The following is a 144,179-nucleotide window of genomic DNA, read 5'->3' as shown; positions in this document are numbered from 1 at the left end:
TTCGACCACCCTGACATCAAGTCTGGAAGGCAGAATCATTACCTTCATTTTAGAAATAAGGAGACTGTAGTTCCAAGAGCTTAGACTTACCTAAGCCTACATAAGTGATGAGCCACAGTGTAGTTCTAATCTGGGGTCTGTTCAACTACAAATCCCACCCCCTGTCCCTTGTCCTGGGCACCAGCTGGCACTTCCTTCCCTCTGGGCCTCCTGTGGCCTTCATCCCTTTGGACTTGATTCAATTTCCCTGCACTTTAATTTTCTTGGGGGTGGATATGCAGCTACTAATGTGTTAATATGCTGCTGGCTGTGTTTTTCCACCCATCTTGCATTTTTAGAATATGCTCCTCAAAGGAGAGTGATAACAGTCTTCACATATTCTGCATATAATCTCTCCTCGGGCTCAAGTTTCGCACTGCCGTGCTTCTGTTCACACAGTTCCTTCTGTCTGCCTCGCTGGCTCCTCTCCTTCTACAGGTAGACTCATCCTTTGAGGCTCAGATATAATGCTCCTTCCTCCAGGAAGTCTGACCGGCATGCTCAGCAAATGGCACCTCTGGCCCTCTGACCCTTTGACATCTGTTCCTTGCACAGCACTTCCCGCACTGCCTGTGTCCTGATGCGTCCCTGTGAGCTGGGAGCCCCTTCCACTCTCTTGCCCTCTCCTGTATCTCTCCACAGCTTCTAGAAGATCCTACTTCAGATAATATGAAAAGCAAGGGCTGTGCATCCGGAAAGGCTCACCATGCCTCAGTTGTCCCACTTTGTGCAAGTCACTTAGCTTTTTTGGGTCTCTCCCTCAGCATCCCCAAGTGCCTGCCCTCAGAGCTACTTTGCCATTCGTATGTACGAACGAACATTTGAGCAACGACCCCTCGCTCCTCGCAGCCTAGAGGCTGACATGCAGTAGGCCACTGAATCATAATCCTCCAAGACGCACAATGAGACCTTGTCTCTGCAGACGAGGACCCCGTTTGCACCTTGCCAGTTGGTCTCTGTTGCCCCCTGGGCCACCGGCTGACGCAGTGAGAGGTGGGGCCCAGTGGGCTGGTGCAGGCAGGACCTGCAGCTGTTATTGACCCCCAGGTTGGGTATTTGAGAAAGCGACTTTCTCCTGAACAGGAAATGCTAGAGGATGGGGACACACTCACCCAACTCATGGGCAATTGACACAAACACAACAAAACAGGTGCCTGGTACAAACTGCTCACTCCCCATTGAGGAACGGGACCTCTAGCTTGGGGTTCTCCATGCGGACTCTCTGCCTGGTCTTCTCCTGATACGTGCATCCCAGGGAGAAACACACTAGCACCAGGGGCGTTTTGGGGTAGCCCACAGATGCGGCAATGCGCTCCGGGGGGCCCCGAGGGTCAGCATCAAACGCAGATAGCGCGCTACCGGGAAAGAGAGACGACTCACGCCAATTCCACAGGCAACGTGCCCTGGTGGACTTCTAGAGCCTGTGGCCAGTGTGGCCACTTGTCTAACAGGCCCTATCATTCTACCACACTGCCATCCTCTGAGTATTGTCGACTTCAGAAATATTTTACTTGCCCAGACAAGAGATATCCTTATGCCCCATTTTGAATAACTAATAACTAACAAATGCCTAACAGCCACATAACGTTTTCCTAGTCACAAAGCTGTGAATCCCCACTGTGAGCAGGGGAGTGCCATTTCTGCCTAATAGATGATGAGATTAAAGCTCGGGGCTCCCGTGGTTCCTGGGAGTCACTCAGTCCAAAGCCACTCCCTCAGGAAGACAGAATTGGAATCTGAACATAGTTCCTCCGACTGCAAATACCATGTTCTTTCCATCAGTGACTTCTGTAAGACACTGCTCTGTCTTCAGGGTGCTTTCCCTGGCTCTCCAAACCACCCTGGGAGGCAGCATCCTGCCTGTTTCCCTGTGGAAGCTCCAGGAAATGGAAGTTCCACGAGGCAGGGGCTCTGTCTACCCTCTGCTCTGTCCAGGCCCCGGACACTTCCCCAAAACAGGCGCTGGTCAGCAAATATTTTATGAGTGCAAGAGTGAAAGGTACACACAGATTACATTACCTGTCCCAAATTACACAGCTAATGGGTGCAAAAGCTAGGAATTGAGCCCTGGTTTCTTGACAGAAGCCTAATTATATTCCTGATCCATATTCTGTTTTATAAACTGTTTCACAAACCGCAAGACCCTTTATTCTCACTATTACCAGCAGCGTATTCTTACAAACTGCCTCAAGGGAAGGTAGTCAGGAAACTAAAACAAAGTGTTTTCTTCTTATTATTATTTAATTCCGGTATAGCTAACATACAGGGTTATATTAGTTTCAGGCGTACAAGATAGTGATTCAATATTTCTGTACATGACCCCGTGCTCATTACGGTGAGTGCACTCTTATCCCCAACACCTGTTTCCCCCATCCTCCCTCCCGCCTCCCCTCTGGTCACCACCAGTTTGTTCTCTATGGGTAAGAGTCTGGTTTTTTGTTTGTCTCTTTTTTTCATTTGTTTTGTTTTTTTAAATTCCATATATCAGTGAAATCGTATGGTATTCATCTTTCTCTGACTAACTTATTTCACTTGGCATTATACTCTTTAGATCCATCCATGTTGTTACAAATGGCAAGGCCTCATTCTTTTTTATGGCTGAGTAATATCCCATTGTATAGATATACCATATCTTCTTTATCTGTTCATCTATCAGTGGACCCTTGGGCTGCTTCCATACTTTGGCTATTGTAGATAATGCTGCAATAAACATAAGGGTGCATGTATCTTTTCGAAATAGTGTTTTCATATTCTTTGGGTAGACATCCAGTAGTGAAATTACTGAATCATATAATAATTCTATTTTTAATTTTTTGAGGAAACTTCATACCGTTTTCCACAGTGGCTACACCAGCGTGCATTCCCACCAACAGTGCATGAGGGTTCCCTTGTCTCCATATCCTCACCAACACTTATTGTTTCTTGAGTTTTTGATTTCAGCCATTCTGACAGGTATGAGGTAATATCTCATTGTAGTTTTGACTTGAATTTCCCTGATGAATAGTGAAGTTGAGCATCTTTTCATGTGTCTGTTGGCCATCTGTATGTCTTCTTTGGAGAAATGTCTGTTCATAAAACAAAGTGCTTTCTTACGCACCATATCTGCTCATTCCACAATCATTCCAAAGGGAGAGAGCATTCTCTTTGTACAAACAAGTAAATCGAGTCTTAAAGAAATAGTATAACTCACCCAGGACCAAAGTAGGGGAACACACATCCATCCATCAGGATGCCTGATTACCATAACATTTATCACAGCTATTCTGCTGGACATGGAGAGAAGAACAGTCCTGGGGACAGTACTCATCTGTGGGTGGTTTTTTTCTTTCATGTCAAGAATAAATGTTAAGAGATTGAGTAGTAGGACTAGCCACTACTAAGCCTTTAGAGAAGTCTGACTAGTGGGAAGTTATTGAAGGGCTGACATGTAGTAAAGTTTAGGGGTGCTGTGATAACTCAAGAGAATGGGAAATCCCAAAGACATGCAACAGTTAGGGAAGGCTTTGCAGAGACCATGGGATTCAAGGTCATTTTTTGGGAATAATAAATGTCTCCAGCTTCTGCCACTCACTGCCTGTGTCATGAACAGATAACCTAACCTCCCTATTCCCCAGCAAAATGGGGATAAGAGTCTGCTTTACGGGGCAGTGCAAGGAAGAAATGAGATATTCCTAGAGCGTGCCTAGCTTAGTAGCTGCCACTCCATAGGCACTCACTAAATGCTCTCTATAAGAATAACAATGGCGCCACATAATCAGCACCCAGGGTAAGAAGCCAAGTCCCTTTCTCCCACCTCTATTTCAAAACAAAGCTAAAGGGTCTTCTCTTGCGTGACTCCTTTCCTGACCACCCCACAAAGGAAGAGCCTCCTTCTCCACAGCACGCAAACCTCTGTTAGTATCAGGTTCTCCTCTAACACCTGCATGCGGGCCTTCCTGCCCCATCTGAGGCCCTCCTTCTTGGCAGACGGCATTTTCATAGATCTTTCTGCCCTCGGGGCCATCACAGGGTTCAGCACATTTTAGGCCCTTGGCGAACGATGAGCAAATATACTAGGGATTCAGAGGTGAGAAAGAAAGCGGACCCTGGTTTTATGGCACTGACGATGTAAATTTTAGATTATCTATGTGGTGATTTATTCCATAAATATTCACTGAACACCTACCTACCTGCTACACGGAGTGCTCAAATTTTGGAGCTAAAACTTTGTTTGCTTCCTTGAAAAAGATTCCTGGTCTAGTGGAAAGTGCAAGACTTTGTTTTTGCATCTCTGAGATCCTTTCAAGGACACAGTTCAGTGATGGTACCAGGCTGGCAGCAGAACAAAGCACGACGTTTGTCATTAGAGAGTAGAGCACAGCATGCCATGCAGGTGGCGAGAAGGCCCAGCAACTCCATGGCAGGACCCAGCCAAGGGCAGAGCCACAGACTCAGCAGAGGACGCATTGGAACTGAGAGGGAGGAATGAAGGTAGGTTTGCCACCAAAGGAAGGGAAAGAGCCTGAAATGGAAAAGACACATAGACAAAGCCTGGGTGTGGCAGCTCCCGTGCACTCTGCCAAGCTTGGACTTTGTCCCATGAACATCTGGTGCTTCTCCCAACATGGTGCCTAGCTTAGCTTTCCACCATATCTAGTGTTGTCTTTTTTTCCCTTCTCTCAAGAATGGAAGTTCCATGAGAATTTTATTTACTGATAAATTCCAAGTTCCTGTGACCAAACCTAGCATATAGGACATGTTCAATAAAATTTGCTGAATGAAGGCATGCTAACTGCTTAGTAGTGTGTCCCGTGGTTAAATGTCAGCTATTACTGACTATTCTTTCAGCTATAATCTCTCATTTATGCTCTTAAAATGCATGCCGGGCCTGTTTTTGGAAGAGAAGTAAACCTGCAGACATGACTACAGTAGTCCCCACTCCGTGGTTTTGATTTGCATGGTTTCAAGAGAGGTCTAAAAATATTAAGTGGAAAGTTCTAGAAATAAGTTTTAAGTGTGTGCACCGTTCTGAGTAGCATGATGAAATCTCACACTGTGCAACGCCGCCCCTCACAGACATGAATCATCCCCATGTCCAGCGCACCCACACTGCCTATGTCACCCACTGTGAGTCACTTAGGTTCTCAGTTGTCAGATCGAGCTGTCCCAGTATCGCAGTGCTTGTGTGAAGTAAACTTTATTTTACTTAATCAGGGCCCCAAAGCACAAGAGTAGCAATGCTGGCAACTCAGAGATGCCAGAAAGAAGCTATAAAGTGCTTCCTTTAAGTGAAAAAGTGAAAGTTCTTGACTTAATAAGTAAAGAAAAACTATTGTATGCTGGGGTTGCTAAGATCTACAGTGACTTTTATTACAGTCTATTGCTATAATTATTCTAGTTTATTATCATTGTTGTTAATCTCTCACTGTGCCTATTTTATAAATTAAACTTATCATAGGTATGTATGTATAGGAAAACCATAGTATGCATAGATCATATACAGTATTATCTGTGATTTCAGGCGCCCACGGGGGATCTGGGAACATATCCCCTGCCAATAAGAGGGAACTTCTATCTTACGATTTTATCCACCTCTGATTTCCCTTTCAGTAATTTTCATAAACTCCCTCCCCTCTTCCCTGCCCCCACCACCCCCACTCATCTCTTTTGGGGCAAGAGCAAAGCCTTTTACAAGTTCATTCTGACATGAGAGACCAGCGCAAGGGCATGCGGGGATAAGGAATGCATGGGGCGTCAACAGAAATATTTATCCCGAGTTTCCTGCATGTCAGGCTATGACAGCTTGCCTTCTGTCTCAAAACTATGTTCATGTCAATAAATCTGCTAAACTCCTCCACCAACCTGCTCGCTCTTCCCACGGCGGAGAAGCTGTGAAGAATGGTTGTTCTGTCTTAAAAAAAAAAAAAATAGTACTACTCCCCAGGGCATTTTTGAAGTGCACCTTGGTAGAAAACTATGTCTTTGAGAACTTTGTACTATTCTATCTGAGCTCAAAAAGTTAGATGCTGATCCAAAGTGCTGTGATAGCTGTAGTCGTATGGGAGGTGGGAGACAAGAGAAAGGGTGTGTGTGTGTGTGTGTGTGTGTGTGTGTGCGCGAAATGTGTGTGTGTCACGTGTGGTGTGTGCATGTGTGTGTGTGGCATGTGATGTGTGTTGTGTGTGTGTGTGTGATACGTGGTGTTTGTGTGTGCAGCATGTGCCTTGTGTGGGACCTTCCCTTTGCATTAGTCACAGTATGGTGATGGATCCAGTCACGTTCCTAAATTTGGCTCAGGTTGGAGCTCCCGCCATCCTGATGGGGTTTTCACATTTTTGAAGATGCATGGGGTCTGATGGAATAAACCACAGATTTGGAAGCACATAGACTTGAAGTCAGAGTCCAGGTCCATCCACCCCTGTGTGAGATCAAACATATTATTTAACCTTTGTGAGCCTCAAGTATCACATCCACAGACTGGATGGAATAACCCTTAGAAGATTGTTATCAGGGTTAAATGAAAAAATGTATAAAAAAGACTAAGTTCAGTATCTGACACCCAGTAGGTATTCACAGAATAGGCTGAGGACACTCATCTGCCACATACTAGGTGCTCCTCATACCACCACATGCTGAGACAACAATGCACGCCTTGTGTGACCCTCATCGGTGGGGATTATGGCAGGGAGGGGAGGGGGGCAGAACTGCGAGTAGAGGGAAGGAAGAAGCCGGGTGTGCTCATGTTCCATGCCATTCACCATCTCCCAGAGTTAGGGGTCTGAGGGCTCCCACCCTAACAGGACAAGACAGGAGGCTAGAAGTAGCTCCCTCTCTCCCAACAACAGCTGAAGGTTCAGCCCCCTCATGGCAAGAGGGGGCTGAACCGCAGCTACGGGAAGCCCACGTCTTGACGCCCTCCTCTCAGCCACTCTGAAACTGAACTTGAGGCAGCCCCTTCCCTTTCTGGGCCTCAGTTTCCCAAATTATAGGAAGTATATGAATTAGAGTGAGTGGTTTTCAAACCATGGAGCAGGATCTCCACGGAGGGGCAGGAGTGCAGCTGGAAGGGATGTTGCAAAGGAGGGCAGTTCTGGAACCGCTCCATCTTCAACATAAGCAACACCATGCTCATCTGCTTGGGGTGCTGGGCTCCTATCTGCCGGAGGAGATTTAAAGGTAACCAAGGATGCCATCTAAAGCTAAAATGGAAGCGAAACAAAAACAAACAAACAGGAGTCCAGCTTCCATCATGTCACCATCACTTTTCCAAGAAGCACCAATGAGGTTGGACAAACCTGCTCCAAACAACATCTCAGTCCTCTGGGAATCAACCGAAGTCAGACAACAAACTGAGGAGCATCTCTTCAGAAAAATGACTGTATTTCATGTAAGAGCAGCAGGAATCTATGGTGCTCCTGCCCGGAGCCTCTGCCATCTCCACCCTCCACTCTGCCAATAGTTCAACCAGGTCAGCACAGCCTGGGATGATAAGAAACTCCACTACCACTCCCAAAGGGCCTCATTGGATTTGGGATATTGTCAGTTCAGGTGGCAAGGAAACAGGAAGAACAGGTGGCTGAGGGCATCTCGGAGCAAGCAATGGCCCATCACCTAGTTCAGCAATAAACTGGCAAGATAACCAAGGCTTTCACAGAGAATTGCAGGAGGTGGGGTAACCATGATGGGTCTTGACAAGCTCCCACATATCCTGGGTTGCCCACGTATTGGGCATGTGTGCAGCAGAGACAGGAGCAGGCCAAGGCGCCCATACATTTCTAACCCTTCAGAGACTGTATGCTCATTTGTGCAGAGATGTGAGAGGTGAGGAAGCCCCACCAAAAGAAAAGCCCGAACAGACTTAAAAAACACTTTCCAGCCCAGATACAGCACATACATAAACATCCATAGGATCGACCAGCTGCTAGGCTACAAAACAGGTCCCCATTAATTTAAAATGATGAAAACCATACAGAGTCTCTCCTCTGACAACGATGAAATTAAATTAGAGATTGACAAAAAAAAAAAAGATATCAAGAAAAATCTCCAGTATTTAAAAACTAATGCAATACTATAAAACCCATGGGTCAAAAAGAAATTATAAAGGGAATTGAAATATATTTTCAAAAGAATAAAAAGTTTAAAATAACATGCAATGTGAGGGATGCAGGTAAAGCGTTCCTTAGAGATAAATTATAGCATTAAACACATATCAGAAAAAAACCTATATCGATAAACTAAGCCTCCATTTTAAGAAAGACAAAGAAGAGCAAATTAAACACAAAGCAAATAGAAGGAAGATTAAAGTGGAAATCAATGAAATAAAAAGAGAAATCTATTGAAAACAACACCTGACCAGATTTTGGCTGGATCGATAAGGTTGGCAAGCTCTTAGCTAGACTGACATACAGAATAAAAGAGGAAAATGAAGGAAGAGAGGGAGGAAGGGAAGGAAAACCCGGGGACACAGAAAGACAAATCAGAAAGGAAGAAGCAAAACCATCTTTGTTCAAGTTTGACACAATCCCAATATCCATATGTAAAAAGTTTTAAGGAATCCACAACAAAAATTCTAGAGCTAATAAATGAGTTTATTACGGTTGCAGTATGCACTAGCAATGAACAACTGGAAATGAAATTAAGAAAATAATATAATTCACAATGGCATCGGGGAGAATAAAATATAAGGAACAATTCTAACAAAATGAGTGCATGATTTATACTCTGAAAACTACAAAATATTGTTAAGAGAAAGTAAAGAAGAATTAAATAAGGACAAAGACATTCCACGTCCATGGATTTGAAGAGTAAATATTGGAGAAAGGGCTCTTCTCTCTAAATTGATCTACAGATTCAACACAATCTCTATCAATATTCTAGCAGACTTATCAGTAGCAACTGACACGAAACTGACCTACATTTGTAGGAAATGCTAAGAAGAGCCAAAACAATTTTGGAAATAAAAAAGTTGGAGGGGTGCCTGGGTGGCTCAGTCGTTAAACGTCTGCCTTCAGCTCAGGTCATGATCCCAGGGTCCTGGGATCGAGCCCCGCATCGGGCTCCTCCTTGGCGGGAAGCCTGCTTCTCCCTCTCCCACTCCCCCTGCTTGTGTTCCCTCTCTCGCTGTGTCTCTCTGTCAAATGAATAAATAAAATCTTTAAAAAAAAAAAAAAGTTGGAGATCCCCACCAAATTTCAAAATTTACTATACTACTACAGTCATGAAGACAGTGCAGTGTTCAAGGAAGGATAAGTGTATTGATCCATGAAATGAAACTGAGTGTCTAGAATTGAACACTTGCATTGATGACCAGCTGATTTTCAACAAAGCAACTAAGTGGTGAAAGGATGATTTTTTTTTCAACAAATGGTACCAGGAAGATTGGAGCAGCATATGTGAAAAATAAAACAACAAAAGCCTAAGACCATTATTTCACACCATACATAAATTTAACTTCAAATGGGTCATATGCTAAATATAAGAGCTAAACTGACAAAACTTCTAGAAGAACACATGGGAGAAAATCTTTGTGACACTGGGTTAGGCAAAGAGGTCTTACACATGATACCAAATGTGTAAGCTGTAACAGGAAACAAAATAAGTTAGACTCCATTAAAATGAAAATGGTCTGCACTTCCAATGACATCATTAAGAAAATGAAAAAAAAAGCCACAAATTGAGAAAAAAAAAATTTGTGAATCATGTATCTGATGAAGGGCTTGTATCCAGAATATATAAAAATGTTTTTAACTGAATAATAAGATATTCACTTAACTCGCATAAAAACTGGGTACAAGACTGAACACTTGAACAGACATTTCAACAAAGAAAACATACAAATGACTAATAAGCCCATGGAAGGGTATCCATCATTAGTAATTGGGGGAGATCCACAACCATTAGAATGGCTATTAAAAAAAAAAAAAGGGCAGACAGTGTCCAGTGTTGACAGGGACACGGAGCAAATGGAACCCCCACACATTGCCAGTGGGAATATAAAATGGCACAGCCACTTCGGAAAACAGTTTGGAAGCTTCTTAAAATGTTAAACAGACCCAGCAACTCAATCATGAGGGCAAGCAACTCTACACCTAGGCATCTACCAAAGAGAAATGAAAACATACATCCACACAAAGACTTGTGTGTGAACTTCTATAGTATCCTTATTCATCATAGGCAAACCTGGACACAACCCAGTTGTCCATCACCCAGCAAATGGGCAAAGAAACATAGTGTTCAACATAAAAAGCAACCAGACAGTGATACAAGCTAAAACATGAATAAACCTCAAAATTATAATGCAAAGTGTAAAGAAGCCAGAACAAAAGACTACTTATTATTCACTTAGATCAAATAACCAGAGAAGACTAACTTATAATCACCAAAAGCAAATTAGTTTCTGCCTGGAGCTGGGAGTGAGGATTTACTGCAAGCAGGCTCGAGGGAATGTTAGGGGGTGATGGAAATGTTCCAAAACTGGATTTTGGTGATGGTTGTGCCACCCTATAAATTTTCCAAAACACCAAATTGTACATTTAGAGGAGGTGAATTTTATGGAATGCTAATTTAAATAAAGCTTTTAAAAAGCACATTCGATGCTGTAGAAACACACAAAAAAACAAAACCAAAAAGCCCTCCAATTCCACATTGCTGAACATACTTTGAGTCTTTAATGCTATCTGCCGCTGAGACTCTGAGTCCCAGTTCTATCCAGTCAATTCCCTGAGATCTGAGACTTTCCAGTTATGGGAGAATCTGCTGCTAAGTATTCCCTGAATTTTTTGGTTGCATTTTCTAGGCAACACTCACCTCCTTTTTGCAGCCCATAATTTATACATGTCACACCCTATCTCTTGCGTGTGCCTCTTTCTCGCTGCCAGGTACAAGCTGAGCCCATCCTCAGACTGACCTACACAATAACTCTTTTATAGTCTAATAATGCTTTCAGCTGCATTTTTAAGCAGGAAGCCCTGCTTGTAGAGGAGTTATCTATTTTCTGTTTTAAAAATTTACCAATTAAATTGAGTGCGTTTGACCCAATTTAAAAGAGAAGAAAATGCTCTGGTATTTTCAGATAAGGCTTTTTTTTTTCTCTTCTTGGCAATAGCAGGGCCATGTTCTCCATTTCCCAAATCCCTCCAGGCAAGGAAACACGTTAGCAAAAGAGCTAATTTAGAACCGAGTTTGAATTTGGGCTGACAACGACTCCTTGAACGTGGACTCTAAAAGAATCTGCAGCTTTATGGAGGAGCAGGACCCCGTGTCCACTTCTCACTCTGATTTGCGGGCCACTTCTCCTTTCTGGAGCGTGATGTCCTCTGGGAATGGATTTGTCCTTAAAGCACGTGGGGACTGTGACTGCAAAGCCTCAATCTGTCATACAGTCTGAGATTCTGATCCATAACGCCCATAGCAAAAAGCTTCAGGAAGATGCCCCTCTGCAGCTTTGGTAGAGATCCTCATGCTAATTTGAAAGCCTTTTAAACATGAAAAGGACATTGTCTTCTTTTCAAATGCATGTCCTTGCACAGTGGCCAAGAACAGATACTGTGTTCCAGTTCAAGTCAGAGAAAATAAGAGTCCAAAATAAAAAACGACTCCGTTTAAATCATAATCAGCATGTCACATTTGCCCTCATCCTCCTTATTTCATCAGAGATGTAAGTCTTCATGAGAACCCACCCGACCTCAGCACACTTTCCATAATTCCTCAAATTCTCCAGCTTGTCTTGCTCCTCCAATCTGTTCTCTTCACTGCTGCCAGACTCATCTTTCAAAAATTTAACCTCTTCCCTGATCATTATTCATTGTGAGATCTCTCTGCCTCTGGGGTAAGTCTCCAAGCCTGGCACCCACCTCATCACCCACATTTCGACAGAAGCCTCACTACTAGGCTCTGGGCTCCTGGGGCAAGTGACAGTCTGGGGTCAAATGGCTCGTCTGTTCCTAAAGAAGGCCCTCGTGTCCGTGGGACAGTGCCCGGCACTCAGCGGCATCCTATGTCTGCCACTTCTTCTAAAAATGCTTATGCTTTCTTTAAATTAAGCCTCAGCAGCAATGGAACACCTCTGAAAACTTTGCAAATTCCTCTCCAGCCAGAAATCCATCACTTCCTTCTCTCTGTCCTATGGAACTTCACAGACCATCACTCACAAAATTTCTGTTCTGATGTGATACAGTTGTTCACATGTCAGCGCCCCGGAAAGACCACATACTCCTCCAGATCTGGCTCTTCCTCATCTTTATTTGGAGCCACTCATTTAATAGAACAGCAAGAATGGGAAGGAATTAAGAACAACCCCTAAAGAATGAGGGATAAGAAAGCCTTAGGATCGCTCTCAGCCTTTAGCATGGAGGAAATGATAGGAGATGAGACGGGAAATGGAGGTGAGCTGCACAGAGACAGAGAAGGCTTTGGGGCTTTGGGGAAGGGAGGCGAAGCTGATCTGGGAGCTGCCCATGTGGACAGTTGCAGCCTTTCCTCCTATCTGCCGGTTATCAGTTCCGTTTTTATCTACACCTTCAGAAAAACCTAATATCCCCGACTCATGAGCCTTCCTGAGGCTCTGAAATGCAAACTCTTTTCCCTTTTCCCACTTCTTCCATGAAGCTTTTTTCAAATCTGTTAAATTCAGTTATCACTTGTCTATCAGCTTTCCAGATTCCAAGAATCTTTGCTGTATGTTCCTTTCCCTTCGTGTTGCTTCTCGTGGTTAATGCCAGTTTCACAAGGCTACACAGTAAATCCGAGGTAAATGTTTATATTCAAAGTCTCACCTGTAAGGGAAATCCGGTTTTTTCCTTCTGCTTTCAAAAGGACAATGGTCCATCTCAAACACTGAGGTTTTTTCCTAGAATCACAGAAAGCGTAATTCTGGGATGACTATAGAAACTCCTGAAGGTAGGGTCAGGCACTCTGTCTCAAATAGTTATAGCCAGGCAGGCCCTTACTAATGTTGCAGATTGTCAATAAATACTTACTGATCGATATTGACTGATTCCTGCCAATATACCAAGATGTTATTACCAAATCCCGAGCCGATAAATCCATACTCAGATTTTAAGAAAACACTACTCTGACTGCTAGTTATGGCTTTGGGACAGTTGCTGTTTTCCAGGGCCTGATGTAGGTGCTTTCCATGCATCATTTCATTTAATACTTAGAACAAGGCTATTAGATCATTACTGACCCCTCTTAGCAGATGAGAGAAGAAGGGATAAATAATTGTTCTAAGATCACACCACTAGTCAGCATCCAAAAAGATACCTAGAACCATTCTCAACTAAAACATTGGGCTATAAATTAGCACCCAGAAAGGATGAACTTCCTTGTACTATGGAAATGCCATGTTTATTGAATGGCAAGCTACATCCATAAGAGAGATAAGACCATTCCCCAAAGCCAGGTCTAACTTGAAGGGCAGGGCACAGTTGGGGCCAGTCCGTTGGTCCAGTCACTCAGAAGAACTAGCATCCCTCAGTCTAGTGCTGAATGGGAAGGTCTTGTGTGGGCAACACTTTGGAAAGTGAACGTTATCATTTGTCAACCTTGGTTGAAGCCCCTGGAAAGTGATGACTTATTCTGGCTGATGATGAGAAGATGCAGATTCTATGGACCCATCCCAGACATTAAGAAATATGAGGAGGTGAGTCCATGAGCCAAACCCTGCAACTCTTTCCCCACATGAGTTAGAATTCTATTGGAATGAGATATTAGGACAGAGAGTCAGGAACTGCTGCAGAGTGAGTGTGAGCCTTTAGCAGGGACAATGTCCAGAGGCAGAAAAATGAAGGAAGCCAGGCCACCGACCTGCCAGTCATCTGCCATGCAAGTGTAGGAAACCTGCAACCAGTAAACCAGAGACTTTCTTAAAAATGTTCTTTCTCCAGTTCAGTTTTATTTTCTCCCTGAACATAGGGATTGGAAAACTTGGTGTGTCTCAGCAGTTCAGACTGGCAACAACATAAGGGGTTTGAAGAGCAGTGTGCAGGGTCCCTGCATGCAGTAAGAGCAGCAGTAAGATGCAGGGGCCCAGAGGACAGTCAGGCGTCTGGGTCACTAGCCCCTCTGCAGCCAAATGTCCCTCTAGAATGTCGTCCTGTGTTCCTGGGGGAGTCAGTGTCTTGCTTTAATAAGAGTATCCCTATTCTTACACAGTGAGTCTAACACTGAGTTATTCAGAATCCTGCATGCACTTGGAGTTCTGCCAGCACTACCGGGATTTAGAAAATCCATGTGGCCCATCTTCCTAGAGTGTTGATTTTATTTAATGGTAAGTAATTTTAAGAATTCTTCTTTTTTTGCCCTGTGTCGGGTTCCCTGCTCAGTGGGGAGTCTGCTTCTCCCTCTCCCTCTGCCTCTGCCCTTCCTCCCACTGCTTGCTCGTGCTCTCTTTAAAAAAAAAAAAAAGAAGAAGAAGAAGAATTCTTTTTTTAAATTTTTCTTTATGTATTTATTTAGAGAGCATGTGAGTGGGGGGTAAGGGCAGAGGGGAGGGGAAGAGGCAGCGAGAGAGAGAGAATCTCAAGCAGACCCTGAGCTGAGCGTGGAGTTCAATGCATGGCTCAATCTCACAACCCTGAGATCATGCCCTGAGCCAAAATCAAGAGTCTGACGTTTAACCGACTGAGCCACCCAGCCACCCCTTAAAAATTATTCTTTCTCTCTTTTAAGATTTTTATTTATTTATTTATTTATTTATTTATTTATTTGACAGAGAGAGACACAGCAAGAGAGGGAACACAAGCAGGGGAAGTGGGAGAGGGAGAAGCAGGCCCCCTGCCGAGCAGGGAGCCCGATGTGGGACTTGATCCCCAGACCCTGGGACCATGGCCTGAGCCGAAGGCAGACACTTAACGACTAAGCCACCCAGGCGCCCAAGAATTATTCTTATACTAAAATAAATAGGTTTATATTATGGAATGGTGGAGGAAACTCACTGTAATAATTTTTAAAGATGAAAGAAATGATTTCAAGGAAAAATTTCCCAAAAGCAGTGAATGCTTGGCTCTCTGACCTGCAAACACCTACTTTCTCCTGCCAAAGACAATGTTTCAGGTTTTCATGTTTCCATGACCATGTTTGCTGGGCTCCTGATATATACCAGGCAGTTCTGCTCATGGGCATTGGGACTACACAGTGGCAGGTCAGATGAGATCCCAGTTGTGACTGAGTTTTCAGTCTGGTGAAACAAGGGGACACAGAGTGCCGATCCCCAAGGAGGAATAAAGAGGATAACGAGGCAGAGAGTGAGCTGGGGGTGGGAGAGGAGTATTTTACAAAAGGGGATTTGGGAAAGCCTCTGTAGGAAGGTGTCACTTGAGCCAAAACCTGAATGCTGAGAAGGCAGCCCCATAAAGATATAGGGAGTGAGCTCTCTAGGCAAAGAACAGAGCGAGATTTCCCTGAGATGGCAAGAAGCTGGTGCATTCAAGGCCAGAGACAGAGCTCTGCACCCAAAGCTTAGCATATTAGGGGAAGTGAGGTGCATGGGGAGACCCACTCCACCTGCTCATTAGACACCAGCATCAGAATCACCTGGGGCACATCTATGAAAATGCAGGTTCCCTGGCTCACTCCAGACCTACTGATTCAGAACCTAAGAGGCAAGGACCCAGGACTCTGCATCTTAAACAGATTTTCCAGGATGTTTACACACACACACACACACACACACACACACACACACACAAAGTTTCAGAGCATCTTTTTAAAGAAAATTAAATTAAAACATTTTTGAAGCATGGTAATGTCCACCTGGGTGACTCCCACTGGGAACCTATTCAGATGGAAGTCCTTGATGCTATCTAATAACATGACAGGGCTCTCTTCCACAGCTCTCTCCTATCTCCTCTCCTGGTGAACCTGAGACCGTCTCAGCCTTCCTTCATCCAGGGTAACTTCTCGGGGAATATTGAGAAGCTGATTCATCTCAGAAGAAAGTGGAGTGGAGCTCTGCTGTCTGGTGTTGGGGCAGCCTGTTCTCCCTTCGGTTTCTCGTATGAAATAAACAAGTGCTGACACTTGATTGGGCAACAGCTGTTCTCATGAATTTACTATTTCTGAATTTAGAAAATTGCTGTGTTCCACAAGACTATCTTCCCAGCTGGTTAAATGAAGACAAACAGAGTCAATTATTATAATTTTGTGCAGTTGCGGGGCTTTTTCTGCAAAAGTTACAGTATTTCTATATTTTTTACATTAAAGATAAAAGAGATGAATGACTTCAATTTTCTTGGAACTTCAATTACAGGGCTCGAATCATCCCAGAGACAAGAGAGAAGTTGAGAATTCAGAATACATAGACGTCCTATTAAGGATCACCTCCCATATCAGTAATGCCCACAAAGCTGTGGGGTGTGCCGGGAAACACAGATTGACTCGCATTTGCAACTATTTTAAGAGTTACTTTTTGATATTTACCAACTTCCCAGGAAGGGGTGTGTCCATGAGATCACGGGAATCCTCGACTCCATATGACAGGGTTGTGATTTCCAGAAGGAATCCAATGCAGCTCAGGGTTTTCACTTCATGTGCCTCTAAGCTGCATAGGAGAGTAAGAGGGAGCTCAGTTATCACAACCAGAAAACAAAGGGAGTTTAAATGAGATGTGTCATCAAATCTTGGATGTAATAGCTAATGTTTGCAAGCACTTTCACAATTTAAACAGCATCTCCACTGACTTTATCCCTTTGATTCCCACAATGACCTTGGGAGGCTGATGTGCTCTGATGAGGAGACTGAGACTCACAGAGATTCAAGATTGCCCCGGAGAACCCAACATGAAAGCTGCCATGTCTTCTTGATCAAGACACTAGATTATTCTGGCACAGGCTGCACTTCACATGGGTATACTAAATTGCCAGGCTTGCCCTCTTCCGTATCTGAGGAAAAAATATTTAATCCCGTACAGGTAGCCTTGACCTGAGGTCTCATTATTGATATCCTACTAATTTGAGGTTTCCCTTCTCTGATCCTGGTATAGGAGAATAAGCAGACTCGGGTGGAATGATTTTATCTAAAAATAATTGATTCCGTGTGGAAAGACATTATAGAATGTGTGCATGATGAAATATGTATATATTTTGTATACGTGTGTGTCTGTTTCTTGAAATCTTTGTCATCCACTATTTCAGAGACTGCTCATAGCAATTGGAGTCAATCCTCTCCTATGCCCAGTGAAATGGATACATGGTTTGAATCCACCAGCTCTTCAGAAAATTTCGACCTGATGGATTCCCAGAGACATTTTGCTCAGCACATCCCTTCTTTTTATTTATACATTTTTTAAAGATTTTATTCATTTGAGAGAAAGAGAGCCCGAGCAGGGGGTAAGGGCAGAGAGGGAGGGAGAAGCAGGCTCCCCACTAAGCAGGGAGCCCGATGTGGGGCTCGTTCCCAGGACCCTGGGATCATGACCTGAGCCGAAGGCAGATGCTTAACGTACTGAGCCACCCAGGCGTCCCTATTTATACATGTTTTCTAAAATGTGATTTTACACTAGCTTGATTTATACAAAAGGCAGTCAGGAGAATAGAAAGTCCATTTGTGTTCCAAGCCAAGTTACAGTTATGAATCAAGTCCACAGAAATGCCCACATGATATATGTTCCAGAGGTGCTTTGTGACCACTGCCTTTGCAGACTGGCCCTGCTGGCTCTCTGTCCCTGAGTGGGCACCAAGTGAGACATTGACAAACAGGGTCCCAGAAGGCTCTGGGAATTTGGGGAGGAAACACTGCTCTAATGTCAGAGTCACGTTGCCCTTGTGATAGATGCATGTTCTCTTCCAAGCTTCGGGACATATATATTCCCTCTCAAAGTCAGAGACATCCTATTTCTAAGAATCTGCAAGAATTAAGAAACCTAAGATCTTATGAGTGAAATAGGGAATAGCAGTTGGAAGTGAATCTCTAAAAATCTTCAGAAACACGGTTGTCCGTCATTGAAATGAAACTGTATGGACATAAACACGGAAGACAATATGAATGACACTCTATAATAGTTAACCATATCATAGTTAAGTAAAAATTAATTCAACACAACTACTCTACATTTATATTTATATCTGTATATGTTTTTTAACTGATGGGTTGGATTATCTTTTGATGCCCTGGTATTTCATTTAAACATTCAGTGCTTTTCTGAATAAATAGAGGTAGAGATTTGTTTTTTACTAGAATTTCTTTTTTTAAGATTTATTTATTTATTTTAGAGAGAGAGAGAGAGAGCATGAGCAGGGTGGCAGGGGGCAGAGGGAGAGGGAGAGAATCTCCAGCGGACTCCCCACTCAGCGCTGGCACGTGCCCCTCACACCATGAAAGTTTGGTGTCACTCTCCCAGTTTGCCTGCGAGGAACTGTGGCTCGGAGAGCTGAAACACTTGGCTCTGGTCATACCATTGGGTGGGAAGTGGCAGGACCATTTCCCTCAGGTTCCGGAGTGCCCCCCCCCGCCCCCCCGCCCAGCATCTCATTTGCTCCACCTACCAAGTTGTCTTGAAACTCAGTCCCGCTGATGAGCAGGTTGCTCGGGCCAGTCTCCATGGAAGGACATGTGTAAAAGGACTGATGCTCATGGCTGTCAGATCACCAGTGTAGAAACAAGTGGAGCCTGGGTGTGTACTCCACATTTTAGGTAGGACATAATTTACCTGGAAACCTTGTGTGCTTCTGAAAACCAGATGGAGAATTAGAAGTATATTCTGAATGAGGTACTCTATACTGGGTTCACTCTGCCATCCTGAATCCAATATTGAAGGGTTCTGCTGAATAAAATTCACTAAGGAGAAGCCAGAAACAGGCTCATTATCTTTATTAGCCTTTTAAAGACTTCATTTTAATCCATGGATTGTAAATATGTCCTACCTCCCAAAATTATAGAATAAAGACAGAAACGGGCCCAGAAGTCTCACCTGGCCTGCTGTGGAGTGTGATACCTGGAGAGGTAACTTCTATGTATGCTCCTGACATTTCTATCAAAAAGGCCAAGTCTCCTCTTTTATTGCTGTTCTCAGAGTACAGATATTCATCAGCCAGATCTCCGAGCGTCCTGGGGTGGAGAAAGCAAAGTTGGGAAGGTCTGCTCCTCCACCTGTAGACAGCGCCTTCATCAGGGCTAAGGACTGGCTCACCAGGGGCCCTCCACAGCACAAACCATCCAAGGGACCACAGTGGTAGAAGGAATCTGTTGCTCTTTGTTTACCTTGCGAACTCCCTATAACCTTCAAAAGGAAGCTCAGGCTCTGTGACTTGGCCATTGTTGTCCCTTGCACTGTTCCCCCGCCCCCCCCCCCGCCTCTTCTTCAGCCTCATCGTCTGGTGTCCACTCCTTCCCGCCATAACCCCCACAGCCCTGCAATCTCTCCACCACCCACCACTTCCGAGGTCTCGGCTTAAAAAGCTTTCTGAGCCCCCAACCCCTTAAGCTGCGACCTTCTCAGGTCTCTGTTCTGTCTACCCCAGTGGAACAACCGTGTCGTTTAAAGCTTATCTCTATAGTGAAAATGTTTGAAGCGCCCCAGAAAGAAATAATTTCTTCCCTCCTTATGGATTTCCTTTGCAGTCAATGAATACCTCATATAAAACAGGAATACATACCTTCCAATCATTCCTTCCCATGCAGTCCGCCAGATTAAGCCCAGCTGCTATTCATTTTTGTGTTTGCTGGTCTGTCGTTGTGTTTGGCACATGTAGACACACAGTAGTGATTTTTGAATAGCTGCCAAGTGACGATGTGCTTAAAATGATGCATCTCCTGCTTTCAGGATATTCCCCAGATCTGGATGTCCAGAGCAGGACAAGGGAGCATCTTCATCTTCTCTCTTTCCTCTTTGGACTCTTCTCTCTTCTGTTGCTCCAGGGAGAAGCAAGCTGGGCAGGCACCATGACCTTCGAAGGGGAGCCCTTCCCGCCAACATGCCCAGCACAACTGGGGCCTGACACACCATTTGTGGTACCCGCTTGTAATTCTCAGGTTTTTAGAGTAATGAACATCCCCCATGCCACTGTTTTGACATAAGAGTGTTTTTTCTTCACCTCACCTCTGAAATCCTCAGAACTTGCCTGCAGATCCTGGCTGGCACCAGAAGCATTGACGTCAGAAGATGAAGATTCAAGAGGAGGCATGTAGAGTCTAGAGTGAGGACAGAAAAACGCAAACAAAAGATTTCCAGGGGGAAAGCTGTAGCTTGGCAGGAGCCCTGCAGAAAATGGCCCTGGGCTATGGCTATAAATTAAAAAAAGAGAGAAAGAAAAGAAAAAAGACATGCAAGTCCCCTGTCTGCATAAGGAAGGTATTTCTTTTTGTTGGAGTGTCTCAGAAGGATCAGACATAATTAGGAATAACAATTTTTCCCCGACTTTGCCACTTCCCATCTAATTCCTAATTAGCTGAATTGTATGCTCTTGGAAGAAAGACATGAATAATATTCAAGGCCTTCAGAAAAGGATAGTGGTTATGGCAATAAGCAAGTCCATTGACATCTAGAGAATAATGCTTGATTTTGGAAGTATATTTATGTGAATGTCTGTTACAAATATGTATTGTATGCCCTATAAGAACAGCCAAAACTGAGGCTCTTGGCCATGGTAACCAAGACCTCTGTACTTCAGTGTTCTCATGCATCAATTAGACCAAGAATACCAACCGCTGGACATTGTCATGTCAATATAGTGAGACAGCAGTGACCTAAAATTGTTAAGACAGCAGGGCCTAGTAGATCCATTGGGTTAATTGCTAAATAATCACTCTCTGGGAAAATCAGAGCAGACAGCAAGTCAATTTTTTTAAAAGATTTATTTATTTATTTGAGAAAGAGAGAGGGTTGGGGAGAGGAGCAGAGGGAGAGGGAGAGAGAAACTCAAGCAGACTCCACACTGAGTGTAAAGCCGATGCGGGGCTCGATCTCATGACCCTGAAATCACCACCTGAGCCAAAACCAAGAGTCAGTTGCTTAACCAACTGCGCCACTCAGGTGCAATCATCAACTAAGCCTGACATGTGGTCCTAGACACCATGAAGAATACAAAGGTATCCCAAAATCCAAGGTGTCCAAAGCAAGTACATGTAACATCCCACAAGAATTGATAAATTACTGTGCCAGATCCTAGTCGGTTTGCAGTTGCTTCAAACTGTGTTACATCCAGTCACCTAGCCAAAGATTATGTCAGTCATTCCGAGATGTTTTAGCCGGGTCCCACACTGACTGAGATGATTGAGCTCCAACCAGAGAAGTGAGAACAACATCCATCTAACTAGATAGATGTTTTGTTTACTTAGTCCTGAGCATTCATACAGCACTCCAGAGTTTATAAACCACTTTCCCATGTGTGCTTTGTCCATAAATCCATGAGGGAGACAGGAACAATTTGAGGACACATTGAAAATGAGAGAAATCCGATGAGCTCCATAACGTTATGGATGGGACAAAATATCTCTGTGGGCTTTGTGCGTGGGACTTGCTCTCCACGGCATCCTACTGTACCCCACTGCTCCATGTAGCAGCCCGATGCCAGATGTTTCCAATGACCCCCCCTTCTCTTCCTCTTCCTCTTCCTCCACCGCTGCATTATCTGGTTTAACAGCATGTGGAGAGAGTTTTACTATGGCTCAAAAAGCATTTCCCACCACTTTACACACACACACACACACACACACACACACACACACACACGCTCCTGCCTTACTCTTATAGGTGTATCTATTTTCCATGTGCCAGAGACCTTGGTGAAGTCATTAGTATTTTGTTCTTCTCAGACTCTGCAGCTACACAGAGAGTGGAGTTAGCTCAGAGTTCAAAAACAGCTTCTAAAAATCTGCACATTCTTAACTCGAGGGAACACACTGAGGGTTGCTGGAGGGGAGGGGGTCGGGGGATGGGGTTAACTGGGTGATGGGCAATCGATGAATCACTGAATTCTACCCCTGAAACTAATAATACACTGTGTGGTAACCAAATTGAATTTAAATTAAAAATTTAATAAAAATAAATAAATAAAAATAAATAAAACCTGCACATGCTAAGTGCTCCCCACTGTCCCAAAACAGCAGTTCTAAATCAATAGATTCCAAGCCTTTTTGAAAATTCCCCTTAGGAAAATATTTTGATCGCAGACTTCTTAATATATGAAAATTTACTTAAATTAAAAATTTTGCCTGCATATTTGTACATCTATACCTATATGTAAATCTAAGATATAAATAATGAAACATTAAAAAACTAGAACATTTTTGGGGCGCCTCGGTGGCTCAGTCGGGTAAGTGTCTGCCTTCAGCTCAGGTCATGGCCCTGGGGTCCTGGGATGGAGCCTGCACTGGGCTCCCTGCTCAGCAGGGGTCTGCTTCTCCCTCTTCCTCTGCCCCTCCCCCCCGACTCCCGCTCATGCTTGCTCTCGCTCTCAAATAAATAGAGAAAATCTTTAAAAATAAATAAAATAAATAAAAAACTAGAACATTTTTAAGCGAAAGCTGAAAAAAATGCTGAATTTTTATTTTCTTTGTTTCATTCATTAATGGAACAAAAAGCTTATATTATTAATAAATATTTTAGAGAAATGTATACAATCAAACAAACTTTATTATTTTCTGGAAAATCTTGGTTTAAATTTTTTATGCAGAAATTTAAAGAACTGGTTTTAATTCAGGTTTATCTTAATCCTTGGGTTTAACAGTTGCCATAGATTAAAAAGATACCTCAAAAGAAAAAGATACACAAAGCAAAGAAGTACATTGTCATGTATGATTAATAAATTGTGTTACTGATTTTCCAGCTCTTCCTGCTGATTATGCAAGACTTTATTGAAATAACAGCTGATGTCAATTGGTAGTTACAGTAACCTGATATATATGCACAGATACACATATATATAATTTGTTTGAGACAACAAATGATGTTGTCAACAAATGTGTTTGAGCAAATGCGTTCAAACCCCACTTTCAAATCCTTTGGGAAAGTTTTAACTTGTTAGTAAATTGTGTTAGCAAGTTTTTTTTTTTTTTAAGGGTAGAGGCATGAACCTTTTGTAAATGACTCATTAATTCTTGCAACAAATCACAAAACAATTAGAACATATCCAATCGCTCATGTCCAAAATGTTCTCTTCTCATCGAGATTAAAATCAGCTATTAAGCTCATTTTTTAAACAGCACATTACCTTGAGGGGACAAATTAAATACCTACATGAACTGGGTAGTATGACTCTCCCTTGTCATCTCATGAGAAGTTCAGGGAATTTAGAGTATGTGTTTTATTGCTACTAAAGAGAAACACATCTTTAGATTCTAAGAGACATTTAAGTTTTTGGCCAGGAGAAAATCATAAATACCCTGTATGACACAAAAGATTAAAATGACCACTCACATCTCAGTGCAAAGTGTTGTGAATATTATTTAAAGGTATTGTCTTCATGACATCTACTGCAAGTGTGACATTTGTCACCAATGAACTGCGACACACCGCAAGCCTCTGACGAATGAACCAGAGAGAGTGTCAGACCCACTCTCCGCTCAGGACACCCATGTGCCCCTTGGAACACATCTCAAGCCAAGAAACACGGGCTTGTTGGAAATCCTCAGTGTTACCTTGTCTCCTACCTATTTGTAAAGTTTTATTTCTCTTACTTTTTCAAACACAGGATAAATTGCATTGGAAGTACTGACATGTTCTTCCCACACGCTGGTGGGTCATCCTATGCACCGCCTGGGGTACAGGCCCCCACTTTAGGAATCACTGGGCAGTTCACACCTCATGATGATTTATAATACCTGCGCCTGCGCCTGACCACGGATGTTTCACAGATGGTCTCTGGTCCTAGGAGGGTTTCCTCAGCAATTACATGTGAAATGTGTCCTGTGCATCCAGAAAAATCTTTTCTTTTTCTGCAGAGGCCATAATTTATTATGTTCACACCCTGAACCCCCAAAACGTTAAACTGCCACTAGCCCAGAGAATTAAAATAAAAATGTTAGGTTTTTTCTTGTGGAATGATTTAGATAATTGCTCTGGTTCTCTCTCCTTGTCTGTGTCAGACAAGATAGAGTTGAAACAAATTTTGGTCGCTCAGACCCTGAGAAGGGAAGTTTTCCCAAGGGGCAGAGGGATGTCCTGTGCTCTGCCGTTAACATTCTTGTTAAGGATGAGGTACAGACAGGTGTTGTGGAGATCCGGGGCCTTCGTTCTAGTCCTGCCAGCCCAGCACAGGCAGGTGAACACAGGATCTGAGAGGAGCAATGGTTTGTCAGACTCGAAGGAACGCCAAGGTGAGGTCACAGCTTAAGAAACTTGACTTCCAGACGGACGATCCCCACCAGTCGATGATAATTAGCCACCAGAGTTTCTCCACTGAAATCACTCGCTCCTATACACCCTTCGTGCTCAAGACGTCAGCTGTCCCATTAGAAAACCTATATCCCTAGCCTATGCTTTTAAGTTAGGTTTTTGATTCTTGTCTTAATTTGAGGGGACATTGAGATGCCCAGGGCTGAAAGGAAACCGTGGGCCTCAGGACACCTGGATTTCCTCTCGCTTTGGCAATCACTCTGATTAGAATTTTTATTTTCTTTCATGGCTGTATAGATTTCCCAAAGCAAGACATTTCCGGGCCGCCTTCCCCAAGCAGCCACCGGGTTGATGGCATGTCCTCTGTGCTCTTATGACTTTTCCCTTGGCGTTTATTACAGGGACTGGTGAGCACTCCCTCTAGCTCCCTCCCTTAGACAGTCCCCTTTGGGTGTTGTTGGTGTCCCCAACACCTGATCTTGGCCTGGCACATGGGGTCAGCAAATGGATGACGGCATGCACAGACCTTGATCCCATGGATCCAGTGCCTCCCGGGGGTTCACACACCAGCTGCCCCAGACCAGCCTCCTGGAGAATTACACTGGAAGAAGGTCTCATAGTAACACTGCATTCACTGGTTCTTCAAAAATTCCACAGCCCCTCATATTTTTCATCTCCCTGTTGTAAAAAAAATCATTGTCCACACGTCACTGAGTCAAGGCTTTGGCTTATGCAGGCTGTACCCATCAGTTCTCACTGGGTGATCACAGAGCAAGTTACCTGGGAGGTTATTCTTGCCTTTCACAGATAATTTTACATCTTTAATTCAGTTTTTCTTTCCAGCACATAAACGTCCTAGTACAAAAAATAAAAAAATAAAAAGTCCTAGTACACGTAGCCTCAAATAAGCTGGGGACACCAAATGACAAGCCAGTGTCTTAAACAAGAGCGCTTCATATACGTGATGCAGATCTAAAGACCTAAAAATAATAGTGACCAAAGAGGCAGTAACTCTAGAAATAGATCGTACCTAAGAGGCAGGACCTTGTTAGCATCATCAGATTTTCCGTACTCTGAAAAGAGAGTGGGTGAAGTCACCATACCTAATCTTATTTTTCATTTGCAGTGGATTCTATTACAAGCTTAAAAACTGCATATTAAATGTTACTGATCAGATGAAAATGTGGGTGCATTATTAATGTTCTAGTTTATTCCTCAAAAGACGTAAGCAGCATTTAGGACCATGGAGGGGATAAACATATGTAGGGGTGCCTAAGGACACAGCATTGCGTGAATGCATCTTTAGGGGGGCTGCATTTTATGCGGGGAATGCTTTTTAAATGACAAAAACCTGGCAGCAATCACAAATTCTGGATCATCATCCTCCATCTAGTTTGATTTTGACAACTGGAGAATTGCAGGTCCCCGTGGGCTTGCGGCAAACATGAGAAGGCCTGTGGCCATGGTTGCTCCCTCTTAGGTAATGGTCCTTCAACACGCTCTCCTCAACCCCTTGCACACGTACCCACAGAGGCGAACCCAGCTTTGTCCCCAGGCCAGAGGAGTGCTTGGCTGATGATTCAGGCTAATCTGATTTTATCTGCACAACTGATGTGGGTGGCAAAAAGAATTATGTGCAAGTTTCTTCAAATGAAACTAGTTGGGCCCAGAAAGGTTAGAGGAAGTCACAAATCCAGGGAATCAGAGAACACCTTGAAGGATACTTGTAGCTTCTGTGAACCAGTAGCAAAAGATAAAATCACCAGAGCAAGAATGTGTGCTCGCCCCACCTCTGGCTTTGCCCAGCAGCACACTGGGAGAGCCCTGGGCAGCCAGCCAAGGGGCCCAAACCAAGATTACGTGAGGAAAGGGAAGAACACAGCTCACAACAACCTTGCTCCTAGGAAAGTACCTTCGTGAGGAGACCAGGCGCTTCCTATTTGAAAGCCGCTCTATATTTAGGTATTCATTCACAAATGCGCAGAAAGGTGAGTTTGCTCGAGCACTAAACCATGTACCAGGAATTCAGATATGAATCACATGCTGCCTTGCTCTTCTGCAGCCATTCGATACTAATAATGACGAAAATAGCCACATTTGCTAAAGCACGTATGTTGTGTTAGGCTCCCTAAATTCATTAGCTCTAAATCTCAAAATACCATGGCAAGGAAGGGATTCACTCTGCTTTCCAGCCGAAGAAACTAGGGCTCAGGGAAGCAGGGAACTCAACATCGCACAGTGTCACATGACAGAAGGTAGCTCTAACCACCCAGCTCTCGGGCTGAACAGTGCTATTCTCTTTTCACGGCCCTGTGTTCCCACTACTTAGATGAGGATCCTCAGCTGCCTACAAGGCCAACCTCCCTGGCATTAGTTCCAGGCTCCCCAGTTCGTATCTTGGATGTGCTCTGTCACTGAGCTCATGTTGTCTGCCATTTTTCTCCTCCTTCCCAGCGCCCCCCTTTCCCAGGCATCACTGGAGTGGCCCACATGGCTGGGGCGGCCAACAGGCTGGCATCTTACCGAGGACATATGAGGGCTAGGCACTTCCAGGTTCAGCCTTGTGGGCAGCCCAGCTCGCTGGGTATGTTCTGTGCCAATGGGGGAAAAAGGCCTTCCTCATCTCGTCCGTGTCATACTGTGCAGCAGAGCTCCTGGTACCCAAGACCTTACAGAGGCAAGAATAAGATAAGCTCTTTCTATTTGGGGCAGTCTGAGTGACACACACCTCGTTGTACTCAGAATATCTCTTCCGTTGGGCTCTTTGCCCCTAACTTCCTCTTCTCCAGAAGGCTTGGGTCACAGCAATGTGCCAGACATGCCAAGCAGAACCCACAAGTGAACAGATGTGCAGGAGATTTAAATTGGGTTCCCTCACTGCACACACGGACATACACACAAATACACACACATACACACCCTTCTCAAAGTGTGTCTCTTCCCTGCCAAGCAGTAACTTCATCTTTCTATCTTCTCCAGGACAGAAGCTGTAGTTGTATGTGTAGCTCACACGTGGGCCATGCAGTCAGCGGTACCTTGAGACTGAGTGTGCTATCACAGCTCTGGAAGCATCCTTCCCCGGAAAGCCCGTATACCATAAGCTTTGCCTCAAAGCTCCCGCAGGAGAAATGCAAAGGAGGCAGCAAAGAACAGACAGGAAGTGATGCTCAGGCAGTGGTGAGGGTCCTGATGCTGGCTCCCTTTAAGAATAGGGAAGACTCTGCAGAGGGAGGAGGGATGAAGCGGGAGATGGGGAGGGATAGAGGCCAGCCTCCCCCCACTGTGAGCCCACGTTCCCACGGGGACCAATTTACTTCCTCATTCACACCATGAAGAGCAGCTGGAGGTGTTGTAGGTGCAGGGGCTTTGCAGAGAGCAGGAAGCCTCAGAGCAAGGAGGCTGAGGTCAGGCCACAGGAGACAGCAGGCCAGCATGACAAGGCACATCGGTGGAGCCTGGACAGCTGGAGGCCCCTCCACCTTCCCAGAGAGAGAGCCCAGGCCCCAGCCAGGCTGGCCAGCCATTTCCTTCTCCTGCCAGACCCGCTCACCTTTCCCTTCTGTGTCTCTCAGCATTCACATGCACGCATGTGTTTATTCCTTCAGGCACTGTTTGATACATATGTGTTACATGCCCACTCTGAGCACTCATCTAGGTGCTTGGGACACGGCACGGAATGAAACAAGCAAAAATCTCTACCTCTTTGAGCTTCTGTTTTATGGGGAAGAGACAGGTAGTAATATAATCAGTTGGCAAGGTATTTGCTAGCATAGAAGGTAGAAGGGCTAAGAAGGTAAAGCAGGGAAGGAGCTAGGACAGAGCTAGGAAGTGCTGGGACCAGGGTTGGGGTGGGGGGAAGCAGGTAACGGAGGTGTGAGAGGAAAGGCCTCCCTGCAGAAGGAGCATGGAAGTAAAATCTGGAAGGGTGACATATGCTACAATGCTGAGGTGGGGGCATGCCTAGAACATTCAGGGATGGCGCGAAGGCCAGTGTAGCTGGAAAGGAGAGAGTTGAGAGGGAGATCAGAGATGCCAGAGAAGTAGGAGACAGCCAGCACTGGTGAGGCATGTAGACAGCCTAAAGGTCTTTGTGTTGGCCTTAGAAGGATGCCATCACAGGGTGTGAACAGGGAAATGACATGATTGGACTTCTTTCTGGTCACCGTGGCATCTGTGTTGAGAGTGGATGGACAGAATCTTTGGAAGACAGAGACAGCAAGATTTGCCAATGGGCTGCACCGGGGTTATGGGACATAAACAGGAGGCATCGGTGACTCTGAACTCATTAACCTGAGAACCTCAAAGGGTGGAACTGCCATTTCCTGAGCTAGGGAAAACAATGTAAAGAGCTCCTCTAGGGGAGAAAGGAGAAATTCACTGTTAGGCACATAGGGTTTGCAGTGACTAATACAAATAGAGATGACAAGGAGGTGATTGGATGGGTGAATCTGATCAGGGCCAGGAGAGATACCTGTGCTGGACGAACAAGTCTGGGAAGTGTATGTGCGTAGGTGGCATTTAACTCCATAACACTTAATGACATCACCCCGGGACTAGGCAGAAAGAGTAGAGGTCCAAGGACTGGGCACAGGGGTCTCAACATGAAAAGATCAAGAAGATGAGGAGAAGCTGGAAAGGAAAACCGAGGAGGTGAGGACACTACAGAGGAAGGAAATGAGCAGAGGCTGAATCCAAGTGCAGCAAATGTTTCACAGAAAAGGGAGGTGAACAGCCATGTCTAAGGCTCACGGAGGTCAAGTAGGATGCAAACTGACTAACAACCATTTGCTTTAGCAACTTGGGTGTCCTCTTGTTAGTGACCTCAACAAGAGCCACTTCAGTGGAGTGACGAAAGCAAGAGCAGAATCAGAGCAGTGTGGCAGAGCTGATGAGATGCTCATCAATCCCATTTCCCTGGGCAGGAGGAGGACCATGTCGACTCATGCCAGTCAGCTTCGTCAGGGTCTTACGTCAGGAAAACACCCGAACTTACTCCTAGACTCATGATTCTTAAATGATCCGTCTGCCTCCTCCCCTCAGCTCTGCAATCTCCCTCCTTCTCTCCCTCCTGCCCCCTCCTTCCCTCTCTCTTTCCCTCTCTCCCTCCTTCTCTCTCTCTCCCTCCCTCACTCCCTCTTCTTCTGTCTCTCTCCCTTTCTCTCTCTCTCCCTCTCCCACTATCAGACTTTAGTGGGAAGGCCAGACCCTTTGCTGAGTCCCTTTATTCAATTCTGAAGTGTTCAAGAATTTTTGTCTCAAAGCCTCATTAAATTCTCTATCTTGTTGTTCAGAGACTGAAACAGCAGGCCTTTCCAATTCTGTAAGACTCCACATTTCTGGACTCTATTTGCTTTCATTTTTGCTTACAAATTAGCTAGTTCATATTGAACACATCTCTTGTGTGTAATATCTTGCATGTGCAGGCAATAATAGCCTCCACACATCACTGACATCTTATGCTCCAACTTTATCATAGAGCTATGATCTCAGCAAAAATGGGGTTTTACCATATAATTTGCGGCTATATAACTGGATCTCTAACTTTTCTCATCTCTAAAACATCCACCAAGTCAGTGCCGTGTGTTTTAGTTTTTTGTTACAGAAAAAAATTGGTAACAACTTCTGTATTAGTCAGGATAAGTAGTACTAGAGGCTGTAACAAAAATCTTCCAAATCTCAATGATTTAGCAGAATAAAGCCTTATTCATATCTTTTTCTGGGCACACTGGGACATTTTTCAGCCTCCCTTAAAGTCATTTTGGGGCCCTAGGACCCAGATTTCAGAGACAAGAATGTGAGCAGAAGGATATGTGCCAACTCTAAGCAGTTCTGCCCAAAAGCTCCTGTGAGACCCTGCTCATGCTCTTCACTTTGTGGTCACTCTGGAGGCTGAATAGGGTGTGAGAGGTTGGGGAGAACAGCATCACCGCTGGTGGGGAGGAGGGGGTCCATTTGGGAAAAGCCACATTTCAGGCAGTAAAAAGTAAAAGAAATCAGGGAAGGGGGACACTAGCGGGGATTTTTGATGTTTGCCCATATACTTCAGAGATCACAAGGCAAGTTACAGGAGGTGGGGAAATTTGGAGAAAATCAGAAAGAGGTATTATAGACATTTCTGGGACTAAGAGCTGACCTGGGCCATCGAACTGACAGATATAAGAAGTGGTGGGACGGAGCAGATGTTGGGGAAGAAAGGGCAAGAGGGCTGGCCGGGAACACTCCTGCCAGAATTCTGTAGGAAACCCCAAAGCAAACAGAAAACAGTCTTACCAGAGTATGCCAAACTCCCATTTTGTGCCTCAAATGAATGAGTGAGTGAATGAATGTGTCACTCGACTAGTCCAAGCCTTTCATTTTAAAGGGGAGGAAAGTAGGTCCTGAAGGTAAGAAACCATTCCCCCAGACGGCTCAGTGAGCTAGGGTCTCCAGGAGAGGGAGAGAACAGTGGTGGTTAGAGGGCAGTTTCAGAGACATGCCCCCAGGGTTGATACCAACTCATACTCACCAGCTCTACGTATGATTTTAGGCAATTTTCCTTAGCTTCTAGGAGCCTCAGTCTCTTCCTGTTGTAAAATTATGGATAATAAAAACACCTGCCTCACCAGTAGAAGAAAATGGGTTAGTGAGTTCTTAGGACAATGCCTGGCATTTAGCAAATGGTTTTTAGGTATTACCTATGACTATAAATATGAACCCTGGTCAATCTCTTCATATCTAGAGTTTAACCCACATGTCCACAAAGCTTCCAATTCTTTGGGCTCAATCTTTCTTAGCATATCCAAATAAAATGTCCTAGACCCCCATTCTACATGCACCCTCCCCCAGATTTCCAAGGGTTCCCCAAGGCCATGCCATGCTCACTCCCTGGCTGCCCAGGCTTGCTTCCTGGGAATTCCAAGACTTCCTGGGTGTCTCATTTCCTTAGGCTGCAGGCTCCTCTGTCTTCAGCTTAGCCCCCTCAGTGTGTAACCCAGCCTCTCTCCTTTGATTTTTCAGAATAATCCCAACCCCAGGCTATCCTGGGACTCAGACATTTACTCAATATTGAAAGTGACGTGCAGCATGCTCAGAACGGCACACAACTCAAACTCATATTGGCTATCAGAGTGCTGTCTTCTGCCATCCTTGCTAAAGAATTGGATGGCTCATTAGCCTTAAATTGATGGGTCTCCTATCATTACAAAGTCCTTTTCTCTCTTCTTTTTTCCACTATTTTTTACACACCTCCCCCCACACACACACACACCTGCATACACCTGCACACACCAGCTCTTGCCACCATTTTTATGCATCAGGAAGACTCCAAACTTCTGCAAGTTCCTGTTGCTTTATTATGCAGATCAGTTTCTGCTCTCTACTCCAACCTTAGACCAGATTCTTATCCTAACTTTGTGGTTTACTTTTCTAAATTTGAAGGATTGGCTTACCTTTTTAAAATTATTTTGTGTGTTTTTAGCACATTCCAGATTAAGTTCCTGAGCGGCTTTCTCCCCTTACCAAGAATGTATCCATGTGTCAGGTGCTGTCTAGAGCACTAGCCCGTGCACAAACCTATGAGATGAGCAAGGAATTTATAGCAGGTCTGAGGGGCTGGACCCTTCCTGGGAGTCAAGCGCTGTCATGGAAGTACCATGAAGCCAGCCTTCATGCTTGACGGTTCTGTGTTAATCCAGAGGGGGCTGCTGGAGGAGAAGAGGCCCAAACACATGACACAGGGAAAGTTGATTAAAAGTCAACAGCACACCTTTGGCAAGCACCCAGGCCCAATGTGGGCTGACCCTCCAGTGAAGGGCCATGGGAAGATTCAAGCCACACCACCCTTCCTGTGACCTGCAGAAAATGAACTTGAAATGCATGTTTGTAAGAAGAAATAAAGCAACATTGTTCACTGCACTAACCAGTTCTGGAAGTCTGTGTTTCACTGTCCCTCAGAGAATGGGGGAAATAAGAGAGGGAAAATGGGGAAAAAAATTTAATAAGGAGAAAAAGGGAGAAATGAAAGAGCAGAAGCTCTGGAGAGATGAACATCTGAGGAGCTGGGGACTGAGCGACGGAGGGTAACACTTCCAGCAGGACCCTCCCTCTGCTTCTCTGCCTCACAGCTAATCCAGAGTGAACCCAGGCCTCTGCTTGGATTCCAGGTGACAGCACAGGAGGTACTGACAAAACTCGCTCCTTTTTAAGCCTTAAAAAGAGAAAACACCCAATCTTCTTTGTGAAAATTCAAGCAGAGTTTGATCTATTCTTTACCATTAATGATCCCATTTAAAGCAGGAGATAAATTATGACATCAAAAATGTAAATCGAACTTCAATGCACAGATGAAATCTTCATTTTTTTCCTGTTAGATCAAACTACCAGTTCTCTTATCTGAAATATACGGTTGGCTACATCCACCTGTTTTCAAACATAGTCCCCATCCTTGACATGAGGTCAAGAAACCATGCCAGAAGCCATGCCCCCAGTCATCATAATCCCTGCACACACTGGAAAGGGGGTGTGATAAGGCAACTCTCCCTGCTAGAGTAAACCATCACCATTTTAATATGAACTGTATCGTTTCATTCCAGCTCATAATCTGCAAAAACAGGGGGAAAAAAGAAAGAAAGAAAACTCTTACGTGCAACTGCCCTGAGTTTCATTACCTAGACATGTCTTCAAAGACATGACATTTTTTCTGAATGTTCTAAAAATGGGTGCTATGTATCAGCTAAAAATACGATAATTAACAAGTGTGCTTTGAATCACATGACAGCAAATGTCATTTTCCTGTAAGGTAGGAGTGTTAATCATGAGTTCTGAGTTAATCAGAAACCAATTGTGCCTAACAGGAGCCAACAGGGCACCTCTGACTTAGCAAGTAGATGGCAGTGTCCTCTGGCAAACAGTCCCTACAAGGGCCTGAGAGCATCTGCAGCCGAGGCTCCCTGTATCGGGGGGCAGAGGGGTTTCTAAACCTGGCTCTCCCAGCTGGGATTCACATGCAGCCTTACAGCTATTGGGAGGCAACCTGCCACCTTCCAGCTCAGGTTGGATGCTGACAAAGGACAAAGGAAAACATCGGGACGATGCGTTATTTCTGTTCATAGCTTTGGGTTACAAAAGAAGCTAGGATTCAGTGCTCTGGTTATCAGCGTAGTATCCAACTATAATCTGTCTTGATTAATTATTACTTTATGGGCGAAAATCAGAAAACACCAAGAAAGGAAGTCTGTGATGAATCATTCATTTTGTTTCATTTAACTTTGACTCACTAAATTCTTGTCCCGTGCCCGGCAATGTGCTGAGTGCTGACACCATGCAGATAAGCAGACACGCAAGCAACCGAGTATAACAGAGCCCAAGATGGAAGCGGCCCTACAGGTGCATCAGGAAGCTTAGCCTAAGAAGAGATTTTCTAAGTTGAGTCTTGGATGATGAGAAGCTGTCACCCTACATGAGCGCTTAGAGGGCCTTCCAGGCAGGAACAAAGGCCCAGAGGCAGGATCACGCAGGCAGTGTTTGGAAAGCTGTAAAAATTCAACGTCACTGCCTGTTCCAGGGTTTTCATTTTCCTTTGTGAAACACCCTCTGAAGGGGCATCATTGTAGGTCACTGGCAGCAACAATATCCACCCTCTGTTCTCTCCCCATCCAAGAAGTGAGTGCCTGTTCCCCATGCATTTTCTCATTGGACAGACACCTACATGAATCAGGGACTGAAGACAGAGAGGCAGAGATGCCTCCAAGCTGCTCATAGTCCTGTTAGCAAACAAAATCTTGTGTGTGTAATAACACAGGCCCCAAATGGGGACCAAACTTAGGAAAAAGCGATCCATATCACAGGAGGTGGGTAGGAAAGACAGAGTAAATGCTTGGGCATCATGGTGCCCTGTGACTCTAGGCCTCATACTAGACTTGACCTTGCCTACAGCTCGGAGGAGCAGAGCAGAGCCAGGGGCTCTGCTCACCTCAGCATGCCAAAGCTCCAGATTCCTCCTTTATTATTCTTCAAGTGTGTGTCTTCCTCTTGCTACCCGGAGTGTGACTCAGGAACCTACAGATCACCTGGTAGCTTCTAGAAATGCAGATCCTCAGGCTCCACCTCAAGCCTCCAGAATCAGAATCTGAATTTAAAAGATCCCCAGGTGATTCAGACTAACAGGAGCAGGAATGTTTGAAGAGCCCTGGTGCTCAAACTTGGCTGCACATTCCAGTCCCCCGGTTTTAAAAAATAAAGGTGTCTGAGTCTCACCTCAGAGAATGATTTATTTAGTAAAGGGTACAGCTTGGGCACCATAATTTTTAAAAGCTCCCCAGATCATCCTACTGTGTGGTTGAGTTTGAGGACTCGTCAGCCACCCCTGTGGCCTGACAGCCACCAGCCGGGAGAGTGGCACCAGTGGTTATTCCAGAAAAGGCGAGTTGGAGGGAAGAAAGAAGGTCAGTAGGAGCAGAGAACTGACAAGGAAGTGGTCATCCAAACAGGGCTGGAGAAGCCCTGTCGTTACACAGCTTCTACTCTAATGCTCTCACCTTACAATAAGCCAAGGCCCAGAATGGGCTAGTGACTTGCCACAGTCACAGGTGAGAATCAAACCAGAAAACGGTTCAAATGAGGATACCGGAGAATGAAGTCAGCAAGAACTTCAGGCCTCCTAAATTGTTAACTCTGTGCCGTTCTCATCCCCAGCCCCCTCTTCGGTGGTGAGCAAAATCCACGGTGCTTCTACTCTGTTTCCTCATTTCACATGCCAACCCCTTTGTGCCAGCCATCCAGGCCCTCATGGTTCCCACCATCCACCTGAGTATCTGACTCTGAGCTTCCTGATGGTCAATCCAAAAAGAAAGATACAGTCTTGTTACAAAAAAAAAAAAATAATAATTGCCCTAGCTCCTAAAAGGAGGTCAAGCTTTTCCTGACCCTTATCTTTACAAAAGAGATTTTTGCTGTAGGTTCCATATAGAAAGAGTTGAATGACCTAATGCATACTACTTCAAAGACATCCCTACAGTAATAGTTTTTATAAAGCCATTATGTATAATATCCCTGGATGTAAGCCAAGGAAATAACATTAAAATGCATGAAAATTCTGCTGGGGACTAAGAACATATGGTCCAAGTGCACAGTTTGATGCAGGAATAAAAATTAGCACACTAGAGGAAGGGATAAATAGCATGCCCTTCAAGCAAGTCCTCATAAATATCACTTCCATTATCCAGGCTTTTGATATGGCAAGCAGAGGACTGAAGTTTAATTCACTGGCCTGACATGTCATTGTTCTGTGTCATGGATTGAAGGAAAAGCCCAAATGAGCAAATAGTAGGGTCATCATTCATTTGTGAAAGTTTACAAGTCTATCCAAGACCCAGGAGACTTGAGAATCATCCATTTTTGTGTAGTGTTGAAGCAAGGGCATATCCAAAGGACAATCCAGTTTTCTCAAGAGTCTGTCTCCATTAGGGGACATGAATACACGAATGATGGATCAGGTCCTGAAGCTGTATACACCATGTGTGGTGCACCATGTGGCCTTGGGCAACACCATGTCAGACGACTTGGGGAGGCAGGCAATACTTGCCAGCAGAGAAGATGGAACTTGAAATAAACTCAAAAGACGAGAGGGATGTGAGTAAGTCCAAATGGATGAGAATGGTGGCACTGAAGAAAGCAACTATAGAAGAGCTTTAGCTTTAGAAATGGGCATCAATGGCCTCCTCAAGGGGGAGCCAGAGTGGCTGGCAGCCTACCTGGTTGACAGGACCAGTTTCATGGTGGGTCATGGAAAGTGCAGGTGAGTTCTCTTCAACCCAATACTCGCTCTTCCACACTCAAGTGCTCAACTCATAGTAGGATCATCATGGGTGGCTCAAGCTAGAAACCTGGATATTATCTGAACTCCCTTCCCTTCACCCACACATCCTATTGTCACCATGTCAACTCTTCCCATGGAATGTCTTTTGAATCCATCCCTTCCAACCACCTCTACTTTTCTTAGATCTTGTCATCTCTCACTCAGTCCACTGCAAAAGCCACCTATTTTGTGTCCTCGCTGTGGCTCTCTCCTCCAGACTGCCCTCCCCACTATAGCCAGAGTGGATTTCCTAAATGTCTCAATCAAATTTTGTTTTAAGACACATAACCCCACTCCAACTGGTTAGAATAAAAGGAATCTTTTAAAAATTTACAATGAAACACAAGAAGAGAAGGGCCACGGGCCTTGTAAGAAAAGAGCGCCAAGATTTGAGCCTCTCGCTCTGATTTTAGAATCTGTGTGATCACTCTCATTACTGCTGTTTTTCCCTGTTTTTCTCTCCTCTGCTTGTAATATTCCCAAACAGCTCCCATCTCAAGACTGTGAGGCCTTTCAGACCCAACATACTCACACCATAATTGACTAGAGTCTCCAAACCTCTTAGTTTAAGTTTTTGAGAGAGAGAATCTGATTGGTGGGTGATCAGCCAATGAATTGGCTTGGCTTGGTCCACATGATCATTCCTAATTCTGAGGGCAGAGTTGTGTGCCGTAAGCCGGGGTCCCCAAAACCTGGTCTTAACAAGGTGTATGAGCAAGTCTCTCATTTTTTAAATATTTATTGAGCACCTAGTAGGTAGCAAGAATATTACTAGGAGGGGTGCTGGGGTGGCTCAGTCGTTAGGCATCTGCCTTCGGCTCAGGTCATGATCTCAAGGTCCTGGGATCAAGTCCCGCACTGGGCTCCCTGCTCCACGGAAAGCCTGCTTCTCTCTTTCCCATTCCCCTTGCTTGTTACCTTTCTCACTGTGTGTGTGTGTGTGTGTCTCTCTCTCTATCAAATAAATAAAATCTTTTTTAAAAAAAAAGGAATTTTACTGGGAATTGGGAATAAACTTAAAAAAAATAAAAACACTAACGCACACTGTGAGAGTGCTACCGAGGAAAAGAAATAGTTAGTGCAAAAGAGACTGGAAGGATAAGGGATGGAGTCAGGGAGGCCTTTTTGGGGCAGATGATGTATGTACTGAGATCTGAGAGGTGAAAGGAGTCATCAGTGCAAGAGTCTGAAAGAAGCCCGTGTGGCACAAAGAAAGGTGCGTGTAAACGTCCAGAGGTGGGAAGAAGGTGGAACTGGAGGGTGGGAGGAGGGAATGTGCCTCAGGTCCTGAGCCTGCAGCCACAAACAAGGTCCAGACTAGGCAGGATGTTACGGGCTACAGAAGGACTTTGAAATTACTTAGCTAGAATCCACTAACATGGTTTAACCAGGGTGATGAGTCAGTGTGCTAGGATTTGCCTTTTTCAGGATGTGTCTCTGGCTGCTGGGTGAAAGGGAAGCTTGGCAGGTATGAGTGAAAGCAGGAGAACCCATTGGAAGACAGTTGCAGGAGTTCAGGTGAGAGAGGACAGTGGTTCTCATGAGGAAGGGGCAGTGGTGATGAGCCAAGTAAAGGTGGGGTAACCTTAGGAGGTGTGAGGGACAGATGGGATGATTTGGATGCAAGAAGGTGAAGGGGGCATGAATCAAAAGGATCCCCATCATCCCAGTTGATCATTTAAATGACAATACCCAGAGAGGGAGGCCATGATGGGGAGGCCAACCAACATGGCCAGTTCAGGGGAACACAGGGTGATGGGTTGTTGCTGCTGAAACCCTGTTGCTGCCTCCTCTGTAGTTCATGGAAACATCCAGAGTCTTTAGCATGACATTTAAGTTCCTTCACCATCTTGTCCCAGCCTAATGTTCAGCACGTTCCACTCTCACCTCACTCCTACTTACCTTGTGCGCATTCCAGGGACATGTCAGGCCTTGTGAGCCTCATGTGCCCCTGCACCAGCCTCTCCTTAACTGTTCTCTCCCTCGACTGACTGGCTGACGAGACCAGTTCTCTCTCCCTCATCTCCACAGCCACTGTGGCAATTCAAAATTCATCTAGATGCTTCCATGGTAACTTAGCAGTTCACTGACCCCACAGGTAACAGTCTGCGGTTATCTCTTCCAGGAAGAATCTAGATTTAATGTGTGCTGTGTACTTCTAAACCTCAGTGCCCATTATAACTGACGTTGACGAGATGTGTGACCTCTGTTCGGCGATGTGAAAATCAGGGGTCATGCTTGGTGATCCCTATGGGTTTTCCCACTCCAACTTTTATGAGTCTTTGATGACTAATGAAATTGAAGAAGATGAGGTGACATATCTGTATGCTTGCTAGAATGAAAATTGATCATTGGTCATCACCTCAGGGGATTAGTCATATCATGAGCAGGATTGATGCATATTTTCAAGTCCCTAAATAATATATGCAGGGACAGAAACATAATAATAGATAATATTGATTGAATTCATACACATGCCAGGGACTCTCCATAGTATTTAAAAGAGAAACTTGGGTGGAAATTACCCCAAAATGCAATGTCTTTGTTTGGCGTGGTGGGCAATCTGAACAGTGTGGTGGGAGAGCTGGTGTGTGTGTCTTGTGCAGATGCCCAATCGGAAGGGGACGGCTGGAGAACCTGATTCCTGCCTTGCGCAGTTATTTGTGCAACTTTGTTGATTTTCCTGCACAAATGACTCAGACTCAAATAACACTAACAGTTGATGATTTTTTTTTAATTAGAGGAAGAGGATTCTAAAATAGAATCATAACTGAGGATGGAAGAGGTAATTATCATTTTTTAAATCATCTGTGAATCCAGGGAAGAGGCACCATTTTTTAAAAAACTTTTTGAAAGTCTCTTTTTTTGAAAAATGACCGGCAACTCCAAATGAGGGATTGATCTAGGCTCTAAAAGACCAAATGAAGAAATCGGGTCCACGATCAAGAAAAGAGTTTTCTGAAGTGACATCAGCAAGACCATGTGAGCAATAAGATGTGGCTGGTGAGGGAAAGGAAAGGACTCCCATGTTTCTGTCTCATTTCCTCATAGGGAATGAGAAAAATTGAAGATGAGTTCCGTGTTGGCACTCAAGGCCCCCTTGGAAAAATGCGACTGAAGTGTCCAGTAGGCAGTTGACTATATGAGCAAAGACTGGGTTAGACTTTTGAATGCAAGAGGTGAGTTGAAGCCCTGGAAATGGCTAAAAGTGAACCGGGCTCATTAACTCCTTGGATTATTTGGCAGCAACCCCATGCCGCAGACGCAGTGCTCACCATGCTCTGTGGACAGGTGATGGTCAGGAGCTCCACTGCAGGAGGACACCTGACATTGTGGAAGAAAACATTCACTGAGGTGTCCTTGGGACCACATCTCCTCTCGGAAGCTCAGTTTCTCCATCTGTGAAAGGAGACAAAGAGCTCTTCTAGGAACTGAGCGTCTTATATCACATGTGACGGGACTGTGGGAAAAGAGATTAGAAAAAATTACTTCCTCTCAGTTCCAGTTCTAAACTAGAGCTATGTGGTTGGCATTCACTCAGTTGACACGCATTATAAAGCACCCACTCTGTGACAGGCACGGAACAGTTGTGACTGAGATAACTGGGTCAAGGAGTATACGGTGTGCGAGCGGGACATAGACTTGACATCCACCAAGTGCTCTAACAGAGGAATAAGCCAGTCACCAGGAACACTCACAGAGGGGTTAAATCCTGGCTTGAGTTTGTAGAGAAGGCTTCCAGGAACACGGGATGATTGACATAGTCCTCGAATGGTCAGTAAGTGCTCACCATGCAAAGCTTGCCAGACAGAAGTCTTAAGCAGGGGGCATAGTACTGATGTGATTGCGTTTGGGGTGCACTGAATTGTCCTATATAATTGAATCACAATATGTGGGGGGTCACTGGTGGGAGGTGAGACAGAGTGCAGGTGGTAACCAGCTGTGGAGAGCTTTGAAGGCCACACCAAGAGCTTGCGTTTTATCCAGCTGGAAGGGAGCAATGGGTCATGACCTTGGCCAGACAATTATTCTGTTTCCTAACTCTAGTCACAGATGAAAGGAGACAGTTTTATTCTTATAAACAGCATCCTTCCCCTTCAGGGCACCCTTTTGCCTTGCAACTGGCTTATTCTTACCTTGTCATAGAGCCTGATTCTCAATGCTATGTAGACTCACATTATAGACTAGGAAGCACACACACACACACAAATATTGAGGTCCCACCCCCGACCAATTATATCCAAATAGTTTCTGTAAGGCTTAGGTACCAGAAGTTTTTATAAAAAGCTTCCCAGGTAACTGGTAAAATGCTATCAGAGCATATTCATTTATGTGATTCTCCCCGGAACTGTGAGGTCCTTAAAGATGGGGATGGTGCCTGGTTCATGTGGAATCCCCAGAATTTAGCACAATGCCTGATTAATGGGTGTGCAAGTGATGAGATTAATAAACCTATGCCTGATAAACTATGCTACTTGAATGTAAAAACAGTATTTGTAAGTACTATTCATATCCTCTCAAACTTCTCATAATCCTCTCTTCTCATGACTATTAAATTTAGGTCAAAAACTCTCAAAAATAAAAATTGGGGATCTTTAAGTGAAGACCCTTCCATAGTAGCCCCAGTTTAGATGGAAATATTCCCATTTGCGTGGGAGAACGCATGACACTCTCAGAGCCCATTCTCCTTTATCATGTGGGTCAGGGTCTCAAATTAGCACTTTCTCACCTTGGGAGAAAATGAGACTCCAAAGAAATGAAATTGAGGGCAAATCCATTTGGCCGAGATAGATGGAGGTGAGGGACGTCCAGAGAAGGTGACCTCCCCTCATTACCTCCTTCGTCACACCTTTCTTTTGCTGCCCAGAGAGCAGAGCTCCCCCCTCTCTGTGTCAGCATGGAATCTGTCAGCAAGTTCCTTCCTCCATTGCACTTCACATACAGCAGGGGACAGGGGATGATCTGCCATAAGCCAGCCTCCAGCAGCAGAGGAGGGGGCTCTTCAGGAGCGGGTATCTCTGTGCGTCTGATTTATCTTTATGTCCTTAGCCCAGCAAAGGGCCTGGCATACTAAATAGCAAACTGCATTCTCCCAGTGCATGCACTTAGAATTAATTCACACTCTGCCAAATGCAACCAACCATGACTGTGTGTCTGCCCTTCAGAAGTGGGATTGTCTCTGAGGGAAGGCTCTTGTTTCCCTATAACATTTCCAGAAATGAAGAACATTTTCATTCCCAGTAGTGCATTCCAATTTCCTGCCAGAGCTTGCAGTTTTGTTCCCTGCCTTTTAAAAATCTGCACCCACTACCTGATTCAGAGGGCCTGGAAGACATTCACTCAACCGTTTGTACATATTAAGCAAAGCCATGAAAATCACATCATGCCACTTTGCTGCTTTGTCCCTTCCACTTCCAAACTCTGACCTGCAAACCCAGAAGGATCTGTCCCTGAACCCTCTCCAGCTGCATCTCCTGCCACCCCACCTCTATGCACACCGGGCTGCAGGACCCTTGGTCCTCTGTTAGTTCCTAGAGTGTGCCAAGCTCTGTTCTGCTGCAAGGGCTTTATGCTTATCCGTCCCTCAGCTGGGACTCACGCTCCCTGGCATTTCCAATGAATGGCTTTTCTCATATGTCAAATGGGGGTTTAAATGTCACCTTTCCAGAGACACTTTCTGAGACACTCCTTCCAAAGGAGAATCTGCCTCATCTCTCTGATAGCATTGTGCTTGTTTCTCTTGCAGTGCTAATTGCGATAGAAATTACTTTTTTTAGTCATTTGTTTATCATTCCCCATCCCCTGATGGTGTGATGCGTGTCTACCTGGTACACTGTCATGTCTCCAGCACCACACGCCGTAACAGAATACTGCAAGGTAAAGTTTCCTAGGTGCTGGCCATGGGCCAGGCTCTATGCACTTCAGCAGCATTACCTCTTATAATCCTCACCACAAAGCTAAGGAATAGTGGCTCTCCCCATTTTCTAGAGGAGAAAACAGGAGGTTAAGTGACTTGCCTAAGGTCACACAGTAAGTAACCTAATCAGGGTTTGAATCCATGCTGTCTGATTCTAGAATCCACGATCCTATGATTCTAATCTGGAGCTATGGCATTCAATAAACGTGTTCCCAGTAAATAAATATGAAAAGCAATAATAGCACATCTCACAATTTCCACAATTGTGCATTACTGAAGATAGGAACCATGTCATTTATTACTTCGGTGGTTTTCAACAGTGAAGGGGAGTAATTCAGAGTAACTGAATTGATAACTTGCAAAAAAACAGCAATTTAATAATAATACAACCCATGGTAGTGCGCTGAGTGTAGTGACACTGGGCTTATGATATAAATCGAATCACAGAATGTAGAGCAAAGTGGGTGCTAAAGATCCTTAGCTCAGCTCCTTCTTTTACAGATTCATTTGCTCCCAAGTTCCAAGGTCCTTAACCAGGTGCACGTGGTCCTCCACGGCCTGCCCCTGCTTCATTCCAGCTTCATCTCCCATCCTTGCCCCTACCCACATCCCTCTCAGCAGCTTCAGGAACTTCACCTTTAATTTTTAGGCAGAGGAGCCAATGAAGGGTTTTGTTTATGGCATGATTAGATTTGGTGGGTTTAAGTGGACCACTGCAGACCAGACTGAAATTCATAACATGGACCTCCATCAGGAGTGCACAATACTTATACCTCATTCATGTATACTTAGTAAATAAATGTGGAAGGAAGAAAGCCAAGAAGAAAAGGGATTATCCTTGAAATAATCCAGCTGAGTTGATGACCAGAGATTAGTTGAAGAACATGGTCTTTGTATTTGGGCTACAAATATGAGAACATCCTAAGGGTAACGGATTGGAAACTAGTAATTCTTTCAAGTTGAGCTATTTCTCTGTCATCTCTTCAGCAAGTCACCACACAACACCTGCCATAGATAAGACAGACTTACCCAAATTGAGGAATGCACAGGGCAGAGCTGACCAAAGAAAATCCATAGTCCTGCTGGGAGGGAAAGGAAAAGGTGACGTGAACACAGTGCTTGGCTGCTGCCCCAGAAACCTGAATTCTAGTCCTGTCTTGGAGTACTTTGCTAGTCCACTCGGGGTCCACCAGTGAGGGATGGACAAAGCAAATGGAACCTGGACCTCAGATTCTCAACCATGGATCCTTTACAATAGGAAGAAATTGGCCTGTCAGTGAGGCTCCCCACTCCCACCTCAGAGGACTGCTTGAGAGTCCAACGAATGGTCCAGGTGCTACCAACAAGCTGCACATCTGAAGTACTTCTCGCTGCGACTCATTATTCCTCTGCAAGCCTCAAGGCTTGGAGACAGACTGCCTTTAGCTTCTGGAGCAGAACCCTTCAGCAACTTCACATTTGCTTTCTCATGAGCTCTCGTTCCTAAATCAAACCACTTGGAAGCTTGAATAGCCAATGGGCTGGTGAGCCCAGGATGGAAACTTCTACCATCTTCTCCCTCCCCATGTCTCCCTCACCCTGTCCCATTCCTCTCTGTCTTTCTCTGTGTTTGTGTGAGCCACTTATGATTATTTCTACACTTACCCTGAAAGAGAATGTTAGAAGTTATTTTATTCTTACAGATAATGGCCTGGTTTTTGTCTTACTATGAAACCAATACACATTTAAAAAGAGAGGTGTGTCTGTTTTTTTTCATATAAACAATTTCTTAGTTCCCCTCCAGCTCTGCCATTGTGTGCTTTCTCCTCTTCTAAATCTGGGCCTGCAGAGTTCATTACCCCATCCTGGTTTGCCCGTTTCAGAAGTCCTGTTCTGAGCAGACATCAACACTCTAAATAACCATCCTCATTTCTTTCATGGTTCTTCACTTGGTGCCTACACGGTGGGAAGTGAGGATGCAGGTTGTGATTCCTGCCTTCAAGACACAGGAATAATAAGGTCTCTCATATACCTGAAGCTGTTCTTACCATTTCAGATCCCAATACAGGTGTCTTCCCCTCACCCCAAATCAGAGAGGTGCATATGTCCATAGCTACGTTCGCATTACTAAGAGCAGTTGCTCTGATTAGAGACCTTACAGGACTCATATTTCATCATGAAGAATGTAGAGCCTTTGTAATTTCTAATGTCCAGGAAGAGAAAAGGATATTTAAGGACTCTGAAATAACATAGCAGGAAATTGAGATTCACTTACTGCATATAAAGTGATCGAAAAATCCCCTCTCTCACTATCTCTTTTCCCCTTGGGTCTGTGGTTCACAAACTGCAGAGCATAAATCGTGGAGCAAACCATGCTGGAATATCAATAAACCCACATCGACCCGAGGCAGGAACTCAGCTTGCAGTGTTGGGATTTTTTTTTTTTTTTTTTTTTTTTAGACATTGGTTGGCAGCCAGGTTGATGAAAGGAGATACCAAAGAGAATAACAGCTTTGCAGCACGAAAAGAGGAATTAGAATTCAGAAAATGTTATCCATGTGCTTCTCTCTAAATGCAAGAGGAATGAAGTCGGGGTGGAGGGTGCATGGTAAATGGTCAATGGAAAGCGCCAACACAGTGCTGGAGGTCACAAACCCCAGGTCTGAGTAGGTCCCAAGCGTTATGGGTTGAGTTGTGCCCCTCCTGAGGTTCGTATGGTGCAGTCCTAACCCCCAATACTGCAGAATGGGACCCTACTTGGACATAGGGTTTGTTTTTGTTTTTTTTATGTTATGTTAATCACTATACATTACATCATTAGTTTTTGATGTAGTTCCATGATTCATTGTTTGCGTATAACACCCAGTGCGCCATTCAATACGTGCCCTCTTTAATACCCACCACCAGGTTAACCCATCCCCCTACCCCGTCCCTTCTAGAACCCTCAGTTTGTTTCTCAGAGTCCATAGTGGACATAGGGTTTTTAAAGCGGCATTCAAGTTAAATGAGGTCATTAGGGAGGGTTCTGATCCAACATGGCTGGTGGTCTCATAAAAACAAACATATGCAGGCAGACACTCAGAAGGAGAAGCTAATGTGAAAAAAATATAGGGAGAACACAGCCATCTGCAGGTTAAAAAGAGAGGGTGGAACAGATCCTCCCTCCCAACCCTCCGAAGGAACCAACTTTACCTGCTGATACTTTACCCCCAGAATTCCAGCCTCCAAAACTGAGACAATAAATTTACATTGTCTAAACCACTCTGTGTGGTGCTTTGTTGTAGAAGGCTTAGCAAACGAATATACCGAGCTTCCAGAAATGCCAGAAAAGGAACAATAAGGCTGCCATCTCTTCTGCAGGTATCCTTACTTCGAACTTCCAAATAAATTCTTTACTGAATTACTTCTGCTCTTGGTCAGTTTTCAGATAATTTTACCTACCTGTACCAGTGCACGCGTGAAATAATAACTAACTTGTATTATCATTCTATAATAATCAAAGATAAAACTGACTGCCATGAGAATATCTGGTCAACATGAAAAACAAGGGGGACCACCTGGAAATAGCATAATTACACCCAAAAGCAAAGAGACATGGGTTCTTAATGGATAAATGTAGCAATTCCATCCAGCTTTCAGAAATGTGAGAAATACTTCATGAATCTCCTCCTCTCTCCCGGCCATTCCCACCCCCATATGACTTTCATGGACACGGAGGTGGAATTAAGAAACCAGGCCTGGGCTTCTTAAGAGCTGTTGGCAGACATGTAGAACTAGAAGCCCAATAGGTCATTTGCAAGAGCTGTTCCCACCACTCTCACACCTCAGCTCAGGAGCATCAACTCCCCCCACCCTTTTTTCTTGATAAATGAGAAAACAAATGTTCTTCCATGCAGCCAGTGGGTTTTTTTTTTTAAGATTTTATTTATTTATTTGACAAAGAGAGAGAGAGAGCACACAAGCAGGGGGAGCAGCAGAGGCAGAGGGAGAAGCAGACCCTCTCCTGAGCAGGGAGCCCAATGCAGGACTCAATCCCAGCACCCTGGGATCATGATCTGAGCCGAAGGCAGACACTTAACTGACTGAGCCATCCAGGTGTCCCCATGCAGCCAGTGTTTTGATAAACATTTGTGAAGCTCATACTATGTGTTCAGGGCGTGCTGGACATCAGACAGTTTTATTTTTTTTAAAGATTTTATTTATTTATTCATGAGAGACAGAGAGAGTGAGAGAGAGAGAGAGAGAGAAGCAGAGGGAGAAGCAGGCTCCCAAGGAGCAGGGAGCCCGATGCGGGACTCGATCCCAGGACCCTGGGATCATGACCTGAGCCGAAGGCAGACGCTTAACCATCTGAGCCACCCAGGCACCCCATCAGACAGTTTTAAAAAGATACAATCTGTAAAAATAATAAAAGAAATAAAATTTTTTAAATGTAAAAGATACAGTCTTTTTCCTACATAGGTGCCCAACTTGTGAAAGATTCAGACATTAAAATGGGCCATGATGATGCTAGTTTGTGTAAAGTGAATGCTAAGGAAGGGCTTCTAGTCAGACTCAGGGAGTCGGCAAGCCCTTCTGAGAAGCGCCTTCCAAGCAGAGGGTTAGCCAGACAATGATAAGGCAGAGAGGACAGGTGAGCAAAGGTACAAGGTGGGAGACAGCACTGTTAGGGGTGGTGGGTGCACGTGTGCCTACGCATGCATACATGCCCACATGGTACAAGCCTCATGGGAGGCAGAAGAGTAGATTTGTGGCTAGAGGCAAAAACAATAGAAGACAGGCAGCCTGAGGCTGCACCTGCTGGCAAGGGCCGGATTGGAGGCTTTTTTGGGTCCAGCAAGATTAAGTGATTTACCCAAGGCCATGTGGCTGGTTAACAGAGATGAGACTTAAATCTTCTTTCTCCCAAATCAGTGCTATCTCCACTGGGTAATAAGAACGGCGAACAAGTATTGGTGGTTGTGATAAGACATTACATGCATTAAATCATTTAAATCTTTACAACAATCCAATAAGATAGTTGTTACTATTATTAACTCCATTTTTCCACTGAGGCACGGAGAGTTTAGGCACTGCTCAAAGTCATAGCTGGCAAGTGATTATCCATTTTCTTAACCATTATTTCACGGATCCTCTGAATTTTCTTCTATGGCAGTAAGTAGTATATACAGAAAAAGATGGTCAATCTATGTGATATATCTGAGGCAGGAGGAAAATATGCATATGCAACTTTTGTAAGATATAAGTATCTTTACTGAGGAGGAGAGTGCCATTCCATTATTTAATTCTCAATATGGTGAGAATTTACACTAATTTCAAGGAAGCTTAACATTTGTCTTCTGCGGAAACAGCAAAACAAAACCCTGAATGGTGTCTCTCTTGCTTTAGCCTTCCACATCCCATGGGTATCCCCAGTAGCACTTTGGTTGGATGTGATTTATATGCTGATGCCTTTATCTCTGACTACCTCGGATGTATCTATTGTGAGATCATATATGAAGGGATTCTTCTAAGAAGGAAAGGCGATTTGAGAAAAGGAAGACGAGCTTGCAACACCTTTCAGGATTGATAAGCATCACTTGTCAGTGTCGGACAAGGAGATTACACCTTGAACATGAGCTCTAATTCCCTGTTGTGCTCTATCAGAGCTGTGGCGGTACACATGAATATACTGTATTGCAATCATGACTTGCAATTAATAAAAAATAAAATACACTCATCACTGTTTTTAGGACAATGCTGCATGTGTATGTGTTCCATGCCTGACACTCAGGCAGAGAGAACACAAGATGATGGTGTACTCCTTTCTTGATGGAGAGCATGTCAAAGGAAAGTAAAAACTAAGGATGAGTAAAATGTTGGATTGGCAAAGACGAGGCAGAGTGGAACAAAAAAAACTACAAAGGCAATGACCGAAGACAGGGGAGTCCAAAGTACAAAGGAGTGAAAGAAGCAGAGATATTTTTTTTCTAGAAGATTGGCCTGGCATTGTTACTTAAATTGTTAATGAAAGTTCTGAGCTTGGAGTCATGGGCAAGAGGCTGTGCTAGTCACTGGACGGTGTGCAGATTAAGAGTTGACCAGGGCAGGTGCTAGGCCTTAATAAAGAGAAGGGCTGGCTCTTTTTGGAGTCACAGGTGGCCTCAGAGGGAGGCAGTGTGTCCTCATCATTAAAGTCCCACTGAAGGCTTGAAGTCAAACCTCCTGTGTTCTAGCCTATGAACTACTTAATGTTGGAGCTCCAGCAACTATGTTACCCCTATAACCTTTAGCTTCCTCATCTGTAAATTTATGATAAATAATAGTCCTGATTTGATGGAGATTTGTAAACAGCAAGGGACATAATTTCTGTAAAACACTTAGCACAGCCCCATCCTTGAGTTAATACTCTTCAGATATAAGCTATGATTATTATTATTATTTGAAGAGCTGACATTTGAGCGGGGCTGTGAAAGTGAAGAGTATTTTGCTAGGTGGAACAGGGTGGGGGAGGACATTCCCAGGAGGAAGATTAACATCGAAATTGATTTTCCAGGCCAAGAAGAAAAATACCTCTTTTGTGAAAAGATCCTTTTTTAGCTTTACTGTTAGAAAAAGCAAGCCAAAAATTCACAAGGGAAATGGGATCTGAAACGCCACCTTTCATTCTGAAATTCAGGAGATACAAGTTTGCATTTTATTATTTTCAGTTGGTTGTTTTCTTTTCTTTAACCTCCATTCCACCCCACCCCGAGTGCTTTGCTAAAACATTTTGCTCTCAGGTTAAAAAATGAATAAATTATTTGGGAGTGTAAAGGACTCATGTCAAGATGGGAGTAAATGAAAACAGAAGCTATTCAGATTAATCAGCCCTTTAGTCATTTCGTTTGTCAAACATGTATTGGGTTTTTACTCTGTGCCAAGCATTATGCTTGTTGCAGAGGATAGAAAGGTACTTACATCATTGTCCCTGTCCTTGAGGTGCTCTAAGCGAGGGAAAAGTGCAGGTAACCAGACAATTTCAACTTCAAAGGACAGAGGGAAGAAACAACCATAAGCCCAACCTGAAGGGTCAGGGGAAAAGTCACATGATATTAAAATCAATATTGCTATCCCTTAAATCCCCCCCTTTTTAAAGATTTATTTATTTATTTGAGAGGGAAAGAAAGAGAGAGAGAGAGTGTGTGTGTGTGCAGGGAGGTTGGGCAGAGAGAGAGGGAGAAGAAGAGAGAGAATCTCAAGAAGACTGCCTGATGAGCATGGAACCCAATGAGGGGCTCAATCTCACGACCCTGAGATCGTGATCTGAGCTGAAATCAAGAGTCAGATGCTTAACCAACTGAGCCACCAGGGGCCCTGTCCTTAAACCGCCCTCTTGAAAGAATGTTGGAGGGGCACCTGGGTGGCTCAGTCAGTTAAGCACCTGCCTTCAGCTCAGGTCATGATCCTGGAGTCGCGGGATGGAGTCCCGCATCGGGCTCCCTGCTCAGCAGGGAGTCTGCTTCTCCCTCTGCCCCTTCCCCTGCTCCTTCTCTCTCTCTCTCTCTCTCTCTCTCTCTCTCAAATAAATAAATAAAATCTTAAAAAAAAAGAAAGAATGTTGGAGTGAGAACTAACTAGGTAAGGTGGAGGTTGTTCTCCACCTATCACCTGGTGTGCATTATAAAGTGTGCATAACTCAGCACTACATGTAAGTGATAGAGAGCATCTTTCCAACTGATACCTGCTTCACACTCTTCAATTTCCTCCTTCCAAAAGAAAAAGTTCAATCAGGGCTAAATTAAATTAGAAATGTTAATGCTGAGATAATTACCACTGCTTTCCAAAGAATTATCTTTAATAACTCATTTCAATCATCAGCCCTAAAATGCAGTTTTGATCCCACCATCTCCTGATGTGGCAGAAGCAGTCCAGAGGTGGATTTGGATTTCCATACCAAATTGTAGCTTTCAGGCATTCATCACACACCAAGGGCCTGTATCTGGCATAGAGGGTGACTTCCAATCACTGCTCACTTGAGTGTTAAAATTCAGTGTAGAGATGCACAGCCACTCAGGGATTATTTGAATTTAATGAAGTTGACTCACAGAGCTGGGGGTAAGAAGGGCAGATTTTGAGGCTGTTGGCATTTGGGGAAATCAGATGAAGAAAGCTTAGTCAGGCTTCTTGGGTTGTCTCCAAGGGAGCAAGATATCTGAGACAATGTTTTTCCATTCCAATCCTATGGACTCTTTTCCAAGTTGGAAAGTAGTGGGCACAAGCACAGGAGGTAGAATCAGACTGGCCTCTTGCTCTCCTTCCCACCAGCTCTGATACTTACTAGATATATTTTGCCTAAATTCACAAAAACCATAATTTTTCATCTGTAAAATGGGTTAATACAGCCAATCTTCTAAGGTCGTTATGATGATAATATAAAGAAATACTTCCCTGCCTGCCATAAACACTAAAAGATAAAATAAGAAGTGACTGGCAAACACTGCTAAAATTTACTTATTTATTTTCATTATAGATTGGGAGCAGAATCCAGGCTTCACACTTCTGGATAACCCATGTCCTAACAAAGCAGGGGCTTGGTGAATATTTAATGAATAGTTGTGTTGTAAGGATATCTATGCAGGAGGCTTGGGTGTATAAATCTCTATTACATCATTTTTTTCATTATCATACATCGCCACCATAGAATTCACTTTCCACACTAAGAAAATTGACACCTGATAAAAGTGGAGAGTAAGTTTATAGACCTGGAGACAGAAGTTCTAGATCTGTAAGTCATTTCACCTCCATGGGCCTCGGTTTTCCCTTTATACAGTAGAAGTTTGGACTTGTAGATATATTAAATACCTTCCAGCTCTACCTTCTGTCAGAAAGAAAAGGAAGCAAGAGCTAGAGAGTGCCTACCATGTGCCAAGTCCTATAGTGGGCATCTATACATGTTATCTCAGTACATTTCAAAAGCACTTTTTTGCAAATTGTTATGATTTTTACAGATGAAAGAACAAAGACTAAGTGTGTACACTAGTCAGAGATTGTTTCCATTGCAAGAGATAGACATTGATTCACACTAACAAACAAAATTCTGGGTTTGTTATCAGGGTCATAGAGAGGTTTCATAGAATCCAGAAGAGAAGCAGGAATATCCACTGAGTATGGCAGCCAAAGTCCGGGGTTTTGCACTCCTATCCCCTTCACAGGACACACTGATTATGCTCCCCAAGCCCCTGGCCTTGGTAGAAGAATTAGAAATTATTTCTGTGTTTACTGACCTTGTCTGTCTTTCAGGGAATACTTTGGATGACTTCCTTCTGATTTTGCAGGTTTAAATATATGAAATGCTTAAGAATCAAATTTTGGTCATTGAACATCATGATCCAATAGAGTTCTTATCACTACATTTTTGGAAAGTGATGAAGAGACTGTAACAGAGAATCCAAAACATTTGGTCATTTGGTTAAGGGTGCTAGGCTGAAAAACAAATGGTAAAAATAAAATAAAAATTTTAAAGGGCTTTGAGTAAAGTATTTTTGGTTGACAGGGTATTTTTGTTGTTTTTGTTTTGATTTTTTTGAGCACTTTACATATATCCTCCCACTCCCTCCTGGCCTACAATATTTCTGCTGAGAAATTGCTGAAATCTTTATGGGTATTCCCCTGTATCTGATGAATATTCTTTCTCTTGCTGCTTTCAAAATTCTGTCTTTGATTTTTGAGAGCACGATTATAATGTGTCTTGGTGAAAATCTCTGTTTGAGACTCTTTGAACTTCATGTGCCTGCATGGCCAAAACTTTCCCCAGATTTGGGAAGCTTTCAGGCATTATTTCTTTAAATAAGTTTTCTGTCCCTTTCTCTCTCTCTTCTCCTTCTGGGACTCCCATAATGTAGATATTATTCTCTTTCTGGTATCCCATACTATTCATAGGTTTTTCACTCTTTTTAATTTTTGCTTTTCTCCTCTGACTAGATATCAAGAGATCTGTCTTCAAGTTCACAGATTCTTTCTTTTGCCTTATTGAGCCAGATATTGACGCTCTCTGTATTACTGTTTTATTTTATTTATTGTATTATTCAGCTCTAAAATTTCTGTTTGGTTCTTTGTTACAATATGAATCTCTTCATTGAACTTCTCATTTTGCTCAGGTATAGTTTTCCTGAGTTCATTAAGATGTCTATCTGTGTTCTCTTGAGTCTCACTGAGCTTCCTTAAAGTTTATTTTGATTTATTTTTCAGGTTACTTGAAGATATCCATTTCCTTGGGGTCAATTACTGGAAAATTGTTATGTTCCTTTGCTGGTGTCCTGTTTTTTTTCATCTTTCTTATTGCTTTGCACTGCTGTCTGTGCATGTGATGGTACAGTCACTTTTCCCAGCTTTTTCAGACTGGCTTCAGTGGGGAAAGACTTTCACCTGAAGGTGGATGCAAGGGCACTGACTGCAAGGGATGCAGCATCTTTGGTTCCTGGGGAGGCACAACCACACAGTCTCCATGCAGCTCTGTCAGCTGAGGTCAACATCAATGCAACTAAATCAAAGTGTATGAAATAAGATAGATAAATAACTACAAATCAAAATGTATGGAAATGAGATAGATAAATAGCTACAATTTTGTAAAATAAATAATACAGCAATATAGGCAATGATGTGGAAACATAAAGGAGAGCGTTAATAATTTGGCATCAGAGGCTTTTCAGACTATATAGCTTTTGAAAGATTTTTGAAACCTAAATAAGTAATTCTACATCAGTTAAAATATAACCACCTATACAAATCCTTAGTTGTACCAAAGGCAAAAAGCTTTTGATGAGTACTATAAAATTGTTTTAATCTGTAGTTAATATATATACACATTCATTCCTCAAATATGTTCCAACTGTTCATTGTTTGCCAAGTACAAGATCATAACACATGGTCCCTGCCTCCAAGAAGTTCATATTATAGGAAAGGATACAAAGAAGTAAGTCAATTGAACTACAGAACAGTATGCTATATGCTAAAAAAAGAGGTATGTACAAAATACATATACAGAGAAGGCAATTGACTCAGACTAGGGTGATCAAGATAACATTACTTTCCAAACATATTAAAACGTGAGCAACATATTACATTAATATTTTACTCAATTAGAATACATTACAAACTGGAGCACCTGGATGGCTATCAGTTAAGTGTCTGCCTTCGGCTCAGGTCATGATCCCTGGGTCCTGGGATTGAGCCCTGCATCAGGCTCCCTGCTCAGTGGGGAGCCTGCTTCTCCCTTTCTCTCTGCTGTTCCCCCCTGTTTGTGCTCTCTCTCGCTCTGTCAGATAAATAAATAAAATATTTTTTAAAAAGATACATTACAAGCTGGTATAATAGTAGTTGCATTCACACAAACCTAGATACCAGTCCCAGCTCTATTGCTTACTAACTGTATGATTTTAACCAAGATATTTAACCTCTCTTAGCCCCAATTTTCTCATCTGTAAATTCTGGGAGAAAGAGGGGGATGGACCTACCTCACAGAATTAATTGGGATAGTAGATGTTCGTATAATTCATTGGAAAATAACCAATAGATTTTAGTTATTAGTAATATTGTTGTTATTAATAACAATTTTTCCACCAATTAATTTTATCTCAAATTGAAAAGAAATATTGACTCACTAGGAACAATCCAGTGCTACCTCTGTTGTCATAATAGCTACGTGAAGGGTCAGTGTTGGGTCCTTTGAAATCCTGAGGGACGTCTTTGTTGCATTCTCATGCTATTGAGGAGGGTTACAAGTCAATCTGATAGGGGTTTTAGCACAAAGATACAGTTGGCACCCAAAGGAATCCTTCCTTACCAAAGCGAATCCTCCCTGTCAAAGCCCCTGACACATTAGTTATCCACAGAGAAGTTTCAATAAATTCTTGCCAAACAGATGAATGAATAAATAAAGGAATAATGGAGGGTATGAATGAACAAGTATATGAATAACTCTTGTGCTTTTGGGCAAGTTTCCCAAACATAACAAACCACTCAGTGTGAAACCTTCACCACTCTTCAGAGTCAGATCCGCTAGCACATACTAAGTTGTGTCATCCCAAGTAAGGGACTTTCATACACATTATCTTCATGCACTTTCTCAACAACCTTTTGAATTAGGATAGCATTAACCCCATTTTGTGAGTTTGGGAATGGAAATCCAAAAAGGTAAAGTGTCTCATCCAGGAATTACACTGCTGGTTTGTCAGAGTTTGAGTCCAGCCAAGTGCATTCTCTATTTAGTAATAGAGTTCTTTTTTTTTCCCCTAAGATTTTATTTATTTATTTGAGATAGAGCAACAGCGAGAGCATGAGCAGAGATGGAGGGGCAGAGGGAGAAGCAGGCTCTCTGCTGAGCAGGGAGCCCGATGCGGGGCTCGATCCCAATAATACAGTTCCTAGGAAACCTGTGAATTCAGTCTTTTCATCAAAACACACCCCTCCTTTCACTTTCACTTTTTTTTCTTTTAAGGCTTAACTGTCTACCAGCCACTTATTCTAGAAGCCTAAGCATCAACAGAGAATCCACATCTTCTTCCCCTCCCTTTTATTTTTGATGAATTACCAATATTTACCAATTCCCATCCTAGAATTTGCAAATATTTCCCTCATTATTCCTCCTGCATGCTATTCTCTTTGTTCAGCCCCCTGTCTTCTTTCTCCTCATCCAATTTAATTGCCTCATAGTCCTGAGCCCTCCAGCTTCTGTCAGCTTAATTTCATCCTCCATACAACAGTATTTATGGAACTTTATGGAACACATGGATGATAACCACACTCTCCTGCTTTCCATTCTTTAATCATTTTTCTTTTCTCATCAGACGAATATGCATGAAATATGACGCATCATGGTCTGATTCCTCCCAGTGTATCCATTTTCATTCCACTCTATTTATTCCCTCCTATTGCTATTGCCCTGCCCCTACCACCACACAGTGCTTACTATAAGTCAATACTGTGTGTCAAGATCTGTTCTAAGGGCTTTACTTCTAATGAATTCTTCAATACCAAAACAAAGCTATGAGATAATTGCGATATTAGGCTATGAAATCTGTGGGAGAAGAAACCATGCGACCATGTCTTATTCAACTATTCATTCCCAGTGCCTAGCACAGGACATAGTAGGTACTCAGTAAACATTTGTTAGACAGGTGGATAAATGAATGGATGGATTAGTATGGGATAAAGGTGTCTAATGCTGATACTAAAAATAATCTAAAATTAAATGTTACAGCAACACTGAGCTCCATTAATCAGAACTTTATACTCTCCCTGTATCCCAGTTTGAAATCTCTGCATCAATCTTATTTTCAACACCCTGGTTGAAATATAGATTCACAAAAACTCCAGAATTTAAAAAAGATGAACTAATAGTGAATGAATGTAAAATATTGCTTATTCTCTCCTTTCCCAAGATCTTATGAAGTTTTGCCATGCAACCCTATGAGAAGACCACAGTCAGTCATTAAGTCTCTGAGTCCAGCCGGTTGCATCCAACCAAGACCAGGGAAAGGATACTTACCATAAAGAATAGCTGTTTCTAAATCTCTCAGTAATTGAGCTGATTTGCATTTTCCCTTCAACATGAACTGATTTTAAGTGGGAGAAAAATCAACTTCTGTTTTGTACTCTAATGGGAGGATAAAAGTTATACAACCATGAATTCCACTGATTAGAGATTCCTGCTCATTTTCTGCTGCCTGCTGGCCATTTGGTAGCATTTTAATTTAACTTTCCACTTGCATGTTCTCCATTAATATTTATGAAATGATTACTAGATGTGGCTCAGTCTTTAAAAACTGGATTTGAAGCACTCTGCAAAATACATTTGCTAGTAGTTGTGAACAAATAATGAAATAACAAGCTGTTAGGAAGCTTTCATTTCTTAATGGATCTCTTTTTTTTTTTTCCTGAAGCTGAGATAATTAAAAAGCAGGGTGTGCCTAATCAGCAGGTAGAAATTTTAATAATTACACTAAACATTGTATATTACAGGAATCCTTAGGCCTGTATCCCTAGACTTTAGTCCAATACCTGACTTTTGAATAAAATCTGTGGACCCATAAAAGCCCATTAGCTAAAGAGAGAGCTTTATTCCCAGTACCTACATTAACATAGTAAAAATTAGGATTCATAATGATCTTTCTTTTATTTGATTTTATTATGTTATGTTATGTTAATCACCATACATTACATCATTAGTTTTTGATGTAGTGTTTCGTGTTTCATTGTTTGCGTATAACACCCAGTGCTCCATTCAATATGTGCCCTCTTTAATACCCATCACCAGGCTAACCCATCCCCCCACCCCCTCCCCTCTAGAACCCTCAGTTTGTTTCTCAGAGTCCATAGTTTCTCATGGTTCGTCTCCCCCTCCGATTCCCCCCCTTCATTTTTCCCTTCCTACTGTCTTAATTTTTTTTAACGTATAATGTATTATTTGTTTCAGAGGTAGAGGTCTGTGATTCATCAGTCTTGCACAATTCACAGCACTCACCATAGCACATACCCTCCCCAATGTCTATCACCCAGCCACCCCCTCCCTCTCACCCCCAACCACTCCAGCAACCCTCAGTTTGTTTCCTAAGATTAAGAATTCCTCATATCTAATGTGTGGTGATTAACATAACAATTAAAAATTTAAAAACAAAAGAATTCCTCCTATCAGTGAGATCATATGATACATGTCTTTCTCTGATTGACTTATTTCGCTTAGCATAATACCCTCTAGTTCCATCCACATCATTGCAAATGGCAAGATTTGGGGGGTTTTTTGATGGCTGCATAATATTCCATTATATATATATATATATATATATATATATATATGTATACCACATCTTCTTTATCCATTCATCTATCGATGGACATCTTGGCTCTTTCCATAGTTTGGCTATTGTGGACATTGCTGCTATAAACATTGGGGTGCATGTACCCCTTCAGATCACTACATTTGTATCTTTGGGGTAAATAACCAGTTGTGCAATTGCTGGGTCATACGGTAGCTCTATTTTCAACTGTTTGAGGAACCTCCATACTGTTTTCCAGAGTGGCTGCACCAACTTGCATTCCCACCAACAGTGTAGGAGGGTTCCCCTTTCTCCGCATCCTCGCCAACATCTGTCTTTTCCTGACTTGTTAATTTTAGCCATTCTGACTGGGGTGAGGTGGTATCTCACTGAGGTTTTGATTTGGATTTCCCTGATACCAAGTGATGTTGAGCACTTTTTCCTGTGTCTGTTGGCCATTTGGATATCTTCTTATAATTGAAAAGTTCTTTTTCACATTTTTTAAAATTTTATCCTCACAACCCTTCCATGAGACAGGAGTACTCATTCCTCTTATTTTATAAATTAGAGTTTTTAAGATAGGAAGGATTAAGTAATGCCATTCATTTAATAAATACTGTCAGACTGGCAGCCCAATGTCAGTCTCTATACCCGGTTCTTTCATAGAGAGGATACATGTTACAGTCTGTCCACCTATGAGCTCATCACCCCTGGAGGAGCAAGTCATTCAAGTAAACAGATCATTGCAGTGTAGTGAGTGTTTAAAAGACTGGCAGCAGTAGAGATCTGTGTAAGTTTCAATATAAAACCAAAGAGGAACTAACCATAACTGAAATGGGGAGCAACAAGAGGGGTTCTGGAAAGTTAATGAAGTTTTGAAGCTGCATCCTAAGGACCATTAAGCAAATACAACACAGAGGCATAAAATACCCTTACTTATCAGGGGACTGCATATGGCCTGCTCCATGGCAGCTGAGAGCAAGGTAGGAGGCGCCACTTGGAGAAGGAGACGTGAACCAGATCACAAAGGGCCTTCTACTTCACATTTAATTTTTTAGGTGATGAGGAATCATTTTTTAAAAATTAAGCAGAACACTGAGATGACAAACTCTGTGGGCAGGATAGGTTGTTCAGTAATAGCAGCTGACTAAACCAGAGAGTAAGAGGCCAGAGGCAAGAGGACCAGTAGAAGTCAAAGAAAGGAATAACAGGGGCTTGAATTTGACCATGGGGCAGAGACAGTGGGGATGAAGTTCAAGCTGCCAGAAAGTGGCAGAGCCTATTACTAGACGAAACCCTGTGTCTCCAAATGCCATGTTCTGTGCACCACACCACACTTTATGAGACAGTCTTTAAAGACCATCCTTTATAGGCACAAAGAAACCAATAAGATAGTGTCCAAAGATGAAACCTGTACTGGGTATCAAAGCTGAACAGAGTGCATACTATCACAAGGCAGAGAATATTGATCAGGCTCAGTTTCAATCTTCTATTAGTAAGCCTGGCTTGTGGCAAACTCAGAAAAGAGGAGGCCTTTGGCCTTCTCATCTCCTTCTTCCCTGTCTGAAGGCTAACATTTCCCCCTGACACTTGCTTAAAATGTAACCTCACGCCAAGGTGTACTGGCATGAAGAGCACTTGAGTACTTGGGTCCAAGAGATTTTATCTCTGACGGTGGTAATCCTGGAGCTTTATGAGATACTGGGGAGATTGTTGGCTACACCAGAGAGCCTTGGTCATAATTGTGCTTCCTGTTTGTATTAATCTCCACCTTTGTGGTGCAATGTGAGGGCTTCCAGAATAGCCCCTTTTACTCCCATTAGTTCAGTTCTTCCTTCTCCTGGCTCGGACCATTCAGGATTCAGAGCTTTACATTATGTCCCCTAGAAATTTTCAGTTAAAACATAATTTTCTTTGAGAAACAAATTCATGGAGTCATTATCCAATATTATTAGGGCGTAATGACTAAGCTTCTGCCTGAGGAGCTAAGTGGATAAAAGGAAATAGAACAAGGGACCCTTCGGCTTCATTGGTAGCAAAGGGCAAGGACTTATGGAAAGAGTGTATTGGTCATCTTCAGGCTTTGTTGAAGTGTTGTGTTTGAGAAAAAGTAGACTATCTCATCCATACATATATGCACATATGCAAACATGCACAGGCGTGCACACACACACAAATCAGCGCAACTAGGAAGGAACTGGATGAATTACCCATTTGCTGATGACTTCCTGTCACAAAGAGAGTTGTCCTATGGTGGCCACATTTTTCAAACCAAAATCATAACTCATTTCTAAAGAACTTTCCCTTTTACTATTTTTCTTTAGTAAAGTAAATGTTTCATAAAGTTCAAGTGATCATCATAACTTAGCCCACCTGATATCCAGGAGAACAGTGGATTTACCCCCCAAGTCTCCTCTCCTCACCTTTAACAGGACCTGCTTCCCATTTCACCAAAGTGATTGCGGCTCTTTGGTATAAATGCCTATTCTCTTCTCCCCACCCAAAAAGTATTTTCTACTCTACTGTCTTCTTTTAATACAGTGAAACAGCATAACAAAAACTTCCCAGGATCAGAGGTGTGACGGACAGAAGACTGACCTCCAGTGCTGACTAGTCTAAACTCTGTGACCCAGGGTAAGCTCCTCCATGTTTTTGACCCTTGGATTTCTCATCTGTGAAACACGGGTAACAGGATCCCCTGTGAATTTCAGAAACATAACTAGTGCTCAGTAAATATTTGCTCTCATTCCCTCCCTTGGCCTTCATTTTCTCAACATTGGAAGTCTTGGTGCCATCGTTCCTGATACCAGTGGTTCTTCCTAAAGTTGCTATCACCCTTTGCGCTACCTTTTCATCAATAACAATTTCTGAACACACTCCAAGAGCCAGTTCCATCTCATCCAGTCCTGTAGGAGATATCGTGTGAATTTCTCTTTTTAATATAAGTAAATATAATGTTGGTATCCCGTGGTTTATTTCAGATTAAAATACAGCATTTCACAGGAGGCAAGAGTTTAGTTTATTTGGTTGTTTAAAAAAAAAAAACCTCAATGTTTCTACATTTTTGTAGTTTCTCTGACATCAATAAAACAAAACCCATTATTTTCAATGCTCATTTTAGTGCTTATAAAAGAGAAATGAGTATATTAAGGTTGGAACTTAAAATATTCACAGCGAGGAAGGAAGCACTGATCATTTTTCATTTATGCATTTTGAAACTGTGGGCCTGAAGTGGTAATATATTTATGAGCTGCTTTGAGAATGAGTGCAATTATTAACTGGGCAGCATGAAAGAGAATTGATTAACTGAAGAGCTTTTTCTATGCTTCAGATGTCACGCTACACCTTATCAACACTTAAAAAATACTTTTGCCTTCAAGGCAGCTCAATTCGGTTCAACTAACAGTAAGATGAAACTAGCACAAGATACTTGGGCTGTTGCTTATTAGAAAAATCTTATGTTCCTCCCCTGCCCCTCCTTCTTCCCCAGCTTTATTAGTCTTCAAGAGCTAGCTCAGATGTCTATCTGTCATCTCCTCCAAGAGTCTTCCTCTGATCCTGCAAGCTGGGTTTCATGCTGCTATTCTCATCCTCCTGGTCATGTGCTGCTATGGGCATGGCACCCCTGCATTGCATCATACTGTTCTCTTTCTTTGTTTGTCACCCCCAGTCATTGTGAGCTCCTTAAGGATAGGGACCATTTCTTTTATGGCAAAATCCACAGCACCTAGCCCAAGGTCTAGCACACACAGGCATTCACTAAATGTTTGTTAAACAGAACAATAAATGGATGAGTCAATGAATGAACCAAAGAATGAGTTGAAGAGCCCATTTGATCAAGCATTTTAGCGAATGATACACAGAAGGCTAGTGCCAGTGAACAGGTAACTAACTAGGACAAAGAGGCTGAACTAAAGAGAGATTATTTTCAGTACTATATGCGAGTATCTATGCGTCCACTAGCAGCTGCTATAATGTGCTTCTTGCATCTAAAAAAAAATCATATTTTAAAGTAAGACTGAAATATGATTCAATCATTGTAGTAGTAATAATATTAATGTATTGTAATATTCCTGTGCATTTGTCCAAAGCTTTACATTTACAAATAATTTTTAAATATGTCAGCTCAAGTAATTTTCCACACTTTATAGAAAAGGAATAGAGTTCCAAGAAGCCATGGAACTTTCCCTGTGGGCTCTCAGGCTCTTCATAACACCAGGGTCTACACTGGTCTACTGGTCTACTATCCCACTGAAGGTGACAGTGCTCTTTGTGATTATTACTGGGCTGGATTCTGTGCTAAGACACACATGTTTTTCTGATAGTTGATGACAATTAAAGATTAAATTTTTCAAAAAAAAATTAACCAAAATGATAAGTACCCTCAGTCATAATCTTCACATAGTGGCGATTTATGTACACACTACTGTACAGGGCCAGTACTCAAACTTTTTATAAATCTCTGAGCATTTTAATCCATTCCTCAGAATAGATTTTACTTTTGCAATGATTCTGTGTAACTTTTATATTGTTATCAAATTAATCTCATTTTTCACACTTTTACTTTTTAATTTCTAATTTATCTTCAGACAATTATGCTAAATTGTATGATGTTTCTAACAAATGAAAAAATTTTCAAAAGCAGATGCTAAGAACCACAATCTCAAATGTGGACAATTTCTTAGCACTCCACATTGGCTCTTTTACTAAAATATATTTTAACTTTAAATTTATCAGTATTCTTATTTTGCTTCTTTTATTTTCACCACAATAAACTGTAAATTTATTTTATTTTAAGGCACTTTCACCTAATATTAGCATAAATTTGGCTACCACAAAACATCATATTGCCATCATTTGATAGGACTTCTGAAGTCTGAATTAAAGTTCTCATGAAAATAATGTGTGATGATGAAGATTTAAGGAGAGAACCTTACCACAAATTGATTGATTACCACAAATGAACTCAAATGAATTTCCTGAAGAAAACTTATGTAAAGATTTATAAAGGATTAAAAAGATTGTGCAAAATATAATGAATGTTTGAAGATAGGTAAAAATGTATAAAATTACCCCCATGGTGCACCAAATTACTAATACATAAAAATATTTATTTTTGCTCAATATGGTTTTTCTAAGTCATAAGGTAGGTTTATTGGTGGGATATCTAAATCCACAACCTAATAAATGAACCTCATGATATTATGATAGAAAAATTTAGTGATAGATTACTGAGCATCTCTTTAATTACCCTGGTAGGTTTCATTTATTTGTTTATTTTTGGTGAGGGGAGTTTCCTCCCTGAAGATCATGTCAATAATCCCGCTCAAAAAATGTTGGGGAGAAGATGCTATTATTACCTCCATTTTAGAGATGAGGAACGGTCTGATGTTTAATATGTTTACAACTAATGATAACATAAAGAAGAATAAATAAGTACTAAAGAGAGATATAAATAGCATAGCTAGGAAAGAGACAGGAACAATTAATTCCAGCAGGAAGGACAACCCCTAGAAGATGTAATAGGAAAATTATATTTCAGCTGAGATTTGAAGAGTGAGAAAAAAAAAATTCACCAGATATAAGTAGTTAACTGTACAGCCACATTTCCATAATAGCCTCACTATCAGGTCAACTCCAATATCAGACAATCAATAAAGATGTGTCTACTTGACCAAAGCACTTTTTTTTGTGGATTTGGTAGGCTCTAGCAGGGACAATAGGCAACAATAAAACAATTCCTCTTTCAGCCCGTGATTTTTCTCTACCTTTTACTTACACATTTTGTTTCCAGGTCTATTAGATGCTGTGCGTGTGAGTGCACAAAGAACAGAAGACAATGAACAGAAGACAACACTCCAGTGCAAATTCATTGTTGGCATTGCCTTTGGAGAGAATGGCAAGGAATGGGGTCCGGGAAGCTCACCTGAACTGGGAAGGTGGTTTCCCAGAACAAAGAAAAACCAAATTATAGCTGATAAGGGAAAGAAGTTCTAGCCAAAGTCAGGGACACACATCTGGCCTGAAGAATAAGACAAGACTTAATATGAAAAAAGTGCATCATGAGGACAAATCTGAAGGAGGTTGATATGGAGAAAAAGGTATGGATATAAAAACTACGATCCAGAGGGAGATGTCGATTCTTACCGATGTGGGGCATTTCTGGAAAGTTAGAATTTACCCTTCTGCTGATCTGACCGAGATTAAGGGGGCTGAGGGGCAAGGACAAGGCACAGTCTATTCACAGTTATGGAGCAAAGCCTGACCGCCTAAGCTGAGAGACTTTCAGAATTACAGTCTAGTCTGAACACAGAACAAGTTGAGAACTAAGTGGTTCAGGTTCAAATCTAGGTCACCAGGTTCAAATAAGATAAAACCAAATGGTCAAGATCAGGCAGATAAATGGTAAAGACATAAAGAAGGCAAGGGAAATAGAACTTAGGTCCAGAGTACTGGTCGCACTGACCACTGATGTACATCAGAGTAATTCGGCTCTGTGATTTGGAGGGGGCAGAGGGATGCCCATTCTAGATGTTCATGGTATCATGGAAGGTGGGCACCAAGCTCGCAAAGAAGCCATACACATGCCCTGTGGCTCTCTCAGAGGGTTAACAATTTAGTTTCAGTATCACGGGCAGTTTACCTACTCTAAGTATACAATAATTTATAATTTTCCACACATATTCCTTACTGGCAACTCATCTGCTTTGAAATTAATTTGCTAGAAGGAGAGATGAAGTATGATTAATTCCATATACCAGACATGACTGTGCCAAGCTCTCTGAGATGTTCCAACCAGTAACTTCCTTTAGATTGCTTTCTGGTATTTGATGATGTAACGGCTTCCCTTTGCTAAGAAAAGCAGGCATGTCTATCCACGGTGTGTTCGCCCTTCACACCAGGTAATATAGAACTTTGAGAGTACTGTTATCTATCCATTTCCTGCTTCCTACCACCAAAAGAATGATTGTGCCATGTCATATGAATGGGCAGCAGGATGCTAGGCGTCTCTTTCAAAAGGCTAGCTTTCTTTCTCTGTTTACTTCCCCAATATTATTTTCCACTTTTGGAAAGCTCCTGGCTTTGTGAACACACAGCAGCAAACCATGAATGATAAGAAGAAAAAGTCTATCCTTCCCAGCTATTATACTGTGAGAGTCCAGACAATGTTTCCACTCCCTCAGACAAGCTCAGTAATTTGCAGGAGTACCAATAATATCAAGAACAACAAAAATTATATTGGAAAGCAGAATTATGTGAACAGGGGTGGAGGAAGGAAATACGAGCAAGGGAGAATTAGAAAGAGAGAAAAAATTATATTGCAAGGGAGATAGTTTTTTTTTTTTCCTTTCATGTTTTCAACCCTTTCATCTACATCAGAGAATCTGAGAATAAAAATGGTCTACTTACACACACACACACACACACACACACACACACACACACACACACATACACACCACCTGCCCTGATTAAATCTATCTTCTTTACCTGCTGTGTGACTTTTTCAAAAACTGGTCTTTTTATTTTCCATTGTGTTTATTTCAATTCAAACCACAATAGTGACTATTTCTTAGTCATAGAAAACAATACACAACTCAACCACCCTGACCTATGCCTACAGCACTGGCTTCACAAAACAGCTATTGGCTCTGGCCACCTAAGCCCTGGGGCTTTTGTCCTGAACTTGCTATTTGATGGATGTGGGGGAGGATAATGGGGGTCAGAGAGTTCCAAAGGGCCTCGACGACTGGATGCCACAAACCAACTCCCCCCCCTCATACAGAGAGAGTTCAGAGTTTTGTTTTAATTCCTATTTTACCATTTATCAGTTTTTTTTTTTCTTCAGGCTGAGAGCATTTCTTTATTTAATTTTTTTTATTTTTTTACTATTATGTTAATCACCATATATTACATCATTAGTTTTTGATGTAGTGTTCCATGATTCATTGTTTGTGCATAACACCCAGTGTGCCACACAGAACATACCCCCTTTAATACCCATCACCAGGCTAACCCATCCCCCGACCCCCCTCCCCTCTAAAACCCTCAGTTTGTTTTTCAGAATCCATCGTCTCTTATGGTTTGTCTCCCCCTCTGATTTACTCCCCTTCATTCTTCCCCTCCTGCTATCTTCTTCTATTTTTTTTTCTTAACATATGTTGCATTATTTGTTTCAGAGGTACAGATCTGTGATTCAGCAGTCTTGCACAATTCACAGCGCTCACCATAGCACATACCCTCCCCAATGTCTATCACCCAGCCACCCCATCCCTCCCACCCCCCCATCACCACTCCAGCAACCCTCAGTTTGTTTCCTGAGATTAAGAATTCCTCATATCAGTGAGATCATATGATACACGTCTTTCTCTGATTGACTTATTTCACTCAGCATAACACCCTCCAGTTCCATCCACGTCGTGGCAAATGGCAAGATCTCATTCCTTTTGATGGCTGCATAATATTCCAGTGTGTATATATACCACTTCTTCTTTATCCATTCATCGGTCGATGGACATCTTGGCTCTTTCCACAGTTTGGCTATTGTGGACATTGCTGCTATAAACATTGGGGTGCACGTACCCCTTCAAATCCCTACATTTGTATCTTTGGGGTAAATACCCAGTAGTGCAATTGCTGGATCATATGGTAGCTGTTATTTTCAACTGTTTGAGGAACCTCCATACTGTTTTCCAGAGTGGTTGCACCAGCTTGCATTCCCACCAACAGTGGAGGAGAGTTCCCCTTTCTCCGCATCCCCGCCAACATCTGTCGTTTCCTGACTTGTTAATTTTCGCCATTCTGACTGGTGTGAGGTGGTATCCCATTGAGGTTTTGATTTGGATTTCCCTGATGCCAAACGATGTTGAGCACTTCTTCATGTGCCTGTTGGCCATTTGGATGTCTTCTTTGGAAAAACGTCTGTTCATGTCTTCTGCCCATTTCTTGATTGGATTATTTGTTCTTTGGGTGTTGAGTTGGATAAGTTCTTTAAAGATTTTGGGTACTAGCCCTTTATCTGATATGTCATTTGCAAATATCTTCTCCCATTCTGTCGGTTGTCTTTTGGTTTTGTGGACTGTTTCTTTTGCTGTGCAGAAGCTTTTTATCTTGATGAAATCCCAACAGTTCATTTTTGCCCTTGCTTCCCTTGCCTTTGGCGATGTTTCTAGGAAGAAGTTGCTGCGGCTGAGGTCGAAGAGGTTGCTGCCTGTGTTCTCCTGTAGGATTTGGATGGACTCCTGTCTCACGTTTAGATCTTTCAACGGAGTCTATTTTTGTATGTGGTGTAAGGAAATGGTCCAGTTTCATTCTTCTCCATGTGGCTGTCCAATTTTCCCAACACCATTTGTTGAAGAGACTGTCTTTTTTCCATTGGACATTCTTCCCTGCTTTGTCAAAGATGAGTTGACCATAGAGTTGAGGGTCCATTTCTGGGCTCTCTATTCTGTTCCATTGATCTGTGTGTCTGTTTTTGTGCCAGTACCATACTGTCTTGATGATGACAGCTTTGTAATAGAGCTGGAAGTCTGGAATTGTGATGCCACCAGCTTTGCTTTACTACTTCAACATTCCTCTGGCTATTCAGGGTCTCTTCTGGTTCCATACAAATTTTAGGATTATTTGTTCCATTTCTTTGAGAAAAGTGGATGGTATTTTGATGGGGATTGCACTGAATGTGTAGATTGCTCTAGGTAGGACTGACATCTTCACAATGTTTGTTCTTCCAATCCATGAGCATGGAACGTTTTTCCATTTCTTTATGTCTTCCTCAATTTCTTTCATGAGTATTTTATAGTTTTCTGAGTACAGATCCTTTGCCTCTTTGGTTAAATTTATTCCTAGGTATCTTATGGTTTTGGGTGCAATTATAAATGGGATTGACTCCTTGATTTGTCTCTCTTCTGTCTTGGTGTTGGTGTATAGGAATGCCACTGATTTCTGTGCATTGATTTTCTATCCTGCCACTTTACTGAATTCCTGTATGAGTTCTAGCAGTTTTGGGGTGGAGTCTTTTGGGTTTTCCGCATAAAGTATCATATCATCTGCAAAGAGTGAGTTTGACTGCCTCTTTGCCAGTTTGGATGCCTTTGATTTCTTTGTGTTGTCTGAATGCTGTGGCTAGGACTTCTAATACTATGTTGAATAGCAGTGGTGATTGTGAACAACCCTGCCGCATTCCTGACCTTAGGGGGAAAGCTCTCAACTTTTCCCCATTGAGAATGATATTCGCTGTAGGGTTTTCATAGATGGCTTTTATGATATTGAGGTATGTACCCTCTATCCCTATACTCTGAAGAGTTTTGATCAAGAAAGGCTGCCATACTTTGTCAAATGCTTTCTCTGCATCTATTGAGAGGATCCTATGATTCTTGTTCTTCCTTTTGTTAATATATTGTATCATGTTGATTGATTTGTGGATATTGAATCAACCTTGCAGCCCAGGGATAAATCCCACTTGGTCACGGTGAATAATCCTTTTAATGTACTGTTGGATCCTATTGGCTAGTATTTTGGTGAGAATTTTTGCATCCATGCTCATCAAGGATACTGGTCTGTAATTCTCCTTTTTGATGGGGTCTTTGTCTGGTTTCGGGATCAAGGTAATGGTGGCCTCATAAAACGAGTTTGGAAGTTTTCCTTCCATTTCTATTTTTTGGAAAGTTTCAGGAGAATAGGTATTAATTCTTCTTTAAATGTCTGATAGAATTCCCCTGGGAAGCCATCTGGCCCTGGGCTTTTGTTTCTTGGGAGATTTTTGATGACTGCTTCAATTTCCTTAGTGGTTATAGGTCTGTTCAGGTTTTCTCTTTCTTCCTGGTTCAATTTTGGTAGTTGATACATCTCTAGGAATGCACCCATTTCTTCCAGGTTATCTAATTTGCTGGCATAGAGTTGCTCATAATATGTTCTTATAATTGTTTGTATTTCTTTGGTCTTGATTGTGATCTCTTCTCTTTCATTCATGATTTTGTTGATTTGGGTCATTTCTCTTTTCTTTTTGATAAGTCTGGCCAGGGGTTTATCAATCTTGTTAATTCTTTCAAAGAACAAGCTCCTAGTTTCATTGATCTGTTCTACTGTTCTTTTGGTTTCTAGTTCATTGATTTCTGCTCTGATCTTTATGATTTCTCTTCTCCTGCTGGGTTTAGGCTTCATTTGCTGTTTTTTCTCCAGCTCCTTTAGGTGTAGGGTTAGGTTGTATATTTGAGACCTTTCTTGTTTCTTGAGAAAGGCTTGTATTGCTATATACTTTCCTCTTAGGACTGCCTTTGCCGTATCCCAGAGATTTTGAAGAGTTGTGTTATCATTTTCATTGGTTTCCATGAATTTTTTTAATTTTTCTTTAATTTCCTGGTTGACCCATTCATTCTTTAGTAGGATGCTCTTTAGCCTCCATGTATTTGAGTTCTTTCCGACTTTCCTCTTGTGATTGAGTTCTAGTTTCAAAGCATTGTGGTCTGAAAATATGCAGGGAATGATCCCAATCTTTTGGTACCGGTTGAGACCTGATTTGTGACCTAGGATGTGATCAATTCTGGAGAATGTTCGATGGGCACTAGAGAAGAATGTGTATTCCGTTGCTTTGGGATGGAATGATCTGAATATGCCTGTGAAGTCCATTTGGTCCAGTGTGTCATTTAAAGTCTTTATTTCCCTGTTGATCTTTTGCTTAGATGATCTGTCCATTTCAGTCAGGGGGGTGTTAAAGTCCCCCACTATTATTGTATTGTTGTCAATGTGTTTCTTTGCTTTTGTTATTAACTGCCTTTTATAGTTGGCTGCTCCCATTTAGGGGCATAGATATTTACAATTGTTAGATCTTCTTGTTGGATAGACCCTTTAAGTAGGATATAGTGTCCTTCCTCATCTCTTATTACAGTCTTCGTTTTAAAATCTAATTTGTCTGATATAAGGATTGGCACCCCAGCTTTCTTTTGGTGTCCATTAGCATGGTAAATGGTTTTCCACCCCCTCACTTTCAATGTGGGGGTGTGTTTGGGTCTAAAATGAGTCTCTTGCAGACAGCATATTGATAGGTCTTGTTTTTTAATCCAATCTGATAGCCTGTGTCTTTTGATTGGGGCATTGAGCCCATTTACTTTCAGGGTAACTACTGAAAGGTATGAATTTCGTGCCATTGTATTGCCTGTAAGGTGACTGTCACTGTATATTGTCTGTGTTCCTTTCTGGTCTATGCTGCTTTTAGGCTCTCTCTTTGCTCAGAGGACCCCTTTCAATATTTCTTGGAGGGCTGGTTTCGTGTTTGCAAATTCCTTTAGTTTTTGTTTGTCCTGGAAGCTTTTTATCTCTCCTTCTATTTTCGATGACAGCTTAGCTGGATATAGTATTCTTGGCTGCATATTTTTCTCGTTTAGTGCTCTGAAGATATCATGCCAGTCCTTTCTGGCCTGCCAGGTCTCTGTGGATAGGTCTGTTGCCAATCTAATGTTTCTACCATTATAGGTTACATATCTCTTCTCCTGAGCTGCTTTCAAGATTTTCTCTTTGTCTCTGAGACTCGTAAGTTTTACTATTAGATGTCGGGGTGTTGACCTCTTATTATTGATTTTGAGAGGGGTTCTCTGTGCCTCCTGGATTTTGATGCCTGTCTCCTTCCCCACATTAGGGAAGTTCTCTGCTATAATTTGCCCCAATATACCTTCTGCCCCTCTCTCTCTTTCTTCCCCTTCTGGGATCCCAATTATTCTAATGTTGTTTCATCTTATCGTATGGCTTATCTCTCAAATTCTGCCCTCGTGATCCAGTAGTTGTTTATCTCTCTTTTTCTCAGCTTCTTTATTTTCCATCATTTCATCCTCTATATCACTAATTCTCCCTTCTGCCTCATTTATCCTAGCAGTTAGTGCCCCCATTTTTTATTGCACCTCATTAATAGTCTTTTTGATTTCGATTTGGTTAGATTTTAGTTCTTTTATTTCTCCAGGAAGTGTTTCTCTAATAACTTCCATGCTTTTTTGAAGCCCAGCTAGTATCTTTAAAATCATGATTCTGAACTCTAGGTCTGACATTGCACTAATGTCCATATTGAGTAGGTCCCTGGCAGACGGTACTACCTCTTGTTCTTTTTGCTGAGGTGATTTTTTTTGTCTTGTCATTTTGTCCAGAGGCAAACAGATGAATGAGAGAACAAAATGCTAACAGGTTAACAACATCTCCAGAAAATATACTCTAAACAAATCAGAAAAGACCTGAAACCAGGGGAAAAGAAAGGGAAAGAAAGAAAAAAGAGAGAGAAAAGAAAAAGAGAAAGATGAAAACAAACAAAAACAGAACAAAACAAAAAAAAAACAGAATATGATCAAATATGCTCAGGCTAGTGCATAGATCAGTGCCACACACTAGATTTTGGGTGTATTTGGGTCTGTTAGAAGAAAGTGCCTCCTAAAACTTTTAAAGAAAGAAAGACTTATATATGTACAAAATAAGGGTTGAGACAATGAAGGGATGGAAGATGACTGTAAAGATGAAAATTATAAAAGATCTTATAAAAGGAATTGTTAAGATAAGAAGTTGTTTGAAAAAAGAAAGAAGAAGATTAAAGAAAAAAAAGGGAGAGAATGTGATCAGGCAGGAGACTAGAACAAAGCCATACACTAGTGATTTAGGGTATATTTTGATCTGTTAGAAGAAACTTTATCTCAAAATTTTAAAGAGAGAACAACTTATATATATATATATATATATATATACATGCCAAAAATAAGGGTAACTACTGTGAAGGGATAGAATATGTCTCTAAAAATGAAAAATAAAAATATTTTTTTAAAAAGGGGATTGATAAGATGTTGGTTGAAAATGGGAAAAAGAATTCAAAAAAAACACAACGGTTAAAAAAATTAACTTTGAAAAACTAAAGAATCGTGGTAAAAAAAGCCATGAATTCGATGTGCAGTATTCCCTTAGCTCTGGAGTTCTGCTGTTCTCATTGATCAGTAAACTTGGTCTTGGCTTGCTGGCTGTTCTTGCTGATCTTCTGGGGGAAGGGCCTGTTGCCGTGGTTCCCAAATGTCTTTGCCGGAGGCGGAATTGCTCTGCCCTTGCCAGTCGGGCTAAGCAATCTGCTCGGGTTTGCTCTCCCGTGCTTTTGTTCCCTGCAAGCTCTCGGTACAGCTTTGGAGGATGAGAGTGAAAATAGTGGCCTCCCAATCTCCACTCGGAGGAGCCGAGAACTCAGGGCCCCGCTCCTCAGTGTGCCCCCAGAGAAAAGCAGTCAGTCCCGTCTCCCCGGTCTCCGGCCGCACTCCGTGCTCACCCGGCCTCTGACCGAGCGTTTCTATCTCTGGCACCCGACCCCGTGTGGAGTCTCCAAACCCAGCAGATCCCTGCGGTGCGCTCCCGCGCCGCTCCTCCCGGGGGAGGGAGGGGAGTCTCCCCGGCTCTGCCGCTTGGTGGGTCCCTGCTGCAGGAGCAGTGGCCCGACTGGGCCGCGGATCACAGTTTATGGCAACCCCGAGCTGAGAGCCCGCGCCTCGGCTCCGTCTCTGCAGCCGGCTTCCCCGCTCCGATACCCGGGAGCTCTGCCGCACTCAGGCACCCCCGGTCTTTCTGTGACCCCGAGGGTCCTGAGACCATACTGTCGCACGAGGGTTCCACCCCCCGCTTAGCCACTGGAGCGACGTCCCTCCGTGGAGCCGACTTCTAAAAGGTCCGATTCTGTGCTCCGCGGCTCTAGCACTTGCCAGAAGCGGCCGACGGAGGCCCCCTCCCCCGCCGTCTATCCTCCCGAATATCGCCTCGGATTCACTTCTCCGCACGTCCTACCTTCCAGGAAGTGGTCGCTTCTCTGTTCAGAGTTGTTGCTACTCTCCTCTTCGATCTCCTGTTGAGTTCGTAGGTGTTCAGAATGGTTTGATCCCTATTCAGCTGAATTCCTGGGACCAGACGAAATCCAGGTCTCCTACTCCTCCACCATCTTGCTCCACCCCCACCATTTATCAGTTTTAGGATTGGAGGCAAATTATGTAAACTCTGTGCACCTTTTTTTTTTAACCAATAATTTAGTGGAAGTAATACCAGCTTAAGGTTTTGTATCAGGGATTAGTTATAACATATGCAAAGCATAGAGTATCTGAAAATAATGGACACTAAATAAATATTAGATATTAAATCAGTGTTCTTTTAATATTAAAAATTAGAGATTCAATCTTCCTTGATTAGGGATATTAGTTATTGCTTCAGTTATTCCTATAAGTGCCTTTTCCTGGTTATTACACTTAATTTTTTTCTGGAAAGTAAGTGTTGTAATTCTAGTATCTGAAAATGAAGTAATAAGTTAGTCAATGGGAAAACAATAGAGAGAATATTCTCATTTCTTTTTTGATTAATATTATCAATCAAAATTATATCTTTAATGGACAATGATTCCTAGAAATCAGCCTGTGTTTTATTATGAAGAGCATTCTAGGACCGAGGAAAGTGCCTTGATATTGGAGCCAGGCAGATTAGACTTTAAATCCAGAACTTTCCCTTAATTGCCATTTTGCTCTTGGGCATATCACTTAGACTCTTGTTCTTATTTGATTCAAAAAATGATCAGTTGAGATCCTAGAACTGTTTCAAAGCCTAGAGAAACTGTGACAATAGTATAAATCCTAAGAGTTACAATTTCCTTGTCTCTTAAATGGACACAATAAAAACCACCATTGTCCCTTGCTGAACCAGCAGTGATTAACAACTCTCTCTGCTTTCACTCCTTTCCCACTCCTCACTACCCCACTGCCTGTCTTTTCTCCTCATGAGATCCAGAAAATCTGCTGAAACATCTGTAAATTGCATATCAGGCTCTCTTCTGCTCACCCCACCTGTGGCCTCCTAGCACAGGTAAAGGAAAATCCAGAATTCTGAGCATAGCCTCAAGGCCCCATCTCTCTTCACTGTCCCTTTGCTTACTGTGGTACACACACACCGGTCTTCCCTTCGGCAAACAAACTGAACTCTTTTCTACCTCAGGACCTTTGCACATGCTGTTCTCTGTGCCTTACCCCCCCCCCACCATAGACTATGTATGGCTTAATCTCTCCCTTCTGTAAGATCTCCCCTCAAACGTCACCTCTCTAGAAAGACCTTCTCTCACCTTCTTATCTAAAATAGCCACCCCCACGGTCTTCGCTTCCTCATCACCCTCTTTGCTCTTAGCCTGCTTTACTTTCATGCATAATACTCACCATGACCCCAAATTATATCACCTATCTGTGTATTTGATTATTTATGGTCTGTCTTGCCCACTAGACTGTAATTTTCATAAGGTCAGGATCTTGATTTCATGTCCATTATATTATTTCCACTACTCTGAAATTATGTTCCTAGCACATAATGAGTACTCAATACATATTTATTGCCTGCCTGAGCAAATAAATGCTTCCAAGGCTATTTGATGATTAATGAGATAAGATACGTAAAGCAACAACAGAGTGCCTGGCCCCAGGTGCATGTTTAATGAATGAAGTAGGAGAAGATTCTTGTACCGATTCAAACATACCACGATCCTTCACCCAGGATTTTTATGGATGGTCCAATTGTCTTAGAATTTTAATATGTTCCATGACAGTTGTGCAAACACAGGAAAGGAGAATGGAAAGTCCTTTTCTTGGAAAATTCTCATTCAAGCACAAAGCAGAGACCGCAAAGACCCAGTGTGAGGTAGAGCAGGGCAGAGTGGAAGGCACATTCATGCCAGGGATGAGGAAGCGGGGGAGCACAGCTATGTAATGGCCAGTTCCCCTGAAGGTGGGGCTGGGAAGAAAAAGGTCTTACCTAGAAAGAGTCACACATCAACTCCTGGGGGGTTGCCAGCAAGGCGCTGGTTGATATTAGAGGTCCAGCCCGGAGTATGAAATTCCTCAAGGAGATGGAAAATTTCTTTTGCTGTTGGCCACGTGAAATTTTTCTTCTGAAAGACTCCCCATCTCCCTACCTTCTTATATCCGTCACCTGGACAATTGCAACAGCTTCTAAACAAGTGCTGTCATCAGTCCATTTCTCTTTCCATCCCAAATTCCTATCCTTCAATCTAGCCTCCAAAAAGGATGCTGTCTTGTATCACTCTTCCGAGGAGATGAAATTCTGACTTCTGAGCATATGCTGTTCCATTCCTGACTTCCTCTCCCACCTCGGAGCCCACCATTTCCCACCACAGATCATATCCTCCAGCCCAACAAAACTACTCATCATTTCCCAACCACATCATGATTTTTGCTCTGCCTTCAGTTCCACTCCTACCTTTTAGCGCATGGTACATTCCCATCTTAGTGTTTCCCTAGGACCACGGGAGTCAGAGAACCACACTTTATCACCACCTCCCTCTCATGGAAAACAGCAGCAGCTCTAATTTGTCTAATCTGATTACCAATCCCCCTTTTCCTGTTCATCATGTCAACAGTGCAAGCCCTTCTCGGAACAGGGCTGCCCAAAGACCCAGGTTAGCTAATGAAAATACTCCATCCTTCCACCATAGATAATTAGTCTATAAGGGAAACATGTTACAAGCAAAGCTAATCAGTTCCTTTCCTGGGATTGAAATATGCAGGTGGAAAAGATAAGCATCTTATGTTTGGCTGTTATATTAGGATAAGGGGATGTAGGTCCAAGAGTCATGATAGTTACCTGACCTCCCCAAGGTCAGATTTCGTTTATAGAATGAAGCCAGACACAGACATGCAGAGCTGAGAGGGGCAGAGACACAGGGCCCTGAGGACATCTGGCACAGAAATGGACACTGAGTGTCAAGTCAATAAACACAATGAACACAGTAGTGTTTATTGAATAACGGACAGATGCACAGGTAGATGTGTGGACAGATGGAATAATGATGGATGTACAGATAGACTGACGAGGAGGCATACACCTGCACCGTAATTAGGACCAGATGAAGAATGCAGACTGTATATGGTGTAGAGTTCCTCTTCTGTTCTTTATGTTATACACTATTCCAAATAGCACCATGCTTTCCTGTTTATTTGTAAAGTCATGCTGAATGCCATGTTGCATGTTGCTAGGTATCTCTGTGATTTTCCTTCCAGTGTCATTGTTCAATCAAATGAAAGATTTTTCAGAATATCTCATCTGTGCATGTTTCTAACAGCTTTTTATGATTCATCATCGAGCAAGCTCACTCTGCATAGCTTTAATTGACATTATATTTAGATTTATTGCTGTGGCTGACTTTACTTTTTTACACTTTCAACTGGACTATCTTCTGAAGGGAAAATATTAGAGCTTGAGTAGAATTATATTAAGTAAAAAAAAAAAAATCTGCCTCGGAAGATTTCGAAGATTGATGATGCTTAGTGTTGTCACAGAGGTGTAGAGAAGGGAGCCCACATACCCTGCTGATGGAAGTTGTATATTGGCAAAATTTTACTGGAAAACAATTTGGCAGTATATGTCAGAATAGCGATTTCCACTTAGGGAAAATTTTGCCTAAGGAAGTAACCGAATAATTGTTCAAATGTATATATGAGGTATATTCGTTACATCATTATTTTTTAAAAGATTTTCTCTTTTAAGTAACCCCTACACCTAATGTGGGGCTGGACCTACAACCCTGAGATTAAGAGTCACATGCTCTGGTCATTGAGCCAGTCTGGTATCCCTGCATCATTATTTTTAATAGTGAAACACTGAAATGTCTAAACCGTCTCTCAATATGGGACCAACTAAACAAATTATAGCACATCTAGGTTGTGTAATATGACATATAAACTAAAAAGATAAGGTACACATATAGACACAGAAATATAGGGATATAAAGATGTAGCTATAAATACAGGAATATGTAATGTATGGTTATATAGATAGATATATAAATAGAGACGAGAAGATCTTCCTGATATGTTGTTAAATTTAAAAATATACATTAATGTTTATAACTCCACTTCTATTGAAAATAATATACTATTCACATGTACATACTTATAGATATCAAAAAATCTAAAAGCTAAAAATATATTTATCAAACTATTACCAATAGTTTTCTCAGGTGACTAGATCATAGAGAGCATCCATTTTATTTGTTGTACATTTCTGTATTGTTTGATTTTTTTAATGGGTTAGTAGGTATACTTTAATAATAAGATAAATAGTAAAGGGGTTTCTGTTTAGGGAAAACTACCTTCCACATGTTATTCTTTATTCTTTGGGATATGTACTGATTATAGTTCTGTCTATGTTTTACAAAACATACCTATGCAGATTGAGTATATTCTGTATACATACCTTCAATGCATCCAGTTGTCTAGAAATGTGTGTGTGTACATCACGTATTAGGCTTTACTTACTCTGACGTTTGGTTTGGGATAGATACAAGTGTAGACTGTTAGAAAACATGAAATTATTCCTGAGTACATTTGCCTCATGATATCGTTGAGATAAAACTAACTGGATTTTAAAACCCAGTATGAGAATGCAAGTAAAGATTAAATCCTGAAATCAGAAAAGCTTGTGTGTCTGAGAGTGTGAGAGAGAAATTTCCAGGGACAGGGTGATCACTTTTAACATAAGTGATGGAAACAAAAACTTCCAAAGAAAGCCAACATGAGTATGAGGCTGGAGGCCATTGAAGGAAGATGGCCAAAGAGTACAAGAAGTTTCCAAGTGATGCTCTGCCCAGTGGAGACTATTACATTTTTTGTTTCGGTTTTGGTTTTTTCTTTTTGTTTTTTTAATCCATTAAAACACGCTTTGTCCCTCCATTCTAATCTAAGGCAACTGACTTATTTTGAGGGAGGGTGGTTTAATAGATCACAATTTCTGAAGTCACAGGACTGAGCTACATATTTCCTTGGTGACCATGGCATGGCTATGTTACTTAATTCCTCAGACTTCGTTTCTGAGGAATTTGCAAAATGGCGAGACTTGGTTCTTTCCCAGAATTCCACATAAGGGTGTGTATGTGAAAGGGTTTTGTAATCTACAAAGCACTTACAAAGATCTTAATCCTTTTTATTTTTGTCATTATTTCCCTCAAAATCTCCAGAGAACACTTTGGCCCCTAGTGCTTAAGAGATTTAAAAAAAAAAAAAAGTCTCATTGTTTGAGTCCAAGTTGAAAGGATAAAGGGCACAAAAAGACCTGGGTTGAGTCTTCCCTCCACACCTTCCACCATGTCGACAGGCAAGCCAACATGGACATAGAGTCATGTATCCTCTTCTGAACAGTGGGATTTCTAATCCCTGCTCCACAGCGTGGTTGTGTGGCTCAAATTAGACAATAGTTTCAGAAATGCTTCATAAACTGTTCTGTGTCATACGGATGTCATCTATCGTTAATAACATTGCTATTGACACTTGTTAATGAAAACCAGAGCTGGACAGTAGTTAAAGCGGTAAAAACAGATTTTATTCAAGAACGATTGCAATCGTGGAAAAGAGACCTCGGGATAGAACTGCGCTCAACTCCAAGTACAAGAAGGAGAAGTGGGGATTTACAGCCAAGAGGCAGGTTTGGGGGTTAGTGGGTAGAAAAATTACTAAGTGGAGACATAGAGGTAGAGGGGATTCTTCCTAGACTGACCAAGCAGGACTCTTGCTGAAGCTGGCCAGGGGGATCAGATACGGCCTGGGTCTTCACCCTTCATGCCTTATGTCTCCTTCTGGGATAAACAAGGAGGATAACAAAACAAAATGATGTCTATGGAAGCACGTTGTAGTGTGTAAAGAGTTTATCCGGATGTTGGCTTTCTTCAAAGTGTTTAGTTTCATCATTTAGACTAAAAACTATATAGGGAGCAGACCGACCCTGGGCAGTCTGTAGCACATGCTCCTTGCATCGCTCACCTGTCACGCTATGCTGGAAGGAATTCTGGAGTGGGGCTTTAATAGCATTGTGACCCTTATCATCAGGATGTGAACCTGGCATTATCCATTTGTCCAAAACATCTGCCTGAAATATTGTGGCAGGAAGCAACTCGTAAAAAGTAAGAATCTAGCTTACCCTGTCACTCACTCTGCTCAAATTAAATCCATTTGCATTTCCAAAATGTATCAGTTCTATTCAAAGCCTGCCATAGAAATGGAAATGGTCTTGGGGAAACAGTCTGTTCCTAGTCAGTGATCCTGGGGGATGAGACAGTCACTGACTTTGAATCCCAACCTCGATTTCTCTGCAGGAAACCCTACATGCAAGTCTCCAAAGATGCATGGATGTAAATGCCACTTGCCTTCTCCTTGTTGGTGTGACTAATTCCTAGGGTCATGGCATCTAGAGCTGTCAGAACCTATTAGAGAACTGGAGGAGAGAAGTTTCTCTAGACTGCCTGAAACAAAAGTCACAAAACAATAACTGCAGACCAAAAAGCCACTCTTACTCGCTTGGGATGAGAAGCGCAGAAGCAAAGCCACTGGTCTGAATTTGAAAGGGTTCAAAAATCCTAGTTCCAAAAAGGAAAGGAATAATGAGCAGTGAAACCCAGGAAAACAGTCAGTAGGGGCAAAATTGAAATTTAAATATGAGCCACTAAAAACTGCTCCCGGGAATTCACATCTCTAAAACCAGCAGTGACCCAAGAGAGTGTCCTCCATCCCTTTCCACCTGTCTAGGGACGGTGCCACCTGCGCATTACCCGCGGACATCACCCCAGGGTCAGACAAGAGCCCCCCCGCCACCCATTTGTTGATGCTTCAGGGAGTCCCCAAATTTTAATCTATGTTTCTCAGGACCAGATTGTCCTAGACACGCAATAATAAGTCACAGACATAGATTCAGGATTTAACCCACCATGATTTCTTCTATTCTCAAAAGATTCCACAGACTCATAATGAGTATTCACTTGCACTTTGCTGAGCATCATCTAGACTGCCCCCACCACGTCACCGGGGGTAGCAATGAAACAAGCTACTCCCCAGGAGCCACGTGTTCACGTGGTTTGGGATTCACCTCCGATCACTTTGTTCACAGCACATTTGGCGAAAGATAAAATGCTTCCGTGTGCCGAACAGCTCTCCCGTTTTTAAAGAATGGCATTAATGACATGTAAAAGATTTCTCATGGAAAGATATGCACAGAACATAGGCGCTTGTTGGTTGAAAGGTGATTTGGGATAAAATCAACACTCCAGCCCACCATTTTCTTATTCGTGAATTTAGAGAGTTGACAACGTTGTCAGGATGGACCCGCTGCAGCTGTTGAGGACCTGCTATATTTGTCCCACCTGCTCTTTTGAGCATTCCAAGTCCTCCCCAGAGTGTCTGCTAAATATTCAGGGAGCCTACAAGAGAAACCGTATGTGTTTGTTCGGGAACCAGTTGTCGGGCACCCACTGTGTGCTATATACAGTATGGTGTCAGGCAACGGCAACACTGGTGAAGAAACCAGAGAGGGCCTCTGCCTATCCGTGAAGCCCTCACGGGGCATCATCACTGCTTCCCCTCCTGTCCTACCACCCAGTGGGGCCACTGTCCCATCCCCTGGAAATCTCAGACACTGCTGATGGCCACAATGTTATATTCATTTCCTATTAGAACTGTAATTACCACAAACTCGGTGGCTTAAAACAACACAAATTTATTATCTGACAGTTCTGCAGGTCAGGAATCTGAAGTGGCTCTTATGCAGCTAAGACAGTCAGTAGAACTGCATTCCTTCCAGAGGCTCCAGGGGACAATCTACTCCTTGCCTTTTCTGTCTTGCGGAAGCTGCCACCTTCCTTGGTTCCTGGGTGTACCTGCGACCCTCTGTTTCATCATCTTCTCTGACTCCAGCCCTCTTGCCTCCCTCTCATGAGGTCCCTTGTGATTATATTGGGCCCACTACATACCCTGGGATAAGTTCCCCATCTCAAGATCGTTAACTTTATCAGCATGTGCAAAGTCCCTTTGCCATGTAAGGTAACATATTCATAGATTCTGGGGATTAGGTCATGGATATCTTTGCAGAGCCATTATTCTGTCTCCCACAATTGTTAGCTCTGTTAAGGCTGCTGGCTGCCACTCTGGCCTCAGTGTATGGGATACGACTACCACTTGATGTCACTAGAAAAAAATATGCTTTCACAACCTGTTAATTTATTCTTTCTGGAAGTATTTATTACGTGTGCCAGCGTTATTCAAAGCTGGGCTTAAATCAACAAGCAAGGTAATGTTTGTGTCCTCAAATAACCTATTGTTCTCATTTGAGGGGGAAACTAGCTCTAATCAAGTAAAAAAGAAATGACCAATATCATTCACATATTGGTAAATCTGTAGAGGAAGAAGGCAGAGTGACATTACAGAGTGTGCCTGCGGAGACCATGGGAGAGCTCTCTGAGGAAATGGCATTGAAGCTTGAGACCTAGGTTTTGTGAGGAAGCCAGGAAGGAGCGCTCCAGACAGGAGGAAGCCTGATGCTGAGGCTCTGGGGGAGACAGAAGTTGGCACTCTGGGGAAGACCAGTGTGTCTGGGGGTAAGGACTTCAGGGGAGAGGGGAACAAGATGGCGCTTGGCCACGCAGGCTGGAGCCAGGTTGCGTAGAGCCTTTGTAAGCATGGTGCAGAATTTTGGTTCTGTCCTGGGAGCAATGAGGTGCCAAAAGCAGTACTTCAAGAGAAAAGCGACCCAATCTAAACTGTGAAAAGAATTTAGCACCTGCATGGAGAAAGGACGATTTGAAGGCAAAAAGGAAAGCAGGGATATGGGTTTCAGGATGAGTTCAGTAGTCCAGGCAAGAGATAATGGCAATTTGATTATGTGTAATGGAAACTACGGGTAGATGAGGGATATATTTTTTGAAATAGAATCAACAGATCTTTCTGGTGGATGAGGTTGCAAAATAAACAAAAAAAATAAACAAAAAAAAACACCCAAAACTCAAGGTGTTGGCTTTTCTTCTCAACCAGGTGGGAGGGTAGGGATGCCTGGGTGGTTCAGTCGGTTAAGTGTCCGACTTTGGCCCAGGGTCCTGGGATCAAGTCCCGCATCAGGCTCTTTGCTCAGCGGCGACCCTGCTTCTCCCTCTCCCTGCAGCTACCCCTGCTTGTGCTCTCTCTCTCTCTCTCTCTTTCTGACAAATAAATTAAAATCTTAAAAAAAAAAAAAAGAAGGTGAGAGGATATGTCGTGCCTGCCATTCACATGAGGGAGAATAGGAAGACGGGAACATGGTCAGATTCTAGATTGCAGTGGGGAGGGCAGTGGGGGTTGAGTTCCATTTTGGATAAGTCAGGTCGGTTGCCTATTAGACTTCAGAGAACAGATTCGAGTCAGCAGTGGGATATCTGAGTCTGGTGCTGAGAGGAACCAAGGAGAAAAAATATAAACAGGAGTCATCAGAGATGCCAAGGCACTGGGAACTCTGTGGGCACCAGTGGATGCTGCAAAGACACACTGACTCTGGGAAACAGAAGAAGCCCCTGGGCCTAGATGGCCACCATCAGCTGCAGCTGAGACGTCCCTGTCATCTCACCACTGTGCTCCCTCAGAATGATTAAACTCTGCACCTTGAATAAATGAAGAGCCAGATTGTGTCGAGTGAGGAAGTATCACTAAGCCCCTTCTACATTGCTGCATTCCACTAAGCAGAAGAAAAAGATCCACTTGCTATGAAGGCCCAGTCTTCCCCAAGGGAGCTTGCTTGTGCATCAGATTCAGAGACATGGGCTCTTAACAGGGAAGAAAAAAGCATCCCTCCCTTCCCCAACAGTATGCAGGCACAGAAGATTTCCTTTTTGCAGAAACATGGCTCAAATGATACCCCAGTAGCAGCTTCTAACACACTCTCTCCCACCCTACCCCTACAAAAATTCTAGCAAAGACAAAGAACAAGGGGACAGTTCAGGGCTCCCTGGGGAATCAACCTGACAGGCAGCTGAATGCCGTAAGTTGGCTGGAAATTCCTCCTCCTACTTAGAACCAATTTTAGGGGAAAAAATAGCCAAAGTTCAATAAATAGTAAACCCTCATTTCTCAAAGTGAAAATGTAATGATCTAAAAGGTTTGAGGCCATTTCGTGAGTCCGCAGGATCACATATTGGTTCAGAGACCCCAGGCTAAGACTGACCACGTACAGCTGTCTCTCTTCTTAACCTGTCAGGTGGCGAGCCCTTCTTTCAACCAAAGCTCTCACCATGTTCCTCTTACCTCCTAAGCTGAGTCTAGATCATGAAAAATAATTACACGTTAAAATTATGTAGAATAGCACTGGTACATGTTGTCTTAAAGTTAATTCCATTAGCATTTACCAAGATGTCAGATGGGAATCTCCCTCCATGGCCTGAGAATGTTAAAGTATCTGCCACCATTCCTGGGCATTGCAGGGGTGGAGGCATTCTCTGGATCACCCTTTTTCTTCTGGTTGAGCATGCATTAGCTCAACAATGCATCAACCCAGATGCAAAATGCATCTCCTGCCTTGATTCAACAACAAAAATTATTCATATAACACACTTATGAGCAGAACATAATTTGCTAGAGATTTGCATGGTTGGAGGCACAGGGAATAAAGGAGAATTTATAAAACAGAACCTAGCTGAATCAATCAGGTAAGACTAAATTAACAAATGACCTCAAATCTTAGTGGCCTCTAATAATGAAGTTTTGCTGCCTATTCACCCTACCTGTTCATCATGGCTGGCCCTGGCTCTGTTCCCATTTTCTTTTTGTGGATGGAGGCTGACAGAGCATTTGTTACCTGGAACACAGCCAATCTTCACCGAAGAGGGAATCACTCGCTGGCTCTTAAAGCTTTTGTTTGGGAAATGACGCACATCAATTTCACTCATGATTTATTGACCAAAGCAAGTCACATGGCTATGCCTGAGTTCTGAGAGTGTAGGGGTGTATAATCCTCCCACAGGAAGTGGCACCAAACACAGATGATCAGTAATACCATCTATCACATCAGCATTTTTAAATGCGATAATGGGTATTACCATCTTAAAGTGCTTTGGAAACACCCCAAAGGGCTCAGAAGCATCACCTTGCTTCCCTCCTCTTCCCCATTCTTGGAACCAAACAATTCCTCCCAAGATCTCATTAAAATCTTCTCAAATTTCAGCTCTTGTCAACATACAACTCCTTCTACACCAACCACTTGTTAAAGTATTTCTTCCGAAGAGAAGAATCCTGGCTTCACCTGTTAAAATGACAGGATTTTCTCTGCCTGATTGTACAAGGAACATCTATAAGTAAGACTTGAAAAAGCAGAATTTTGCACCCTAAAAATGACAATTTTACATCATTATTTGTAACCACTCCAAATACCAGGAAAACCACTGGTAGTATTAAGAGGAAGTTGCATTTGGGGGAGCAGAAGAGTGCCAGGTGAGAGGTTTCTAGAAACCAGGAACTGAGTTGAGACTTGCTCATACCCACCTACTCTCCAGCTGTTGATCTAGCTCAGAAAGGATTTCAACAGTAATACTAGTAAACATAGGATAAGACCAATGGCAATCCGTTGGAAGGACCTATTCAAGACACATCTTATCTTTGTTTTGTTTTGGGGGGTTGATTAGAGAAAAGGCCATGTTTGGGGCACCTGGGTGGCTCAGTTGGTTAAGCGACTGCCTTCGGCTCAGGTCATGATCCCAGGGTCCTGGGATCGAGCCCCGCATCGGGCTCCCTGCTCGGCGGGAAGCCTGCTTCTCCCTCTCCCACTCCCCCCGCTTGTGTTCCCTCTCTCTGTGTGTCTCTCTCTCTCTCTCTCTCTCTGTCAATTAAATAAATAAAATCTTTAAAAAAAAAGAGAGAGAAAAGGCCATGTTCTCATGGCTTGCATAACTTCTTCTGAGAAATGTCTGTTCAAATGACTTGTCCAATAAGAAAAAGTCACCTAATTCTATTTTTAAAAAGGGCAAGAAATTTGAACAGGCATTTTGCAAAATTGGATGCTCCGGTTTCTAATAGACAAATGGAAAGACACCAACACTCATCTAAGAAAATAAACTAAAATGAACCAAAAAATACTAAGTTTAATACTGTTTTGATGAAGATGTAGTACTACTGGAAATCTCAAATATTGGGAATATTTTGTTTTAGATATCTACTTTAGTTTATGTAAACACAGGCTATCCTATAAATCATCAATCTCACTTATCATTTTATCCCCAAGAGAAACAAGTACATTTGTCCACCAAAAAATATGAACAAGTTTATTCACAATTGCCAAAAGCTGGAAACAACCCAAACAATTATCAACAGAAAAATGGATACACAAATGATGGTATGGTCAAATAAAGGACCCCTACATAGCAATAAAAAAAATAACCAGCCACTGATCACCTATAACATGGGTGAATCTAAAAAACATTACTAAGCAAAAAAAGTCAGACACAAAACAGTGCGTGCTGCATTTATATGAAGCTCAAGAATAAGAACATTTCATTGGTGGTGATAGAAGTCAAAATGTGGTTATTTCAAGGGTGGAGTATTGATAACAAAGGGGTAGAAGAGATGGGTCATAGGAATGCTCTCCACTTACTCTGTATGGTGGTTACACAGATGCATATAAAATTTTATCAAGCTCAACTTGAGATAATTGCTTTCTATGTAGTTTATTGCATGTATGCTATGCATCAAATTAAAAAATTAAGTTCTGGCTTTTTATTTCACCAAAGAATGGAAACCATGCCAACTCCCATGAGAAAATAAATTTTCCCATTTCAAAAGTAATCTTGAATTTGATATATATTGAGGTGAATCTTGAGCATTGGTAAGAATTGGTCAGGCAAACAAGGAAATAGAGCTTCAAAGACAGAAAAGCAAGCAAGAATAAGAATCATTATGGGAATTACAAGCAGTATAGATTTAGCATAAAATACATGTGGAAAAATCTAGATGATTAACATCTTTAGAAACATGCTCTTGGGTTTCCAGAAAATGGGAATCATTAAGAAAATGAGAAGTTGTCTAACAGACCTAGTTCAGTGATTCATTTGCATGAATGAGTATTTTACTCTGGAAAATAAACAAAGAAACTGGTGCTCTGTTATTTCTGAAGATGGGATCCAGCAGTTTCCAAAGGGAGCCAAAGCAGTCTGGCTTGAATTTAAGCATCTGTATGCTCATCCCAGATGCACGGGCAGAGGATTAAGAAAAGCACACGTCAGATTGTTTTCTCTATAACCACCAACAGCATTTTTAGTTTGTGAGAATGAAGTCTTGGGTTCCCTTATTTTACTCATCTAGCCCTCCTCAATTGTCCCTGGGCAGAATGCTGTGGGGTATAGACCAGTGATTAAAAATGTCCTATTCATTACCATGAATGTCAGCCTTTCAACCCAGACCAAGAAACCCTGAACTATGCAGGAGACAGACGGAGCACAGACATTCCGCAGCTAATAGTAGGCTATTGTTTCAATTCACTGTGGCAGCACCTTGGCCTCCTCGATGGTGGCTGATTGACAGACGAGAGGCAGCTTTGGGAATGCTTATCTGGTGGGAACAGACTAGATGCTATCAGGTCCCGCATTATAATATCTCTGTGTAACATCTCTCTTCTTTTTGGTGGCCAGAGAAAGTGGGTCAGGGGGGAGGGCCTGGGTGAGCCACAGAGGCCGAGTGGGAGACTCACATGCTCACATCTTACCCGCAACGCTGCCATTCCCTCCCCCAACCCATCTTCCCCTTTCCCAACACTGGTTATGACGGGGGGCCCACCTTGTGGTTTCAGCTGAAATTAGGAAGGAAAGATTCATCACTTCAACTGCCTGCTTGATTTGAAGATACCGTGGGTCTTTATCTCCTAACTGCAAAAACCTGATAAGAACGCAGAGGTGATGTGAGAATTTGTAACTGACTGTAGGAATTTTTGGACTAAACAGATGAAGAGGGAAGAGAGAGAAGTGGCAGGGGGAGAGAGAGAGATTGAGGAGAGTGATTACTGATTGCTGCTACTGTGTATTATTTATTACATCTCTTTATTCTTTCATGTCTTTGGAATTTGCCATGAAAAGAGAGAAGAACCCATTGTGCCTCTTGGGTTTAATTTTGGAAGACATGGGGATCAGAACTGACCCTTATATTTCCTGAATATGGGACTCCAGGAGAGTCTCTTAAACCCCATGGATTTAGGATACTGCATCTGTATAAAAACATCCTCAACAAGAGGCCCCATAGGCCCCTTTCATCTCTGACACCCCAGAATTCTGTGAGCTTGTTTTTTGGCTTTGTTTTTCAGATTAAAATATACAGAGGTCAAGTCTGGTAAGTAAAGCAGAGCAACACCTTGTACCCACAGTCCTCTCTGGCATCACCATTCCCAAATTGCCAGACGCAGCCAGTGGCTTGTCTCTGCTCTCACCTTCTGGTCATGCGAACGGGGCTCTTCCTTTATGGTTCTTAAACCTGCATCTCTAGCTGTAAAATGTGGATAATAATACCTGCCTCTCAGAATTGTTATATTTTCTCTAAAGCCAGTGAAGAAGTCCGACTTAAAATAATAGCCATTATTATGACTATTCATGACATACCAGGGCACAGGCTCTGGAGCCAGACATCTTAGGTTCAAGTTTAAGCGCTGCCAGTTTCTATCTGTGTAACCCTGAGCAAGTTACTTACTCTTCCAGCCTTAATTTTGTCATCTGTGAAATACCACTGCATCACTGGGTTGTTGTGAGGACCAAATGGATCAGTGTGTATGATGTCCTTGAAACTATATTTGGCACATAGTAAGGGTTGTGTGTTTTGTAAATTAAGTGAATATATACATATATATACATTCATGCACACACGTATGTATACATATACACATATAAATGTGCTGGCACACATAAGTGTTCAATAAATGCTGGGTGTGGTGATGACGATGTGGATGACCACAGTAACCATTCTTTCAAAACTAGAGATGGCACTTGAGAAGACAGCTCCTGGGTGGGGCACCGGGTTGATGGAGGGGATGGAGAAATGGGAACATCTGGCAGCAAAAGCCATGGGGCTGATTCAGCAGATTTGATGTGTGCTTGCACTCAGGTTGGGGGTAAGCCAGGAGGCTAAATCAAAGGATGACTCTTGATTTCTCACTGGGCAACATGGTAGATGGTGGTGCCATTGACTGAAAGGTTACTCCAGAGAAGAACCAGAAAAAATGAGCTCATGTTTAGTTATGCTGAGTCTGAGATGCCTGCATTACATTCAAAGGAAAATAAATCCTCTCATCCAAGTAAGAGCTAAATAAAGGAGGGAATGCTGCGTAGAATCTTGGCCAAGTTGAATTCCAGCAACCACATGAACCATCCCATTTTATCTGTAACAACTTATACTCTTGGTTCACAAAAAATATGAAGAAAATCAGTGGAAGTACTCACTCCCTAACTAGCCTGGAAGACACTTTGGAGGTTTACGGGTCCAACGTCCCCTTTAGATTGATGACCGTTGACATTGTTCAGCCATTTGTCACTTACAAAGCTTTTTCACGTCCCTGATCTATGTGAGCTTGTGAAAATGTCAGCACTCCATTTTATTGACAGGAAATGGAGGTGGCACTAGATTCACATCTCTTCTTTGTCCAGAGCTCTTTTTGCCATCACTTAACTGGTGTCAACAGCACTGTAACTGTTTTACATACTGAACCCACATAATGTAATTTAATCCTCAGATCAACCTGGGAGATAGATGCCATCAGCTCCATTTTCAAATGATGTCCAGGAATTTGCACAAGGTCACATAAATTTAAGTGACAACCATGGGGTGACTGAATCCAAATCTGTGTTATATTTCTGTGTTTTTGTGGGATTTTATTATGCTAATTATGTGGGTGATTATGCAAATTTCTTTAAGACAGACTAGTCTTTCTAGGTTCCAATCCTGGCCCTGTCTCTTGCTAGCTGTGGGACTTCAGGAAGGTTACTTAATTCCTCTGTGCCTCAATATCCTTATCTATAAAAATGGGATTCAAAGATCTTAAGAAAAATAGCCCAGAATGCAGAAGTGAAATCCAAGTAAGAAAATAAAGGAAAAACTTGAAATGATCTTTGCTCATTAAATTTATGTCTGTAAGCCAGAGGCTTAGAACCCACTGGGATTGTTCAAACTAGCCAACCCTATAAACTGTTCACCCTGTCCTGCTTAACTTTCTCACAGAAACCTCAATAAAGGTGTTACCAAAAAACCCACAGCTCCAACATGGAGTCACCAACCAGGGGCTTAGTATCTAACCAAACTAGTTTTGACTTCTCCCAGAAATTCAGTCTTAACGGGTGAGAGGAATTTCTGGTCAGCACCCATGAGGTAATCTGTCACATGGGCCCTCTCTATCTTCCAAGGGACTATGAGGCGATCCACCTAATGAGACCCCCGAACTTCCCCATAGGGAAGCTCACCTCACCTGACACAATCCTTTCTTTTCTTTTTCGAACTGTCGCACCCTGTTTCTGCCTATACAATCCTTCCATTTCATACAGCTCCCAGGAGCTCCTTTCTGTGTGCTGGGGGGGATGCCACCCAATTCATGAATTGTTTAATAAGTCCAATTTAACCTTTGAAAACAATAAATTTATGTCTGTAAGTTTACGTTTACAAGATTTGGGTCACAAATTCAACTCTGAATTTCTAGCATTCAGTGCAAGAAGGGAAATATGATCAGAGAACTGAAAAGATTAAATTACTCAGGAGAAGCACAACTAGATGATAGTTCAGAGAGGAACTTCTCCTGTTGTTCATAATCTAGTGAACACTGGACAGCGTGCTCTCAAGTGTCCCCAGTATGGAGCTAACCTGGCCAACAGGTGTCAATCTTTTTAGAAGTTACTGACCCAAAGGATTCCACAAGGAAGCAGCCATGGTGGATCAACAGCTTTGTCATGAGAAGGACTTTGTTTCCACTGGAGCTCTGGGCCCCCTTTGCTCCACAGAAGCCCCTTCTTTCACTTCGGCATTTGGTCGGTTTAAGGGTTTGGCTATAAAAAAAATATCAATATCAATTATTGGATCAGGCATCAGACACTGGATGTGTGGGTTTCAGTGTTCCTTGGGATTCTCTGAGGTCATCAGTGTGTTGCCTTCACTGTACTTGAGAAGCCTGTGGAACAGAGCAAAGACTTTGCAGTCAGGCAGCCCATCACCAGGGTGTGCTCCTGTTTCAGGACCCCAGAAGAGCAGGCAGCTCTCCGCACTCCAGTCGTGATACCCGAGAGCCATTAAGCCCCTCCCTATTCCAACTTTCGGGATTTCTAAAAATAGTGGGTCCTTCGGAGTAGTCTCAGATGGATAAAATGTGCCTTCATTTTTCTCAAAATCATAGTCCTCTCAGTACTCAACACAAGTTAGTTTTTCCTGAGAGAGGCAATGATCTTCCTTTCCCTAGCTGCCTTCCATCCTGGTTAACTCCTCAGCACTACCATTGCTAACGGCAGCACCATCTTCCACCTTCCCTACATAACCCACAGGTTTCTCTCCCTACGGCATCTCCATTACTGGTCACAGAAGGTAATAAAACTCCATCTAATTCCTAAAAGGATTTAAATAGCTGATGCTAAAGATATTATTTTTTTAAGTCATAAAACTAAAGAAGACTAAAATAAGTCTTCTACATTTCTTCTATAGACATAATCTCTCCCATCCCTGAACTCTCCAAGCATCTTAATTCTTTTAAATTACTCATCACATTTTGCCTACTTTTATAGTTATTCAGATTCATAGCTTCACCTTCCCTTCTAGACTATGATTTCCCTGAGGCAAAACTGATACAAAATTCATGCAGGGTCTCTGAAATACATGATGAGTGAAGAAATAAATACTTAAAAGACATCTTTGGGAGAAATAAGACAATGAAAGGGGCATTATTCTGAAGGAGCTCTTTATACAATGTGTGAGACAGATCCATGAGTATGATCATAATTCACTTTTGTAAACACAATGGTAGACTCAGTCAAGTATCTATGGGAGCATGGAGAAGGAATGCCCAAGCCGACTTTGACAAATAAATTATTTACAGCAAGCATAGTAAGATGACATGAACAAGGAATGAAAGGAGGCTAATGGGAGGCACTGAGAATTAACATAACCCTTGGTACCGAGCATCCCAGCAGCCAAGGTGAAAAGAGAAGTAGAGTGCCATGTATCTAGCTCTGGGTATCAATCACGCCAGTGTACAGGAAACACAAACTTTTATCCTCGTTTGTTTAGACTTCTGACAACACTTTACCTAAGGGACAATGAGCTACATAATGGAAAGCATAACAGAAATAATAGTTTCAAACTATAGAAATGACAAATTCAGGGGCCCTGTATTGAGCCCTTGGAGGGGAGTAATTCTCTATATGAAACTGAAGAAATAAAAGGCTGGTGGGGACATGAAGAAAATGAATCATTCAGCTGGTGGGAATATATTCAGCCAGGCTGGAAAACGGTTTGCAGCTTCTTATAACACTAAATATGCAACTACCATATGACCCAGCAATTGCATCCCAGAGTTTTTTTCACACAAAAGCCTGTACACGAATGTTTATAGCAACTTGATTATAGTAGCCTGAAACTGGAAACAACTCAGATGTCCTTCAACTGGCAAATGGATAAACAGTGTGGCACACTCGTGCCACAGAATACAACTCAGACATAAAATGGAACAAGCAACTGATACACCCAACCACTTAGATGAATCTCCAGAGAATCACACCGAGTGACAAAACTCCAATCCCTAAAGGTTGCATAACATGTGATTCCATTTATCTAACATTCTTGAGATATCAACTGGTCGACTCATTCCTGGTTGCCAGAAGTTAAGGAAGGGGTGGGGTGGGAAGGAAAGAGGGGGGCTAGAAAAAGACCAGATGAGAAATCTTGGCATTTGGGGGGAATGGCCTGCATCCTGACTGTAACAAGATCAAAATCCAGGCTGTTAACACTGTACTACAGTTTTGTGAGATGTTACCACCAATGGGGAAAATGTCGTCAAGGACACATGGGCTCTCAAGGTCATTCTGTATTATTTCTTACAACTGCTTTTAAATCTACCATTGTCTCAAAATAACAATGTTAAATTTTTAAGACAATGAATCATTGAAACAGCCATTTTGAAAACTAGTTTGGCAGTTTCTTATAAACTTAGGCACAGACTTACCATAAGACCTACCAGTCCCACACCTATGCATTTGCCCGAGAGAAATGAAAACACAAATCCACACAAAAACCTGTATGCCGCAAAAACCTGTGTAGAGCAACTTTATTCATCGTGTCCAAAAGCTGGGAACAATTGAAATGTCCATCAACTCTTGAATGGATAAACAAACTGTGGTACATCCACACCCGTGGAATGCTACCCAGCAATAGAAATTCCTAACATGCCCCTTTGCTCATGAGTGTGGATCAAGTCAAACATAGCAAAAGGCATGTAACACGTTGTCTGTGTGAAATTTATGTTACCCTGTGCTGTTGACACCCTTCCTGAGGCAGAGAGATTTTAAGAGATCTGTACAAGTCCTCACCACTAATAATATGGCCGAGCTAGAATTCCAGCCCAGATTTCACAAGGCTTGAAAACTGTGCTTCTCCAATGACAGGCACTGTGTGATGTTACTGGCGACGTACTAGAATGTGTAAATTTCAAACTGCCAATTAGAGAGCAATCACTCAGTTGGTGATGGTGTGTGCATTCGTTGTGAAAACAAAAGAACCCAACTTGGAACTGGAATTCTGATGCGCCCTCCCATGTACTCGCACACAGAGGGGCCACAGGCCTAACCAGCTGGGTCTGGGTCTGCCCAGGAAGGGAACTTCAGATTGCCTTACCATGCAAGGACAGCTTGAAATTTCCAGGGGAAACTGGCCTGGAGTTCCTGGCCAGCCTGCTGGCTTGATGCAGCACTTGGGCAACCAGGATTCCACACCAAAAAGAACACATACCAAGGCTGCTGCAGACCAGAAAGGCTGGTGGGATGGGGACAGAGACCTGCCTGGCCACGTTTACCTCTCCTAGCTCGGGGCCAGGGCACAGAGGCCCCAGGAGGAGACACTCAGGCTGAGTCAGAGGGACAAATGATACAACTTATTGCACATGAGCAATAAGACTGGCTCCAAATAGCCTGACCGTGCCATTTTGGCTTCCATCGGGAACTCCATGTCCAGCATCTGTTCACTCAACAGGTGTTTACAGAGAGCCTGGAACGCCCAGTTGTAAGATGGGTCATCTCCCAGGTCATTCTTGGGGTAAGACAGTCTACCCCGAGAGAAGTCTCTGCTTTGAAGGAAGTGAAGAGAAGCTCCATCACCCTTGTTTTCCTGCTCTGTCCTGGGGACAGCTCCTGGCCTTCCTTCCCTGGAATTTTCTAGCACACTCCCTCCCCGACTCCTTGCTGAAGCTGTTCCCGACTGACCATCTCCTGAATCCCATCTCTTCCTGTCCACCTGCACTGTCTCTAAGTTCTGATCCTCTCATCGCTCAGGCAGATTTTAAAATAGGTTCTTGACCCATGTCCCTGATACCACCCCCCTCTGCAAATCTTCCCCTCCCCTAGACAGTATTGAACACTGACCCTTTGCCAATTTTGTACCGTGCTCCCCCTCCCCATTGCCAGCAGAGGCAAGTCTGAATGCCTGGAGCAGGCATTGGAGGCTCATGGCTGTCTGGTCTTCCTGATCCCTGCGTTGTCACCTCCCCGTGCCCCTTGGCACCACACTCCAGCCATTCTGAGCACCGGGCTGGCCCCTGAGCCACAGGCCTCTGTCTTTTGATGCACACTCGCCCCCATCCTGGAGTGGCACCACTTGATTCTCTGCTAACTCCTTCCAGTCTTCAAGACAACTTGTCCCTTCAGGGAACGCACACTTCCTCTCCCATCTCTCCAGCCCAGACAGAGCTCCTGGCTCTCTACTTTGTGTGTCTTGTACATCATGGTGAACTTCCAATGGGCCAAGGCCAAGTCTTTGTGACCTCAAAGCCTTTACTTCTAACCCAGTGCTTGGAATACAATAGAATTTTAATATCCACTTCAGATGAATGAGGGAAACAAGGAGGGAGGGGAGAAGGGTCACTCTCAACTCCTGTGATAAGGACCAGTGTCACTAAGGAAGTTGAAGTGGATGGCTTGGAAAATGAGGTCCAGGAGGCCACAATGGAATGACACTATCTAGGTGATGATAGACTCTCAAAGGTACACTGGAGTTGGGGAGTGATCCACAGACAAATCAGAAATAGTAATATGCCAAGAGTTATTATTCATCCATTCAAAAAATATTTAGTGAGGGCCTTCTGTACCAGGCAAACCTACATCCATTATTCCATTAATCATCCCCCAAACCGAATTAGTGGTATAATTATATTCATTCTATTAATAAGGAAACCGAGGCTCAGAGAGGTTAAGTGAGTTACCCAACGTCACACAGCTAGTGAGCACAGAACTAGGGTCAGAATTCAGGGCCTCTCTGATTCCAAACCTGTGCTTGTTCTACTGTATCTCTCCACCCCTCCTTCCTTTCCTTCCATTTCCCCGCTTGTTCAGAAGTTCATCTCAGGCCACAGTACATGCAAATACAGAACAGAACAGAGTCCCCTTATTCTTGAAAGGCCAAAGGCACAGCAACTTAATTGAAACAAGATAATCCAAACATTTACTTCTCTTAAGGTTTATAAATTCTATTTCATTGGCTTATATTTTCACAAACGACTGTCATGTCAACATTATTTTATTTTTACAGAAGTTAGGAAAATATAAAGAAAGGAAGTTTTAGAACAAAATAACTTACAACATAATCTTTGTCCTTTCTTCTTGGTATTGTAAGAAAAGTGTAGAGGCTTCCAAAGCAAAACTTGGAAGCCATTTAATACCATTCTTCCAGAAACCCTGCCCACAGGCCCTGACTCTTGGTCACCCAGGGCCACCGACAGCTGGTCGTTCTCTCCTTCAAAACCCCTCCTCACTTTTAACCCCAAGATCATTTCTGAGCAGGCCCTCCTTACAAAATCAGACTTAGAAGTAGAGGCAGAGAACCCCTACATTTATCGGGGGCATGGTAGCAGAAAAGATGCTTTCAGCCACAGTGACCAAAGTCAGCTCTGCTCCCCTCATAGGAATAAGTTCCAATGTATATAAAATGCCACACTGCAGCATTTATCAGTACTTCATTCCCTTCAGTGACTGAATAATATTTCATCCTGTATATAAACCATGTCTTGTTGGCCCCTGCATCCATAACGGACGCTGGTCCTCCCCACCTTTGGAGTATTATGAAGAGGGCAGGTGTGAACACACATGTATCCATATTTGTCGGAATATCAGTTTTCAACTCTTTGGGGTGTATGCACCTCATCCACTTTCAAGCACCCATATAATTACATTGGGCCCACCCTGAAGATGCAGGACAGTCTCCCTTAATTCCACCTGTATATATGCAATGTAACATATTCCCTGGCATTAGGGTGTGGACATGTCTGGGGGGGTTGGCATTTTCCTGCCTCCCACAAAACCAGTGTGATCACAGTTTGGGAACAGTGTGGAAGCTACAGGAAATAGCACTCTGTGTTGGTGCTGGGCCAGTGCTCCTTAAATTGGAGAAATATGTAGGGGCATGTGAGGGGCACCTGGGTGGCTCAGTAGGTTGGATGTCCAACTCTTGGTTTCAGCTCAGGTCATAATCTCAGGTTCGTGAGGTCGAGCCCTGCATCAGACTCTTCACTCAGCAGGGCGTCTGCTTGAGATTCTCCCTCTCCCTTTGCCCCTCCCCTCTTCAAATAAATAAATAAATCTTAAAAAAAGAAAAAACATGTGAAAGAAAGCACTCAGGGATGTGGTTACTGGCCCCCACCTTGAGAGACAGCTCAAAGACAGGCTAACTGTCATTTTAACAATCACCGGCTCTGACGTGCTCGGTGTCACAAACAAACTCAGACACCAAGATCCTGCAGCAAGACTTGTAAGGCAACTTTTCAATCAATTCAGATCATATTTTATGCTAATTTTTTTAAAGATTTTATTTATTTGACAGAGAGAGAGAACGAGTGGCAGAGGGAGAAGGAGAAGCAGACTCCCCGTGGAGCAAGGAGCCTGATGCGGGGCTCGATCCCAGGACCCTGGGATCATGACCTGAGCTGAAGGCAGACACTTAACCTACTAAGCCACCCAGGCATCCCTATGCTAATTTTTAGATTATCATCAAATAAGAAAGGAAATTTTTAAAAATTTTCCTAGAATTCACATCAATACCAAGAACTGGGGCCTCTGGCTATTAATAGGATCAGGCATGAGATATTGGTGCCTAATGCAGGCCTGCTTGTTCATTGCCACTCCCCAAAGCCCAGAACACTGTTTGGTGCATGAAGATATTCAAGACGTAGTGCTGAACAAATAGGGTACATACAGTACGGGAAGCTGGCTGGACAGGTGTGTGTGGTGAGGTTGGCAGGCGCCTTCTGGATCATGGTCAGGCTTATGTAGAGTATGTTCTATCCCATCCCTAAGAGCCATCTGAGCATCCTTACTGACTCTATGCCTCACTCAGTGATTAGCATTTATGGCTTTTATAGCATGCTGCATTTCCATTAACAGGGAGGAATGAACATGGCAAATCCCCATGAAGAGCCCAGGGCCATGTCAGGAAAATGTGTGTGGGGGACTGATGCCATGAGGAACACAGCCCCAGGGGTCCTCTCACTCCAGAGCCCCTGTTCTCTACTTCTCCTCACCTCCTTATCTCAGGAGGGGCTGGAAGGCACTGCCTAAAAGACATGCAAGAATGGGTGTCCAACCAAAAGAAAGCTGGGGTGGCAATCCTTATATCAGACAAACTAGATTTTAAAACAAAGACTGTAAGAAGAGATGAGGAAGGACACTATATCCTACTTAAAGGGTCTATCCAACAAGAAGATCTAACAATTGTAAATATCTATGCCCCGAACATGGGAGCAGCCAGTTATATAAGGCAATTAATAACAAAAGCAAAGAAACACATTGACAACAATACAATAATAGTGGGGGACTTTAACACCCCCCTGACTGAAATGGACAGATCCTCTAAGCAAAAGATCAACAAGGAAATAAAAACTTTAAATGACACACTGGACCAAATGGACTCCACAGACATATTCAGAACATTCCATCCCAAAGCAACGGAATACACATTCTTCTCTAGTGCCCATGGAACATTCTCCAGAATTGATCACATCCTAGGTCACAAATCAGGTCTCAACCGGTACCAAAAGATTGGGATCATTCCCTGCATGTTTTCAGACCACAATGCTTTGAAACTAGAACTCAATCACAAGAGGAAAGTCGGAAAGAACTCAAATACATGGGGGCTAAAGAGCATCCTACTAAAGAATGAATGGGTCAACCAGGAAATTAAAGAAGACTTAAAAAAATTCATGGAAACCAATGAAAATGAAAACACAACTGTCCAAAATCTTTGGGATGCAGCAAAGGCAGTCCTGAGAGGAAAGTATATAGCAATACAAGCCTTTCTCAAGAAACAAGAAAGGTCTCAAATACACAATCTAACCCTACACCTAAAGGAGCTGGAGAAAGAACAGCAAATAAAGCCTAAACCCAGCAGGAGAAGAGAAATAATAAAGATCAGAGCAGAAATCAATGAAATAGAAACCAAAAGAACAGTAGAACAGATCAACGAAACTAGGAGCTGGTTCTTTGAAAGAATTAACAAGATTGATAAACCCCTGACCAAACTGATCAAAAAAAAAAGAGAAATGACCCAAATCAACAAAATCATGAATGAAAGAGGAGAGATCACAACCAAGACCAAAGAAATACAAACAATTATAAGAACATATTATGAGCAACTCTATGCCAGCAAATTAGATAACCTGGAAGAAATGGGTGCATTCCTAGAGATGTATCAACTACAAAAACTGAACCAGGAAGAAATAGAAAACCTGAACAGACCTATAACCACTAAGGAAATTGAAGCAGTCATCAAAAATCTCCCAAGAAACAAAAGCCCAGGGCCAGATGGCTTCCCAGGGGAATTCTATCAGACATTTAAAGAAGAATTAATACCAATTCTCCTGAAACTGTTCCAAAAAATAGAAATGGAAGGAAAACTTCCAAATTCATTTTATGAGGCCACCATTACCTTGATCCCAAAACCAGACAAAGATCCCATCAAAAAGGAGAATTACAGGCCAATATCCTTGATGAACATGGATGCAAAAATTCTCACCAAAATACTAGCCAATAGGATCCAACAGTACATTAAAAGGATTATTCACCACGACCAAGTGGGATTTATCCCTGGGCTGCAAGGCTGGTTCAACATCCGCAAATCAATCAACGTGATACAATACATTAACAAAAGAAAGAACAAGAATCATATGATCCTCTCAATAGATGCAGAAAAAGCATTTGACAAAGTACAGCATCCTTTCTTGATCAAAACTCTTCAGAGTATAGGGATAGAGGGTACATACCTCAATATCATAAAAGCCATCTATGAAAAACCTACAGCGAATATCATTCTCAATGGGGAAAAGCTGAGAGCTTTTCCCCTAAGGTCAGGAACGCGGCAGGGATGTCCACTCTCACCGCTGCTATTCAACATAGTATTAGAAGTCCTAGCCACAGCAATCAGACAACAAAAAGAAATCAAAGGCATCCAAATCGGCAAAGAGGAAGTCAAACTCTCACTCTTTGCAGACGATATGATACTTTATGTGGAAAACCCAAAAGACTCCACCCCAAAACTGCTAGAACTCATACAGGAATTCAGTCAAGTAGCAGGCTATAAAATCAATGCACAGAAATCAGTGGCATTCCTATACACCAACAACAAGACAGAAGAGAGACAAATCAAGGAGTCGATCCCATTCACAACTGCACCCAAAACCATAAGATACCTAGGAATAAATTTAACCAAAGAGGCAAAGGATCTGTACTCAGAAAACTATAAAATACTCAGGAAAAAAATTGAAGAAGACACAAAGAAATGGAAAAACGTTCCATGCTCATGGACTGGAAGAACCAACATTGTGAAGATGTCAATGCTACCTAGAGCAATCTACACATTCAATGCAATCCCCATCCAAATACCATCCACTTTTTTCAAAGAAATGGAACAAATAATCCTAAAATTTGTATGGAACCAGAAGAGACCCCGAATAGCCAGAGGAATATTGAAAAAGAAAAGCAAAGCTGGCGGCATCACCATTCCGGACTTCCAGCTCTATTACAAAGCTGTCATCATCAAGACAGTATGGTACTGGCACAAAAACAGACACATAGATCAATGGAACAGAATCGAGAGCCCAGAAATGGACCCTCAACTCTATGGTCAACTTATCTTTGACAAAGCAGGAAAGAATGTCCAGTGGAAAAAAGACAGTCTCTTCAACAAATGGTGTTGGGAAAATTGGACAGCCACATGCAGAAGAATGAAACTGGACCATTTCCTTACACCACACACAAAAATAGACTCCAAATGGTTGAAAGACCTAAACGTGAGACAGGAGTCCATCCAAATCCTAAAGGAGAACACAGGTAGCAAACTCTTCAACCTCAGCCGCAGCAACTTCTTCCTAGAAACATCACCAAAGGCACAGGAAGCCAGGGCAAAAATGAACTATTGGGATTTCATCAAGATAAAAAGCTTTTGCACAGCCAAAGAAACAGTCCACAAAACCAAAAGACAACCGACAGAATGGGAGAAAATATTTGCAAATGACATATCAGATAAAGGGCTAGTATCCAAAATCTATAAAGAACTTATCAAACTCAACACCCAAAGAACAAATAATCCAATCAAGAAACGGGCAGAAGACATGAACAGACATTTTTCCAAAGAAGACATCCAAATGGCCAACAGGCACATGAAAAAGTGCTCCACATCGCTCGGCATCAGGGAAATCCAAATCAAAACCTCAATGAGATACCACCTCACACCCGTCAGAATGGCTAAAATTAACAAGTCAGGGAACGACAGATGTTGGCGGGGATGTGGAGAAAGGGGAACCCTCCTACACTGTTGGTGGGAATGCAAGCTGGTGCAACCACTCTGGAAAACAGTATGGAGGTTCCTCAAACAGTTGAAATTAGAGCTACCGTTCGATCCAGCAATTGCACTTCTGGGTATTTACCCCAAAGATACAAATGTAGGGACCCAAAGGGGTACGTGCACCCCAATGTTTATAGCAGCAATGTCCACAATAGCCAAACTGTGGAAAGAGTCAAGATGTCCATCGACAGATGAATGGATAAAGAAGATGTGGTATATACATACAATGGAATATTATGCAGCCATCAAAAGGAATGAGATCTTGCCATTTGCAACGACGTGGATGGAACTGGAGGGTGTTATGCTGAGTGAAATAAGTCAATCAGAGAAAGACATGTATCATATGACCTCACTGATATGAGGAATTCTTAATCTCAGGAACAAACTGAGGGTTGCTGGAGTGGTCGGGGGTGGGAGGGATGGGGTGGCTGGGTGATAGACATTGGGGAGGGTATGTGCTACGGTGAGCGCTGTGAATTGTGCAAGACTGTTGAATCACAGGTCTGTACTTCTGAAACAAATAACGCAACATATTTTAAGAAAAAAGAAAAAGAAGATAGCAGGAGAGGAAGAATGAAGGGGAGTAAGTCAGAGGGGGAGACGAACCAGGAGAGACGATGGACTCTGAAAAACAAACTGAGGTTTCTAGAGGGGAGGAGGGTAGGGGGATGGGTTAGCCTGGTGATGGGTATTAAAGAGGGCACGTTCTGCATGGAGCACTGGGTGTTATGAACAAACAATGAATCATGGAACACTACACCAAAACAAATTATGTAATATATGGTGATTAACATAACAATAAAAAAAGTTTAAAAAAAAAAAAAGAATGGGTGTCCAGTGAACCAGGATATGCAAAACAAAATCAAATTGTCCATGAGGACTGAAAATGTGGAGCAGATAACTCATAGCTCAGGACCCATTTGGTTGTCATTTATCATTGCCGAGGAGAGGAGGGAGGATTTTGATGTTCTTTATTGGGTGCAAATCCCTCAGCCCCAAATGAGGAGTTGCGTTGGTATGTTCTAGCAGTGAAGGTCTCCCAGGAATTAATGAAGCACAAGAAGGCTGTGCGGTGGTCCCAGACAGCATTCCAAAGATTTCTAAGAAGGAAAGTCATTCCATCCTCAAGATGTAAACACAGTAGTTTTCACTTTATTCTATTTAAACACATTTTGGCTCTGAAAGTTGAAAAGAAAGCTTACCTTAGCCAAAATGTCAGAATCAGGCAACAGAAAGTGCATTCAACAAATAACTATTATTTCCTATTTATATAAACTATTCTTTTTCCAAATTCCAAAATCTCTGAAAAACCTTCAAAAATTAGGCTGTGCCAATCTATTTCAAAAGAACTGTCAATAGGAGTAAAATGTGGTTTTCTTAAATGACACAGTTTCATGAAATCCCTTAAAAACAACTTGGATTAGTAGATTCCAATTGTAAAATCTCAAGGAGAAATTCTTTGTAATTTGGTAGTTATAAAGAAAAAGAATGGCACTCTATTTCCAGACTCTAAATGTTTACAGAGAGCGTAAGAATTGTGCAAATCCCATTTTACACTTTAGCTGGAGTCATAAATCCTCTACCTTAGCCTCAGATCTGCCCCACTGCACCGGCCATCTCTCTTCTCCGGGACCCCAACTTCCCAACTGTAATAGGAGAGGGACCAAGGGATTTCTTCTAACATGATTCTGTGAATTCTCTGCAAGTCTGAAGAACCCAAATATAATCTGTAATGTTGGAGGTGTATTTAATCTCAGAAATAAACAATGTCCCTCCTTTCCAAAATACACACTTTCTTTAGAAAAATAAATCTTTCCTAAGAAAGTATGGTAGACATTCTCTTTTATAGACCCTTCTAAAGTTATGGCACTAAGTGTTTCCACCTGTACCCAGCATGGACTTGGCCACTTAATCAAGATGTGATTGTTCGGCTCAGAGGTTAGCCAGAGTATACGTTTTAAAGAAGTAAAGAGCTGAACTATGTGGTTAAAGGCAAAGATTTCCAGGCTGCAGAGAATCCCCTCTCCCAAGTCTACTGGGAGTAAATGTTCAGAAGGTCATAGGCTTTCAAGGACAAATACGTTGCGTCCATAATTAGAAAGAATTGCCAACACAAATAGTCATGACTTCCATTCTCCTGCTCAGTACATTCTCCTGCTTCTATCTCCAAAATATCTCTGGAGTGTGTTGCTGGAAAATCCCTCAGTTATTGTCCTAATTCAGGGCCCCTTTTTCTCTCTTTTTAAATTAATGCCCTTGCTTCCAGTTTCCCCCTTTCTAAATCATCCTCCATGGAGCCAGAGTAATATTTCCAAAATGGAAATCTAATTATATCACTTCTCAGTTTAAAGACCCTCCAAGACCACCCCACAGATATCAGAGTGGAAATTTTCTGGCATGAATTTCAAAGACCTGAATAATACAGTCTACCTGCTTTGTACTCTAGCCTACGGTCACCAGGTTTAGCAAATAAAAATACAAATGCCCAGTTAAATTTGAGTTCTGGATAAAAAAGAAATAATGCTTTCAGTATAAGCATGTCTCATTCCATATGTGGGACATGCTGATGCTAAAAAACATTCAATGTCCATCTGAAATTCAAGTCTACTGAGCCTCCTATATTTTATCGGACAAGCAACTCCAGCTTTAATCTAATCATTATTTCACAAACAAGGTCATTTGCCTGCCCTTGTGCAATTATGCATGGTATTTCCCCTACCTAAAGTGCTATTTCTCCTTCTCAATTAGAAAACTCCTACTCATCCCTTAAAACCCAGCACATCTTTGAAGCTTCTCTGACTGCTAATAGCATCACGAAGCACTCCCTCATCTGCCCTCTTCTATTTATCTCCCGTTCTATACTCAGCACTAGATTGGTGGTGCCTAAAAGTGCCAGGAAAGACTTTGCCCATCTTTGAACTCCCAGGCTCAGCACAAGACCCACACAGGATCGGTGTTCAATAGAACGTACAAAATGAATGGAGAGTAAACCACTACGTAAGTCATGGGCATGACTTCAAACAAATTCTCCCATTTCCCTTCCCAGTGTAATTCTGAAAAGGAGAAATACAATAATTTTGAGCTATTTAAATCCCCTTTATCAAGAAACAAGAAAATGTCACTAAACCACAAAGTAAACATCTCCTCCCTGGAAGTGCTTACACCCTTCCTGCTCAGTCCAGCAAAGGCTGCATCACCACTGAACGTCCCCACTGGCCGATAGAGTCACAATATTCCCTGGTCCTCCGCAGATACTAATCACGTCAGCCCCCTTCCTACATGTGAGTGTATGTGTCCTGAATGATTTGACTGGATTTCCCAGAACCACTCACACCTGCCAGCTCCCCTTCTCACAGAATGTCTTGGCAGCCTTTCCATGGTCCACTTACTCCTCCTTCAGTTGGCTCTGGCTGTTGAAGGTAGCAGGTCCATCTCTCCTGTCCCATGGTCCACACCCAGTGAGGAGATTCACTTGATTCATTTGCAGTTGTCCCCTGCAACCACGATGTACCCTACTTTTCCCCCCTGCCTGATCTCCTCATGAAAGAATGCATGAATCTTGCTCATTTAAGAACCACTCATCCAGAATCTGAGATGAACCAGCTCTGGGTATATGGTGATGACTATAACAGAATTCCTAACTGTAAGGAACTTGAAATCTAAGATATGAACACCAAAGGAGTCAACCTCTCTTGGACATATATTCAGCTTCAAAGAAGGAAACAACTAATTGGTGGAAGAAAGGCAGAACATTTTTTAAGAAAGAGCATCCTGACTGCTTATGCATTTTCTCAAAATGTTATATTATTTCTGAGTCTGAAATTTCAGACCCAATGCCACTTCCTCCCTTTGGTGAGTGTCTCTGTGGCCTCTCACAAGTAAGCAAGAGCAAGAGGCAATGAAGGTTAGATGGTCAGTGGTAAGAAATGCATATACAGAGAATCCCTGATGCAGAGGATTACTCTCTTCTGTTAAAAAAGTTAGAAATGCTATCTCTCTGAACTAGGTCAAAAGAAATGATGAAAAATCTTGGTGCTCAGAATGTGGGGTGCTGAACTAGGAAATTCACATATGTGGCATAGCTTATTTCTTGATGATAGTGACTAAGCAAGACAGGCCCATCCTTTATTTACTGGGTCTATTTATGTCCTTAGTTTTTCAAAGATACCAAGCAAAGGCTTTGCTCCATGTATAAAGAAAATATCTGCGAGATTTATTTAACTCTGAAGAGTTTCTGAAGCTAAGCCTGAGAGCAATGATGAAAAGAGCCTTGAATTGTTGCACCCCTTCTATGTAGCAAGAACTATGCTATCTCTTGACCCCATATAATCTCATTTAAATTTTAGAACTACCCTGAAAATCAGCATTATTTTCTTCCTTATCCAGAAGATACTGAAGCTCAGAGAACTTGCTCCTTACCTAAAATCACACGGCTAAGAAGTGTCTCAGTGGAACTTGAACCGAACTGTCTTTCCAAAGCCTGTGTTCTTCCCATGCTGCCACGGTAGCTCCCTCAGAGCCCTCACGATCCATGTCACAATGGATGAAAATTACAATCAGACACTCAACCAGCAAACCCTTTTGTCATATGTGGTGAGCGCATGGCCAGGGCACATGGCCATGCAAGCAAGTGTAATAACGTTCTGAATGAGTACCCTAGAATCCGTCCATCAACAAGCCACATGGCCTTGGGCTGAGTGTCACTGTCCTAATCTGTGTAACAGCAATGACAATGGCCTCCCTATAATCCGAGAACTGGGGTACACATTGGATAAACCACTGTGTGAGGAAATGTTCTTGTAAAGTGTCAAATGTTGCAGAAATTCGACACGCAAACTGTTTATTCATTCAACAAGTTCTTCAGGTAAACTGAGACTTGAATAATTTCTGGTGGTTTTCTGGGGCAGGAAGTGGAGTGGCGGTCCACAGGCATTGTCAGGGCTCCTCTTTGCAGTGAGGCCGCGTGGCACACAAAGGAAGCTGAGTCACCCCTGCTCAGCTCGGCGCCTGTGGTGCTGAGGCAGTCAATTGAGTCTTCCTGTGAGAAAGCGGAAACCCAAATCCTGCTCTCCCCACGGTCCCTCCTGAGAGCTGGCCCCTGTGGTTGGCCAAGGTTGGCCTCGGGGCCATGTGGTTCCTTCCCTTCTGTGGCTTGGCTGACAAAAACAGCCAGCGTGGTAGATGCCCTCCCAGCCCACATGCCCCTTAGGGTCTATGATGAACTGTCAGAGAGAGAGTTAAGAACCAGAAATGCCAAAGCGACTTTGGACCTTGGCCACTAATGAAGTCTTACTGTCAGAACACGTGTCTGTCAAGCTCATTGCTCTGGTTTCTCTTCAGTCACCTGACATTAGAAACTTACAGAACATCACGTATGACAGGGATGTCATAGGAGGCAGTGGAGTGCTAACTCTTGGGGGCAGGGGTTGGAAGGTCAATCTTCCACTTACTTTGAAATGTGATGGATTCCCCTTAGCTTGAGGCCAGAGTGTTCTATGGAGAACATGAGCATTTTAGAGCCCTGCACAGGCAGTAGATGGCGTAAAGCCCAGGGAGTCGCACAGAGAATGGAGGAGAATGTTCCATGACCTGGTAGCCTGTCTCATCCTCTCCTGCTTCCTGGCTCAAGGAAGAAGAGGACAGAAGATTCAAAGAAGGCATTGGTCATTTCGGAAGATGGCTTATTCAGATATCAATAGGAATAGGTATAAAAACTTTCCTAGGGCTGCCCTCCAGTCCTTTGGCTGGAGGGGAGCAAGGTAGATGGAACATAAGGCCTGTGGAGTCAGATATCACCAGGGTTCAACCTTTAGTTCACCACTTACTAGTTGTGTGGCCTTGTGAAGTCAATAGAAACTCTCTGAGCTTCCATTATTTCTCTTACTCCAAAGAGATGACTTCCACTCTACCCCAGTGCAGTGGCCCCAGTGGAACAGTCTTGAGAGCCAGAGATTATGTACCTAAGGAGAGGAGTCTCTGAGGTTCTCAACTAAAGGAAACCGTACTGTTATATCTACTGCTACAAGGGGCCCATGGGGCAAGGTGAACCCAGACTTGGTTTGAATGGATCCAGATCACTAAAGAGGCAGGGCCAATGCTTGAAGTCAGAGAATGGAGCCCGGAAAGCAGTAACAGACTCTAGTCCTTTGGGCAGATGTCAGAATCCTATTTAGCAGGTTGGACTCAGAAGTTATAATCCTGGCAGGATTAGAGACAGAATATCTGCCACAGAGCCTCAGAAGGTGGGGTCAAGCCTTTGGTCAAAGACAATCTTCCTATAGCCTTCCCTGCTCAGGCAAATACCCCAGGAAAGCCCCAGCCTTGCCCATGTCCATTGCAGCCTTCTGCAATGTCAACCATCTTGTTAATCCCATAAACACTCTAGCTCCTTAGCCTGGTGTTATGAGTTGAATTGTGTCCCCCTAAAATATGTTGAAGTCCCAACACCCAGTACCTCAGAACATAAACTGTTTGGAAATAGGGTCTTTGCAGATTTAACCAGGTTAAGATGAGGTCATTAAGGGTGGACCCTAATCCAAATGATGTCCTTACAACAAAAAGAAATTTGGACTGAGGGACAGACATGCACAGAGGAAAGATGATGTGAAGACACAGGGAGAAAGCCACGTGAAGGCAAATGGCTGGAATGATGTATCTATAAGCCAAGGAATACTGAAGATTGTTGGCAAATTGTCAGAGGCTAGAAAGAAGCAAGGAAGGATTCTACCTAGAGTCTTAGAGGGACCACGGCCTTGCCAACCCCTTGACTTTGGACTTTCAGCCTCCAGAAATGAGACAAGAAAATTACACTCTTCTAAGCCACCCAGTGTAAGGTCCTTGGTTACAGCAGCCCTCAGAAATGAATATACCTGAGAATGTGGTTCATTTCAGTTCAATGTACAGTCACTGAGCTCAATGTAGTGGGTAACAAGACAAATAACTGGATAATTACAACTCTTTATGAGGAGTGCGATGACAGCGTATCTTTAGAAGATATTCAACTGATGACGACGGAGAGGTCCTCAAGAAAGGCTTCTCTGAGGGCCGATAGCTCAAATCTTACTCATCAGGTAAAATGTCAATAATTTGGATTCTATAAATTCTAAAAATAAGCATCTTCAAGGCCAAAAGTGTCTTTTCGTGATCATGAAGAAAGGATGTGTTCATCCAATGAAAAATGTGAATAGAATTAAAAGAAATAGAAGCTAAAACTATAAAATGATTTGAGAAAAACAGTTCAAAGAACTCTGGTCCCTGTTGAAGTAAGATGACTCATTTGCTTTTTAAAAGCATGAACAATCACTACAGCTGGGAGTTCAAAATTATTATATACCTTTAAAAAAAATCCTGTAATTAGTTCCTTTTTACTGATTCAGAGTGACACTCACCATTGCTGAGGGTTGGCTGAATTGTCTATGCTTGAGGCTCCCGGAAGGACTTCACTGGAGGCTGTATCTCAACCCTGTGCACTCAAGTCTGTGTGCACAGACCACCCCCCCCAGCCCAGGGCACTGTGACTGTCATTTTCACATGCCATGGGCTCTTTGGGACAGGGATTGGCCTTTTTCCATCCCCACAGCCCTGTAGCCCAACCAGAACCTGGCATGAAGGAGTGTTCAATAAACACTCGTCAGGGGGATTAGTAAAAGGCCACTGTCCTAGACTGGTCCAGATCACTGTTTCTTGCCAAAATCTGTAAATCCTTGGGATTTTGAGGCCATGGATGCAGATTTGAAATGCATGCATCTAGATACTGGTGCAGGTATGCTCATAGTATGATTACCTGATTTCAGATATTAATCTAGGTTATTTTCAATAACCACCATTCAATTGCCTATTTTGCATTGGTACCACGCTGGACAAGGGAATATGGATGGAAAGCCGTGCTTTCTGCCTTCAGTTAGGCATGTTCCTACACCTTATTAGATAAGAGAATATCTAGTCAAAAAAAAAAAAAAAAACACCTTGGAGATAAAGCAGATTCCATCTCTTTCCATGTTACAGGAAGAAAAATTGAAGCCAAGAGAGCTCGGCAGCCAAACCTACTGACATCCAGCTCTTCCTAGATTTTGGGGACATTACCTACTCTCTCTGAGCCTCACTGACTTTATTCTGCAAAAGGAAAATAACCACCAGCTAGCAGAATTTCAAATGACTGAATGGGGTGGCGTGTGAAAGCGCTAAGCTCAGAACTTTGTGTGTAGTGAGACTTCAGCAAATCTCAGCTCATACTGCTATAATCAAAGCACACAGCTTCTTAGTGGCAGAGCTGGGATGATAAACAAAGTTTCTTGACTCAATACTCTGAAACATATTTTGCTTTTGATGCAAAGTTTTGTAACAATAATAACAACAATAATTCCATTATATTTTTGGACTATGCAGTGTTCTTTTTATATATATTATAATGTTTAATTTCAAAAACAACCCATAAAGGAGCTACTACATTCCTTTTTCAATAAGAAACCTGAGGCTCAGAAATATAAATAATCGAGTAAGAGCACAAAACCAGTGTAGGATGGAGCCAGGACTCAGACCTAGAGCCTGGGTGTCCCTGGAAGACACCCCACTTTTCTCAAGACTTTGTCACCCCCGTATTGATTTGAGTGTAGAGCCTTCAAATTCTCTGCATGGTTGGGACTTCTTTTCATAGTACCAAGCTAAATTAGTTTGTCTCCAACAAGTTTTACCTACTTAAATGTCCTTTTTCTAATGATTCCTTAAATCTATTCTTCCATTTTATTTATTTATTTTTAGTTGAGTACAGTTGACACACCATGTTGCATTAGTTTCAGGTGTACAACATGGTGATTCAACCTCCAAAAATCTTAAGTAAAAATAACAGATGATCCAATGATTCCACTATTATTCCACAATAATTCCAATACCATTTACCCAAAGAAGATGAAAACTCTAATTTGCACCTCTATGTTCATTGCAACATTACTCACAATAGCCAGAATATGGATGCAGCCCAAGCGTCCATCAACTGATGAATGGATAAAGAAGATGTGGTGTATATACACGATGGAATATTACTCGGCCATAAAAAGGGATGAGATCTTGCCACTTACCACAACATGGATCGACCTAGAGGATATTATGCTGAGTCTGTCCTCCCATTTTAAAGGAGCAGATGGGAATTTGAGGTCTGTTATAGCTCCACAGTTCACCAAGATCAACTTCCACTTAGTTCAGTTCTGTACAATTTCCTACATATTCCCCCAAAATGACGTATGCATGTTTTTGGCCTGCCAAATCAGCCTCATGCCTTTCCTGGACAGTCAGTAACTCTAATGGGCATGCAGATCACTTGAGAATATTGTTAAAATCAGTTTCTGATTCAGTAGACCTGGGGTCAGGCCTGAGATTCCAGGGACCACACTTTGAGCAGCTTAGGCCATAGATTTCCAATCCCTGACTTCCCTGAAACCAGCCATTTGGTGCAGCTCCATTAAGCATAGTGGCATTTTGGCCTGGTCACCTCCAGGCTCAGCTAGAAGCTGTCTAAAGACAGAAAGCCAGCCTTATCTTTTGATACAATGGCTCTGCACACTGCAGGCTCCTTAGGGACAGGGCCTGTGTCTGACTCATCCCTACTGTACCAGAGCACCTAGAACAGCACTTCGCACAAAGCATGTGATCAATAACCATTTGCTAAAGAAATGGATAGATTTTCCCTACACTGTCTGGCATATAGCAGGTGCTACCTAAAAAAATCTTTATTCAATAAAATTCCTCGTGTCTATGAAATTAAGACAAACGTCTGTACTACAATTTGTTGTTTTGATGTATTTATTCACTTATTCATCAATATTTAGAAATTACTCTATCCCAGGCATTGGGAACAACATATCAGACATAATGCCCCTGCCTTCTTCCAACTTACATTCGAACAATAACAGCACTTCACTGAGCATTTCGTGTGTGCCTGGTGTTATTCGAAGTGCCCGATGTGCCCTAACAAATTCAGCAACTTTGGGAGACAGGTACTGCTATTGTCCCCATTCCACAGCTGAGAAAGCCAAGGCTTTGGGGGGTTAGGCAAGCTGTCCAGGACCATGCAGTTAGTCAGTGAAGCACCAGAATCCAATGCCAAGCAGTCTGGATTCAGGTCTCTACTCAGCTTTAAAAGACAAACAAATAAGCAAATAAATAGACAAGAAAATCCAAGATGGGGAGAGGTAGGAAACCAGAAGTTCGATGTAGTAAGTAATAGGAGGAATGGAAACTTCACAAGTGAGGCTGATCAAGGTGTAGAGAATGAATAACCACTCCCTCATCTGCACCCCATCCTGCCCTTCCACAACCCCATCTCTCCCACCGGGTGGTTCACAGCAGGGACATGTGCAGGGAAAAAGTAAATAAATAAAAGAATCTTGGGGCCAAAAAGAGGTTTCTTGAATATCTTCCTTGCCTAAGGAAGACAATAATATCCATCATTTATCCATTCTGCAAGTATCTACGGAGCACCTACTCTGTGCCAAGCGCCATTCCAGGCACTATGGCAGACATAGGGTGAGCAAAACAGTCAAAAATCACTGCCTCGTAGAGCCTGTCATCTAGCAAGGGGAGAGAGAGAGTAAACTAATGACATGAAAACTAAGTGTAAAGTGCTCTACAAAATAATAATAATAACAATAACAACAACAACAACAATAATAATAATAACGCATGGAAAGGAAATAGACGATGTCTGAGCCAGGGAAGTGTCTAATCAATGCTAATCAATTGGCTCTCTTTGATCTCTCAACATTCTCCTGTATTATGAGATACCTTCCCAACCACTGTAATGTTTCCAGCACTTATTTATTTAGTGTCAGACACGGCTCCCTTCCCTTGACTGTCTCCTTCCAATGAGAGATGCTTCTCCCTCCCCCCCGACAAGTGTGTTATCAAGCTGCCACACTCCTTCCTAGGCTCATTGAAGAGAAAGGGGGAAGTCATCTTACTTTCATTAAGCATTGATTCAGGAAATATTTAATGAGCTCCTAATGAGCGTAAATAGCATGTGTACTGCATTTATTGTTTATTAAATACTTCCGCAACCGTGATCTCCCATGGCTGTCCAACAGTCCCATAACAAAGGTAGAACAGAAACCATTTTATTCATCCGGTTCGTATTGCACCCCTTCTGAATAGGATTTGAGGAGATTTATAAAAAATAATGACCACTAGGATTTATTATAACCATTTCATAAATAAGAAACACCGTCTAAGAAAGCCTGTGTGACTTACCTGACACCACCCAATAAACAATAAAGCTGGAATCAAAACCCAGGTTTTCCAACCCCCAAACTCACACCTTTCCCTCAACCACACACAACTTACAATATACAGTCCTCGGTGCCCAATACACAATAATGAAGCAGAGATGGCTTTGCTCTCAGCAAACTTCAGCAGAGACTGTAACCCAAGACGACAACAGCTATTAAAGGATACAAGGACAGACATGTTTTAGGAGGGATGCATACAAGCTCAGAGGAGCACGAGTTCATATATAACTTCGGCTGGGAAAGTCATAAAGAAAAGCTTGGGTCAGGACATGGACTACTTAAAAGAAAAGGCCAGAAAAAGCATTTGAGGTTGGAAGAATATTAATTGGTCCAGGTGTTAAAAAACCCTGAGCACAGCTGCCAAAAATATCATCATAGCATTCCCTCCTCCCTCCCTTATTTCCATAAACTACTTGGCTTTGCCAACTACTTAAGCCATAAATATATCAGGGGATGCTCTTCTGGTTCTCTTTCAGAACTGGCCCCAGAACAGGCTTCCAGGTAGAGAAAGTGCAATTGGAAGAAATGCCCATTCATTGAGCACCGACTTTATGCCAGAAACTTTTAGGTTTGCTATCCTAGGAGGTTTTTGTGTGTTCTAGGACCGTGGAACGGTTATAAAATCATTGCAGCATTTAATCTCCATGATGGCCCTGCCAGGTAAGTACTTCTTCCCATTCTATGGGAAGAAGCTGAAACTCACGGACTAGTTGGCCTGCCCAAAGTCAAACAACTGACAAGCAGAGAAACTCTGGTTTGAACCCAGGACCTTCAGAAGCCAAAGCCAGGTGTCTGTCGGTAACCCCACTTTGAACCACACTGCACAGCCAGAAATCAAGAAGTGTCTGTTCCCTAAACAATTGTGAGGTGTGAGCAAATTCAGCACCTGGTAGAATCAGAAAGTCAAGTAGATCAAAAGTAGATTTGAGAACCTAGGTCACTGAGAGGAGAAAACAGGAAGTTGCCATTCAATGGGTATAAAGTTTCAGTTACCAAGATGAGTAAGTTCTAGAAACATAACAAAAGTCTATTGTGCACTTAAAAATTTAAGAGGGTGAATCTCATGTTAAGTGCTCTTACCACAATAAAAAAAACCTAACAAAATCACAAGGAAATCATTACAAATAAAGAAAAATATACAGTTGATTGTATCCAAGCATAAATCCTTCCATCATAATTCTTCCTGCAGGATTTTTCCACGTGGTATAAATATTTATTTGATCACTACATTTTTCTAAATTCCACCAGGAGGCCGTCTAAGATATTATGGGTGCTGTTTATGTTTGCATCTATCACATCACACAAAAGCAATTATGATGGTGCATTGATTCATAAACATGAGTGTGGACATCATTAAATATTTACATAAACACATTGATTACTTATATTTATAAGCCCGTGAAGAAATACTAGGCTGCTCTTCTGCACCATGTCGGAAAAAAATAAGGTTCTTGGCAAATACAGTAATCAGCTCATATTCACTACTCATTAGACTGACTCTTGAAATAATCTTCAGTTTGTTTGCAGAGAGGATTCACATCTGCACCAACACATCTGTGGCAGAGGCAAGAGTGCGTGTGCGGTAGGAGCTGGGCACTGCCTACAGATGCAGAGACACTTCGGGGCTCGGGAAGTACCCCACAGCACCAACACCACACCCACCAGCAGCAGCAAAACTAAAGGATTTCCCAGGAGAAGAGTAAGGTGCTATCCTAGGAGGTTTTTGTGTGTTCTAGGACCATCGAATGGAAACTGTGACAAAAGATATGAAGCAAGTTGTTCCCCCACCTTTTATTCCCATGTTACTGGGTTTGGACGCTGATGGCAGAATGCACTCAAAACTATCAAATGCCTGAGGGCAATCAGTCTGTGAATTCCACGTGAACAGGTATCCACAGTTTTAATTGCTCTTTCCAAGTATCAGGCTTTGAAACAGAAACAGTTGTTAACTGTTGGTTTACTGGTGTCAATCCAAAAGCTCTACAATTCACCAAGCATCCCTGTGAGGGAGCCGACAGAACACGGAGGGGTGACACTCAGAACAGCGGGTGAGTTAGGATCAGTGGCAAGGTGTGTTATCCATCCACAAACTGCCTGGGTTTCTTTTATCCCAGCGCTACAGAAAAAGGGTTTGCAACTTCTGTGTAACCCTCTCCCCTCCCCATCTCATCCCACTCACCCAAAACAGCTTAACAAGAAAAAAGAAAAATATTCTGATGGCAATCTTAATGTCAAACCTCACGTTTATCTGGAAACAGGAATGGGAATGATCCGACTTTTCTTCCACAGTTGACGTTTGTTGGTTGCTGAAGTGGATATAAGGTGTGTGCGTGTGCGTGTGCGTGTGTGTGTGTGTGTGTGTGCGCGCGCGCGCGCGCGCGCACACGCGTGCACACCCTTATGTCCATAGGAGAGTGTTTTTTTCCTGGCCCCTGTACCTGAGCAAAGCTAGCTGAAATGTGGCCTTTGTTGACACCAGCAGGCCGGGGAAGCCAAGGTGGGGGACACAGGCCCCACCAGGGTTCCTGTAGGTATGGACTTCACCTGTTGCAGCCCTGTGATCATAAAACCAAAGTGTCAGAGCCTTCTAGAACAGAAGCCATGAGGTTTTGCTCTGGTCTGTGACCACAGACTGCAGGCACAGTGGCTGGCTTAAACGAGGAGTACAAGGGTGGCTTTGGGCCGACCCAACCCATAGCCGGGAAATCACTCAAAGGGATTGTCTAGTGAGTGGAAAGTAATTGGTGTCACTCTGGCCCAGGAAAAATATGCAGGCATGACATTAGTAGGCCTCCCTTCCCCCCAAGAACCTACACTATCCCTACACATCCTGCGCTGGGTGCTAGCCCCCTCAGAGCTAAGTCACTCACCATCCTTGTTCTCAGTGAGCAACAGAGTCCAGGGGAGGAGAAAGGGAGGCCAACCAATCAATGAGTACAGTGTTTGGGAAACTCTGCCTAAATCTGTGTGGGATGCAGAGGACATGGAAAGGAGAAGCAATCGATGCTCCCTGGGGCATTAGGTGAGACTTCACAAGGCGAGCCCAAGTGAGGGGGCAGCCGGAGAAAAACTGCCAGGGTGTGAGGTGTGCAGTGCTGGGGAAAAGTTCAGGTGCCTACCTGCCTGGTACCCCCGCCCACCTGCTCCCCTGCTCGCCTGCCCCCCCCACTTGCCTGATCCCCCGCCTGCCTGCTCCCCAGGACAGTCCACACTCACCTCAGACTCAGTGTCCCCACAATGACCAGCTTCTCATGCTGTTTCTCTGGCTCCACCGGCCACCCAAGCCAGAAACCTGGGAGTCCTTCCAGACTCCCCGTTCTGTCCTCACCTCTCACATCCAAGCAGCTACCAAGTCCCACTGACTTTTTCCACTCCATGGAAGATGGAACTTGGAACTTACATCAGTCTTTGCCTTTAATTCCTCCTACCTACCACCATGGCAACCAGAAGTCCCAGAACCTCAAGGAAAGAAGAAGAAAAGAAGGTCAGTTTCCCAAAAGACAAGATGTCAATGTTACCATGAGAAGAAGAAAGGGATTCTGGAAACCTGGAATCCGCAGATGTCCACGGCACTAATAATAACTCACCAAGTTTTAAAATGCTACTTTCTTCATAAATGAGAGCATATTAAAGGTTATCCCTAACACATTGCTCTCGCACAGATACTAACTTTGTTCTAAAGTGAGATGGAAGTGGAATTAGAGCCAATTACTTGGGACTTGGGATGGCACCTGGAAAAGGTCCCCAGCCGATGCCTATGGAGCCCTTGGTCTCGGGCACTGCCCTGGGCACGTGGCACTAAGTGAGGAGCAAGACAGCTGCAGGGCACCTGCCTGGGGCCACCACATAAGCAAGAGTGGAAAGGACTAGAAAGACCAGCATGGGGACCCCCCTCCAGGCACCAAGACCTCAAATCATTCAGAAATGAGATCTTCTAACTCCCTTCTGAAAAACTGCTATTGGATTCTGCTTTTACCTCTGCCGACTTCTAGATCAGGAGAAGAACTTTTGCTCAGCGAAATCGCTTCTCCGAGCCTGCCAGGCTATCGCTTTCCCACACCTATATTACAGACTCATCTCAAGCTCTCACCATGGCTGCGGGGATTCACAGGTCGGCTTGGGGACTGTGGGAATTGTTGTGTTGTTTTTTTTTTTTCCTCTCTTGATCTTGATGGGGAAAAAATGAAATAAATAAATTAGTGGCCTTGCAACTGCTGTTGTTTTGAAATGTTTCGGTTTTATTTTGAGACTTGTATTTTATGAGTATCTGTTTCTACATTTGGAGGCTCATGCAATATGCATGGTTTCTTTATGAGATGTGATATGCATTTGTGGAGACGGGATTGTCTGCCAGACTTTGTTGAGAAAATACATTTCAGTTACACCTGACCGGAAAACCATCTGCCTCTGCCTCATGGACACATGGCCAATACCAAGATTGGCATGAGAAGCCCCAACCGTAGCTCAAATCTCTCTCAGCTAGAAGATGTCCCAGGAGGGAAATCATAGATTTGTGGCGCTTGAGGAATACTTATCACTTGAAATAAATATTTATTTTTAAGGATTTTCTTTCCTGGGGAAGAGAAAAAGCAACAAAATGTTTAAGAGAGAGAAAATGTATCACTTCCATGGGCATGAAGGAGGGCACTTGATGAAATGAGCACTGGGTGTTGTATGCAACTGATGAATCACTAAACTCTACCTCTGCAAATAATAATGCAGTATATGTTAATTACTTCAATTTAAAGAAAGAGAAAATGTATCAGTTCCTGACTGGGAGGTCAGCTTTTCTCTGTTACACAAGGTGTAAACACAGGAGCAGAAGAATGAGGACCCAGCCTAAAATAGAACCAAAACACTGTGAAAATTATCATCGTGTTGTTGTCTCTCACTTCATATTCTTGGAGCCTGACTGTGTCCCCGAAAAGTAGCAACTAACTATACCATTACTAATTATTAACACTACATTTGCACCTTCACTGCTTAGCCCAGGACCTGGGACACAGTAGGCGCTTAATAAATGTCTCTTGAATGCTTGAATGAATACTAGGTGGAGGAGGCATTTGGCCACTAGCTCATTGGCAGATTATGATACTCATAGTCTCCAGACTCGGTGATGAAGTATGTAGGTGACGGGCCCTGGGAGAATTTCTCCCTGGAGAAAGTGGGTCCACCAGCCCCGACGGATCCCAGTGCTCTGGCCGAAACTGTAGCCATGGCTGCTGTGTGTCAAGCCGGCACTGGAGTAACATTTTCCAACAAGTCCCCTCAGGCTCTTGAAGTCACTCGACACCAGGGACTACAAGCTTGGCAGGAGGCTGGAGGCTGCTTCTCAATTTGTATGAGTTGCTGATTGAAGATCTTAGTTGTAAGCACACTCTGTGCATGACGAGCACACCCATACAGCTTTAATGAGAGTCCAAAGGAAAAGGAGCTCATTTTGCGGCAGCGAGCTCACTCCCACATCCTCTGCAGGCCAGGTCAGCGGGGAAGCCAAGCTCCAGGCAGTGAAAACCCTCAGGGGGTGCTCTTTTTTTTTTTTCTTTTTGTGGTTTAGGTTTTATTTCATCATCATAAACCGAACTCATCTTTTCACCCATACGAATGAGAAGAGAAAGCAAATTCCTCTTGTTTCCTTTTGTCCGACTTCTCTCTCCCCTATTCCCTCTCCATCTCTCTCTCTCTCCTTTTGAAGTCCTTGATGAATGCAACCTCCCAGATGACAGAACCCTAAGAGGGTCGTGACAGTAGAAATGGCACCTCCCATCTCATGGGTACCAAGAAGGGCGAGGTGACTTCTTTACATTGACCCCCAACCCACATAATGATCCTACAAGGTAGATTTTGTTATACCCATTCCAAATGAAGGACTTGAGTCAAGAGAGAGGCTAGCGAATAGTGGAACTAGAGTTTGGAACCAATTTTATATGGCTCCAAAGACCAACCTTCCCTAAACTCCATGACTTTCAACCAGGAGAGAGGAAAGGCCACGTGTCCCATGCTTTGCCATAAAGGACTAGACAGACCTCCAGTTTCAAAGCTTGGAGAAGTGCTTAAGGAATGTTAGGGCTTGGTATTCCCTCCCTTTCGGCTTTCCCCCCAACAATCCACTCACCGGATAGTGTCAAATAAACATTGTGACTATCCTGCCTTACAGGTCCTTACCTACAACCTGTCTCCTGGAATCCCCTCTCCCATCTCTGGAATAGGGCAAATACCTCAAGCAAAAAAAGCAAAGAACATTCATTCAAACCCCGCCCCAGCCCTTATGCGCTGTATAGCCTTGGGAAAATTATATCACTTCTGCAATTCTCAGATTTTTCTGTTAACCAAGAACTAAGTGATGCTACTACCTTCCAGAGTTTCTGTGTGAATTATGTGACCTTCCACCCTAGGACCTTCAGATCTGAGAACAATGCCCTATAAGCCTAACTGATCAGTTCCTAGGAAGACCCTGAAGGAGACAACTGGCATTCACTAAGAAAAGGAGGTTTGGCATTTATCCTTTCCCTCAAGCCACAGACCATATCTTTTCCCCTAATACTTTCCTGTGTGCCCTGTTCCTTTGAGTAAAGTTTGGTCCAAGACCTGGTCTGTCTACAGAGCCCGAGAGGGAGTGAGCTTCTGCAAGGCACCAAGTCCCTGGAACCCCAAGCTTTCCACAGGCCTCTGTTATAACATCAATTCAGACTAGTAGGGTCTGCTCTCATTCCCCAGGTCCACCAAAGACTGAGAGCAGCCTGAATCAAGTCCAACTTGACCACATCCCTCAATCCCTCAGACACAGCAAGCGGGCTATTAACCCTGAACTTCAGGGCAGGCACTGAAGCCTGCCCTGTTCTCCTAGAGTATCTCCTTGTTCCCACGGCTGACAATGAAAGAACTTGAACTTTGAGGTCAGGAAAACCTGAGCTAAAATCCTGGCTCTGTGCTCCCTTCTAGTTATGCAATCTTGGGTGAATCATTTATTATCACTGGTTTTACGGCTTTAATGATTGACTTTTATGCATTGGTAAAATACCTGGCACACAGTTAGTGCTCAAATATGATTTGTTTTTATCGTGTTCCCTCATCTTTCCCATAAGATTATTGCACAAAGGTCAGAATTCTTTATAGCTGAACTCATCCCAGTTAAGACAGGGGATAAGAAACATCATTTGCAAGTGTCTGGATGGAATAGGAGCTCCATATACATTGATTGTTACTACTCTCGATATATTACTATCACTATCACCATCTCCATCATTTGTCTACTATTTGTGGAACCTCTTCTGTGTGCTAAAATCTATACCAGGCACTGAAAAAACATTCTTTCTAATCACTGTAACCTACAAGGTAGACCTTATTCTTCCTTTTTCTGCAGACAAGAAAACTGGCAAAGTAAGTGACTCAAAGCCACACAGCTAGTAAGTGGCCAAATCAGGATGATCCAATCATATCTAACTAATTGTAATCCTCTTCTAAGACTTGGATGAAAGAGAGACGAGAAAGAGAAGCAGATGATGTGATAGCTGGTCTCTCATGAGGGTGCTTGGAGACGGGTCAAGTGTACCAAGCAAGAGGCAGTACTGCAATATTGTGAAGAATTAAGATCAGATTGCACGCTGGAGAGACCGGGAAGAGTCAGGGCAGCGTGGGTGAGGGGAGAACAAGGCGGAGCTACCAGGGGCCCTGGCAGGAGGGAACTAGAATGGGGCAGGAATGCTGCGGAGTGACACGGGATATTTACTAAGTGTCTACTGTGTTCCAGCCCGGTGCTGGGCAACAGGCATACATTTAATCCTGACAGAGTGAGCGGGTAGGTAGTTTTTAGCCCATTTTGCAGGTGAAGAAGCATGATCATATGAATATTCAGTAGGGAAACCGAGGTAGTAGCAGGCAGGGCATGGCCAGGAAACAGTTCCACTTCTGTATGTCACCTAGAAGTCTGTCTTTACAAGGACTCATGGAAGAGAAACGACCAGGTCACCCTCAATCCAAGTGCATAGTACATTTTCAGGATTTTGTTTTGTTCTCATTGCCTTAGAGGTAGGTTTCACAGGTAGAGCAAAGGTGCTCATTCTTTCTTGATGTAATATGGTGGATGTTTATGTGAATTCAGTCATTCCCTCAACCAACCCACCTCTGTGGAGCCCCTACCGTATGGCTTCTGTCATAGATGCTGGGACACAAAGATCAATCACTCCAGAGACCCTGCCTTCAAAATTGCTCTCACGTGGCTCCTGAATTCATGTTACACACTGTACTATTGCCAAATAAATGTAAGGAAGAACTCAGTGACTTTTAATTATAATGTGGAGTAAATTCAGCTAAACTATGCTTCATTGTCCACTTTCCTTGGTTGTCCAATCTGTAACCCACTGACCAGCTATAAATACTTATAATTATTTTCTTTCATCATGCTCAAAACCACTAGTTAGAGTAATTACTACAAAGTGTAGTGAACATGCATCAAGCAGGCATGAAGGAAATCATACCCTATTTCCCCACTTTGGCTTCCCTTAGTCTTCTCTTGGTTGGTTTCTCAGGCCAGACCCAACCAGTTTGCTACAAGGTTTGAATTATCTGACTAGGCCACGCCCTACCATAGTGTGTGACGTTACTCGGGGCAAATGTCAAAGTAGGAGGACACTTCCATAGCTTCCATCTGGCTGCTCAGATTTCTGACATTCCCGCCCCCTTCTCTGCTGGGCATGTTCTCCTCTTCTAGATCCATCACGTGGCCAGTATCCCAGCCTGAAGGCACCAGTGTTTGCTGTCTTGAGAGTCCCATTAGCATGAATATTTATTTTTTAAAGATGTTGCCTCTGGCACGCAAAGAGAAATGTAGTAAAAGTGCTTGGCCCAAAGACAAGATCCGGTTCTTGCTTACTGTGGATCTCAGGGAAGTCACGGTCACCTGCAGACCCTGGGCTTCCTCCGAGGTACAGGTGAACCCCAGCGCCCGGCCCAGAGGATGAGCAAGATGTGGACATGAGGGTGCGCATCTTCTGTGGAACATGACCATGCTGTAAGGCTCGGATGATTGTGATTAGGAAAGAAGCGGTGGAGCCCATCGAGGAGGAACATTTCCCATGGTGGATATTCTGGTGTCAAGGTCACTGGTGCGTTGCTGTTGTTGTTCCCATTGTGTTGCTTTGGATCAGTCAACTCCCGCAGAAATTCAACTCGCCTTCTCAATTGTCTTCCACTTGGGCCCTGTGGGTCTCCTGCTCACGGCAGGCTCACGGCATCTCAGCACCTCTTCCTCACCCTTGGATTCCCCCTACCCCACGTGTAACTCATTCGGAAACCAGCTGCCCCAGCCCCTCCGCCAGCCTCCTCGGAGCAGGGCTGTCTCCTTCCTCTCTCAGCTGGTGCCAACACAGTAATAGCTGTAGGGAAACGGCCAACTCAGAAGCAAATGCACCATGAAGCTAAGAAAGCCTAAGTGCCAGGGCCCCTCGCTTGTACAGGCCCCTTCCAGAGCCCGGAACCTCATTTGTAATCATAACTTGGTATTCTGTTATAGACTGATTTATGCCCTCCACCAAAATTCACCCCCAGTGCCTCAGAATGGGTCTGTATTTGGAGACAAGGTCTTTAAAGAGGAAAGTAAGTTAAAATGAGGTCACTAACATGGGTGCTAATCCAGCAGGACTGGGGTTCTGATAAGAAGTGTTTGGGACATGCACGCACACACACACACACACACACACACACACACACACACACACCCATAAGACCATGTGAAGGGAAGGCAGCCACCTACAAGCCAAGCAGAGAGGCCTCAGAAGAAACCAAGCCTGCCGACACCCTGATCTCTAACTTCCTGCCTCCAGAACTGCGAGGAAGTAAACTCTTGCTTAAGGCACCGAGCCTGTGGTACTTTGCTTTAGCAGCCCTAGCAAACACATATTCTTTTTCAAACAGTCGCCCCAAATGTAAAGGCATCAAGCCTCCCAACCCTGCCCTGCCTCGGCCAGAGTGTAAAAGCATGACCGGCTTACACTTTGGTGACTTGTCAGGGCGTCACCAGGATGGACTTGGGGGAGGCGATGGCATGAGAGAGTGGTGCTGCTGGAGTGAGACCAGGGGCTCCACAGAGGAAGGGAGGAGAGCTTCTGAGACAAAGGGCCAAGTCTCAGCTTGGCAGGATTCCCATCACGGTAAACTGTGCTCTTGAGCCTTGTATCACTCACTTCCCCTGTCAGCCTCTGGCCAATTTAATCAACGTGGACGAGCTAGCACATGGGATGGTACCCAGCACCTGTTGCTGCTTTCTCTTCCTGAGCCTCTGGAAAGGAAGGACGAGTTCAGCCAGAAATGGGCTCACCTCCAAGGGACCACTCCAGAAAAGCAAAGCAATTTCCAGAAGACTATCTAAAATGCCCAGCTCACAGGGCATAGGATTACCAAGAAAATTCTGAATTAGGAAAATGATAGGCCTTTTAGCTTCTCGGCTTATCTTCTAATCATTGAAATGAGAGAGAAGCAGACAGCAGTACCTACCCAAGGATTTTAAAAGGGAAAGCAGTGGGTAGAGGTTGAAAACATGCATTATTCATTTATCGGGAGGGAAAGTATATTTTCAAATAGAATGACGGTTAACATCAGATGGCACAGTGTGCAAAGTCACTTTCTCACTCTCATCTGATGTTTGTAAGGACCTGACAAAGTAATGATCTTCTGATTAAAAAGATGAAAAAGCTGAGACCAGAGTCCGCCCAAACAGCGGTGCTGGGAACCTTGACCCTTTGAACGCAGACTCCTTGACTTGTCATCACAGTAACACATTTGTACACGTGGTTGTAAAATACTTGTGTTTACTCTTTTTAAGGAGAACAACATAAAATGATTGTTTCATTAAAAGCATTTCTAGAGGTCTCTATTTCCTGATATTCGGACTAAAACTGACTCCTTTTGCCCACCCTCAGAGCTGGATTCTTCCTGGAAGGAGACCGTGTTTGGTCTCCTCTGTGCCCCACACCCATACACTACCTGGCCCTCCGAAGGTGCCCTAAATATTTGCTGAGTCACCTCTCCCTGCCTGAGGCTTCCCAGATCCAGGCCTTCCTCCCAGGTTGCCCCCCCACCCCCACCCACACTGCTCCTGGAAGTCCATGGTCTTCCCAGACCTGGGGTCTGGCTTAGTCTCCCCCTGCAGCTTCTGATCCCACCGCGCCGGGGACGCCTTCTCCCAGCCTCACCTGTACCGCATCTGAGCTGCCTGATCTGGTCCCTCCTTCTCTGGTCCCTATGAGCCCTGGTGGCTCTGATATCTTTATCATGACTGAACTGACCACCCATCTTTGGTGCTCCCAAAGAGGTCCTGCCACTTTCTAATGAGAAGAATAAAAATAACTGACATTTACTGAGCTTGTACTATGCAACAGTTATTGTAAGAAAGTGCTTCATATCCATAATCTCATGGAATCCCCACTATAGCCATGGTATTATTAATGGCACATATTATGGCCCTGGGTTAAGGACGAAATCCTCATTTCATTAAAAAGGAAACTGAGGCACAGGGAAGCTGAGGAATGTGGAGTAGGGACAGAAGCCAGGAGCAGAAACTAATCCTATACCTGCCCTGCTGTTTGCACCACACTAAGTTTACAGACACTAAGAAACTGAGACAAGGGCTTGCAATGGTCCCATCAAATTTCATGTTTCGTCCTGAGCTGACCCAGGGCTCAGATCCCAGGAGTGATGCTCCGCACTGCGCCCTCTGTGTCTCCCTCCAGGAAGAGGGTCTCAGGCAAGGTGATGGCTCCCAGAGTTTGACAGGGATAAACTGAGTCTGGGGCTCTACTCAGATCTCTCAGCAGGGTGGTAAGCCAGTAAGGGGCTTATGTCCAGGAAGCCAGTCACAGGAGCTTTTCTGAGGAGAAGCCTCGTGGCTCAGGAAGAAGGGGTGAGAGAGAGGAGGGCTGGGTGCCCCAGACATGAGCAGGGGCCTCTAAGGAGTTTTCTCCAGTGCAAACATGTTGCTCTTGATTCAATGGCTCAATTAGGCATAGAGTGACCTTCCCTGAGCTTCATTCTAAAAGACCCAAAGAGGTTCCAAGATCTCCTTTACCTCAAATACTTGGGGTAGCCTCAGGATCAAACCGACTTCATCTCAAAATGTTGAGACATCATCTAAATCCCTTAACTGACCATAGACTGGAATAGGAAATTCAACTTTAAATATAATATATATATATATATATATATTTATAAACATATAGCTTCCCCTGCATCTGTGCCCAAAGGGTACCTGGAAATGGCATAGAAAAGGAAATGCCAGGGTAAATCAGTCCAACTTGGCTCTGAAGGAAGGCCTGGTCTACACTTGCAAACATGAACAAAATAATGATGAAGCATACCTTTCTTCCCAGATGTGAACCCTGAAACCCTGCCAAGGTCTGTTTCAGTTTTTTATTGATGAAGTAACATGGCCACATCTCAGGGGCTTGGCTCACTCATTCATGGGGCCAAGTCTTGGTAAATGTTTTATGTTTGCAAATCTTTGAGCTTGCTGAGCTGTGACGATGTTTGCCCATCACAGCCTGTCCTGTGTGCTTAGGTTTCGGGCACTGCTCACACGCCAGTGGCATCTCAGCTCAAGACACACCAATAAACATAGATAGCGCCTACCCCGAAGGGTTCAAGAGCTTTCTTATGGTTGTTGTCATGGCGGGTTGTGGTTTTCTTTTGTTTTCTAAAGCCCACAAAATTACTGTTATGCTTTTCTAACAACAATACCATGTTGTTAGAAAATTTTGAACTGGGATTCAGAAGCCCTGGTTATAAAACCCAGCTCTGTTATTTACTAGCTTTGTAACCAGGAGGAAATCAATAAACCTTTCTGAGTCTCCACTTTCTCATCTGCAAAATGGGGTTGATAATCATGGGTTGAATGCATGCCCTCCCTGTCTCTCTTGAATGACATAAGGCGCCAAATCAAAACATTCATGAAAATATAATGCAAATTGCAAAGCACTCTATAAATGTAACATATGCTTTTTTTTTGTTTTTTCAAATGTGAAATTTGAACCCAACAAGAGTATATACGTACATTAGACCAGGTGACACGGGCCTGAAGGAAAGTTCCAGGCATGTGGATAAATTGGATATGTCAGAGGAAAGTCCCTAACCAGTCGGCCAACCTGTAAGGCTACAAGAACCCAAATTGTTGAACCGCCCCCCCAACTTCAATGCACCAGATAATACCGGGTCCTGAGAATGCAGTACTGTATAGTGTACTCCCACTGTCTCCAAACATTAAGTGGATAACTAGAATGCAAAAGTATAAAAGCTGTCATAAAGAAATGGCTCACGTGCTATGAGACACGGGAAGAGCTTCACACAGAAGACCACTGAACTGGATGTTGACAGGTAAGGAGAAAGGTGCTCCTCAAGCAAGCAAATCACTGTACAAATACAAAGAAAGAAAATGGGCAGGGCCTTTCAGAGGAGGGTGTTGTAGAAGATGTGGACTTTCTCCGACAGTGTCAGCTTGGTGGAGAGTGGGAAGATGTGGTGACTCGCAGTGGGCAGCCCCCACTGCCACTTGGTGGGTGGAAAGGAGCTGAGAGACTTAAGGAAGGGCTGAGGGGAGACGGGGAGGGAGGAGAAAGGGGTGGATGGGAGAACGGTTGAGTGTGGAAGGAGTTGGGAAAGAAACACACGGTCAGGCAAGGTTTTCCCCATTCAGTAGCCAAGAAAAGAGCTGATGCAAACCCCACTTTGACATTTCCCTCTCCAGCTTAAATCTTTGGCAAACGGTGAGTCACTAAGCTTCTCGGAGTCTGTTTCCTCAAATGACAAAGGAAGAGCAAGAGCTGTTGCAACGTTACCACCATCATTAAAGGTGGTAGGTCTCCAGGAGACTCATGACTGACGGCGTCGTCGAGGGGCCATAGTTCGTATTCCCAAGGTGACATAATCTGAAGGAAAGTTCAAGTTTCAGTGTTGCAGAGTAATTTTATCATTCAATTTTGCATCCTAATTGGTGGCTTCAGAACCATCTTCTCTTGGTTCTTATTTTCTCTGCTGCAAAGTATACTTTGGCAGGAGAACGGGCCGCTCGGGCACGTTAACTGGGCCTCGTTCCGCCTGGTGGATGAAGTGTCTCACCCTTAAACCAGAACCATCTGTGTAAAATGACTGGGAGGCACAAAAAGTCCCGGAACCGCAAAATTCCAGCTTTGGTTTTGGCTTTCTGGCAACAAAAGAATAAAGACGCGGCTCTTGTTTCTCCAAATATTTCCCTCTCCACAGTCGACTCTGGTCTGACTTCAGTTCTCGATTAGGAAGCGTTGATGTTTCTGTGGCCCGCTCTTTCAACCGCCTTTGGAGATATTGCTGGAATGCACACGAAGGTCATGGTGTTGGCTGGGAATAAAATGATTTTGTTTCAAAGAGGACAAACTTCATAAATCCTGGCTCATTCCTACACAGGTGTATAGAAGAAACAGAAGAAAATTTTGTGTGTGTATTCAGGTCTTGCCAAGACCCAAATATGAAAAACACGTAAGACCCAAAATGACTTTTTTTCTACCGAAGGTGCCTTGAAAGACGCTCAAAGTGAGTCCAGAGAAAGCAAGCTGTGAAAATATCTCGCCTGATCTCTGCCCGAAATGGCCAGCAAGGTTGCTCATATAGTATCTGCCCACAGTATGACAACTGGGGGCGCCATGGACATCACCTGACAAAGACCACGGTTTGGGCTGAAGAGATGGGGTGGGACCAAGATATTTACAGAGACGAGTGGGAGGTGTTGGAAAATCCGCTGTCCTCCACCCCACAGGAAGGTCTAACGATCCCACCCAACCCAGAGCTTGTTCAAGTGTCAGGAGATGAAAATCATGTGGTTTGGGTGCACAAACGTTTTTAGCTATAAATACCCTTTAGATTGTTCCAATGCATTGAGCCAAAACCTAAATGCTGTGAGGTTTCACCCAACAGAATCGTTCCTTAAATAAACACAGTGCAAGGACAGAAACTACCAAGATGAAATTGAAAGAACAGACGGCCTCTGAGTGGATGACCCGACCGAGGAGAGAAAAACATGTCCAGGCCTTTAGCAACAAGTGTCAGCTGAGGGCCTTCAACGGGCTGAACACGGACCCAGCTCATTCAGACCCACTGGCAGATTGAAGCACCCGCTAGAAATCCCATGAAAGAGTATTGGTGCCCTGCACCGTAAAGATGAGGAACCAAAAGCTCCAGACAGATTAAGAAACCAGCTCAGGATTAGAAGCCACGTCTGTCTGGCCGCAAAGCCCAAAGCCCACTGTCTTCCATGGGACCCACTGCCCACTGCCCCAGAGCATGTGTCTGTTTCTCCATCAGTGTGTGACCTCTTCTAGGGTAGTGGCACGACACTGTCCTGTTCACCAGGGACTTCCCAGTACCAGGAAGCCATTGGAACCTTCAGAGTTGTATGAGGTTTTCCAGAGTGTATCCTACCACAACGACAGGCCACAAACCAGGCAGCTCAAAACAACGGACATCTATTTTCTCACAGTTCTGGAGGCAGGAATTCTTCAGGGTTGGCACTACTGGGGATTCTGAGGGAGAAACTGTTCCCGTCTCTCTCCTAGCTTCAGATGGTTGACCAGAAATCCTTGGCTTGTAGATGTGCCGCTCCAATCTCTGCCTCTGAAGACAGTCTTCACATGAGGTGCTCTCTATGTCTGTTCTTCTAAGGACAGCAGTCACATTGGATTAAGGCCCACCCTCACGCAGCATGGCTTCAACCTGACCTGATTATAAAGACCCAATTTCTAAATAAGATCATATTCACAGGTATGGGGATTAGGACTTCACCATACCTTTTGGGGGGATACATTCAACCCATGACAGAGATAATAGACTCATATGTCTTGAATGAAGCAAAGACCGAATGGACCCTTCCAGGACTTCTGACATAAACCCATGGTCTGGGAACCCCCATTAGCTCCTCTTTGGACACTTTAGGTCCCTAAGTAACACTACTCTGCCTTCTCCCACAGCCTGAAGAAACCAGGCAGATTTGCCAAAGTTTCCACCACGCTGGGAGTGTAAGATGGTGCCACCGTGGTGGAAAACAGTATGGCGGTGCCTTAAAAAATTAAAGATGCAGAATTGCCATATGACCCAGAAGTTCTACTTGTGCATCCTCACCGAGTGAGGGAAAAAAAACTCTTCTCTTACTAGCTGTCAAATCCCACTTCCTTGTCCCCCAAAAAACCCAGAGCAGTTTTTACAACTTTATAATGAAGACTGAAAGCTCTGGATATCATTTAAATAGGAGTAAGAACACAAACCTAAGAGCCCTTCCTTGACCACTGAGAAGAATGCTTATTATCATGAAAAATATCACATTTTTTATTGCACCAATTACTTGTGTGTTGCCTATCAACAGTGCTGTAGCAAAGAAATACCAACTTAGGCTTCTACTACTCTGACTATAAAATTCTTTTTTGTGTTTTTGTTTTGTCTTTGTTCTTTTTAAAAAAAAAAAAAGCTGATCTTTCAAGAATTTGATCATATTTACGAACACACATACATTTTATGTCCTACCTCCAAGATATCTATAAATGAAGATGTCACTACCCAAGAGGATGATATCGACAGCAATGTACAAAAAGTGGCTGATAAAGTCCAAATTAAGAAAACCGTAAAAAGTAACTAGGCAAAATGTAAGCCCATTCAGGCAATAAGCATTTGCATATACTGTTAAATATAATTTCCACCAGGTGCATGAAGCACATGAGTAATTATAGATTCAAAAAAAATTAAGTGAGAACCTTTTTTCAGCATGGACACCCTGTCCTGATTATGTGGCAGTGCTTTGAGGAGTTAAATGCCCTGTACAATTGCCAGGTGGTGGTATTATGATTCCTGCCTTCACTGTTCCTTATCAAGGACAAGGCTGCACATGAAGGAATTACCCAGGGGTATTTTACTTTCCATCTTCTTTCATCTCCCTGGAAAGACATGGTTCATTTAAGCGGCAGTGCTCAAAATATACTCCAAAGAACCCTGGAGTTCCAATCCTAAAATCAAAGAAAGCTTGTCTACCCAATCTGCAAGGAGAAAAATAGGTAAATGAATAGAAATTTCTCAATGTTAAGTTTTAGTCTGTAATTTTCTTTGTAAGTATTTGGAACTCACTATCTTTAGCTTGCTAGTAACTACCAGAGATGACAGAGCAAACGAGCAAGCCATATCACGCCACCATTCCCATAAGACTGAGCACATGCCACTAGGCCGCTGCATGCTAATGGGGGTAATGCCAGTCTGCATTTGCATATCTTTCTCCTCACCATATTCCGACGTCTCTGACAGCAGGGGCCATGCAGCTCTAGAGCCCCTGCTTAGCCCAGGAGCTGGCCCTTGGGAGCTCACAGTAAATGCTTGCTGTAAGAATGAGCAATGAAAATGCAGATCCAAACCACAATGAGATGCCAACTCACAGGATGGCTATAATAATAAAAAAGATAAACAAACAAACAAAAGAAAAATCCCCACAAAACAAGTGTTGGCAAGAATGTGGAGAAATTAGGACCCTGCTGGGAGTGTAAGATGGTGCAGCCACTGTGGAAAATAATATGGCAGTGCTTTAAAAAATTAAAGGCAGAACTGCCAGATGATCCAGAAGTCCCACAAAAGAATTGAAAGCAGAAACTTAAGCAGACACTTACACATGCGTGTTCATAGCAGGATTATTCACAATAGCCAAAAGGCAGAAGCAATCTAAGTGTCCATCAGTGGGTGAATGTGTAAGCAGTGTGTGGTGTATGGATACAATGGAATATTATTCAACCTTAAAAATCAAGTATGTTCTGATACACACTACAAAATGGATGAATCTTTAGGACATCATGCTAAGTGAAATAAGCCAGAACAACTATTCTATGATTCCACTTATAAGAGGTACTTAAATAATCACATTCATAGAGTCAGAAAGCAGAATAGACATTACCAGGAGCTGAGAGGAGGAAGAAATGGGAGGTTAGTGTTTCATGGGGGCAGATTTTCAGTTTGGGGTGATGAAAAGTTCTGTAGATGGACAGTAATAATGGTTTCACAACAATGTGAGTGTATTTAAGGCCACCGAACTATACACTTAAAAGTAGTTAAAATGGTAAATGTCATCTTATGAATATTTTACCACAATTTTAAAAAGAATGAGCAGATTAATGTCAATATTTAACAACATTCTCTAGTAAGCATCTGGCTTCCAGTAGCCCCATCACCCAACAAGCTTCAGAAACTTGAGAGTGAAGTTGCTAGGGTACAAGTTGTGGGTATTTTAAGAATGTTAAAAAAGGGTATAACTTCCTTTTAACACAGAGATATATAAAAAGGAAAAACATTGCTCATAATTCCACCACTCGGATAATCCCAATAAACCATATTTTTAAAAGTAAAAACTGATCACATGCTCTTGGAATATTTAGCAGCGTGCAATGCTGTGAAATGAAAAGTGCAAGCAACCTTTTCCTTCCTAGTCCTTCTCTCAAAAGGTAATTGCTATTAACAGTTGTTTCATGTAGCCTTTCAAAAGACAGTAAGTGGGGGGCGCCTGGGTGGCTCATTCAGTTAAGCATCTGACTTAGGGTCATGATCTCAGGGTCGTGAGATGGAGCCCAGTGTTGGGCTCCGTGCTGGCATGGAGCCTGCTTAAGATTCTCTCTCTCTCTCCCTCTCCTTCTGCCCCTCCCCACCACTTATCCACACACACTTTCTCTCTCTCTAAAAAATAAGAAAGACAGTGGTATGCATAGACTAAGGTTGTGATGGTACACGTGCATGTATTGCTAAATTTTCACTTAGTATGTTTATATTTGTATTTCATTTTATATTTACAGTTTGAACAGTTACATAATTTGGTTCATACACTGTACACTTTCCACATGCTAACTTTTTCCCTTGAAAATGTTCTTAAAGATTTTTCCATAATAGGATATACAGAGCTACTTGCTGACTGTTTAGTATTCTTGATGAAACCTTTAAGCTGCTTCCAAGCTTATTTTTGTTTTGCGTTTTGTTTTGCTTTGTTTTTTGACTCTAGCAAGTATATTTATAGTAATGCAACTGGTAGATCGAAATATGAGCAATTTGTATCTTAATAAACACTGGCAAGTTGCAATCCAGAATGACAGGAGCAGCCTATCTACACTCTCCCAATGTGTAAGAGTGCCTTTCCCTGCACCATTGCCCCAGGATGAGCAGCACTTTGCACGATCTGGTGCTTTAATGTTTGCCTTCCTAATGAAGCGATGTGGCATCTCAATGTTTATGAGATTTTCCTTACCGAAGAGATGTATTGAGCACATTTTAACATGATTCATGTCCATTTTCCTTTAAATTACTTGTTCAGATTCTTTATTGGCTTTTTTATTACTTTTTCTTACTGATTTATACGGGCTTTGAACACTTACAGATTAAGGAAATTAGCCTTTCAAGTGTCATTCGTGTTGCAGATATGTTCCCCGGATTTGTTTGCCTTACTGTGTTTTAGCTCTTCTGTGTCAAATATAAATTTGAAATTTTTATTTAGCTGTATGTGTCTTCCTTTCTTTTATAGCTTCTTACTGATTTATACGGGCTTTGAACACTTACAGATTAAGGAAATTAGCCTTTCAAGTGTCATTCGTGTTGCAGATATGTTCCCCGGATTTGTTTGCCTTACTGTGTTTTAGCTCTTCTGTGTCAAATATAAATTTGAAATTTTTATTTAGCTGTATGTGTCTTCCTTTCTTTTATAGCTTCCTTTCTTTTATAGATTTTCTATCCTACTCAGAAAGGCTTTCCCTCTTCCAACATTAAAAACAAACACATTGAATCAGGGATCACTACCTCAAAAACTAATGATGTATTGTATAGGGACTAACATAGCATAATAAAATAAAATTAAAAAAAAAAGAAATGACTACTGACACCCAATTAAGGCCTACATCTTCAACTTTCACCTGTGCATGGATGGTATTGACAGTTACCACTTCCTGAGGGCTCAGGAAATAAATAAAAAAATAAAAAATAAAATAAAAATAAAAACCAAACCAAAAAAAAAAAAAACCCACATTCAAACTTTCAGACTATCTTTACCTTCTTTTTTTTTTTTTAAGATTTTATTTATTTATTTGAGAGAGAGAGAATGAGAGACAGAGAGCACAAGAGGGAAGAGGGTCAGAGGGAGAAGCAGACTCTCCCCGCCGAGCAGGGAGCCCGATGCGGGACTCGATCCCGGCACTCCGGGATCATGACCCGAGCCGAAGGCAGCCGCCCAACCGACTGAGCCACCCAGGCGCCCCTATCTTTGCTTTCTTTATGCACTAGTGTGCCAGTGGTATTGCCTTGAGTGGAATAAAATAGAAGAAGAGTGAGTGGGAATGTTAAGACTAGCTATTAAAATGCAAGTGACATAATTGACGTTAGGTCAATTGATTTTTAACATGCACACCACAACAATTCAATGGGAGACCAAGACTATTTTCAACGAGGGGCTCTGGGACAACAGGATATCCACATGCGAAAAATGAAGGCGAACCCCTAACTCACACCATATGAAAATCAACTAAAAATGGACCACAGACCTACATATAATAACTAAAACTATAAAACTTCTGCAAAAAAACATAAGAGTGAATCTCTGTGCCTTGGGGTTAGGCAACAGTTTTTTAGCTATGACACCAAAAGCACAAGTGCCAAAAAGAATAACACAAGTGACCAAAAAAAAAAAAAAAAGATAAATGGGAATTCATAAAAACTAAAAATTTTTGTGTTTTGAAGAACATCATCATTAAAGTGATCATATACCCCACAGAATAAGAGAAATTACTTGCAAATCATACATTGATAAGAGACCCGTAACCATAAGATACTACCTCATATTCGCTAGAATGGTAAAAGTAAAAAATGCAGACCAAACACCAGCCCACAAAAGCACTGACAGGCAAAATGAAGAAAAGTCTTGGCAAGGATGTGGAGAAATTGGAACACTCAGTCACCGTTGGCAGAATTGTTAAATGGTACAGCGACTTTGCAAAAGAGTTTGGCAGTTCCTCAAAATACTAGACATAAAGTTACCATATGACCCAGCAAATCCACTCCTAGATACATACCCAAAACAAACGAAAACATGTGTCCACACAGAAACATGTATGTGAACGTTCAGACTAGCATTGATCATAAGAGCCAAACGTCCATCAACTCACGAACATATAAACAAAACATGATGTGTTCAACAATGGAATATTACATGGCAGTAAAAAAAGAATGAACTACAGTTTCATGTTACAACACGGGTGAACCTTGACAACATCAGGATTCATAAAAAAGGCCAGTCGTGAAAGGGCACACATTGTATGATTTTGTTTATTTGAAATGTCCCGAAGAGGCAAATTCATGGAAAGAGAAAGAAAATTAGAGGTTGCTTAGGACTGGGGGAGCTCAGGACGTGGGGTAATGGGAAATGAGCGCTCATGAGTACAGGTTTTCTTTTGGGGGGTGCTAAGATTGTTCTAGAATTAGCAGTCATGGTTGCACAACGCTATGAATACAGTAAAATCAACTGAATAGTATATTTTACATGGGTGGATTTTATGGTGTATAAATTATCACTCAATAATATCAGGTTTGAGAGCAGGAATGGACTGAAGTCTATTACCGGAGGATGAGGGCTGGACAAGTGAGTAAAGCTTACGCAGGTGTCTTACCATGCCCACCACGCTTTCCTGCTTGGGGAGCCCATGTCCAAGTCACTCGACCACGCTGAGCATGTGTGTCCTTCTCTTTGAAAGGGACATAACATCTATCTTCACAAGTACAAAGCTCAAAGACTTGAAAAATCTTAAGACATCATGAAATGCGAATATAATTACTATAAAATTGATTTTCTTTTGTTGATATGGCATGGGGGAAGCTTTCTTACTGGACTTTTTACTTCTTAATATGAATGTAAATATACCCAGAGCAGAATAAGAAATGAATATCCATTGTCCAAGTAAAACTTGATATAATTCAATCTAGTGGACCGAATTTCCAGTCCAACCTTTGTAATCCTTAACCGGTTATAAGCATTATCTGGGCCGCCTTTTTCTTGTCTGTCAAGAATGAGCTACTAGAGTCGGGTCTTCTTTGGTGCCTTCCAATTCCACAATTCAAAGAAATCAGAATGCCCTTTAGAAGTCAGAGCCAGAACAAACTCATACTAACTAAAGAAAATATAAAGTCCTTGTTTCTCTGGAAGTGCATGGTTGATCCGCAATAGGAAAAAGTAAACTTTTACGGAAAACAAATGCACCTATTGCACTGTAATACTTGGAATAATTTACTCTTTCAACTTTGATCATCATGTTCATTTCAACTGGATGTTAGTTTCAGTAACATCATAAATATATGCCCAGGAAAGTGAGCAAGACAGCAAATCCAAGGAGAAAACTTACATCAACCCTGAGACGACCCCGGAGGCTGAAACATTCTGAGCGTGTCCTTAACCTCCTCCCTTCACTTTTCTCAAACTTTTTTTCTTTTGACCCTTCGACCAGCTTCTGATCTCGGGTGGTCCCCCTAGACGCCACTCCTCGCTAGATTTGTGAGCTCAGTCACCAACACTCGGTTTCTGATGTTGGCTTGTCCCTGGCTCTCTTGATGTCCTTCCTCTCATCTGTCCCCAGCTGGGGCCACACCTGCAGGGTCAGACTTCTCAGTCTCGCTGTGCTGAGCACCAGCTACGATGCTCATCTTGTTTTACCTCGCAGACTCTCTTCTCCAGCTACGATGCTCATCTTGTTTTACCTCGCAGACTCTCTTCTCTCTGAGCACAGAGCAACTCAGGTGTACACGGCTGTTAGACTAAGAAAGATTCAGGGTCACATGAGCTGGGACGTTGACTGAATAAATCTGACCTCTACCATGCCTGTCTCCGTGACCATGGTCTCAAAAGAAATACCCATCCAAAAAGAGCCCTAAAAGCAAAACAAACATTTTGTAAAGCCTCCGGAGGGAGATTGCTATGATAGAGCATACAAAATACCTGAAAGAAGTTACTCTGGACCTTTTATCTTCGCAGTCTTCTTTGAGGGAATCGGGACAGGAGCTGAGGACCACATACAGAGACCATCTTCGTCCCTTCTAGGCTGACAAACTCCGTGGGCCTCCACAAAGAGGAGAAGTGTTTCTTTCATAAAAGGAAGGAATGACAAAGTATCTCCGCCCCCCCACCCCCACCTCTGTCTTCTGGGGGCTGTCAGCCACTGGCTACCCTATTTCTCCGTTTCTCACCACAAACAGAGCAAATGCAAGGGTGTCCCCATGCACCGAAGACCTGGGCAGGACAGTGTTTGCCACCCACGGGCCACCCTGCGCTGGCCCTGTGAGTTTCCGGAATCAGGCTGCCGAGGAAACTCTGCTTGTAACCAACTGGAGGCCAGTGCCGGGGCGGGGGCTCTGATTCTGAGGGTCCCCCAGCTGGGGTCAGCCATCTCTTTGGCCTGCGTTCCTTCTGGTTGCCCGGTACTCAGAGGGCAGCTCTGTATCACGGCTTGCTCTCCAGGAAAGGCCATTCTTTCTCTTCCCTCCCTCTAATCTGCTTCTCTGGCTGGGAGAGCCAGGGCCGCCTGGGTCTCTGGGGAAATCAGTCTCTGCAGGAAGGCTTGGCTCTTGGTCAGTCCAGCACTAAGCTCATCCAGGCTTTTCAGATTCTCCAACCTTCCCTCCAGGGACCTGCTGGGGGACCTCCTGGGAAAGCTTTTACTGAAGCACCGATAGAGAAAGACCTTCTCCCCCTCCCGCCTGCACGCAGCCGTGAAACACCCAGGCACGCTGGCTGCAGTCAGCACATTTGTCCACCCTGCCCAGAGTGCAGAGAGTGCGTCACACGCTCAGAGGCCCTGGTGGCCTTGCTCCATAGAACGTCACCAAAGCCAGGTTCCCCAGATGCTTCCACAACCTCTGCTGCTTCTCCATCCGTGCAGTTCGCCACCCCCTCAGCTCGCCACTGCGCATCCTACCAGTGGCGTGAGGTCTGCTCCTCCGTGCCTGGCAGTGTCCCTCCACACATCCCCAGCAGCAGTGAGCCCAGAGCTCCAGCTCCCGCGGGCCCCCCTCCCAGGTGGCAGAGCAGGGCAAGCCTTCACCTGGTCCATGTTCATGGACCAGCAATCCCCTCCCTTTCCAGAGGGCATTCAGCTTTGTTAAGAAAGTGGGCATCTGGGGCGCCTGGGTGGCTTAGTCGTTAAGCGTCTGCCTTCGGCTCAGGTCATGGTCCCAGGGTCCCGGGATCGGGCCCCGCGTCGGGCTCCCTGCTCAGAGGGAAGCCGGCTTCTCCCTCTCCCACTCCCCCTGCTTGTGTTCCCTCTCTCGCTGTCTCTCTCTGTGAAATAAAAAATAAAATCTTTAAAAAAAAAAAGAAAGAAAGAAAAGAAAGTGGGCATCTGTCAGGCTTGCAGTTTTGCCAGATTTCTTTGGTTTTCTTATGCAAGCGGATTAGCATGATGCTATATAAACCGGGCTTCTCCTCTGAAATGTTTGGTCCTGAGCAGAGAACTACCTGATTATCATTACTACCTTCATAAAACAAAACAAAGCCAAAAAAAAAAAAAAAAAAAAAACTGTTGTTTTCTATCTCATCCACTCTTTGGGGCGGGATTTCAGGGCTGTCATGGCTCACTGTTGAGTCGGTCCCCACCCCCTAGCACCCTAGAGCCAGCAGAAATATTGAAGGTGCGTTCTTGACTTAATTCTATGGTGATAATTTAATAAGCAACATCACTCAATATGAGTTAAAAATCCAAAATAATCACTCCCCAAACAAAGCTAGAATCCACATTGCAGGTAGTACCAACAAGGTGCCACATGGTAACTCAGAAGACCCCCTTAATAGCACACATTATGCCCCAGGATTGCGCCCCAGGTTTTACAGGTGCTGCCTCATCTTCACCTCTTGACAACCCTGTGAAGTGGACACTACGACTATCGTGTTACCTAGATGACAGAACAGAGGCACAGAGAGGTTCCGTGTTGCCCAAGATCACACAGCTTTGAGCGGTGGAGCTAGAACTTGAACTCTGGGGATCTGGTTACGAAACCTGAGCTCTACACCACTCTACCACGTTGCCTTGAATTCAAAAGACATACCTGATCCCAAAGAGGAAGAGAGAAAGCTTTGAAAAGCATTTTAATATCCAGTGGCTTTTTCTCAAAAGTGCCGAAGGGGGGAATTACATTATGAGACACGTGGAAAAACCTTTAAAACTTTGTTATCCCCACATTAGTAGTCGCCCCCCCCCAAATCTCACTTCTCTGATACATTCTAAATTTTCTCTAAAATTTCTAGACCGCCTAGATCTCCAATCTTTTTCCTTTTACGAAAAATTTAGACCATTTGGTTTCTTTCAGTTCTCTTTGCTTATTATCCTGGTCATCAAAACAAAGCCACCAAAGGCAGATCGGGCTTGGCAAGAAAAGGATCCGAAGGCTATTTTATACTATAAAAGTATAAAATCTTGGTCACATTTATGTTTATTGATTTGGTTTAAGTCAGAAGCTCAAACACTTCCCCACTGGAATTTTCCCATTCTTCTCTCTAACACACAAGATATGTCCTTTATCTTGCATCTCACACCACCAGCCAGATGACAGTGCCTCTGAGCCACATTTCCCAGCTTCCTCGGCGCTTCTTCCCCACCCTGCAAGACTGCTCCTTTGTCCCTCCCTAGGTCATGTGATATAACATCTTATTTAAGTTCTACCACCAAGCCTACACCTCTGCTTCTTTGTCAATGAGTACGTCTTCCTTTTTAAATCATTATTAATAGAGCATACCCAGATTATTGATAGAACTCACAGAATCAATAGAGCCATTGACTTACACTGGCTGGGTAACCTCTTCTGTTGGCACTGTGATTTTGTATTTAAAGCCAAGACTGTAAAGCTGGCCCCATGTGGACATGTTACCTGTCTAACCACTGCTACACCCAGATGCCAGGATTTGCTGCCTCCCCCAACCAGGGGGGAGGTTCTCAAATATGAACCAAGAAGTGCCATTGCTGGGCTGGCGAGTACCCTCAGTCCAATGAGCATAGGTCAGCTGATCTGTCCCTGACGCAAGCAAGCCATCACGTTCCGGGGGAGGGGGGGGCCCAGATTGAGGGGGGCTGGATTTCAGCATTGGAATACTTGCTAAAAGTATTAGGCATTAAAGGTCATCCTCTATGCACTCACAGCCACTGAAAAGGGTTTTCAGGAAAAAGAGAGTGCAATAAACTAAAAGATGAGAGTGCCCGTGATTTATCACCTCGTTAGCAGATGAATCTCAACCTAGAGTGGTACACACCTTCCTAGGAGGACGAGTAGGAACCTGCAGAGAGACAGGTAGCATTTGAAGAACGGTATTCAGTATTTAGTACAAATGTGCACATCGCAAAACTAAAAATGCATGTATTTAAGCTACAGGAGCCCTCAAGTAAAGCTGATAGTATCTCGGTGGGCAGAGGAAGGTGGAGTGAAAAGGGTGAGAATGGGGTCGCCTGGGTGGCTCAGTCGGTTAAGCGTGTGACTCTTGATTTCAGCTCAGGACGTGATCTCAGGGTGGTGCCACTGAGGCCCGTGTGGGGCTCTGTGTTGAACTGGGAGTCCGCTTGAGATTCTCTCTCCCTCTCCCCTCCCACCCCCTTGGAAAAAAAAAAGAAAAAAAGAAAAGTGTGGAAATAGCAATCTGTTGTGGCAGGCACGGGGCCAGGAGCATCATGCATGCTATCTCATGCATTCCCCACTGCAAACGCAGAAGGGAAACTGACTCCCTTCCGCCACTCTGAAAAAGTTTGAATGCATGATCCTTACAGAGTTGTTCTGAGAATTAAATGAGTTCATACACAGAAGTACTCAGAACAGTGCCTAGCACATGGTAATCACAACATCATGACTATTCATTATTATCCTAGTTATACTAATTATATATTATTAGGTTATATATACACATTATATATATTAGGTTATATATATAGATAATATGTGTACATATAATACATATACATATATAGCATACATATATAAGATATATGTTATATGTCCTATATAATCATAATACACATATAATTAACATATATAGGTACACGCACACACACACACATATATAGGTTATTGACCTAATTATGCTAATTATGTCTCCTCCTGCTCTACTTTTTACAGATGGAAATGATTTAAGCCATGCCGCCTCAAAGGTTTAAAGGCTTGAACCTTGCGGTTTGAACCCATATCCTCAGAATCCAAATTCTAATCAATGCCACAGACTTTCTCTTGCCTTTCCCAAAAACATCCTAAATGCATGCTTTAACTTCAATTAGCAACCATGTCCTGCTACCAAAGACATCATCTGAAAGAGGAGAAAGCTCTTGGTGTGAAGCTGGAGAACCTGTGTTCCCCGGAGAAAGGCTTGCTGAGCTTAGGTATCTGTCAGGGACTCAAACAGGTGCCTGGAGTTCAGGCAAAAAGTCAAGGCCGGAGATGGAGAATGAGGCGTTACTCGTTTAGGGATAGACAGTTATGGAAGCCCCCAGGAATGAATGAAATGGACCAGGAAGAATGGGTGGAATTGAAAGAGGAGAAGGCTGAGAGCACAGGAGAGAACACAGGGCAGGAGAAAGGACCTGCTCGCAGAAAATGAAGATTTGGAAAATGCCCGATGCGCCTTGATGTTGTCAGCTCCGGGGCTCTGAGGCAGAGCGGAGGAGCACCCGTGTTCTCCCATGTAATTGCCTCTCACACCTTCTGCATAATACAGATTTGCTCTGAGATAAGCTATCTAGGACTTTCCATTTCTCTGCTGGCTGAGATCCAGCTTGGATTTGGCATTTCCCAAGGTGTTAACAACCATGTCTGTATTTTGGTTCTGTACTTATTAGGAGTTCTCTGAAAATAGCCTCTAGCAACTTCTGCTCTGTCTTTCTGAATGTGATGCTGAAAACTCCTGCAGCTGAATATAATTTTCAACACTTGGCTTCTCCCGGGAAGAATCAGAGTGGGGATTCACATTGGTGTCTTCAAGACCCAGAGTGCAGCATCCTCTTGTTTTATGGAAATCACACCCACGGCGGAGCCGTGCAGGCTGGTGCTTGGCTGCTGCAGGTTGCAGACTTCTGCATCTTAAAACTTTAATACTGGCCCTTCTTCTCAAGGGAAGATTCAGGCCAGGTAACCAGCCATAAAAGAAAGTGGAGAGAGAAAAAGATGACTAACGCTGAACATACATTCAAATGCTTCCAAAAAGTATCTAGGAAATAGAGTGCATTGAGAAAAAACAAACTAAAGAGGGGAGAAAATCATCCAGGAGGAATGACCATCCAGAATGTGATGACTGAATGAAATGGTAGGAGAGAAGCATTATAAATTCACTTCTCCTTTGATCAGACCAACATTTTCCATGTGTACTAGGACCCAGACACTGGACATTTTCTTTAAGAGTCACGATGCTGGAAGAAAGTTTCTCAGCACCACTGTCCAGATAAAGGACCCTGCTGTTTAGAGAAATTAAGTAGCTCCATCCGTCCGGGTCACACAGCTAGAAATTAATTTGGTCAGGATTCTAACCCGGGTCTTCCTGCCTCTAAGACCCATTCTTGGCTGGGGGAGCTTCATTAAACTGCACAGAGGCATAGGGTCCCACATCTTACTCATATCTTCTGGGAAGAGGCGTGTGCACATATTTGCAAGAGACTGAAAGACCATGCTAGGGTCAGAGCAGAGACCACAGGGTCAAAACGTAAAGATGTGTGAGTAGCCTATTAGACTCCAGGAGCAAAGAGGGCTGGCAGGTCACTCACCAGCTCCTGAAGGAGCAGAACGAGCAACAAGGACTCTCCAGAATATGGAAATGCCCGTGCCGAGGAAGCAGAGGGATAGGAGTATTTAAGAAAAGAGGAGGAGCCTGCTGAGTGGAAGCCGAGTTAGCTGCGCAGTGAAATGACAAGTTAGGCTACAAATAGGTTAGACTCAAACACAGAGCTGTGAACGCCACGTGAAAGGCGTGGGTGTTATTTTGTAGGAGCCAGAGGGACAAAGAACCATGAAACATTGGCGGCGAGGGAGGTGACCTGCTTTATTCTCATTCTGCAGCAGTTAGAAGACCCCAGGCTGAGGGCCAAAGGGCAGCAAGTCCTACTTGGAGGCTGTGGGGATGTTCTTGGTGACCCTGGTTTGCGGTGGTTGGTGGCCTGTGACAGTCACAGCAGGAAGGGAAGAGGGACAGATATGGGAGATATTTTAAGGAGAGAGCAAAAGTAATGAGATGTGCTGACTGAAATGAGTGATGGTTAATTTTATGTATCCTCTGACTGGGCCATCGGGTGCCCAGATATATGGGCCAAACATAATTCAAGGTGCTCCTGTGAGGGTGTTTTGGGTGTGATTAACTTTTAGTGGGTAGACTGAGTAAAGGACATTGTCCTCCCTAGTGTGGGTGGGCCTTATGCAATCAGTTGAAGGTCTGAGTAGAACACAAAGGCTGATGGTCCTGAGTAAAAGAGAATTCTTCCAGCCTGACCACCTTTGAACTGGAGTTTTGGCCTTTTCCTGCCTTTGGACTCAAACTGAAACACTGGCTTTTCCTGGGGCTCAAGACTGCCGATTGACTCACCCTGAAGATCTTGGGATTTCTCAGCCTCCATAATGGCATGAGTCAATTCCTTGTAATAAATCTCTTGCTGTATCTACACTTCCTGCTCTGCAGGTTCTGTTCCCCTGAAGAACCTAATACCAGGGTACATCAGAATTCCAGCCTCAATGAATGGAATTGGTGTAGTCCCAGAGACCAGAGCAGATGGATTCAGCTCAGACATGAGATTTGAGGTGGGGAAGAGCTAGGAGACAGTTGGATGTGCGAGTCACAACCTAGGAGTGAGATCAGGGATGAGTCCAGAGGTGTGAGGGTCCCCAGAAGGTGTGTGATAGTTGAGGGCATGGGCTGGATCACCCAGGAAGAAGGTCAAGGACCGAGCATCCTGCTCAGGCTGGAAGCCAATGACACTTGCCTAAATGCACAAGACCATTCTCTATTTCTGTCTCTGGGAAGGGGGATGAAAATTCCTAAGTCACCTTTCAGAGAGAAATTCTATGAGATGGCCCCATCGCTGCTCTCTTATGTGGAGCCCTGACCATTGCTCAGGATCTACACAGCCCTTTGAGGCAGTCTCTCTCTCTCTTTCTCTCTCTCTCTCACTTCATTTTGCACTCCCTCAATATGCTACCACCTAAGTTCACCATCCCTGCCATTCCAGAACATAATTCACCAGTCCATCCCTAATGGATCTATTTCCTGCTACCCTGGAGGACTTCTCTGTTTGGGTCCATTCCATGGAGAATCCATCAGACAGGACCCAGTGGAATTTGGGGAAGTCTGCACTCAGAGAGGTCTCCTTGCCCACAACGACTTAGGGGAAAGTGAAGTGCTCCCAAGATCCTGAATACAACTCTTTGCAATAAAGATAAATTTTTATTTTATTTTATTCGAGATAGATTTTTTTTTTTAATTTGTGTGGAGATAAGCAAGGTCACCTCATTTTAGCCATTCATCTACCCATCCATTCATTCAACAGACACACATCAAGTGCCCATGTTGTGCCAAGTGTCTGCTGGGTGGTACCCACAGCACTCATTCATATAGCAAGAATCACGTAGGGTCAGTAATGCCCAACCTCAGGGCTGTTGTCCAGATCAAAATAATATTAGTAGAGTTCTTAGCACAGTGCCAGGCCCGTGTAGGTGTCCCTTAAATCCCCCTATCTCTCCCTTCCTGCCCCCATGTCCCACATCGATTGGTAAATTTGGCTTTAGTGCTGACTTTGTTTTTGATACGTTAGGTTCTTCTTGCTCTGATTCTGTCTGCCCACGTTCTTGTGTAAGGTGGGCCACCATCCAATTGTACTTTCAGCTGGGAAAGACTTCTGCTCCCTGCCACCAAGTGCCATCAAGGATAAGCAGGAGCTAGTACAAGCACACCTGCAGGGCCCCTGAGCACCCCAAAGCCCTGTGACCCACAGGAGGATGCTGACGCAGGCCCTGCGGGTGAGAGCATGCAGGGCAGCACATATGTGCACAGCCCAAGAGCTGAATGTCCTTTCCCCTAGCAAACAAACGCGGCTCCAGGTAACGACCTGGTCCGTGCCTTTGGTTCAGGGATCTTCCCTCTGCGCTGCATTTTAGCCTCCGATGAATTAAAGCTATTGGAGGCCAGCGGACAGTTTCTTTTCTTTGATAAATGACCACGAAAGTGAATAATATTCAGGCTCACCCACCTCGAAGGCAGCTGTTCTTAGGATTAATTGGAAGGTTGGCCTTCTTAAGCCTCCCATATTTCTTTGGTAAGGAAAAAAAAAATCACAAAATCATGTGACCTTCATATTTGGTTCATGACTAGAAACAAATCTTCCCCAGCTGCTGTTTCCAAGAATACTTGCGAGGAAATGAAGCAGTGGCCGTGTTTACAGGGCACTAAATTCTGTGATTAACAAAATATGGTCAGACAGACAGAGCGGGAAGTGTAGATGCCAATGGGGATGTGCGGCCAGAATTCTGCACGTGGTCACTCTGCTTCTCTTCCCCAGGCCCACCCAGAGCATCGCCTCAGAGCCAGCAACCGGGGAGACCATCCCAGAGGGAGGACAAGCCTGAGATAAAGGTCTGCAAAGTGAGGAGGGAAGTAGCGAGGAGCCACAGAGACTCAGGAAGTCCAAACCACTGAGTCCATTCACCTTTTCAGAGACAGGGAAACTGAGGCACAGAAGGGCAGCTACTTTCCCAAGATTATACATTGTTTAAAGTGATAATTCACCCACATTTGTGGTCAGTTACAAACTGACCCAGAGTCACTCCCCCCTTCTCTGCTCCCTTTTCTAGTACCTTCTCCCAGACACTTGGAACACAGACACACGTGTACACGCACACACGCAGTAAAAATGTCATGAATGTATTTAAGGAAAGATGTACAGAACTGATTGAATTGAATCACAATGGCACACAGATTGGTCAACATGGAGCCTTGCATGACCTTGCATCATCTGTGCTTATTTGTTTAGAAACACAAAGAACTTTGGGCCACCTGGGTAGCTCAGTAAGTTAAGCATCAAACTCTTGATTTCAACTCAGGTCAGGATCTCCCGGTGGTGAGATGGAGCCCCAGGTGGGGCTCTGTGCTGGGTGTGGAGCCTGCTCAAAGATTCTCTCTCTCTCCCTGTCTCTCTGGCCCTCCCCTGCTCATGTTCTCTCTCTAAAAATAAAAATAAAGAACTTCCATGACCCTACCACCTAAACCCAGAACTAGACACTTCTATTAATTAACATTTATCTTGTGTTCCTTCCATATACCATCTTCCTATCACCCCTCCCCCACCAGAGGTAACCGATTTCCTGAATTTTGTGTCTGTTCTATTGCATTTATGTATATGCATAACAATATGTCATTAGTTTTCTTAATTTGAAATGCCACAGAATTATCATACTCATGTTTCGAATTTATTTCTTTCATTCACAATCATGTTATTATTTATCCAGAGCGTTTGTCATTGAAGTTTGTTTTCACTATTACGTAATATCCTCTTGTGTGACTACCCCATCATTCATTGATCCATTCTCCTGTTAACAGATATATGGACATATTTGAATTGTTTTATTAGAAAGAGCGCCCCTGTGAATGTTCTTCCATACACCTCCTGGTACGCACGTGCACCAGGTACAGCCTGGTGTGTGTAACTTTCCCTTGGTATGTACCTAGAGGGAATTCCTGGGTGTTAATGCATGTGAATGTTGGAACTTATAAAAGAATCACAAATTGCTTTTCAAAATGACTATAGTCGTTTCCTTTTCTGCAGCAAAGTAGCAGAACACCACTGACCCATATTCCTTCCAAAACATGGAAATGTCACACTTCTTCAATGTTGCCAGTCAAATGGACACAAAAAGGATCTCACCGTGATCCTGATTACCATTTCCATATGTTTATTTATCATATGTGTCTCCTCTTCCGTGAAAGGCCTGTTTGTGCATTTGTCCACAGTTATTAGGTAGATTTTTTTGTATTGATCTGAGGAGTTCTCAATACTAGCATTTTGTCAGTTACTGTTACCCTTATGACTTCCTAGTTTGTAGCTTATCTTTTCACCTCCTTTATGGTGTCTTTAAAGGGGACAGAACTTCCTAACTTGAAGGTCGTGTGATTTTATCAGCCTTCAATTTCATTTTGTTATATGGGATTTATAAACCACGGCCAATCATGCATCATGGTTTAAAGTTTACATTTCTCATCTTATTTTTAATCTCATAAACCTGGAGAGCAAGGTTTGAACATCATCCTCATTTCACAGATGAGGAATCTCAGTCTTGGGGGTAAGTGATTTGCCTGAGGTCGCAAAGCCTACAGACAGCCACGTGAAGACCAGAGCTCAGGTCTTCGGATCAGCAATCCATCTCTGGTTCCACAGTCCCACACTGCCTCTCTTTGCTATGCTGGGAATTTATCCATTCATTCTCACAAAAACACTTATTTTAGGGTCTCCTGTGCATCATCCATAGTGCTAAGTTCCTAGGATAGAGAAATAGAATGCCATCTCGCCCCTTGAAAAGCTTCTATCAGAAGGACGGTGCCTAGAAAAGGCATTTGATGATACAACTGAGCTCGGACTTAAAGGAGAAGTAGACATTATTAGAAATGTGGAGAGATTTAGAAGGAGTAGGAGAGTTCTAGGCAGGGGAAACAGCATGAGTGGAGGTACAGCGGCAGGCCAGAGCATGGGGAGCTGGGAACAGCAGGATGCCCGTGTGAGGCAGGGTGGGCGTCATGGGAAACAGAGGTTGGACCCACAGACAATGATCAGATTGTGAAAGGGTGTGCGTCACGCTTACGGACAAGGACTTGATCCTGTAAGTAACGCATCTTTGACTTTGAAGCTCTGAGATCTGACCTGCAAGGCCACCCTACCCCCACCCCCCAATATTCCTTCTGAGACTTCCTTCTTGGAGATAGGGCATCCCTTTCCCTGGTCCTCTGGGTCCAAGGGCTTCTCCTCGGTGAAGCACTCTGAGATTTGTAAGCGAAGTATTATTCTCACTTATCAAGAAACTCATAGAATTCCCTCCTTTCTACCCTATTGCCGTCGTCATCATCAGCCATCTGGTGAACACTTTCCAAGAAGGTAACCTCAGATCTCAGCCTATGGAGCACACAGCAAGGTGCGAAGCTCACAGGCTGGGGTTTGATTCCCAGCACTGCCATGAACCAGGTGACCAAGGGTAAGTTCCTT

The 144,179-nt window shown here is 43.2% G+C and overlaps 1 long non-coding RNA gene across 1 annotated transcript; it reads right to left on the bottom strand.

Annotated features, from left to right (window-relative positions):
* Positions 1-39,470: 39,470 nt before the first annotated feature.
* Positions 39,471-113,276, bottom strand: LOC113936894. Its single transcript, XR_003524406.1, has 3 exons — positions 113,146-113,276; positions 43,069-43,118; positions 39,471-39,582 (listed from the first exon to the last, which is right to left on the bottom strand). It is a non-coding gene; the product is annotated as an uncharacterized LOC113936894 (long non-coding RNA).
* Between the last annotated feature and the right edge of the window lie 30,903 nt (positions 113,277-144,179).

Source organism: Zalophus californianus, chromosome 8 (assembly GCF_009762305.2).
Source record: "Zalophus californianus isolate mZalCal1 chromosome 8, mZalCal1.pri.v2, whole genome shotgun sequence".
Taxonomy (NCBI): domain Eukaryota; kingdom Metazoa; phylum Chordata; class Mammalia; order Carnivora; family Otariidae; genus Zalophus; species Zalophus californianus.
The sequence above is the reverse complement of the archived record's forward strand: the minus strand, read 5'-3'. Positions and strand labels throughout refer to the sequence as shown.